The sequence below is a fragment of the Ambystoma mexicanum genome, chromosome 6p (assembly GCF_040938575.1).
Source record: "Ambystoma mexicanum isolate Mex_15411 chromosome 6p, UKY_AmexF1_1, whole genome shotgun sequence".
NCBI classification, from domain to species: domain Eukaryota; kingdom Metazoa; phylum Chordata; class Amphibia; order Caudata; family Ambystomatidae; genus Ambystoma; species Ambystoma mexicanum.
In genome coordinates, this window is record NC_090935.1 from 1,507,911,035 (window position 1) to 1,508,055,213 (window position 144,179).

General features: G+C 46.7%; 1 long non-coding RNA gene across 1 annotated transcript; it reads right to left on the minus strand.

Annotated features, from left to right (window-relative positions):
• Positions 1-4,255: 4,255 nt before the first annotated feature.
• Positions 4,256-93,892, minus strand: LOC138510586 (uncharacterized). The gene is made up of 4 exons (XR_011280417.1): positions 93,785-93,892; positions 66,168-66,222; positions 45,945-46,043; positions 4,256-4,408 (listed from the first exon to the last, which is right to left on the minus strand). It is a non-coding gene; the product is annotated as an uncharacterized lncRNA (long non-coding RNA).
• Between the last annotated feature and the right edge of the window lie 50,287 nt (positions 93,893-144,179).

The following is a 144,179-nucleotide window of genomic DNA, read 5'->3' on the forward strand; positions in this document are numbered from 1 at the left end:
GTACCGTCATTGTCATTTTCTTTAACAATTGTATGAGTGAGGCTGTTTGGGATTGGTCCTTTACATCTAACATTACATCTACACATGTGCGCTAGGCATAGACACTAACCTAGTTGTATAAGTAGGATCACAACAAATCAGCGTTCAGCTGCCTCTTTGTTCCTTCGCTGGATCTGCATGTAGAAGTTGGAAGATTCACACACACCTACCTTCACATTTAGTTAAACGCAACCGGAATTAGCACACCACGATATACACTGGAGAAGAGGCGCTCTACCGGTGAGCGATAGTACACCAGTTTTCCCTTTCGACACAACATAATGGCACTATGTACGAGAGATAGTTACAGATCCGTTTTGACTTCAGAAAAGTTGTAAAGGGAGCATGTGCATGTGTCTCTTGTGAACACAGCAAGTACTTTTACAAGCTGTGGAACGTTTCTGGCAAAAGTGCAATAAGGATGTTCGGAAAGAATTCTCTACCTACCCATCATGAACAAGGTGGCTAAAAACAGATAAGTGCTACTGAAACCGGTTGACTGACAAGTGCGGATGTGCCTAATACGATTAGCACCCCCTAACCTCAGAGGCTGAAGATCAGTTCACAAAACTATTTGTGTGGCAGCAGGACACTCATGCATGCAAGTGTCGGAAGTCCTTAACTTGAATCAGCAGTATCATTTTGTTGCTTACTGAACACGGTTTTTTATACAAGCGGGACAGACCGTAACAAATAAAATTGGATATACTAGTCCAGTCCTACAATAATTTCACTCTTACCTTTTTACTATGATGAAGTATTTTACATACATACAAGGTATTGACGAAGTATCTAGATAGGGTAAGACTTCTCCCTCTATACCTCACCTAGATAGGCAGCCAACCACCACTGGCTAGAGTGAGACACCCACATTAAGGACAGCTAGTCTTTTGTAGGGATAGGTACCTAAAAGACAGGTGACCTAATCGTACAATATCCTCCCCTTTTGTGTTTCACATATGTGTTTGGGTGTCAGAGGAAAATATATGGTTTGTCCAGTAGGCCTTAAGGCTTCTACGATTTCACCAGCTCCTTTAGCTAGTGCATGTCTGAGATGCAGACACACAAAAGCTATTCACAAAAATGTGCTCAAGGGCATTTCTGAGATTACTGCAGGAATATTTACATATGTTCCAGTTGTAGGGTTTGTGAATCAGGAATAAAGTAGCAGGAGAGAAAGAAAAGAAAAACCAAATCAGATTTTCCCATTCATCACCATATTTGCTCCGATAAAATAAATTCAATCAGGCCCTTTAGCAATGAAATTATCCACATCTACCGGTGTGATAAGACATGCTGGTTGCATCCACAGGTACAAAGGAGTGTTCGTTTCAGAAGTTAATGGAAAATTGGAAAGTAAAGGCTGCATAAAGCAATGCAGATTAGTGCAATACATCCTTATTATAGAGACATGTGTGTCTTGAAAAACAAACTACACACACTACGCAGGTCAAGCAGTTTCACCTGCATATTGTGTAAAGTTTGTTTTAATCTCGTAGTGCGCCATTTGCATTTCTGTTGTGTACATAGTCAGGAAATTGAAAATCAAAGAAAAAGTCCTGAACCATCTGGTCTGCACTTTGTACACGCTCTGTGTAACAGAGCATCTGCTTGATAATTTAATTTTGGAATCAATATTGCCTATTGTGTGACACATTTAAATCGTCCTCGCCACATCCTCACGGACCTCTCCACAAAATGTCATGCATTGAACCACACAGTGCTTTAGTGCAGAGAAAATGCTTTGCTTGAGGGCTCTCTATTAGAGCAGATTGCATGGTTCGGCACAGAACATAAGCGAAAGTGAACTCTGTTGCACCAAAGCGCACTCCATGGGATTCCTTGTATTCTATCTGCAGAAACAGTGCGTGTGACATTCATCACAAGTAACTCGCTCCGTGTTTTGGTTTCTCTCAGTGCATTAAAAGACGCGTCCCCACTGAAGTGGGACATTAAAATGCTGAGAGAAATCTGGACTCAAGTCAGTGACTTGCCCACTTGCCTTCACTGGTATGTAGACCCCGAATAAGATTCCTGATCCACACCTCGGAAACACACGCATCAACAAATCCAAGAGCATAATGGTTCCTCCCGATATTAGTGGCGTTGTAATACATGCCTTACTCTACATTTTGGGGAACCGCTTGTAAAACGTTTTTCCTGCGGATTCAGAGCGACCCGTGAATAACTGGCAGCTAGCAACAAAAGTAACGTTCCAATTCTTCTGTCAGTACCTAGAGAGGATATAGCACTTCACTGTCCAAATCTCTCTCGCCATGTCGCACCCACGCCCAAGATAAACAAGTGCCATGCCTGCAACTCTTTTTCCCCCAGCGTTGTGTTCAAAGAGGTTGCTTTTCCCATCCCTGTGCAACATGTGCATTTCCCAGATTGATCTAAAAAGGTGTCAATGTAATGTACAAGTGATGATTAAGAACACATTTTTGAACACAGGAAAAAAACTGCACCATTTCAACAAGGAGCGGTCAGGATGGAATGCACAAGCTTAAAAACAAATATGGAGGTGAAGCTGCTTGACCGGCATATTGTGCATACGTTTTTCAAGCCTCCACGCAAACGATTAACCAACCCTGAGCACAGCACTGGATTGAACAAGGACATTGGTGTCACCATCCTCACGGACCTAATCTTTTGAAATACTCGTGAGCGACTGTCCTTAAATCCTTATTTTTTTTTAATAAACGTGTTACTGCTACTGTCAAATCCGTGTACCATGATGTTGCTGTCGGAAGTGGATCATCTGCCTCTCTGCCCCAGCTGCCACCTACAGCTCGTGCTTGGCAGACAGCAGCGCTCAGTCGGCTCGGCTTTCTTTTCCTCACGAACAGCAGCATAGTTGCACCTCGTAGTTCACTTGGATCCGAGAGTCCCTCTGGAGTGTGCTCTAGATGGGGCCTCTTGCGCTCCATGTACTGCAGTAAACGTGGCGCCACTCTCTCTGGCTCCACCCCCTAATCATATCAAATATAATTGGCTAATAAGCAACTAATATATGTTGCTAGGACAAACTGCTTGGCCACCCCTCTGGGTATTATAGCATTTATATGCGGCATATTTGCATCAGGCATACAGCCTATGGTAGTACAGCTGACTGCACAGTGGTGAAATGCCACTTCATCAGCTCTACAGCACTCCTCAATTTACCCCCAAGGTGGAGCCTCTACACACGCATAGCTTTTGTAGGGGGTGGGGGGGCGGGGGAGGTTGTACAGCCTTCTTCCCTAATGAAATTGCCTGCATTCACCTTCTTACACAGTCTATTGTTTTCAATAGCTATGGACAGCTGGCTTGGCAGTCTCAGATTCTATACATGGGGTTTGCAGAAGGCACCCAAAATCCTGCCCGACAATTTTGGCCTGCGCACTTCAAATGGCTTCCCAAGAACACCTTGGGGTCTTTGCACAACCATACTTTCACTAATACTAGCTTCTTCCACAGTACAGTAAAACATCATTGGAAAATGCTCAATTTCAGGACCAACAATAAAGACATCTATTTATACAATCATACCTTATACCATAATCCCATTATATCTTCACAATTAATTAGGCCGTTGCTTCACAATCCTATTCGCGCTTCTCTCTACCTCTTTTCCTTTCTTCTTTAGCCTCCTATCTGGTTACCTAAGACAGGAGCATAATACACCATTTTCTTGGACAACATACGGGTGCTATAGTGGCGATTGGTGCAGCAACAAAGCTTCATGACATTTAAATACTTCTCCAAATGGACGTAGCATCTTCTAGTCGATTGTCCAAGTGTATCCTAAACAGCCTTTTTTCCTGGCATATTTTACTGCTAATTAAAGATAACAGTAGTTTATCTGTGAAATTCTGGAATCGTAGGTCACATTTCACACTGGCAGCTCTCAAATGATCATCCTAGACTCTGTAGTTAAAGATTCAAACACTGATGGGGCTCATACGACTGCCTGACTGCGGGTTTTGTCTTCGAGCTCAATGAACGCTGAACGCGTTACAGCATTTAAAGGTCAGACAGCCTAGCCATAGGAGGTGGCTATCCCAGCTGTGTTTGTTTTAATATTACACTATTGTTACTTACGAGTACATTCTGTCTCCACAAACCTTGTATACCACCATCTGAAAATGGTGGGGTCAATTCCACTTATTTTGATTTTAAAACAATATGCTGGCACAATCATCTCACAGTAAATTCATAATTTACAGAAACAATGTCCACTCACAAAATAAGATTTTATTGTTTCAGCTTTTAAACATTACTTGAAATTGTATTACACCATATCAAGGGTAACTGTTCAGGTTGCTAGACGATGCAAAGCACAACAATGAGAATGGAGCATTTCATTTCAGTATGGTGTCTTCACTGGCTGAAAAGGAAAAATAAGTAGATTAACATCAAGGGAATTGAGCACAAACAATATTTAGCACAGTGAAAGTCAATTTTGAAATGTAGAACAAGACAAAAGGCATAAATGTATACAGATGCAGGACCCAAAAAGTGTCAATTACTTACTGTAGTGATGATTGTACTCGTAGACCATAGGCCCCTTTCAACATAATTGAGGTTTTGTGCAAAGGAAGGGGACTGGACCCCATTATACTACACAGCAGCATCCACTTGCCAGGGTACATATGCAACCACACCTCCAGCATGGGACTTCAATCACTGACGCCTCCAGCTCCAACTGACAGTTCAGTGAACTGAATATCTGAATGGATTTTATTGATGGGGACTGTAAAAGTCATAGGGAGGAAATAAACTATGGATTTGGTACACAGTCACTACAGCGAGTAACTAGTATTTACTGGCATATCCAGTAAACTATCCTCCATGTGTACTGGATTTTAGAACACACTTAACCAAAACACAGAATTGCGGGAAACAGACCAAGTTGTTCACTCAATCATTGCAGAGTTGTTTGACTAAAACGTGCCTCCGTCCTGGAGCTGGTGTGCACAGAGTAACGTTTACAAATGGAGGATCTCTGCAAAACTGCAACATGGGCTAACAGCGAATGAACGTGTGCAATAGTTTTTAGGTCCCACTAACATTGCAGAAGTTCCTTTTATGAGAAATGCCTCTGGGTGTCGCACTCAAGGTGCAAGAGGTTGTAAGATTACCCAACACGCAGAACGTTTGGAGCAGGTTACAAGCAGGTGTTAGAAATATTCTCTATCAGCCAATTAGGTAAACCATCAAACCCTACTTTCAGTGAGAGCATAAGGATAATTCCAGCCTCTGAACCCAGGTTGTGGGAAAACAGTTAAGCTCCAAAAGCATAAAAGCAGATTCTGCGTAAACCCACTGCAAACATAACTGTTTGAAGGAATTTCATCCTTTTTTGGTAACCAACAGCAAAACCTGCTCCATTTCCCGGTATATTGATTGGTGGGTAGACCCTTTTCTTGCCATCCTCAATAAGTAGATCGTAAACCGCTAGTCAGTTGGCCACAACTTGATGGTTTCACCTTGCTTGGAACGAGAATCGATTCGCTCCTTTGATTGAGAAGCCTAGTTTCTAAAGCAGATCGATAGTCTGTTGCATGTTTTGTAGCCAATGTAAGGAAGGCATGGTATCAACAGTAGACAGATACATGTGACCACAGTTCAAGGGTGTTTATTGAACGTTTACAAGGGTGAGATAAATGCCTAACTTCAAATAGTAATAATAATGCAGTCCTAGTGGAGACTTGTCAAATTAAAAAAGGGCCTTTACTATATAAAAAAAAAAATAAAATAAAAAAAAAAGATTGCCAAACCTTACTACTAATGTACAAATAACGTGGGTGTGTTGGGGATGTTCATGAAAAAGAAAGTCATGTTCACAAAATGTTAAGTCGGGATGTTCGGGCCATTGGCCTCCCTTCCCCACGTTTTAAGCACGGGACAAGGCGGTTCACTCGAGCAAAGCATACACTCTGGCTTTTGGGGCAGTTCAAGACCTGTGTTCAAGTCTCTTTACTTCTTGCAACTCTTGACTCAGAGGGTCTAGTACACAAAAACAATGAAACTTTCTTTTCCAGTATTGAATTTGGGTGTTCACCCTGAATCCCCCTTCAGATCCCTTTCCAAAACAAGAGTTCAATGTTGGATCCCCTCAGTCAGGCTCAGAGCCCCCTCTTCACTCGATTCGTCTGCTCTGCCGGGCTCAGACCAATCATGATGTACTTTAAGACTTTCGAATGTGCACAGGGTTTACTTGACCCATTGCATGACCACTTCAATCTTAATATTCCCTTTCTGAGACTGCATCAGTTGGATAACTAAGACTTACGAATGAGCCCCCACGTGGCTTGGGACCACTCGGTGTATGGTATCTTTTCCTGCCCTTCAAAGTTCAATTATATTTTCACTCATATCCGCGTCGCTCTTTGCAAACACCTCACACACTGTTCTCTGTGTACAATGTTGCTGCTTGCAACCTTGGTTCAAAACACAAGCTGGTCTGGTATCAGTCTCTTTGACTCGTCGCTTTGTTGTAGGAGCCAAGGACAGTAACATGGCGGCAATCGCTTCCCTCCACCCCCGCCTTGGTTATCAACGCGGGAGAGCCCCGGGTACCTCCGCCACACTGTGCAAGATTGATCAGCCTCAATTCCTGGTCTTCGGTTTCTTACTTTCCAAGGCTCACAAAGTAACAGTCTTTAGAGGACATGGGTATTTCCCTCCTTGCGGCTCTCTGGTCTCGCCGTCCTCTCCCCCCCCCCCTCCATCCCCCTTGTAATAAACTGGCATCTTGGAGCGGTTTCCTCGTGCGGTTTTCCTCGCTCAGTGTGCTTTCGTGCTCTGCCTTCATCCGCGTGGGGATGTGTGATGGCAGTCAGGTGTGTGTAATCTGTAATTGCCCGATCTTGCCTGTCCATGGTGTTGGGACACGTCAGGTATACGGCTCTGGCGTTAGTCTGTTGTCGCTCACGGTGAACTGTCAGAAAGTTTGTGTCGGAAAGGGGCGGGGTGTTGAATTCCTAGGTATCCTACTTGGTAGAATGGGGAAAAGGTGTTACAGGGAAGGTGATACCGCGTCTCGCCCTCAGTGCCCCACTCCCTGAGGGGCCCCTCATCCAGGTGATCCTCCCCCATTGGTCCACCCCCAGGAACTGGATCCAAAAGGCGATGGCTGTGTCCTGGCCACCTGGATGACAGATCCCCGGCGGGTGAGTCACCTTCAGGTTTCTCACAATGACTTATGGCAGGTCTCCTGTTATCAGCAAGTCGAAGTAAAGTTACACTGAGGTGCAGGTGTGCTGCTACCACTGAAAAACACTTTGGGGAATAGCATTGGCACCGAGGCTATGCCGAATGGTAGCACCTTCAATTGGTAGTGTGTTCCTAATTTGAACCTCAGGTTTTTGTGCGATGGCAACACTGAAACGTGAACGTATGCATCTTTCATATCCAATGTTGCCACGTAATCCCCTGGTTTTAAAGGTGGGATTATTGCTGTAGACTAGTCATCCTGAATCTTTGTGGCTTGTCATACTTTAGCAGGACGCAGATCTAATACAGGGAGCATGGTTAAATCCTTTTTGGGTCCAAGGAAGTACTCTTAAGAGATAACCCTTGTTTATAAGTTCCTTAGAACCGTCTGTCCGAATGCAGTGTCTGATTTGGAGCCGGCGTCCAAACAGTAATGCTTCCAGAAAGCATAAGGGGTGGCCCAGGTAGCCGCCCTGCTTATGACCTGCAACCAGAAGACTATGGTCATGGCCTTGGCTCTGACCGCGAGATTGTGCATGTTGGTTGGCAGTGGCTTGCGCTGCCCCTCGTAGGCCTCTGATGGGTGCAACCATCCACCGTGCAATAGAGGCCTTGGATGCCTGATAAACGGGCCTGGAGCCCCCAAAGGTGACAAAGTGCATACGACTTGGGGAAGCCCTTGGTCCTGTCCAGATAGAATTTCAGAGCACGTCTGACATCCAGACAGTGCAAGACTGAGCCTCGACCTTGGGGTCAGTGAAGAACATCGGTAAGATCATTTAATCGTTTAGATGAAAGGCAGAGGGCACCTTCGGTAGGAATGCTGAGCGAGTCCGCAGGACCACCTTGTCCCTGTGGAAAGTGGTGTAGGATTTTGAGGCCACCAGAGCCTGGATCTCGCTGACTCTGTGAGCAGAGGCAAGTCCCACCAGCAAAGCAGTCTTAATGGTGACCAGCCTGATGTCCGCGGATGCCATTGGCTCAAATGGTTTGTGCGCCAAAGTGCCCAACACCACACTGAGGTCCCACACGGGGTGTGGCCTCTTGATGGGCAGGTAAAGCCTGGACAATCCTGCCATGTTTCTTGACAATCGGGTTGGAGGAGGGGTGGGAAGACCTCCTCCGAATTTCTGTAGGCCCCTATGGTAGCCACGTAAGTGCGACATGTGTCCACCTGAACGCCTGAGTGCTCAAAGTGTGCCGAGAAGGAGGGCACGTCGTCCAGCATGCACGTAAGGGGGGTTGATCTCCTTAAGTCTGCCCAGTGACAGAAACTGCGCCATTTGCTTTTATACTGGCACCTGGTAGCCTTGCTCCTGGCGCCCTGAATGATCTCCAGGTTGGCCTGCGAGAGGCTCAGGTGCTTGAGGGTGAAATGCTCAGGAACCATGCTGCGAGGGCTAACTTCTGAGGATCGGGGTGGAGGACCCTGCCCCCCAGCTGGGAAAGGAGCAGTGCCAGACCCAGCAGAAGATGAATGGGTGGTCTGTCCGTGAGGCTGAGCAGTTCGGAGAACCACTGTCTTGCTGGCCACCAAGGGGCTATAAAGAGGATGCTGAGGTGACAAGTTTCCTTCATCTTGCAGAGTACCCTGGGGATCAGGGGTGTGGGAGGAAAGGCATATGCGGGCATGCCTTCCCATTGAATATGCAATGCGTCTCCCAGGGAGCCGAGGCACAGCCCCTGCCAGGACACAAACTGGTGGCACTTCGCGTTCTTCCCGGAGGCAAATCTATCCACCTGAGGATTGCCCCGTGTGTTGAAGACCACCTGCAGCACATGGTCGTTCAATTGCAATTCGTAATTGTCTGCTCCCAGCCTGCTGAGCCTGTCAAGTAGGCCTACCTCGGGAGGTTGACAGCCGTGAGGTAGATTTTCTTTCCAGGGCCCATTCCCATATGCCGACCACTAGGCTGCACAGAGGAGGGGACCTGGTTACCCCCCCCCCCCTGCTTGTTGACATAGTACACGCTGGTGGAATTGTCGGTCTGGAACTTGCCCCCATTGAGCGGAAGGACGGCTCTGAGGGCTAGCCAAATGGCCCCGAGCTCCAGCCAGTTGATATGTGAATCCTGCTCCTGCTGGGTCCAGAGTGGCCCTCCAGCCCTCTAGGGAGAAGTCCATAGTGATGATTACATGCAGGGACAGCTGCAGGAAGGGCCTCCAGGCCCGCAGGTTGCAGTCCCTGGACCACCACGTGAGGTCCGAGTGGAGAGAAGGCGGTACGCAGACCAGCTCCTCTTGGGAGCCCTTCTCCTGATTCCATGAGGCTGCAAAGTGGAGCTGTAATCTCATCCGGAGCCTCGTGTGGCACGGCCAGGAGAACTGCCGCCAAGATACCCAGTAGGTGTTGGTACCACCAGGCAGAGGTCACTGCTCTGGTAAGGAAGTGCAAAGTGGCCCTCTTGAGGGCTGTAATCTTGTCCAAGGGAATTCCCTTCTCGGAGCTTGTATCCCAGATGAGGCCCAGGAAGGTGAGGCTCTGCGTGGGCTGCAGCTGAGACTTCTTGAGGTTGGTAGTGAACCCCCCAGATCGTGGAGTGTGTTCATAAGCGCGGAGGAAGTGTGGGTAACATCTCGCCCTGACAAACTAGTCATCCAGGTACGGGTAGACATGGTGGCCCTAGGCCCGGAGGAGGGCTGCCACTGCATTCATGAGTCTGGTAAATACCCTGGGGGCTGAGTTGAGGCCAAAGGGTAGCACCTTGTACTGGAAATAACAGCCCATGATCCTGAAGTGTAGGATAGCGATGAGACTGCCAAATTGGGACGTGTAGGTAGGCGTCTTTCAGATCCAGGGAGCACATCCAGTCTCCCTTGTGTAGGGTCTCCACAATGAGTGCTGGCGTAACCATCTTGAATTTCCCAATCTGTGGGAGGGGAGGAGTGAGATATCAGTAGGCGGTACCTCTTGGATACTACCGAGAGGAACCAAGGGTCCGCAAAGTTCTGGTGCCAGAATGCATGCAAGAGGCAAGCCTGCCACCCACTGGAGACACGTGGACCCGAAGGGACGCGTGACACCTTTTTACCATCTACGGCTGCTGCCAAGGAGGGGGACTGGAAGAAGCCCTTGCTCCCCTCCCCATTTTTGTTGCTTGCGCCGGTGATCAGCGAGCGGTCAGGTTGTCTTGACCTCCGTTCCTGGAATTCCCGGAACCCAAACGCCTGCCCCTTGTTGGAGCTTTGATGCGACTGGGTGTACGCCTTGGCCTTCGTCAGGATAGATAACAGCTCGCAGACTGCAAAGTCTTTATCTCATTCCTCGTTGGTGGTAGAGTGGAAGAGGTCACTACCCTCGAACGGAGGGTCCAATATGCGATCCTGGACATCAGGGTTAGTAGCTGGAAGCCAGGTTGTCCTTTTCATGTCCATGGCAGTGCAGATGGCCCGGCAAGAGGTATTGATGTGGGCCACTGTGGACTCCATGATGTCCTGCGCCACCAGCCTGGATTCTCCTAGACCCGCCTTGAAGCGTGCCTGGCTCTGCACCGGAAGTCTGCCATTTCCTGCCACAACCTCTGGTTAGCGGCTGCCAGCATGGCATCCGCGTTGGCCAGACACAGGTGCATGGAGGTGTTGAGTACAGCTCCTTCCCGTACGCCTTCAAGATCTTCTCTTCCTTGCCTAGCAGCGCCGAGGACGAGGTGGCCGAGGACGACAGTCTTAGAGTAGAGTGACGCTGCAGCGATCACTGAAGAATGCGGGTGCGTTGACAACAAGAGTGTATCCCCATCCATCTGTATATACTTGGCATTGACATGTTGGGCTGAGTGTGGCTTGAGCCACCTTTTCTTGCCAGAGCCACAACTTCCTTCTGCGTTGGGATACCAGCTTTGGTAGGGGAGGTGGTTTGGGCTGTATGGCTCTCACTGAATCCTGTTGGATGGCCCCAATCTGGGGTGTTCGCATCAGCGCCAGAAAACTCGAAGAACCTGTCTTCGGAGGCAGAAGCAGAGTCAGGAGATGTTGACAAGTGGCTGGGGCTGCTGGGGCCAGAGCGCACCGTCTAGGTAGCAGGGGAAACCTGTCCTGCGCTGCTGATGGATAAACTGTAGGCCACGTACCTGGTTGACACCAGTGCCACCTTGAAACTCGTTCACCCGCCCGCTCTGTTCCTATGAGTGGCATTGGACAAGCGGCCATGTTTTCTAGCGCGGCTGCCATTTTGTCAAGCTGCATGCCAAAGTCGTGGTGCATGGCACTCAGGCCCTGGCCTCCATAAGGACTCTTGGTTGTGTAGCATGAGGCCTACCCTGCAGCTCAGGTCTGGGCCTGGAAGGTGTGTTGCCCTCGGCATCGTCACTGGTAGTGCTGCGTGCAGGCGCCCCCTCGTACATTGAACCGGTACTAGGGAGTTGGTAAAAGAACCTTGCAGTCAATCAGCACTGATTACGGAAGGATCTGACGACCCCTCTGCCATGAGGCCGGTAGCTGGAATAGCCTTGGTGCGTGTGCTGGTAGTAGAACTCAAGAGGTTCCTCCTGCTTGGGTGTTTCCTCGGGAAGGAGTCGCCCTTACGGGGTGCGATAGAAAATAGTGGCCCACCTTTGGGCCTCCATCTCTGCTTGACAAAGTTTTCCAAGTCCTCTGGAGGCGATCTTTCGAAGAGCTCCCTCCACCTAGTCAGCCTGCTCTTTAGTGCATGTGGAGTCAGTGCATCGCGCACGGTACAACCTTGCCAGCCGTGGTCAGGGCCAAGGCAGCGAAGGCAAAGAGCGCGGGGGTCAGAACTAGGGAAGAGCCCCTCGCAGGCTGAACACCTGCTGAAGTGGACATGCGCCGGGGAGGAGTGCGACGCCAGAGGACCAAGTACCTGAATGACGAAGACAAAAATATAGAAGTCAGGGAAGAACGCCACATGGTATTACATGGCCAAAGCCAAACCCAGGAACCCTGGTGAAATCGGCACGTTCCTGTCGACGCAGAAAAAGGGACTGAGGAGTGGCGCCGGTGGACGGAGTCAGGGTAGCGCATGCTCCCAGGGCCGCATTCTATCCTGTGACTGAGCAATGGGCGAGTACGAGTGAGCCACTCTGCTGCCAGCCACCCTGACAGGGAAGGCCTATGGTAAGAGTGATGTCTACTGCAGGTGTGGTGAATGAATTTCCTTTCAAAAGGTTCTACCATGTCCAACACTGCAGGGACAGTGCAAGAAACTGCACGACAACCACTAGATCGTCCCACTGACCGCTTGCTTTAGACCAATGTCTTGTGAGCCACTCTTGCATCGGACACATGCGCAGACTGGCATGAGGCACTAGGAAGATGCAGGAATGGGTGATAAACTACCACATTTCACTTGTTCACAGTATTTCTGCTGCTCAGTGTAGAACATGCTTCTTTTATCTTTGTGGACTATGTGACAAATCTGGTAAATGTGCCCCTCCTCCCCAGAGGATAGCCACCCCCTGTGAGGCAAACCCACTCCACAAGGCCCTCCCTAGAGGTCTGGGTAAGTGGAACCTTACTGGTAGGGACTCCCCTTCAGGGACAACGGCACCATTTATGATAAGGACCTCCCAGACCAGAATACATGGTCTGCCTACATGGTGCTTGTAAAACCCAATTGTATTCCCATTTTGACTCTAGCAACCAATTACAACCCTTTCTTCTCGTTGGCTACAAGCAATGTTTGATTTCCGAGTGCCAAACACATGAAAGGACACCTTTGTTTGTGATGACCTACTTAAACAGAGGAGGAACTGTGAATGGATAGAAGGAAACTCCTATATAGGGGGTTATGCGATCCCTATGCAAAGGCAATACATCTGTAGAAGACATCCTGAAGGGACAGAGCCCGCTATAGCATGGAGAGCTAGCCCAACGCTAGCCGGATGGCTAAAGGCGGGCATTATTTAATTCTATGAAGTCCAGGTCGGGGAAGATGCAGAGACTGAGAAGCACCCGCCTCCTCGGTTGGCGTGACCACAGACCAGCAGTGGTGGTTTTCGGAGCCCAGTGACAGACGCAGAGACCAGATTGCTGTGGAGAACCCAGATTCCCCAAGCTCTAAGCCCTAAGGACATAAGCTGCCAAGACAACCAGCAACAGGGAGGCAAACGCTTCCACAGACAGACTACCACAGAGAAGTAAACATTTTTAAAGCAAGGCTGGGAGAGCAGACGAGATTACAGGAGCCTGAGAACCCGATCGGGCAAGCACCCCATGTGAATTAGAATGAGAAAAGTACCAACACTTCGAATTCAGGCTGGAAAAGTTGACAAGGTTACAGGAGCCTGAGAAATGGGCGAAGACCTATGTGAAATTAGATTATTACTTTGCATCCAGGCTGGGAAAGCCGCCCAGGTTGCAGGAACCTGAGAAATCCTGAGTGGACAAGCGCACAGAGTGAATTGTGAGGAAAAAATAAAGTCAGAAACGCTGTAGAACATTGGTGTTCCTAGAGCCATCAAGCAGTAAAGAGAACTGTGTTAAAAGGGAGCCTGGAGAGGTCTTGAGAAACTCTTGTACCCCTCACTCCACCGAGTAAGAGGGAACCTTAAGGACAAACTTATTTCAACCAGCTGTCTGCAAATAAGCTGAACTTTTTTATATTGAGGAACTTGAAACCATCGACAAGCTATCCACGTGATTAGGACAGGAAGAAGCCTAAGAAATAGGTAATTGCTCTGGCCTCTTTAGTTCAGCTTTCATAAGTGATAGGGCCAGATTTGTTGGAGTAAGATTGGACCTAAAACTGTTTTCTTTGACGAGCAGCATTAGTTTTAATTTCTAGGTAGGGGTCGTCCCTCAGAGATAGGGCAAGAAAGGCCTTTTCTTTCACTTTTAATAAACATCCTTAAGAACATGTCAGTCGTTAGTCCGAGTCCTTCTGGTTCACCACAGTTTATCCTGACCTTTTAGACCCAAAACTGTATTCTCTTAACACATTTAATTGTTTTAGGATTTGGTCTGCCTCACTTTTGTCTTACTTCTGTTGCAAACTGTAACGCATGTAGTATTTTACACTTACTGGCTTTTTGTTAGCACAGTTTTTCGGATCTCCAGCTAAGGCCTTAGTAAAACCATTCTACTGAGATAGTACAAGGCTCCACTCTTAGTATAAGGCTCCACCAACTGAGTTAATGGTTGCGTAGACGGAGTAGCCTGCCTTATCTTATGAGGGAGAGAGGGCTGTTGGAAAGCATAGAACCTGTACACCAAGGATTCAATAGAAACACTGACAACCAGAGTATTAAATAAAGCTTTATTATAAATACAAATAGGCCAAGTCAAGCCTTGGGGTAAGTACTGGTCATAGAATCATAAACACATTTATAAGCACACACCACAATGCTTGAAGGTACACAGACCAAAGCATAAGACCTTATTTAGGATACCTAACAGTAGTTCTTGGGAAATCAAACCAATAGTTATTTATTTTACTTTCAGTAATACAAAGGTAATCAGTTGTACTGTCACGCTTAACAAGCAATCACTTAGTAAACCAACTGGACAATATACTTTTCTGAATAGGGGAACAATTATTCCAGGAATAGTAAAAACCTATAACTTCGATTCAGGATAACAGTTATTCTAGGGGAGTTGGACTGTTGGGTGTAATATACAATTACTTTGCAACTCTGAACACAGTTCAAGATCAGTCAGAACTGTGTACACTAATTGAGGATTGCATCATGCATACCAAGGTCAGCTACACCTGAAGAACACTTCAATGGAACCCAGCTATTCTAGGCAGTTAAAACCGAATGTTGGAATATACTATTACAGGTTGCTTTTCAGATCAGTTCAACACAGATTAAAGTTAAGCAATAACGCTTTCACTTGTTTTAGGATGGCACATAGCCAACAAAGGGTAAGTAAACCCTATATACTTTTTAAAGGGGCTTTCAGCAACTTAGACGCACATATAACCTAAGGCAGACTTAGTCTGGACAGACTAACCGCAAGTCAGGAGAAGCAAGACCCAATTGGGGACACTCATACGTTTATATCCTAACAGGAATCGTACAGTGGTACCAACAACATTACTTTTAGGAAGAGAGGGACCCAATTCGCAGAGTGAGTAAATTAACCTACTATTTTCTTTTAGAATGGCGAGACAGTAAGACTGAGTACACTTATTCAGAATGGCACACAGCTATTCCAGGTAGGTAAAACCTATATATACACACACTTTTCACAATGGCAGAACATATCTAAGGTAATTAATAACTTTAAATATACTTGTACAAGTGGCAGAACGCTTTCAAGGTAAGTAAGAACTATCCACTCTCAGAGTTAGTTACCAACTAACTCTTTTACAAGCAAGTAAACTTTACAACACTAGTTATACCTTAAGGAATACACCTTAAAGTATCCAGTCCTTCCCAATTCCATCACACAAGTTCTCTCAGAGGCAGACGAGGGATCCTAGTGGTCTAGGAGCCAGCTGCAGGCAGGCAGAGATAGGGTTCAGTTGCAGTTAAGGTCACAGTTCCCGAGGAAGACTGTTCAAACAAGTATTCTACTTATAAAATGGGACTTCAGAGAATAAACCCTAGGAGGATTCCAGCAGGGGCCTGGGTGCACTGGACGAGAAGACTCTCAATCACAGGAAAACACCCCAAAGCTACACAGAACTCACAAGAGACTTAAGGTAAGTAAATACCCCAGCCAAAACAGTACCTCAGCACAGAACAGTTGTAGCAGGCAGACTTCAGGATCTGCAGCCAAATAACTAGGCGCATGAAGACGGAAGACAGGACCCCGGATGGGCTTTTTCAGCAATGATCGAAGCAGAAGTTTCCAGACAAGAATTTCTTCGCGGCTGGATGTGGCTGTGGTTTTGGCACCCTTTTCAGGAGCCAGAAGACGGCTGAATATCGCTGGTCGGATACTCATCGTTCTCAAGGCCCAGCACTCTGGTGAGGGGGACTTTTCGGACTCTATTCACATTTTTGGAGGTACAGCAGGATGCCCACAAAGTTTCAGTAAGATTCGGAATTCAGAAGACTGTGCACCACACAAAGGCACGAGGTCCCAGGGTATTGCAGCCCTGCAATGTCGCAGCATGACGTGAGATGGCTCAAAATGCAGGTCCTCGAATCTAGTGGGTCTCACCAGTTTCGGGGTCGGGGTCATTTTCTGAGTCCCCCAGGTTGATTGAAGGGTAACAGCAGGAACAGTTTACACAGCAGGCCCTCTGGTCGCTGGAAATCATCTCGGCTGTGTTTTCTTAATCATCCTCTTCTGTTTAGGTTCCAGTATTAGATTTCCTCTTCAGCTTCCAGGATCTGACTAATGCAGGAACCCAGCCAAACAGCCATGCAACATTCAAACTTGTTGGGGGTTGCAGTCCTGTTGGGACCGCCAGTCTCCCAGTTTGAACTGGAGTCTCGCAGTCAGAAAGACAAAAGGGGTACAAAGTTTTGGACTCCTGTCCCTGGCTTCACAGACACACTGGAGCCTGGGCAGGCTTGACAGAGGTCTACCGCTGAAGATATTTTCCCACCCTGGATGTCAGGGGAAGGAACAAGAAAGGACAAGGAACACTGAAATGGTGAAAATAGAAGACCGGGCCCATTTTGGTAAAATGAGCGTCCATGGGTGCCTTTACCGGGGCTCTCTGTGTGCAGTAAATGTGCACCGAATTCGTAAGAAGGTTCACTGCCACCAACCATTAAAGTTAAGTTTGTCCTTATAACAAATATTAGATTCAGAATGAGAACGGTGATGCCCAGTATCCTCCCAGCACTTCACATAGGGTGAGGATTGGTGCTGGGGGTGAGGATTGGTGCTGGTCTCACCTAATAAAATGTAAAAGTGATCCAATGATCCTTTCTACCCTTGGGAACTGTAGTTCTCACAAGGTTAGCCAGAGAAAGTAAAAAAAGGGGAGACCCAAGGGCAACCCAGCAACAATAGGCAGAATGTGCCAAAACTTGTCAGAGAATAAAATTAAAGACACTATGGAGAGTCTTAAAAATGACACCCATAAAAGGAGTAAACTATTCTGTGAGTGCGGAAAAAAGGTTCCAACTCACTGAGGTACAAGGAAAAAATAATCTACCAGTAAAGCGAAAAGTTCTGGAGTTCACAAATCTTACCCAACACTTTTCCACTAAGGTTCGGTTGAAGTTGGGATGGTTAACCCTGGTTCTGGCACTTGTGCCACAAAAGTGCCCAAACCATGGTTATAGTTTAGAGAGATAGGGAATGGGTACTCTGAACTGATAATATTTGGTTGGCATAGCAACCAGCAATGCCATGGAATGAAATGGCCAACTCACTAAAATCTCTTTTCCGAACTCCTCCGCTGTGCTACCCAATGAAAATTTCCCCAACAAGATCTTCCATCAGCAGCTTTCTAAAAAAGCAAATCAGCTGGGATTTTCACTTCCTAGCTGCCTAGTGATTTGACTTGATGGGCTATTTCAGACTACTTTTGGTGGTGGTAGCAGGTATATACCACTGATACTTGCTGTAGGTATCCAGTGATTCCCTGAAAACTTGAGGCATTTTTTACTGAAAAAAAAGTTTACCAAATAAAATACTGGTTCTTTTTTTTAAATAAAAAAAAAAAAATTGATTATATAGTGGGGGTAATAACAGATGGGGAGAGGGAGGGTGTTAAAAACCTGAGGAAACGGGGTGAACCCCACCCAAAAAAATTATTGTTTCGGTAAAAATGCCTCGAATAAAGTTTAGGGTAAAAAAAAAAAAAAAAAAAAAAAAAAAACACAACCTTGTTGTAATGGTACTTTAACTAAGATTCTAAATAAATACTAGCCTGAACAATGAATACAACTTGCAAAAAAAGAACTTTAGAAAAACGGTGAAGCAATGTATATTTTATAGGAAGACAGGTGACAATTCGCCCATTTTGGAATTTGTTATTTGCAGCCTGACCAAGCCGAACCAAAGAAAATAAAATTGCAGAAAATAATGCAGGCACTGTACAGCATTTTATCCAAAACCATAAAACAAGAAAGATCCTTCTTAATCCGACCTCACTGTATGCTGGTAGATGACAGCATGCATACATGCGAGTTATGATGGGTAACTTGAAGTGCCCCCCCCACCCCTCCCTTCATGGTTACCAGGGCCGGCGTGCCCACCTGGTGATTCACGAGTGATCGGATATAGAATGCCTGCAGGAACTGCATCCGCTGCGAGAATGTCACCTTGCCAGCAGCCAGCAGAGTGTGCCACCGACATCGCACATGCACGCTGGTGAAGCGATTGAGGGTCTAAGTAATGAGGTGCAGCAGATGTCTCTAGGTAAGACTGTTGCCGACATGATATATTGTATGGCATTTATAACACGCCTATGCACTGGTGTTGCAAGGAGCGACAAGGCAAGGGGGGGGGGGGCAGAGGAAAGATCTTACCAGGCCAGGTGACATTGAGATCACGGAAGTGCAGGGGAGGGGGGAAAAGTACAGGGGAAAAGGGGAGGGGGCAGTGCAGTACAGAGGATAAACAGTAAAATAAATAAAACCATTTTCTCTAAAGTGCAGCCAGCTGGTGGCAAGTGCAAACATCAGGTGTCAAGTGCTGGTAGGGGCTGTAGGGATACAGAAACAGCCCCGGGGTGCAAGGGTTTCCAGGAGGGCAGTGCAGGTGTGCAACTGGCAGGGAGGGGACCTGGGCCCGAAATCGGAGGATAGCCAGATAACCAGTGCAGTTTCAGCCAGGAGATCAGCAGGGGAGAGAAAGCAGAAGCAAAGAGGAAGGTCTTGAGGTGCTTCCGGAACCGGAGATGGTTCTCCTCAAGTTTCAGAGAGGCAGGGAGGCCCCAGCCGAAGAAAGAAATCTACCACCAACTCATTGCTTGGAGAAGCGAATGACTTGAGGGAGTTGGAGGCAGATGAGCAGGAGTTTGAGAAGGAAGATATTTAGGAGAGAGTTGAAGGTATTAAGGCCCCGTGCCCCAGAAAACCTTGTGGACAAAGCAGATGGTTTTGAACTTAATCCTTGCTGCCATTGGGAGCCAGTGCAGAGATTTCAGTCCTGGAGAGATACGATCCCTGGGCTCAAGTCTCGCAGTCCTGTTTTGGATGAGTTGCAGAGGGAGGAGAGTAGAGGCAGGCAGATTTAGAAAAACTCTTTAGCAGCAGTCCATGCACCCTTCAAGCTTCTCCCTTGTCCACTTAGAGGAACCAGAAGGGCCCAAAAGATGGAAAAACGTGGTCTTCCGCTCTTTAGCATCGAAATTGGTCTCCAAGGATGTTGGACAGAGGCTCCCGACTGTCCTCGTAGGTCGAGAGTATCGGGGCACCATGGCGTGGCTTTAGACTTGTCCGTGGCACGCTCCATGCATTTCGACTGCGTCTTAGGTACCAGCCCAACCACCAAAGTAATCCTTTGCGATACTTTCCTCAATCTCCGCCGAATCGGTGTGAGTTAACGGTTGAGAAGGCCCATCGGTAGATTTACCGCCTACCGCGACGTCAGAGCCTAGCAGTAGAATCTTCGCCTGGGGAAAAGCTAGGAGGCCTAGTAGTAGGTTTCGGGCCTACTGGGCCTTTAGGGGGCGCCGGAGCGGCGAATGACCGTGCTTCAGCGTGTAAACCCGATTTAGGAGGTAGCGCCCTTGTTTTTGGAGTGCCCAGTCACAAGACACTGCTGCGGATGCAGGGAAGGCTGCTGATCTACCCGATCAGAGGAATCCGCCAAAAATGTCAACGGCCCTGTTGGCGCTTCCACCTTTTTCGACGGAACCGTCGAAATCGGTGGTGGGGTTGTGTGCTTAGCGGTTTCTGTACACCCCCGTCGCCGGGTGTTGTCCCTGAAGCGAGACTTCCATCAGGCCTTGAGGGGTCAGGCGTGGCGGACCTAGACTTGTCCGCCTCAAGGTCTATGGTATCAGCCACAGATGTTTGGTCATCGTCAGTGCCCCCGTCACTTTCGGCAGGTGTGGTGGGTGTGGGTGTGGGTGTGGGTGTGGGGGGGGGGGGGGGGGGGGGGGGTTTGGGGCAGGGTTCAGCCCGCGTATGCAGCCCACCGATTTACACGGCGCTCCTTCAGTCTTAGTCCGAAGGATCTTTCAAGCCGCACACCGCTTCTCGTTGTGATCTAAGGGGAGACAAGAATTACACGTTCGGTGCTCATCATTCCACAGGTACATGACCCTACACTTAGGGCAGAACCTGAATGGTGTCCTTTCTATAGCGAAAGGTATAAACAAAGATGACCAGACAGAGGGCAAAGAGGGGGAAAGAGGAAAGACATAACGAAAGATCTGGCCACCCGACCCCACTCCCTACTGTGTAGGCCGGCCAGAGGGCCCAGCCACGTGGATGGTTCAGCCGCCGGATCTTAGGCGCTGAAATCCACTGCCATCAAAACTTCCCGTAGTCTCCGTCGAGGTTGCTTGAATCGCCGTCGAAGTGACTTAAGGGGAAATAACCAACAAAGTTGGAATAAAGGGACTAAACAATGTCTCTTATTAAGAGCTCCGCTATAGGGCGACCAGTATCTGAGCAGAAAAAAAACTATCTGACAGACCTCTGCGCATGAGGGATTTTGGGTATACTACATGTCACGATAGGGATAGTGTTACAGACACGCCTATGCCAACGCCCCCTTTCAGTCCCCGAAAGGCAAGATGCAATACTCTGCGGTTACCGCTGGATGTCGGATCATATGCACAGCATGTGATTCCAAGCAGATTAACAAGCAGAGTTTGGCTTTGCCATTGCTGAAAGTGGGTGATACACTTGCTAGAACTTGTCCTCTACCCCTTGGAACTCTTCATTCCCCAGAAGCCCTACATTATTTCCCCACCCGTCTCACTAAAACTGTGAGAAAAGTTGGTGAACCTTTGGGCACAAGGCACCAAACCATCTTGGGATGGATTTTTAAAGTTAGTGTGGTATCTCTGACCCTGTAGTGTTGCATACCAATACCTTTCTTTTCAGCGGTTTATGTATTTTGCCCTACTTGTTTGAACAATGACTACTAAGATGTAATTTTTATCATAGGGTTAGGTAGCCATAAATACTTTTTTATAACAGTGTCTAACTTTTTACTGCATGTACTCTGAGGGCACAATCTCTTGAGACTTGGGCTTGGACCACTTCCTTTCTACCTTGAACTGGTTTAGCAACAGCTCCCAGAATGGTCCCCCACTAATTAGGTTGGCCGTCTATACATTTGTCCACCAGGACCGAGTACAAGGACTATATGGCATAAATACTCCCTGCAATCATTTCAGATGCTTGCATCTGCTTAGATTGACATGTGCATAGGCCGACATCTAGTGCAAAGTCCGAAAAAGGACGTTGACTGGGCGTGTTTGAAATACTATCCATTGTGTGATGTGTACTTTACCCACAGCCCTTCACACATTGAGGTCCCTGAAATTATTTTCCGCCATCGCGGTTGGTCGCTTTTTGTGGAGTTCGGTGGCCAACACCATTACTTTATAAAGTTTAGTGTTCGCTCATCATCGTTTCGAAGACATCCTTCAGCGGCATTCAACAAACAACTCCAATTTTGAAGCTTCGATAACAGATCCTTGCTACTCAACAATCCGAGGGTTCAGTCTACACCAGGCCCGTTATAGTAGGGTGAGGGGGGTGGGGGGAACTTATCTCAAAGAATGTCTTCCCTTCTCCCCTTTACACTCATTCTGCTGCCTTTTGTAGATCACATACACTTTATTAGATCACATAATGGAGAATACCCACTTTAAATTTTGTCCGTTCTACAATTACAAATATACTTGGAAGGACATGCACCATTTCTACAATCATTGCCTCCCCAGAGACCATTCAGAAAACCACTTCTATCTTGCAAATTATTTAAACCCAAAATGTAAAAGACTGGCGTACAAAGTGTTGGGCAGCCCACACCATGCAGGCTGAGGCTTCTATTGACATCCCAACAAGCGCAGAGGAATCTGAAGAGGGACAAGGCAGCTAGGGCACATTTCTGAAGCTGGTATTGTCTTAGCAACACATGCAGGCGGGGGAAAATAAAAATAAAAATCTTGACGTCGACGCGTGAGAGATCATGGGTACTTGTACATCTTAAAACACTGCTTGCCAGTTGCTTTGGACCACTGTGTGGAAGCCAAGTAGAGGGGATGTTACAGTGATAGAGCAACAATGACAGTGAAAGCTGAGCCTGGAACATTATGGAAATGTAACCAGCCGGCCCTAGCAGATCGAGATAACGTATTACTTGTTGAGACACGATCAGTGGGATGCTGGGGATTGGGAGCGCTTGATGAGCCAAAGCATATCCAACAAATGATTGCACCATCACAAAGGGTCATCAGATGGGCCTGCATTGTGTCAGAAGCAGGGTAGGAGGCTAATTGAGGCTACAGAACAGGCCGGGTTCATAAAGACCTATAACGTAAAATCAGAAGCAATAATCAAGTCCTTCCACACCCACGCCACCTGTGACACAGGGTATGCAATGTGAATTGACCTAATCATGTGGCAACTGAGGAGAATCGGATGGCCCAAAGCGAGAGAAGCTTTGCAAGCCTACCACCGTAATCAGTAGTAAACACAGTTCATTGATTAACCTGCATTTACTGGGCCAGCCTGCCTCTGCAACACTACAATCTCTGAACCACTTGATGCCAAGGAACACTGGCTGGGAGCAGTAATTAGTTCAGCAACCACTGTAACCATTGAACCTACCCTTCTGCATCTTGGTAAGGTGTAATAGGGCTGTTAGCAGAGGCTTAAGCAATTGCATACTGGACAGATAAGTGGCATGAGTGCCCAATTTATGGGTTCCAACTAGCCATGTGGTGCATGCAAGGCTTTAAGTTTGCATCCACTGTTTGCGTTAGAAGTATTTATTAGTATTTGTTTTATTTGTATAGCGCAAACCAGGCCCGGAGGCTACCGGGCGCATATCTTAGCAACAGTGGTTACATAATATTACTACATTTCAGGTTACATTTAAATTGACATAGTAATCAAACACATTGGCAGTTTGTACAGAGATACATATGTAATCAAGTATTCAGAGTGCAGCTTGGTCATCAGATGCGACTAGCCAATGTTTGGCTGTGTGTTTGAACAGATTCAGAAAAGGAAGGTTTCTGATGGTAAGGGGGGGGGGTCAGAGTTCCACAATTTGGCTGCCAAAACTGGGAAGCTGGATCCACCGGCTGTTTGGAGCTTGTAGCTAGGGATCATTAGGCTCTGGTTGAGGGTAGATCTTAGAGATCGAGATGGGGTATACTGCGTGAACCGTGAGGAGAGGTAGATGGGGGCCAGGTTATTCATGCATTTGTAGGTCAGGGCAAGCGATTTTAGAGAGATCCTTTGGGTGACTGACAGCCAGTGATGGTTCTTCCTGGTTTCCGAGATGTGGGCTGATCTCGGGATATTGAGGGCTACTCTGATGGCGTTGTTTTGTATGACCTGGAGTTTGTCTAAGTTGCCTTGATTAGTGCCTTGGTACAGTGCATTACAGTAGTCCAGCTTGGACATGACCAAAGTCCTGGCAAGGATAGTACAGTTATGAGTGGAAAGAAAAGGGCGGCATGCTGTGACCAGCTTGTAGGTGTAAGCAGCGGCGGCAACTGCATTTGTCTGTCTGGAGGGAGAGAGTGGAATCGAGGTAGATTCCGAGCGTTTTGGCGTCAATGGAAACTTTTATGGAGTTTCCGTCGATGTTAAAGGAGTTGAACAATGGATTCAGCTTGTTAAGTCTTTGCTGTGTGCCTAGGATGAGGAGCTCGGTCTTGTCGTCATTGAGACAGAGCTCATGTTGAGCCATCCAGGTTTGGATGACGAAGTATATGTCATTTAAGGATTTTGAGTCTACCGTGTAATCGCCTGTGATGGGGATGAGGATCTGGGTGACGGGGTGGTGTGCAGCAAATGATTTCCACATGCTCATGTTTGCGGTCTGATGAGCAGTCATTCTTTTCCCACCCATTTACAGCTAGTAGTGGACAGTTGACAAATTGGTGGCATGTATGCTCAAATTTCCATTATTAAATCATTTGCGTCTGCTGTTAAGGAGGATTTCTAGACTATGGCGGGGTGGACAATTTAGAAGGCCACCCTAGTTATAGTGAACATGGGAACTCTTGAGCGGTTGGCCAAAACCCACTCAAGGTAGCAACAGAGAGCAGTCAAGGCTACTCAAAAGGTGAGTATGAGTGGGGTCAGTGGTCCATAATGAGTCCACACAGTGAAGCACACAAATCAATTTAGACGTCCAAGTAAAAAGCCCAAAGCCACAATTTCCCCCAGAAATTGTTTGATGCAGGTAAAAGTTCTTGTGTTGGTGAATGTTCCAGAGAAAATATGCAAAGCCACTGGTAGGTAGGTATAAATGTGACACTGGATGAGTCGACTGGAGGCGGGGTGGTGGAGGGGGGAGTCGCTGGAGTAAGGTTCTCACGCTGTTGGCTCTAGTTAGCGAGAGGTGCCCAGGAACTGCGGGTGCAAGGATTCTTCTGGTTGGGTCCAGGAGCTGAATGCAACCCCCCCACAATGGAGAAATGCAGGTAGCACCAATACAGACATCTCTAGGACACTTCACAAGACTGAGGAACGAGAGTTCCAGCGACAGCTGCAGTATACAGGCAAAAGCAGGCATCCTTCCAGTCACAACTGAAGACTACCTCCCAGAGCAGGATCCCTTGAAGCAGAGAGGCTGAAATTCAACAGGAAGGTGACTTGCACCACAAGCTGGTGAGGACTACCAAACAGTGACTGTTCTAGCGAGGTAGCCCACTGGAGAACTCGTCAGTCCACCTGGCTGTCCAGAGACACTTCCCAAGAGTCAGAACTGCTGGATCCTTAAACACCTCTAGCATGGTTGGTCCCACCAGTCCAGCACTGTACAGGGCCTTCGTAGATCGCGTAGTCCAACACGGCTCCACCGGGCCCAACACAGGAAGGGATGCTGGGCCTCTCCGGGTCTTCAGTCGGCTGTTCTGATACACAGGATACTTTGCTTCAATGCCGATCTGAAGGAATTGTTGCAAGTGTCTCCCTATACAAGATTCTATGGGTTTCACTTATGTCCCATCGCCAGACCTCCAGGCACCATGGACGTGGAGTTGGTCCAGACAGTCCCACCCTCAGACAGAGAGACAGACAGACAGAGAGACAGAGAGACAGAGAGACAGAGAGACAGAGAGACAGAGAGACAGAGAGACAGAGAGACAGAGAGACAGAGAGACAGAGAGACAGAGACCTTAGATGGGATTTACTGACCTGGGACGGCAGGAAGAAGGCCGAACAATGTGGCCAAAGAGCAAGCGAAAATCTCGTGACGTGGCCGTTTTAGGGTACGAGCCACACGCGGTAAACACGAATGTGCACATTAGAAGGAACACAAAAATGGTACAGATATAATTGCTGCTGCCAGCTGGTCTTTAAGCAACCAAAGATCTGTAAAAGATTAGGGCGATACAAAAGTTCCCATTGCACTGTGTTGTAAGATACAGTGTGCAATGTTAAGTTATCAAAAAGATCAAGACAAAAACAGTTTCCCAGTGCTGATAGTCTGACGGACTGATTTATTGTTCGCTTTTTAGGTGCTTAAACAATAAGAAAATACTGTTTCAAAGCACCCAGAGGGCAGGGAGGGAGCAGGCGAGGGAAATACATACATTACAACACAATATTTAAGAACAGGGGTGGGGTGGGGGGTGGCGGTGGACTAACCTACTATGCCTTGTGAGCATTCAGAACGTGCAAGTGCAGAAAGGATGAGGGAAGAGGTGGTAAGTGCTGGGGGTCCGAGCTTGAGGGATAGCCATAGACCAAGTGCTAATAATGTTGAGTGCTACACAGCCTGGGCCACAGGAGGTGTAAGTGAGCATCCAGAGCGGAGGGTGTGCAGATGCCAAGTGCTGTGGATAGACAGGAGCTGGGAAGAATTGGTGTGGGAGGACAAGGCCACGAGGATGCATAAGTGCCAAGTACACTGATGCAGCAACTGTGGTATTAGCAGAGCAGAGAAGGAGGGGAAATGGGTGGAAAAGAGGAGGGTCTTAAGGAGCTTCTGGAATTTGAGGAGATCCTGCTCATGGCGCAGGGGCAGGGTGAGGCTATTTTTTTTATTGATTTATTTAAACATTTAAAAAACATGTCATTACATAAAAGATAAGGGGGGGAAAGAAAAAAAAAAACTTTTGTCCAAACATTTCACCAAGTCTTCATTGTACTTTGTCGTGTGTGTGTATAGGACATCAGAATACACTAAGATGCTGAGAAGCCACCCCTCGGGTTGAATGTGTGGGGGTATAACAACGTCCTCCCAACCAGTCGGTTATTCAAGTCCTCTAGGTGCGTTGGACAGTTGCTCTTTCAAGTCCTCTAAAAAGACTAGGGCATAGGTTAGTTTTCTATTTTGTCCATAGAACATCTGCCACCAGTCCTCACTGCAAAGTGTTTGCTGACTTTCAATAAGTTTCGACAGACATTTTATTCTTACGGCTTGAATAGCATTACAAAACAGAACCAGATGTTTCAAGGTTTCTTTGTGTTGAGAACAGAATCTACAGCTTAGATCTTGATTGTAATTTTTGGTCCGGACGATTAGTCTTTCTTTGGTTTTAAATGAGTTTAGGCGAAAACACAAGAATGTTGATCTATGATAAGAGTTCGGAAAGTGTTCAACAAAGTTTTAACGTTCGTTGAACCTTCTGGCTTCGAGTGGAACATCTTTCATCAGCCTTTGATTCGATCGCTGTTCTTGTGTTATAATCCAGTCAAGCCTCCATAGTTTTGTTTTTACTAAATCAGGATTGCATTGTAGAGTTAGGAGGTCCGTGTCTAGATCATTCAGTATGCTGTCGCATCGTTTGGACCATTGAGATAAAAGATTGTGGGTTGCTGTTGAACTGGGAGGGGGAGGAGGGGGGTGTGTTAGGGGAAGAAGACCCGGCTCATATCGTATATATACTGTGGCCATCCCTTTTGTTTTTTTCAGAACTTTTGACCAAAATGTGTTTTCCAGGGTGGCCCCGATATCATACGAACATCCCAAGCCGCATTCGGCATCAAATGTGAATGCCGGAGTTGCTTTTTGGTTATAGAAATGTATCACTGGTTTTAGTGAGAATTTTCCATATTTGTTAATGATAATTGCTTGACATGCAAGCGGTTTACATTTTGTTTTTGCTTTCTCCACCCAGGGCCTATCATCAATATGGGCACTGATCTGCATCCCCAGGTATCTGGTGTGGTTACGATATTCAAGGCTTCCAGTCCTAAGCACCATTTAAATTTTCTCCCTTTCGTTTCCGTTCTCAGATTCTGCAAGACCAAAATCTCGCACTTGTTCTTATTGAAACAAAGGTTCTTGGCATATTTTTCTACAGCACCAAGTTTTCGTTGGAGGCCAATAGGAGTGGCGTCTAGAAGCAACAAGTCGTCGGCATATAACAGCCAGCTCACATGGCTGCCATGTATTTTAGGAGGAAATGAACACACGTCTTCGATGTAAGGCCAATGTCTGATATTAACATGTTAAAAATGATCGATGCCAACGGGCACCCTTGTTTGACGCCACAAAATGTGGTAATTGCCCTGGACAGTGTGCCAGATTGACCTGATCGAATCCTGACATTTGTTCCGGTGTGTAGGTCTTTGCAGGCCGCCAACAAGTCAGGTGGACAGTTTTCGTCCATAAGATTTCTCGGTCTATGCTGTCGAACGCATGAGAGAAGTCAATCAGTGCCACTTAGATTTTAGCTTTTGTTCTTACGGCCTCCATTTTCAGGAGGTTTAGGATTAGTAGGTTTAACCCGCATCCTACTCCCTTCACCAACCCAGTTTGTCTTAGGTCTATGTGTTTTGACTCAGATCCAGGTGAGTAGTTTTTTTTGTTGTCGCATAGTTGCGTATACCTTCCCTAAGACATCCAAGAGTGCTATTGGTCTAATCGTGAGGATTTGCCCCGCTTCCTTTTTTAAATGTGGGCACTATCACAGCACTTTTCCATGACGTCGGTGACTCACATTTAGAGTTGATCCTGCCAAATAAGATCGAACATATTTCGGCCCAGTCTTCAGGATTCTGTTTGAGGGTATTGCTTGTAAGTCCGTCGGGCCTTGGTGCCCGCGAGGAACTCATTTTTTAGGATGCCCATGTGTCTGTTTTTTTAAATTCAAGGTTCCAATGTGTGAAGGCGGGCAAGTCTGGTTCTACGAAAGCACCTTTTTTGCTATACAGCAAACTATAGTGTTTGACCCAGTCGGACTCGGGCTATATTGGCCTGTAGTGAGGCTTGTGTTCCACTTTCGTTGTTGATCTAGTTCCAAAAATCACAGGAGTTTTTATTCTTTAATTTTGCCATCATGAGTTCTGAGTCATTTTGCTGCATGATCTGACGATACGAGATTAACCAGTTTGTATACCTTTGTTTCACTAAGTTTTTAAATTTATTTTGAGTTCTGTTGGATCTTCTGTATAGAGCCTTCCTTAGGTCTTGACGCATCAATCTCTTGCGTTTACATATGTCGAGATTGAATACGTGTTTCAATGAGAATGTGAAGTTTCAAACCTTGCTTCTTCTCAATATATTGTGTTAGCAAAGGTCCGTATTCGATTTCGGTGTGTTGTACATGGAATTGTCTTACAATTGATTTTGTCTCAATGTCGGAAAGATGGAGTCTCACGCTGTTCGATTCGACATTGACATTCCAATGCCAGGATGATGTGCTTTGTTGTTCCAACCTGCATGGTCATTTTTAGCATCTTGTGATCACTCGGACTGTCATGCCGACAACTTGTCTGTGTATGTTATCCGACACATATGTAATCTAGAACTGAACGTCTATTTAGTCGGTTACAGGTGTGTTGAGCAGGCACGTCTCCTTTAGTGTTGTCATTTAGCATGTGGATATTTCTCGAGTCCACTTCGAGACACCAACTGTCTGCAAGTTTGTCATGATTTGTATTTTTTGAATTAAGGCAATTGGATGTTCAGGTCACCACAGACCTGAGTCCAGCATTGGATGATTCCTCATAAACTTTGTCGATCAGAGTGGTGACTTGGTGGATGAACGACGTTGATCCTGCGGCTATATGGTGCCAGTATAGATTGATGTAAATTGATCCCTGTGTTTGATGTAGAATCTCAGTCATTGAAGGTTAAATTTTGCAGTGGTGGTAGAAAAGCATTGGTTGAGTCAGAGTGCAGATTCTACCGTCTTCGGCTCCTTTATAGGCCTCCACTTGGTCTGTTAATAGTTTCGAAGTTACTAGATTGTCGATACCTCTACAGCAGTAGATGCTGTTTTTTTTTTTTAAAGGAAATGTCATAGTGCAGGAGTCCATGATGTTGGTCAAACCTGCTCCATCTTGCATTCAGAGTCATAGGACTTTGATTACTATTGGCTGCTATAGTTGGTGCATCAGGCGGTCGGATCATCGTGCAGGTTCTACCTGCGGGGGCAACTTCTGTTACGGGACTCTGCTTAGTTGTTACCATTTTTTCTATTAGTGTGTTATTTGTAGCTTCGAGCACACTTTGGAACCTTTGTTATTTGTTGATTCGTTTTGTTCGCCTCCGTGTTTGAAGGAGCATATATTTTGGTTATTGAATCAGCCTTTGTTGTAACAAATGACAGTATTTCCTGACTATCCAAATAGTTGTCATATATAGATATGTTCATCAAGTCATTTGTGGGGTCTTCACAATTGACAATTTCCTCGGATGGACCGTTGTCCAGTGTTTTTGCAACATCAGCTCTTTGTTTAACCTTATGTTTAGAATCCCCATTTGTGTTTACCGTTAGGTTGACTGTTTAAGTTGCGCAGAATTTTCCTTGAGGCGTTAGTTGCGACGATTTTTTGAACGTTGGTTCTTAGTTTTTCTTTGTTCAGACTTTGTCATGGCTTGCTTAGAGAGCGAGGCATTTTTGTTAAAGATGGATTAATTTTCTGGTATATTTTTGTCCTCGGAGATACACAAACCGTCGACTTCAAGGTTGGTTTTGTCTGGGCCCACTAAGTCTCCTGAAGTGTTTGAAGTTTGATGGTCGCGTAAAGCAGGATTCATGGCCTCATTGCAGCTTTGCATAGCACTGGCAAATGAAGATTTCATGGTTAAAGCTTCAGGGGCGACTGTTGCTGTAATTAAGTCGTCCAGTGGGTCAGAGGCTGGTTCCGTCTGGATTGAATCTCAGTCTCATCTGAGATGGTGACAGAACACCAACCTCATTAATTTTGTTTTTAATGGAATCTTTAACTTTGTTTTTCTTCAAAAGGTCATGATCTTCAATAAAGCCAGATACCGTCTCATTGGATGTTTGCATTGTCAGCGTCACAGGGCTACTTGTTGTCCGTGTGACCTGGGCTTCGTTGGTTAATGTTTGCAGTGCTGGGGTGTGTTCCTTTTCAATTGTTGTTGTCAGAACCTCTTGTGACGGTATTTCTTTATTTTTTGGCTGAGGTGATCTCTTTTGGTTTAACGGTTTGCTTTTGTTACCCACTGTGTGCTCTTTCATTCCAAGGAGTGTTAGGGCTTCTTTTGCCACTTCAGCAAACAATCTTTATTTCCACGTTGCAGTTTTTTTTCTGGTCCGTTAGACTGATCAGTGAATTTTCAATCCTGGCATTCATTTTGTTGTAGGAGCATTTGAATAGTGATATTTTCAAGATGTATCACTTTAGAGTTCATCAGTGCCACCAATGTTGACAGGTCTTTAATATTGTCGTTTATTTGTTCATACAGTTTAATAAATGGCGATATTGTTATTGCCATGGTGGACATCAGGATTGGTTGCACGTCATGTAAGATCTTTTTGTTATGTCATCTGTTTGTTCAGTCTGCCTTGTACAAGCCCAGTACATGGTCTTTCGTATCTCTCGATAATCGTGCTCCATGATTGATGAATCAGTAGATGTTGAACTAGGAGTTTTCGCTAAGCCTGGTTGGCTGGTCTTTTGTGGACACAGATCCTTTAGGATGTGTTGTTGATTTCCTTGAGCGTCTTTGTGAGCATATCAGATGGGGAGAAGAGCTTGTGTCGACTCTTCGTTTGTTTAGACCACTTTGTCCAACTTGTTTTGGGTGATTTTTCAGGACTAACATCCTTTTGAGTTTTTGGTCGATTTCCATTAGCTACTTTCATAGTATCTATCACAGCACTCATTCTTGCTTTTGTCTGTTTTGTTTGTTGTGTTTAAGTGCGAAAGGTCCTGTAGAATCTTATTCACTATATTAAGTGAGTTTCTTCTATCGCAATTAGATTCAAGACATGGGCTATTGTAGGGCTCAGGCAGACCCTCAGTGATCAGCACATTGTCGTCAAAGGGCATAACAGGACGGGTAAATAGGTCGTCACTTCGGCCTCTATGTCCCGTTGCACATGAGGAATATTGGCCGAAGTGCGCGTAGGTTCCTTTTCTATAGTTGTTGTGGAATTCCGAGCTGTGAAGGGCAATGAACCTTGGGGTCTGTATACAAGGGCATGGTAGGCAGTGTTCACAATTTTGTCATTAGATGTCCTTGTGACTGCAGAGCCTACACCAGTCAACAGTCCGCCAGCATGCCAAGCAAGGACACGCAACATGGGGACTCGGTGAGTACCTTTCATTGTGTTTGTACTTTCAAAAATGTGTCCACCATTGTGCTGGGTCATAGTTGTGTGTATCTGGGCGACTCGAGTCATCTACGTGTGCAATCTCATAATCCCCTATGCTTTCCACCAAGCCAGTGTGATATTGAGTGTCCATCGGGACGCATGCAGCATTAGGAGTGTCTATAATCACAGATGAGCAATCTGGCATAAGAGTGAGTAGAAATGTGGGAAGAAGACAGAGGGGCCACTTCATCCGCGGGATTAATTCCCGAGTTAGTAGTCTCGTTAGCTTTACCACAAGCTCTATCACAAGAAAACAAAGTAGCGGTGGTACATTTCAATGGCCTAGGTCAGCCGCAAGGAGGTGCACTCAGAGACCGAGATAAACTTACTTGAAAGGCCTGAGAAGGCGATGCCGATAGCATCAGACACTGCCGACACTGACAGGTTAGCTTGATCCATGGCGCTTGTAGAATACTCTTTGCCTTTTCCTCCATTAAAGTTTCGTTCGCGCTCGAACTTCGTATTTCTTCTCCCAATACGAGCGCTCTACACGCTTGGGCACGCATCTTTAGATGAGTAGCTATCAGTCCACTAAAGTTGTGTTGTGCCTTATGGTCGCTATCAGTCCACTACAGTTGTTATATGCCTTATGGTCGCTATCAGTCCACTACAATTGTGTCGTGCCTTATGGTCGCTATCAGACCACTACAATTGTGTTGTGCCTTATGGTCGCTATCAGTCCACTACAATTGTGTCGTGCCTTATGGTCGCTATCAGTCCACTACAATTGTGTTGTGCCTTATGGTCGCTATCAGACCGCTACAATTGTGTTGTGCCTTATGGTCGCTAACAGACCACCCCAATTTGTGTCGTGCCTTATGGTCGCTATCAGACCACTACGGTTGTGTTGTGCCTTATGGTCGCTATCAGACCACTACAATTGTGTTGTGCCTTATGGTCGCTATTAGATCACTACAAAGGTGTTGTGCCTCATGGTCACTAACAGACCACTTTAACCTGTATCCGGCTGCACTCACCCACTCGACCTAGCCAAACTATTGCCTAGAATTATTCATTGCATCTTTGGTCCTGCACCTTCCTAGTTAGCATAGCTGAACCTTTGTTGCTGAGACCTGTTTGCATTTGATTTTGTATTTACCTAGTCGGCCTAGCCTCTGAGTCATTGATTACACGTGCTCATGTACTTCTTAGCCAGCTTAGTTAAACCTCTGCCCCTGCGACTTTGTTTGCATTTGCTCTTGCACCTACCTAGCCGGTATAGCAGAATTATTGCTACTGAGTCATTGACTACATATATCATATTAGCACTTAGTATCTAGGTGGCTCTTATCACCAGATTGCTCCTATATGTTAATACCTCTAGCATATATTGTGCTTCATACCTGTTACCAACTGCTCCCACAAACTACTAATGTGGCATTTTAGATAGACCTCCTTATATAACTATGTATCTACCAGCCATTTACACAGTCCTACTGAGGACCATCCTACATCTATTCATTATGCTAGATGTTAGCCTACCTAACACGCTGCCTCCTCTGACATCGGTAATACATCAAACCTGTAACTCTGGCCAATACCTATATCCTAGCCTTGGATCCCTTGAGACACCCACCTCTGCATCACGTCCATGTGATACACTTAGTAGAAACCTTAGACTCTGCGCCAGGCTAACCAAACTGCATGAACCTCCCCGTAGGTCTCTTCCCCCTACCAACATCAAAACTAACTTCCAGCACATCTGCAATCCTCGCTATGTTAGACTACCGCCTCCACCCAACTCCAATACTTGCCCTACTCAGAACAATAAGCTCACTACAGCTAATACACCTACTATTCCATCCCCCCCAAGCAACAGATATCTCCAAAACCCCAACTATCGTTGGAGCACTCCTGAACGTGAGATCGCTTGTCGCCCATGCCCTAGACATTGCCGACCTAATCTCAGAAGGCAACTTTGACTTTCTCGCTATTACAGAGACTTGGCTACACAATGCAGCAGGACCTTCGCTCATGCTAGCCATCCCAGATGGCTACACAATAATCAGAAATGACCGAGAAGGTGCAAGAGGCGGCGGCATTGCCATAATCTCCAAAACAAGCCTCTCACTCAGACTAGTACCTACCCAATCGTTCCAATCCTGTGAGACTTTATCTGCTAAACTCCAGATAAATAATAATCAAACTCTCATCATCCACCTTTTATATAGACCACCAGGCTCCTTAGGCACCTTTGATGAGGATCTCCACAACCTGCTCACTTATAACCTCAAACCTTGTTCCCAAATAATCCTCCTTGGGGACGGTTTCCATGACACCACGGATACCAATGCTACAGTGGTAGCCAACACTATTCACGCACTAGGCCTATCCTAAAGAGTTGACAAGCCTACGCATCTGAAGGGAAGAACGCTAGATTGGATAGCCGACTGTAACTGCTCAGCCACTATCCTATCCATAAGACCCCTACCTTGGACAGACCATTCTTTAGTGTCCTTTAACCTAGCCACGTCTAGACCTAACCCCACAATCCTTCCAATAGCACCGCCTTGCTTAGCCAGAAATAAAAAATGCATCACGGTAGAGAAAGTGATCCCAGCTATACTACCAACCCTCAATGCATTATCAGCTAATCTAAGCCCCAGCACCCTAGTACAAGAATTCAATATCATGCTCGTCACCCTAGATAAACTGGCACCTCTCAAACTCAGACCAAGCAAACCAAAAGCCCACCTAAACAAATGGTTTACTCCACAATTGAGAGACTTGCGCATCTTGAAAAGAAAAAAAGTTAAACCACCTGGAGGCTCTGTCCTTCAGTCGACAACAAAGCCAAACTAACCTCTCTCTCCTCAGTTTACAAAAAAGAAGTTTGCCAGGCAAAACGTAACTCATATGATGACCGTATAGCCAACTCTAATTCCAGCATGAAAGAGCTCTTTTCTATTTTAAAGGAACTTGAGTCGCCGATCGCCACACCGGACGCCTGTACCAAGGACAAACCTTGGTGCACGGACATCCAGCAAGCCCGGTCACATAAAATGATTACTCTCCAAAATAAAATCCAGCAAAAAAAGAAGTACTTAAAATTCAGGATTCACCAAAAATGCCCAATATCAATAATCTACTGGCGCACAGTGACTCCTTCCACTTCTCTAAATTGACCACCTTGGAAGTAGAAAAAATGATCTTGTCGCTTAAACCATCTAACTGTAAAGGTGACCTCTGCCCAGCACAGTTAATAAAAGACGCTGCCAGAGAATTATCGCCCTTTATCACCAAACTGATTAACGCCTCCTTCGCCTCAGCCACCATCCCTGCCAACCTTAAACAGTCCTGGGTACTTCCCCTACTTAAAAAGCAGACATTAGACCCCCTCATCCCTACTAATTACCGCCCCATTACTACGGTACCGTTTCTTCTCAAGATTCTGGACAAAGCCGCTTATAACCAAATTCAAAAGCATCTGGAATTACACAACCTCCTAGGAGAGAGACAATCGGGCTTCCGTCCCTTACATGACCTGAAACCGCCCTTATTGACTTGAAATCCCAAATTGACGAGCTTCGAGACAAAGGGAGAACAGTACTTCTGCTACTCCTTGACCTCTCCGCCGCCTTTGATTTGGTGGATCACAAAGTCCTCTTTAGTCACCTGGATTCCGCTGCCCATTTCTCCCGGAAGCCATCAGATGGATTGAGTCATTTCTGAGTGAAAGAACGGAGAGTCTTCTCCCCCTCGGCAGCAGCAGATCCCACCCCTATTTTATGCGGTGTCCCTCAGGGCTCCTGCGTCTCCCCAACTCTATATAACATCTTCACCAAGCCCTTGTTTGATGATTTGGACCATCTCGGTATCACCTACACTAATTATGCAGATGATACACAGATCCTCCTCCCGCTTTCTGGGGACCATGCGAAAGACACGGAATTGGTGAACAAGGTATATCTTATCATCCAGGCCTGGATGGCCACTCATGGCCTCTGTCTGAACGATGATAAGAGAGTTGATTATCCTGGGCACTCAAACTAATATCAAAAAATTAGGTCAGGAATTCTCATTTAACATAGATGGGAATATCATCCAAGTGTCCAAGGACGTAAAAACCCTGGGATTCTATCTTGACTCCACCCTATCTCTTGACAAACAGCTAAAATCCCTTGCCTCCTCCACGGCTTACACGTGCAAATTGATAAGAGCTGGTAAACCGTTCCTATCCAACAAGAGCTGCTTAATCCTGGCTAGAGCCTTAATACTCTCTAGGATTGACTACTGCAATGCTCTCTACGCCGGAGCAAATAAAACTATAACGCAAAGACTACAAATATTACAAAATAATGCCCTGAGAGCAGCACTAGGCATAAACAAAAAATCCCACATCTCTGCCGCTAGACGCCATCACAACTGGCTGACCACTGAGTACAAAGTAACACTTGAGATGTTATCCCTGACCCATAAAGCCCTCAATAACTCTGCCCCCAAATACCTGATTGACAAATTCCATAGGAGAACATCCTCCAGACCGACTAGAGCTGTCAATTCCAACTGCCTGACAATACCGAACTTTAGACTTAAGACGATAGGTGGTAATAGCTTTCAGGTAAAGGCTGCAAAGATTTGGAACTCACTACCACAAGACTTGAGAGTGGACTCACCCTACCCTCGCTTTAGAAAAAATGTCATCCAACTCCTCACCTCGACTAACCTCAGCTGAACTCACTGGACCGTTGTCACCTTCAACCCGATTGCCCGCACTCGAACCTTGTATATTTTGTATTATCTGTGTCCCATTTATATTTTGTAAGTACCTGTGCCCTATGACCTCTCAGTTTTTTCTACTGTACAGTTGCCAGGATGTAACCTGTAACTGGATTGACCTTTCTCAAATTCGTGTACTTTGTAATCACTGTATTTTATATTGTACGTTATGCTCTGATGTAACCTGTAAGCTTTGCATTTTCTTGCCACTGCGCCCTGCTACCCCTGGGTCTGGCGCGCATAAAAAGTGAATAAAACAAACAAGTAGATGCGAGAGGAGTAGAAGCAGATGTCGGTTGAAGGAGGCTGTTTATTACGAACAAGGGGGGCGGCCATGTTGGGCACTGAAGTTCCGGGCTCCAGTCTCCGAGTCTCCAGAGACTCGGAAGACTCTGCGAGTCAGGTTTTAAGCAGAGCTCGCCCACTTCACTATGGATAGTGAAAAGTTACTGCTCCAGACACCAGTGACTCCAAAGACTCTGAAGTACAGGGTGAGGCTATTCTAGAGGAGGGAGCCCACAGAGGCAGGCGAGCGACCCCCTGCACTCCCGTTTAGCAAAATGCTTGACAAGAGTTGGTGCCAGAGGAACAAAGTGGTCTAGAGGGAGAGTATTTAGTGAGGTAAAGTTGAAGATCGTGTGGTCCCCTAGCCCAGACAGCCTTGTGAATGATGCAGAGGGATTTTAATTTAATCCGTGGAGCAACCAGGAGCCAGTGAAGATTTTTTTTTAGTGCAAGGGAGATGTGGTCCGTGGGCTTAAGGCCAAGGATAAGTCTTGCTGCCCTATTCTGGATAAGCTGGAGGGGTTGAAGAGGGGAAGGTTCAGGAGGAGGCTGTTACAGTAGTCAAGTGTCTAGAAGGAACCAGGGCTCAAGTAACATTACAAAAAGGTAAAATTCCTTTGAGAAGGAAGAGCCGATAGTTGGACTTCTTGGCAACATCAGAGTGTGAGGAAGGAGAGAGGGGAGTTGAAGATGACTCCAAGGTGTCTAGCTTCAGTTGAAGGTCGAAGCGGGAGAGCCCAAGGAGGAAGGCCAGAGTGAGGGGAAGGAGGAGGGAGCAGGGGTCCCAATGGGAAGGATCTCAGTTTTACAGGCGTTGAGGCAATCATTGGAGGAGCACCAGGACTGGATAGTAGCTAGGCAGTCAGGGATGGATGATGATGCAAGAGGGTCAGCAAGGAGTATGAAGAGTTGTGTGTCTGCGCAACACTGGAAGTTGGCAAAGGAGGAGAGGAGGCGTGCAAGGAGAGCAAGGTAGATGTTGAAGAGTCAGGTGGAGAGTATAGGGCCCTGGGGGACACCACAGGTGGAGATGGAAGTAGGAGAGAAGGGGCCAGGGATGATTTAGGAGGAGCAGTTAGTGAGGAAAGAGGATAGCCAATACAGTGCCCATTCCGCGATACCAAGTGTATCATGGAGCCTTTGTAGGAGGATGGAATGGTTTGCGTCAAATACAAAAGAGAGATCGAGAAGTCTGAGAACCGCCAGAGAGTGGAGTCCAGAGATGCAAGCAGTTCTTCCCAGGTGTTCAAAAGAGCAAGTTCCGTGCCTCTGGATGCTCTGAATCCAGATTGATGGTCGTGGAGGCCATGAACAAGTTCAGTGTGAGAGCGGAGTTGGGGTAAGGCCAGCTTCTCAAGCAGCTTCCCCAGGAAAGGGGCGATGGAGATCCGGCGATAGCTGGCAGGGAAGGTAGGATCAGAGGATGTTTTCCAGGTGTGGGCGCACAAGGGAGTGCTTGAGGGGAGGGGGAAGATCCAGTGACAAAAGAGTGATTTCAGAAATCGGCAAGAGAGCCAATGGTATTCATGATGGTCCTGTATGAACAAGGGGAGACCTGTTTAGAAGAGACCTTCATGGAGCAGACAGCTCTGGTAACTTTTTCAGGTGCAACACGAGAAGGGGGGCGAGGCGGGATTGGGGGTGTGGTGGTGGTGAGGGAGTGTAGAATGGGAGGTCAGAATGTCCTGAGTTTTTGTGGCAAAGTGTGAGGCCTATGTATTGCAGAGGGCCTGGGAAGGAGAAAGGGAGGAGACTGCGGAGGGGTTGGCCAGTTCCCTGCAGATTTTGAATGAAAAGTTCAGCTGAGTTATTGGATACGCCAGAGACCCGTGCCTGGTTGGGGGCTCTTTTCTTTGCACGGATGGAGAGTCTGTATTGCCTTTGGAGCAGGCAGCATGCTAGTTTGTCAGAGGATGCGCCTGAAGTAAGCCACTTTCGTTCTGCTGCCCTGAAATTATGTTTCAGGGCTGCAAGTTCGGTGTCGTACCAAGTGTTACGCTTTGAGGCAGGTTTCAGACGGATCCTCATGACTGGAGCAAGAATGTCAAGAGTGTTGGTGATGACAAAACAAGCAAACGGCCAGGAGTCAGGACAGGTTAAAAAACAGAAGCAGAAAGTTTGGGTTCCACAGAACTATGGATATAAAGTTTCTAAAGGATAAATCTTTCCTTACATGTGCCTAATTTGTACAGGGAAGATTTGGGTTTGGTACTTCACATATTTGGCTGAAATGAGACTTACTCATTACAGTGCCATAGTGAAAAAATTATATCAGCCGATACTTTGTCCATCTGCCATTTGAGTAATGGGCAACTGAGCAAGATCCATGCCAAATAATCCAGGATTTAAAAAATTGCTTAACTTCATTTCAAAAATTAATTTATTGTTCATTTTTAATTGAAATGCCATTACATTGGTCCAAATATCACTCAGTACAGTGATCCCTGAAAGCTCAATTTTAGAACCAATATTACTGGCCTAATGCGCTTAAAAAAACATTGGTAACGGGATGTTCCTCCTGCAAATTCCTCAGCTTTGATATTCGATATCTAGCTTCAGAACAAAATGTCAGCAGAGGGCACTTTAGCAATTGTGTCACCATTGGAATTTTTAAATATGAACATTCCTCTGCCAAGCGCTTAAATATGGACAGCGCCGCCATATAGCTATTAATATTACCAATATGGAGACCCAGATTAGCTAAAGATAGCAGAAAGGGTAAACCATCCGGTGTTTTACATAGAAAATGATTAACATTCTTTTCTCTTTATCAGTTGCAGAATGTATTCAACCGCCAACGGTACAAAGACTTTGCTGCAGGCCGAAAGCAAAATCTCAATTACATCATCTGGGAGGACCCAATCCTTGCATCTCAGCCTTTCAGAAACCAGGCGTGAAGGTTGAGTGTTTTGACCTCTGGGTGGAGAACCTGACCCTCCTCTCGCGAGAGACGGTCCTCTTTGTGGCAGACGTATTGGAGGGCAGATGGACATCTCCAGAAGGTTCGGTTACCACGTCCTCCTGGCCCAATCCGGAGCAATTAGGATCATGTGTTTCTGGAACTTTCTCAGCGTCCCAATCATGTGAGGAAGGACGGGGCTGGAGGAAACTCATACAGGAGTGGAAATTCCCAGTCCACCACGTGTCTCCTAGAGCTCCTCGAGGGAAATTCCCTGGAGCAATACAGTTTGCACGTCCAGTTGACACCTGTCGCGAACAGATCCACTTGCGGGGTTACCAAAAGGGTGAATATCTCTTGAAGAACTTCCTGAGCTAGTTCCCATTTGAGGGAGACTGCTCTGCCTGCTCAGAGAGTCTGCCGCTGTGTTCACCTTTCCGGCTAGGTGAACTGCGCATAGGGAGATTCCTACTTGAATTGCCCAGTACCTGAGCGGCACTGCCTCTCTGCCCAGTGGTAGTGACCCTATACCACCTCTCTTGTTGAGGTATTACATGGCCACTGTGTTGTCTGTCACCATCAGGACATTCTTTCCCCGTACAGAGGGCAGAAAGGCCTTCAGCGCTAGTCTGATTTCCCTCAGCTCCAAACGATTGATATGTAGTTTGGACTCTGGTGGAGACTAACGACCGCTGACTGTCAGATCATTGGTGTGGCTATTATCCTTCTGAGGCTCGATGGTGTGGGCTACCCACTCTGTGAGTGAGGCCGCCGTCACTACCGTTATCTCAGACAATGGTTGCCAAAGGTTCTCCCTTCAGAATGTTGTCCTCGCAAGCCCAAATCAAGATCCTGTGCGACCCCGGTTGCAACCTGAAGTAGGTACGAAATCTTTCATCAGGTGCCATGCGGTCGGAAGAACTGGGCATGGAATTTGGTGACCATCTGTAGAATGTCTTGAGCCCTCAGCTCGGAAGGCCAGCTCAATGAATTTGAGGTGTTGTCATATGGAACTTAATTGAGGGAGAAGCCCAGTCTGTTAAGCGAGTGGCAGGCGACGTCGAGATGATCCAGGACTGGTTCGAGAGAACGTGCCCTGATCAGCCAATCTTCCAGGTAGGGGTAGAAGTGAATCCCTTTCTCCTGAGACTCACTGCCACTCCGTTATATCATATCCTGCGTTATTTTGCAGAACTCTCATTTTTCCTCTTGAGGCACTGCAGGGACTACGGTCCTGCGGCCACCTGTCCAGAACCAGCTATAGCTGCCTTGACTTCATTCATCCTCCCAACACCCAGAATAAGTTAATCCTACTCTACCACCAAGGAAACACCTTCACACTAACAACCTCTCACTATGGCCAACAGCCCCAAAATTAGAGGCGGCAATTGGCGCACCAGAAAGGCACCCCTATTCACTGGTCAGACACCATCTTTGCAGGTTGCCTCACTCAGCCCTCCCAACCTACCACGCAAGAGAAGCAATACCCTACACCCACTTCCTGCCAGAGACCTCCCTCCCATCAGCACACCCTCAACCATCCACCCTCCCCCTCACATAGGTTGTCCTTCCACCAAGCCTACCAGACTTTGGACGTCTCCACCTCCACTAGTACCACTTGCCCTCGACAGACCCATTCAGATCCCTGCTTTGCATCTCCAGAACCTTGCGTGCAAATCCTTGCATCCAGCCCTGCTAGACCAACCCTCGACCCTTACCCCACTACCCCCCCAGCTCCCTCGAAATACAAAAATAAAAAAGGACAACGCCTCCTGCGATATTCGTACCAGGCAAAACTCCCCTCCCTACTGCCCAGACATATAAATTAGTAATTGAGTTCCCTAAACGGGGAACTCCCGTCCCACTATCTTAGCATAATCGGCAAAAGGTTAACATTGCTCTTCAAAGGAAAATTCAAGGATTTTAGATAGATATGGTAAACCATTTTTGGAAATCATTTTCAAAGAAGAAAATTATTTCCAAAAATAGTTTACCATATTTATCTAAAATCCTTGAATTTTCATTTGAAGTGGAATGTTAAAACCTTTTGGCGATTAGCCTAAGATAGTGTGCAGGGGACGGGAGTTCCCCGTTTAGGGAATTCACTGGATTACAAATATACCTACTGCCCATGTGTCGGGGCAATTTATTCTCTCCTGCACCTTGATCCTTTTACAAAATAGCCTAAAATCTGAAGGATCACTACTAAGTTACTGTACATTTATTTATGCTAGTGTGTGCTGTGCTAGATATTGAGCAGAGACAAATTGCTCACCCCCTACAAACTTAACCCAGTGAAAAAAAATGAAAAAAAAATAAAAACCACTTGTTTGCCTGTTAAACAGTCCCCAAAAGTCCACACACCAAGCACCCCTCCCCATGCACATGAAGAAAACGGTCACAGGACGGCCCCCCTTGCGACAGAAATCAACCTACATTTCAGAGACCTTCCGTTTCCCCACTCCAACACTACAGAATCCAACTTTAACTACTGAACAGTCATCTGAACTGCACTTGCATCAGTGCCAGTTCCAGCGCTAGCACCAAAAAATAGGCACAAAACTAATCTCATCAGAATGCCCGACATAATCTACACAACCGAAACCTAGTTCTCTCAAGACTTCCGGTCGACTGCACATGAAGCCTTCCCACCAGGCTACAATCTTATTGTACAAAACAGGGCCAGCAGGGCAGGTGGCATTGCCATCATTCACAAAGCCTCACAACCCACCTCAGACACGGACGAACATGACCGCAACACAGACTGCAAATCCCTTCTGTTAAAATGTGCGCTTTCACCCGCAGCATCTTGCTCATCTATGGCCTGCCAGGATACAACAGAAGCTCTGCGGAATCCCTAAGCGACTCCACAGCAGTCATCATGGCCCCACTTCACAGTATTAGGGTACTTGAACATCTTGTTCACCATGGCACAAAATCCCATGACCCGGCTACTACTGGACAACCTGGAAACATTGCATCCAACAGCTGGTCTCAGGACCAACCCACTTGGCTGGTCACAATTTTCAGTTCACCAGACATGCTCACCACTCTATTCCCACTTCTCTGACCACACTTCACCCTCTCCTCAGTGGATCCAATCGCCTCTCCGGCAGCCCAGTGGCACCAGCCCAATCCCACCTCTGAACCAAAGTGACTCAACCTGGCAGAGACCCTGCTCTCCGGTTCTACCTTCGATCACTGTTTGTTGGAAGCATCTGCGCGCCCAATCCCCCCCCCCCCCTCACCCCTCATCAGATCTTTCTCACAGACAAGGCCACTCTCCCAGATGGTTCACCTCAGCCCATAAAAAATGAAAACCTTGAACCATATCCTGGAACGTAAATGGCGTGCAGACCGGTCATCCAGCAGAATGGCCTACGCCTCCCAGCTTAAGGTTTACCGTACAAAAATACACAAAGTCCAAAAATCCTACTATTGGAACATAATCTTCAAAGACCTGCATCAATAGAGGGAACTCTTCAAAATCATCTCTGAATTCAACGTTCTGGGCTGGACCACTAACATACGCAGCCACACCCAATCCCCTCTGTAGTTCCCTCTCAGACCACCTCTACAAAAAGCAGCCAAAAGGGGAATTCCATTCTCATGAAAATCTTACTTTCCACGGTTCGAGCAGCTACAAATAGACAACACCAAAATAGTCTTCAAAATCCAAAACAGCCCTGCGTCTACCTCCCCACAATCCTGCAGCTTGCCTCAGAGATCCAACACTGAATGGCGGCCAACCAGCTGCTACTCAACCCAGGCAAAGTTGAAATCTACCTTTGTGGGAAGACCACACTCTTCCCTCAACCCACCCCCTGGCCGCTTACCCTAGATTGGACGGCAATCCTCCTTCAAGGGGATGTGCATCAAGCATTACACAACAAAGGACCGGAATACCTGCAGCATAAATTCACACGCTACAGGACTAACAAACCTTTAATCAGTCCAGGGTGGTGGAGTGGGGGTTCCACCTGCTCAATCTGAGTACCTACCATTTGAAATGTCCTTACATTAATCAAAGAGGACCACCTTGCCTTTAGAAAGGCATTCAAAGCCTGGCTCTCAACATTCCCGCACAAGTACTCCTGTCTCCCGCCCAAATCCTGCGCTACCCTCCATCACAGAATTTCAAGCACACAAAAGAAGTCAATTAGGGGGACCAAAGCACTTGTGTACACGGTTCACAATGCATGACAAATTATTATGCTTCAGTCACACCTTTTGAGTTGAGTTATGCACCATTTATCGATGCCTTGCCCTAAACATACATCACCCTGAACCACTCGGCACTACGACCCGTAGAATACATCAAGAGTCCCATGCAAAATCCAGTCCAGCTATTTGCATAACTGGACTGACGATTGAAAAAGCACCCAGTCCCCACTACTTTGTAACACGGGCTGCTGCTAGAGACATAGCCACTTTCTTCCTACCATCTGGCCGTTTCACCACTCATTACTTTCAACACAGAGTACGGTCTCCCGACAGGAGTTCAACCTCACAGAGCTTAGAGGCTATACCAATGGCAGCAGGCACTATACAAATAACACCCAACATAACCATGGTCTAGAAAAACGATCCACCTAACAATGGTGGTTAGTTATGGGGTTTCCCTCTCCTCTCTTCCTATAGTTAACACTGTGCTTCCTCACTCGACTGTCCAGCTGCATTGGTGTGGAAATTAGTCATCAGTTTTTGCAAGGTCCATCGCTACAGCAAATTCCAGTGTTGAAGAAGCAGATCCATGGTGGCCATTCCACTCCGCTCGAATTATTAATTGACGGCTGAAAAAAAAGTAGTGTGCTGGTGTGAGGAGGGCAGGGGATTAAGGGTACCTGAACACATAATTTAAGGATTGTGGGACAGGAATGCCTTTTTCGATTTAGAAAAACAGTGCAATAATCCAAACCAACCACTAGATGGTGGCCTGAGCAAAGGGTGTGAATCTGGACTGAATACTAGCGCATTCCCTCCAAAGAGGGAAGCCAGACTGTTCCGCATACTACCAACATGCTCAATACCGGAGACCAGTCTCTTAAGCACGGACCGGGATTCCAATTTATGTTACTGTGCGTTGTCTTGCCCGAGACCCATCCTCCCAGCGCAAGAGCAGGTACTTGCGGGTTCGTCCTAATGCGATTTAGCAGTCTCTCTCCATAGAAAGTGCTTTCTCTATTGAAAGTGTTTTGGGCAAGCATGTTGGATACCCAATACACTACAGGTTTGGTCTTCAGAACCCCCTCACCAGAGGATACCCGGTAATCCTCTGTAATCATAGGAAGGGACTATGCTTCCAGTGAGAGAGGGCAAACAGATCTCAGTGCTCTGACATAATCACATACAGGTTGCTGTGCATTACTTCATGGCAAAAGGTCTGCTCTTACACCCAACTTTAGAGTAATTATCAAATTGCTTCACTGACAGTACTACTTAGATGGAGTTTCAGCTACTGATGTTGCGAAAACTCAAAACTGAAATTATTATACTTTATGAGTTATGTCAGTCATTCTACCATTTAATTCCATACTAAAACCTGCTTCTTTGGTCCGCAGATGGAACCCTTGATTTCCACTTTGATGGTGGAAATACTCCCCGCCGCCCTGAAGGCTTATTCCACTCTGCAAAAAAACATACCACTTCAATAGCCTCCATAATGGGTCTTACAGCATCATACATCTGGAAAAGTTTCTCAACTTAGACAACGTAAAACTATTTAAACTTCGCATAGATCCTCTATTAGCTTCTGCTTCAGTCATCATGCAGATTGGCTCAAATCGGACCTTAAAAGCACAAGACTCCTGCTTAATGGTCCCCTAAACATATATATAGCAGTAGAATATCTTTAGAAATGTGTTTAGTCTCCAATAACCAAGTTAATTGATTTTTTGTGGAATCCCTTTTTTCCATTAGCTCAGATTATGTGGCTTTTATTTCGAACTGTTCATCAACTACACTCTGATCTCTTCATTGCTGGAGTTGTAACAACATATATAGATCTTAAGCAGGACAATCAATTCGACAACTTTCCTAAAAACAGGAAAAGAAATCGCAACTAATAGATGTCCAACTTAAATTGGGACACAGGTTTGCACAGGTTTGCAAGGTATTCTATACATATTCTATACATAAATGTTTAGAATATACAACATGCTCACAATTTCAAAGGTTAATCATCAGACTTGGAAAAAAATAAAAATCTTTTTAAAACCACCATTTTGGAATTTAAAATTAAAAAGAAACTGCTTTGGACATTACCAGCTGCTATTTCTTTTGCAATTCGCTCAGCTTCCTCACGCTTTGCTTTTTCTTCTGCTTCTATTCTTTTCTCCTCTGCAGCGATGGGCTGGAGATAATCTGACAAATAAAACAAATGATATTTCAAAAATAGAACACTGAGCCGACTTGCAAATGATATCTCCAAGTCAAAAAATGATTGGGGTCAACTGTAACAGAACTGCAAAACAAAACGGGAACATCGACCCTACAGTCCAAGGTGTGCATCATATTTTTTTTGCAGTTCTGGAGTAGTGGTGTCAAAAAAATAACAGTTACCTCATGTGTAGGTACCCTGATCCAAGGCATAAGGCCCTAAATGATAACGTCTCCTACAAATAAGCCTTTGAGATCTGGCTAACGCCAGCATTAGCATTCCACAATAACTCTTGCAGCACCATATAGAGGTGTCATTCAGCTGTTCATGATGCAGAAAGGTTACATTGTAGTGAAAGCACTGTTATAGCACCAAACAACTTGGAACTAGAGCAACTCTTCTTGTTGTGGAGAGTATTGTTTTAAGGAGCTGCCGGGTATTTCTGCATTATTTGGTACATTGTTGCAAGACAAGAGGCTGCTGCTGTATGACCCATTTATTTATTCATTTAGCCATTTGTATAGCGCGCCAAGCCCAAAAGGCATCTGGACGCTGCTCTTGACAGAAAACGAGAGTAGAAAGTTGCAAAGATACAGGATTACTGAAGTGTTCTTGCCACAAATAGATACACTAGTTCTTGACAGCGACATATCATGGGTTTCATGGTTACAAGGTAACTGAGGTGATCAAAACAGCAAATACAATAGTTGCGTTGTTACACATATGCATCAGAGGGTGCCCTGATAACTAAATTTAGACTGCTGTATACATTTATATGTTGACTGGTGAGGAAGGTTGCAGGGGGGTTATTTTAGTTGTTCCTGTGTGGAGCCACGTTTTGAGGTGTTTTCGGAAGGTCCAGAAGGAAGTTTGACCTTTGTGCTGATAGTAGGTTGTTGCATTGTTTAGCCGCTACCACCGGGAAGTCGCTGCCTCTGGCATTCTGAAACTTGAATTGTGGGGTGGAGAGAAGATGCGCGTATGGGGAGCGTGTGGGCCCGATAGAGTGATGAAAGTGAATTGCTCTGTGAGGTATTTAGGTGCTAGCTTGTGTAGACATTTAAGGATCAAGGAGAGCGTTTTGAAAATGATTTGCTCCTGGATGGGTAGACTGAGTGTTCCGTTAGATCGAAATGTGGGTCTTTTTGGAATGTTTAGAGCTTAAGGCGTTGTTTTGGATCACAAGCAGTTTTTTGATATTATGGATCTTGGTACCCGCATGAAGGGCATTACAATAATCAAGTCTGAAAAGGATGAGGGCTCCAGCTAGGGTAGTGCAGTTGTCGGGTGAGAGGAAGGGCCTGCAGGCATTAATGAGCTTAGATGCGTAGGCTGTGGCCAAAGCTGTGGCGTTAATTGGAGTAGAGTCCAAATAAAAACCTAAGGTTTTTACCTCCTTCAAAACCTTGGCGTTACCGTCTTATAGTGAATGAAGGAGTTCAAACGTTTGAGACAGTATTGAGATCCAATGAGCAGAAGTTATGTTTTTTTCATCATTAAGGCACAACCCATGTTGGGCCATCCAGGCCTGGATGGTTCGATGTTGAGTGATTCGGAGTCAGTGTCTTAAGAGCCGGAGATAGGTATGAGGATTTGAGGGTCATCTGCATAATTATTGTAGGCGACACCCAGATCGAGTCAGTCAAACAGAGGCTTCGTAAATATATGTTGTAGCATATAGGTGAGATGCATGTGACCGGGGCTGGTGCAGCCGCAGAGAGGCAAGAAAACTAGCTGGCTTCTGTATGGCAGATCCGGTTGTTCGTGGGCCTCATCGTGGGGACAAGAGGGAGGGTGCCTGGGGACTCCTGCACTACGATTCGGAGGCCAGCGACAGGAATGGGCAAAGTTCAGATCAACAGCACTTCTCGGTTTCAGCTTATCGCAAAAAGCACCAAAGCGGTTCTTGGACATCTTGTGGACTTTCCTTGCTTCTGGGGTCCAGCACTCGGTTGAGGTGGCTCAGGCTTGGTCAGCCATGCTTCGAGAGAAATTGGAGGATCTTTCTGGAGCTCGGGACTGGCTTAAAAACAATGCACTCATTCTGGTGTTTCTCTCCCTGGCACTCGGTTCCTGCCGCAGCAATGGAAGTACAGCCAGCACAGAGGATTTCCAGATGAGTTAGTCTTGGGGTCGATTGGTCCCACCAACCAAAGTGGAGGAGTCATCCTTTGCAGGGCTCCTCTAGTCAAAGCGAATTCAGAGCTTCAGCCCTGCAGCAGGGCTTCACCGGGCAAACCAATGGTCCAGGAGTTGCAGAAATCATCTCTTCCAAGTTCTTCTTTGGACGCCTTCATCCAGTGGTCGACTCTGCCTTCCTTGCAAAAGACCTTGCCTTTTATGCAAGTCTCTCCCATTCATTCACAGCCTAGCTGTCACTCACAGCAGGGTGGACAGCCAGCCGGCCAATCGCCTTTGGGTGCATTCCTGTAACCGAGGAGACTAAGCAAAGCGTTTTGGGCACCTCCCTCAATTTCCGCCCTGCCAGAAACACCAGAGCCAGTGGCAGGTTTCAGCAGTGAACCCCGCCAACAACAAAACAAGCAATGGGACCAAACCTGGTTTGGCGCGCAGAGTAAATCTCAAGAAGGACCTTTCCAACAAGAAATGGTGAAAAAAAGAAGACCGGGACATTTTGACAAAATGGGCACCCATGGGGTGCTATATACTGCAGCTGAGAACGCAGCCCGCAGTAAAAACATACAATGGCAGGAAAGAAGCGCTGCCATCAGTCATTAATTGTAGAAAGGGCAACATAAAAATGTTACCTGAGAAAGTAGACAAAAGGGATACTACGTAACCCCTGCAGCACTCTATGGAAGTTAGTGTGTGCTGAGTCTACAAAGTTACACAAGGTAAGTAAATTCAATTTCACTTTACTGCTCTTGGAAACAGTAGTTTAACCAAGAGAAGGTATTTAAACCTTTGGGAATTCTGGAAGACTGCCCTGTACTACTGCACTGAAGGTGCTATGTGTCACAATAAAAAGATGATGCCTATGGAGTTTGTCAGACTCAAGACCAAAAGAAAGTGTTCAAACCAAAGAAAAATACGAGTGTGGGAAAAGGGTCTCACTCTCTCAAGGATAAAAATTCAAAGTCCTAACGTCCAGCAAAAGAGCTGGGGGTCTCCAAGGTAGAAGGGAATTGGCACATTAATGAGAATTCTCCCCAACAGCTCCCTACATGTGTTCCAGCAGTAGGCCTGGGCAAATGGTATGGGCAAACTCCCAACCACACAAATCACCCCCTCGGCCGCACAGGATTCACACAAGACTAAAGGCGAGTATTACCTAAGCCAGAGCAGTACTATAGGAGAAAAGGGCAGCTTCGGAGTGGAGGCCTTCAAGATGCAGCAGCACAGGACCCTGTCCCTGGATTCTTGGTCTAGAGACGAAAGAACTGGACACTGGACGGGAGCTTGCAGAAGCAGTCAGGTGGATTCCAGCAAAGGACTCTCTCATGGCTCTGTGGATTTGGCGCCTTTATACAGCAGCCAGACAACGAATATCGCTGGTCCGATTCTCTTCACTATCGGTCCTGCATTCTGGTGAGGGGACTTTAGGGATTTGTATCCTGTCTCTGGAGATCCAACAGGAATTCACCAGTTTCAGCGAGGTTTGGACTTCAGAAGACCATGAACTGCACTCAGGCTCGAGGTCCCAGGGTATTGGCGGTTTACAGTCCAGCAAGGTCAAAGCCAGTCATGGGATGGCTCAAAATGCAGGTCTTCTTGAGACTAGTGGATCTCACCAGCCCCTGGGAAGGAGTCGTCGCATTTGGTACCCCCCCAGGTCAATTAGAAGGAATGGTTGTCACACAGCAGGCTCTCCAATCGCTGGAAATCTCTACAGAGGTATTTTCTTTTGTTAGGGAGATCGGTTTTATGCTTAATCCCCTCTCATAGTTAGAACCCCCAGCCCTTTTCGCTGAACTTCTGGACCTTTTTCCTTCTATCCTGAATGAGAGGAGCCTTTCTCCCCCCCCCCTCATTTACACAGGGGGTCTCTTATTTTGGTATTACCTTATTCTAGGAGTCTGCTTTCCTCTGTACCTCTTAAAAGGCATCTGTGTTACACATTTGCAGCACACAGCACCCTCTGTGCAGTGTTGCTGGTGAGCCTTTGAGTGGTCCTGAACATATTCGTTAATTTTCCCGAAGAATTACTGTCCTTAAGCAAAGGGGGATACCTTGCATCCTTCCTGAAACTTTTACTTATGATAAATTAGAACACACCAACTTAAAGGGAGTGCCAAGTGGATACCTAGTATCCTCTCTGCTCCTGTGACATCCTAGTCACAGTGACAATTCCAAAGTTCTGGCTGGTGGCAGTGTACATGTAACTTTAGCGCTATTTTTTACCCAAGACTGTATTCACAGACTCCATTATGCACAGCAGGGTCACCTAGGTCCCAAAATGGTGGCTCACTTTTTTTGCCATGTCTTGCGTGGTTGTCCTTCGTTAGCCCTTCTACCATTCTGAAAGGGAAGATCTGAATGTGCGTTTTGCCTTTGGCTGGAACCCTTAGTGTCTCCGTCTATGCTCCAGTCTGTCTGAAGGAAGTGGGAGGAGGAGTTTCACACTCCCATCATTTGTCTGCCAGAGTTGCCTGAATGGAACCAGTTCCCACTGAGGGGCTGGCTGTCCTGATTGGACAGCCACCAGCACCTTTCTGTAAACTGCTGGGGAGTTTGCAGAGGCGTGAATGGGGAAATCGGAATTAAAAGGTGACGTTCAAGGCATGTAGGAAGTGGTGCGAATTTCAACCATTGTAAAAGTTTTATTGTGACCCCATAGAAAGTGTGCCAGTATACAAATTATGCTAGTGCACAGAATATGTATGTACATTAGCACTTAAGGGTGACTTGGGGTTTCGCATTTCAGTGTAGCGTAGCATAGGGACTAACAAACATAACACTAGTAATTCCCTAACATACCAATAACTAATGCCTAATAATTTGTGATCAGAATGGGGTTAGTTTAGGCCATAGCAAACTATTTGAGCAAACTGGGGATACAGCCTGCAGGCCCTTTACTGGTGATGGTTTGGAAAATAAAATGCACACATTAAAACTGTTTTACAATGAGGACGTTTGGCTCTGGGTGTGATGAGACTGCAGTATGCAATTTGGGCAAAGGCCCATTGTTAGACAAGCAGGATACAGAGAGGCAGCTGCTTGGAGAATACAATGTAAAATGTTACATGCTGGTTCCGGGGCCATTGAGCTCAACTCTGTACAAGGGTGACCGTGAACAAATGGAGAGCCTTCTGGAAATTTACAGGGATGTGACAAGGCAAGGGGGAGGGGGAAGGGTTTGATGGATGGATGACATCACGGCCAGGGATGGAAAATTATATGCTTTCCTTAGGGAGCTATAAGAAAAGTGGGAAGGCAGAAGGAGTGAAAAGGAGGGGGCCTTCTGCAGGGAGACAGAGGAAGAGATTTGAAGGAGAAGGAAAATTGGGGAGTTTTGCTGTTTGCTGGGAGGCGATCTGAGATTGAGCCAGGCCGCAGGCGGAGTCTCTGCAGGTGAGGAAAGAGTGTGTCCTTCACTGATCCGACTGCTGTAGCTAACAGGGCCAGAGACGAGGCGGTCTGCTTTGGAGAAGAGATACAAGAAATGTCTGCAAAGAGAGAGCACTTCTAAAAAAAAAAAGCATAAGAGTGACAAAATTATTCTTTTCATGCAGCAACAGTGGTTTGTTCTCTGTGTGCTATCAGTCATTTGCAGGATTGTATAATCGCCCAGAGGTTTGGGGTTTAAAGAAATTAAGGGGGAGTGGGAGGGGTTGCTGTTGAGCAGCCTTGAAAATGGCTGCCTACCTCCACCAACTAAATATTGGCAAAGGTGGCAGTTTTACTCATCCTCTGCTCCCACAGAGAAGACCACTCGACAGCAGGGGTTGTGAGAACCCCTGGCCCGAATTATGGGGGATTGATCGCTCCTGTGCGGAGAACGGAGCCCCTGCACCTGGTGTTGCTGCGGCTGCCTGCGAGGGTGTCCTCCCGCTCGGGCCTGGTGCCTGCGCCCGAATACCTGAACTAGCTGGTGCTGCATTGCTGTTGTGGGGATGCCCGCAGCCGCTGTCCCTACTGGAGAGCCAGGACCGAGGTCAGCCCTCATCAAGGATTCGTCAAGAAGGGCTGCCGTGTGGCCGGTTACCGCGCCCGCCCCCTGCTTCATCTACGCACCCTTGGGCCGCGGTCCTCGCCATGTCCGTGGCAGCAGGCAGGCACTGCTGAACTTTATACTGGGGGAGGGGGGCTGCCACCGTCCGTGCTTGCCGCCGATGGGTGCCGGCGCTGATCCCAGTGTCCCTCACCCTGCTTGCGGGGGCCGGCAGGTACTCCGGCGGTGGCTGGGTGGAGCGCGGAAGACCAGTAAGGGGGGGGAATGGAGGGGTGGAGACCACAGTGGCCCAGCACCTTCCACTGCAGGCGCCCCCTACTGGCCTGAAACAGCAAACTGAAATGAGCCATAGCTGTGCCGGCCCCTCCGATACCCGCTTGCTGCCCTGGTCACCTTAGCTGGTCCATCTGCTGGCAAACACTGGAGGCGGGGGTCCAGGCCACTAGTTTACGCCAAGCCTCTCATAGCCTACTGTTTTCCCCAGACCCAGGGACTAAACACTATTGCCCTCAGGCTGCTACCTGCTGCCTGGCCTCCGGGTCCGCCCCATTCTGCACCTGCTCTGCTGACTCCTGGGGAGGGGGTGGGGGGCACACCACTGGCTGAGAGGAACCTGGTAATCGCTGGGGGTGGCCTGTGACAAGGCTTCACGCCGGATCCACCCCTGGGACTTTACTCCTCCCTGGAGTCTTCAGCTGCATCGCTCGTTGTGGGACAGCCGACACTGGGCACCACTGCGACTTCGACCTACTTCTTGGCGCAGAATTCCACAGGCTGCCGCACTGAGGGCACCTCATGCGCATGCCCGAGCGCTGGCTCCATCTCCTACTGGGCCCTCCAAAGACCTGATCCAAATCTGCTGGGCCTAGAGGCCAACCTCCAGATCAAAGAATGCCCGATGTGACCTGTGTCCCAGTAAAAACCATTAATGTCCAACAGGGAGGTGCACGTTACCTAGAGCTCCCTGCTGGAAAGTGCTGCTGCCTGACCCACTAGTCACTTGTACGTCCTCGCAATTACTGAGCTCATGAGCCAGGATGAGGGTGGCAAGTTGATGCTACGTGGCTAGCGCCTGGCCTAATTCCGCTCACCTAGCTCTGTGCTCCCGACTACTCATCAGACCTGCTTTCACCCCAAACTAACACCTAGTGCGGGCCCTATGCGGTACCCCTGAGCTTGGCCACACCGAAGGGCCCTGGAGCCCCCAGGGTGTGCGGGAGACCCCTGAACTGCGCCGAAGTGCCCCACTCTTGCTGACACACCCTGCGCTTCACTTTGCCTGTAACAGTGTCAACCCACCATAGCCACGGGACGCAAACTTGTCGGATACTACACAAACCTTGTACTAACGCCTGCCCACCTAGACAATGTCAAATAGATCCCGGGGCGCTAACAAGGTCGGCACCATTGACAAGTTTACCAAAGCGGCACCCAGGCCTGATCAGGGGCAATCCTCGACTAGTCAAGAGGACGTGTCAACGCCTGCAGACATACCCACACCAGACCTAACCGCTATGATGGAGTCTTATGGCTAAAAACTTTGCATCTTTCCACGAAAAACTGGATGACACCAATGCAATTCTAGCGTCACTCAAATCGCAATTAAGACCACACAGGCACCAGAATCACGGAAGCAGAGACCAGAATTAGTGCAAATGAAGATGGAATACATACGCTTAAGGGCACTGTGGCATCCCTCACCAGGGACATGAAATTTGTTAAGGCAAAATGTGATGATTTGGAATCTAGGTCGTGTAGAAACATTTGAATAATTGGTGTGCCTGAGAACGCCCTTAAAGAAAGAATGGAGCTGGCAACTGAAAACCTGCTTAAGGAGCTGCTGGACATTCCTGAATTGTCTTTCTTCACTGTTGTGCGTGCTCACTGTGCTCTGGCTCAGCACCCTAAACCTGGAGGTTTCCCCAAGACCCACAGGGATCAAGTGCTCCACCTTGCGAGAGAAAGGGGAACTTCGGTTGGGCTCACAAACCATTAGAATCTTCCCCGATTTCTCTGTGGGGGTGCAACAGGAGGGACGCCAATTTACTGGAGTAAAAATGCTCAGGGAACGGAACATCCCCCATGCAATGCTATTTCCAGCACGCCTTAAGTTCACTTTTAGGTTTCAGTAATAAGCTCTACTTCTTCACGGTTCCGGGTGAAGCAGTGAAATCCATCGAGGCGCATGTCCCACTGAACAACCCTGCTGGCGACTTGGACAATGACTGATGGAAACAGCGCTCTCTCCGATGGGCCCCATTATCGTGCCCTTATATCCTGCGGCTCAAGTGCAGATAGCGGCATAAGTACTCACCCATCTACCGCATAGCGCATCGAATGACTGGGCGAAGGTCAATGCCCACACTATGTTTTGTTAAAGGTTCCTAATGTCCTTTTGGCCACGGGATGTTGGTGGCCCACGTTGTCATTCTTCGCCCATCACATATCGCTATGTTTGTAACGACTGAAAAGGGAGCGTGTTCTGCTTAAGGGCTACACCTCTGAGTTCTACTATCCTCCTCCTCATGAGTTAATAGAGTAATCTGAAATGTAATCGTCCAATGTATGCAACAATGTGTGGTGTTTCACCACGGATCCTATAGAGTTGGTCGCAGAGCAGCAGTGTGCCCCACTGCGGCTGCAATGGTTGCACTGGAGGATCCGTCACACTTAAGCCCCTGTTGGGGCCGTGACATAGGTGGGCCAAGTTGGGGGCAGCCCACAAGTATCTTGTCTAAGGGGGAGGGAAGTTACACTGCTCGTTGGGCGAGGGATGGGGTGGACGTGTTGGGGCATGTTATATAAAAACACGCAGATGTGACATGGCATTGCACATATCAGGTGAGCAACATGATGGCATTGTAGGCACAGAGCTAAATGCAGAGAGGCACGATTGTTGGGATGTCCCCTGAAGAGATGATATGGCTATATGACTAATGTCGTGGAATGTCTGGGGGATAGGCAATTTCACGAAGGCCCGTAAAATTACTGCATACGCCCAGAGACATGGGGTAAAGACACTTATGTTGCAGGAGACCCACACCCATGGTCACCTTGCATCGGGCCTAGCACCATTCTGGGGATCGAACAGATTTTATGCGACCTATTGCACACAGGCTAGGGGAGTCTTGACATTAAGATACAAGACAGTCAATTTCATGTTGAAAAAGAGTTATATAGACCCTGAGGGCAGGTATGTTATCCTACACTGAACAGAAGCAAACAGAATACCTGGTTGTGAACACGTATGGGCCCAATGTGGACACTCATGGGATATGTTGGAGAACAGATCAACTAGGAGGGGAGGGGGGGGACACATGAATTTTATACTAGAGACTGGCCTAGATAGAACAGCAGCTGCATCTAGGACCCTGTCACGCGCAGCCCAGAGGCAACACAAACACATGGCATCATTTGGCATACGGGACACCTGGAGGGCCCTTAACCCCCAAAGGCGAGAATACACGTATTACCCATTGGTACACGATAGCTACTCCAGAATCAACCTATTCTTAACATCGGGAGAGCCAATAGCCAAATTGAGGACGCTAAGATACTCACTTGCACATTGTCAGATCATGCCCCAGTCACATTTTCAGTAGTGTTGGGATCATCTCCACCTCCCCGCACTGCCTGGCGCTTAAAGGCGGGAGCCTTGCTGGATATAGTGTTCAGAGCCGAGATGCTCTCAGATATAGAGACCTTCTTTGAACACAACACGACACGACAGTGGTAGTGTGCTGGGAAGCATTTAAGGTGTACATAAGGGGCATGTCCGTCTCTAGGGAGGCGGGAATACTAAAAACTTTAAGGAATGACCTGCACCGCTCTGAGACCAAACTTAAAGATCTGGAACGGGAATGTGCAACGGCAGCTACCCCTGTCAAACTAGCGCAGATAAGGGAGGAATTGGAGGTTTTTGAATCACGCGCCTTGTGAGAAATACGCTAATTCACTCACCCTCAGGCAGCTGGGAAATATGGGGAAGGCGAAAGGCCGGGGAGGACATTGGCTAGATTGGTCCGGGCAGAGGGGGGGCCAGTCCCATAAAGTATCAAGGATGCACAGGGCATCCGACAATGGTCGGACCAGCAAATATGGAAGTCTTCACACAGTTCTATATTGACCTGTACACACCACACCTAACATACAAGACATAGGTGAGTTTATAGACCAGGTCCCTATGACGTGCATCTCCCAATCAACCAGAGATCAGCTCGATACCCAGATTACACTGGACGAAATCGTCAAGGCCATTACTGATCTGCCAAAGGGTAGGGCCCCCGGGCCGGACAGACTTGCCTTGAAATTTTACCAGGAATATATAGCACTGCTTGCGCTTAAACTACTAGAGGTCTGGTCCGAATCACTTCAGAAATCACTCCTCCCCCCCCTCCCTTTCATTACGGGAAGCGATTATAACTACACTCTGAAGCCAGGCAAGCCTAGTGACGAATGCAGAGCCTACAGGCCCCCGTCGCTCATGAATATAGACACCAAGATATTCGCCAAGACAATAGCAAACAGATTCCTGCCGATCATGCCATACCTGGTGCACGAAGACCAGGGCGGCTTCGTTCCTGGGCGATCAACAGCTCTTAATATCAGACAGCTCTTAAAATGTGATGTCTAGGATTGACGACAATGTAGAGGCTGTGGCGGTCACGCTAGATGCCCAGAAGGCCTTTGACATGGTCTCATGGCGGTATACGTGGGAAGTCCTGGAAAGAATGGGGGTGGGCCCAAATATGATTATGTACATCAAATTATTGTACACATGCCCCACAGCTGGGGTCCTGGTCAACTCCCTAACATCTACATACTTTGCACTACTCAGGGGCACCCGACAGGGCTGTCCGTTTTTCCACCGATTCTCTTCGCGCTGGTTATTGAACCAATGGCGGATTATATTAGGGCGCGACATGCCCGTAAGGGAATACGCCTGAAAGATACCCCCGAGATAACTTCATTATATGCAGATGATGTATTGCTATAGGTTGTGACCCGCTACTCATCTGGACCCCATTTTACGTGAATAGGAACCTTCTCCGGCTTCACGATTAACTACTCCAAATCTGATATATTCCGGTTTATGAACATAACCCAGCAGCCCACATGCGAGTATCCTCTCCGCTGGTCCCCGGGAGGGATCGGGTGCTTAGGAGTCTAGGTGTCCTTATCCAAATCCACCTTGCTGACTGATAATTACACTGCTGCTGAACAATATACTGAATCCAGAATAATGAAATGGCGTTCCCTCCCGCTTTCACTTGCGGGGAAACTCATTGATTACGAAGATCCTGGTTCCTAAACTGCTCTATATCTTTGCGAATGTTCCGGTTTGGCCAGGGAAACAATACTTCGCCAGGCTACACAAATTGTGCGCACAATGACAGTCACACCGGCGTGGTCCGTAAAAGGTGTATACACATGACCTTACCATATGAGTGAGGGGGCTTCTCTGCCCCCAATCTGATGCTATACTGCGCAAGCCCAATATGCCACATACTGGTACCCGAGGCTAACTGCTCCACCTCATGTTAAACTAGATAGGCTAGCAGCGGCCGAAGTAAACACTAAGTCACTAATTCTCCATCGTACCTACGAGGTAGTCTCTCCTTCTGACCCCATTGCAACCATACCACTGGAATGGAATTGGCTGTTGCGCCCAGTGTCTGACCTGCGCCCCTACTACAAATGGCTTCCCATCTGGGGATTCCCCGTTCTAGAACACACACACGACAAACTCCTATCTCAGCACTGGCTAACACTGGGATATCAAGCATATTCCCGAAGGGAAGTTCATTACTCCACAAACATGGCGACCTGGTCACTCTGGATCGGCACTCGAGATGCTGCAATACTACAGACTTCGATACATGGACGAGCCCCCCCCCCACGCTTCCCCCCCTGACACACCCAAAATATGCTATAAAGCCAATTCAAGCAGTGCCCATGGGGTGGTCTCCTCTGTGTACAAAACACTGGTTTGATTGGTCTGGGGACTTCACTAGCAAAGCACGTAATTAATGGGCTGAATAACTCAACATCGAGATATCAGATGACGCGTGGAAGAAACTGTGCTCCCATACACGTAGAGTTTCCCTCAACTTTAGGTTTCGCTGCATCCAATATAAGCTACTGAACAGATCATATACCCCACATAAAATTACTAAATTCAACTGAAACCGGGTATATACCTGCGCAAGATGTCACACTGAAGGTGCTGACCACAAACACATGTTCTGGACACGTAGCGAACGGATTCTGGGATGAGGTGATGCAGGCTCTTTCTGACTTGGAAGGCGATACAATGAACCCAGACCCGGTTGGTGTGTTTGGCGTGTGGAGCAGTCACAGTGCCAAAAAAAGTCTAAGTTTCTGAACGTAAGCTATATGGTGGCCAAGAAATGTGTGCTACAGTGTTGGAAACTCTCCTCCTCCCACCTTTAGAATGTGGCTGAACGCACTTACCTGGACTCAGACCGGCGAGAAGGAGTACATCAACTCCCTCCCTACTCATTCTCGCCACAAAAACATATGTACTGCATTCTGTAGCTACCTTATCAGGCAGTCTGAACGGGACTCAAGACCACCCTCACTGGGGGCCCCAGAGGGATAACCGGAAATGTTGGGGTATCATGTAACTCTGTGCTATGTACAATGTATTAAAAACATTTTTTTAAAGTACTTACGAGTATCATCTACCGCTGTGTTATGAGAACTGTGTCTATGTAACTGGATGATAAAGTTTCACTGACTAACGCTCGTCTATAAAAGTTTAAAAAAAGAACATTTTAAAAAAAAAAAATCAAGTGCAGACTGTTCACATTTGCTGAGCTGCCTAGAAATGCATAAATGTGAAATGTCGGTTCCAATTGGGTTGTGATAAGCCGCATTTGGATTCCATCCTATATTTTGACAAATTCAGATAAAAAGCCAATGAGAACTATTGTGAAAGAAAAACATGTGCCCTGTCCTTCTGTGCTCCATTTATTTTTGGTGATTCATAGATTGTAAAGCTTGGGCGTTTGATACCATCAGTGGCAAAATAAGTGTGCCCAGCCCTGTGCCAAGTCTTGTAAATGTAGACAAAGAGGACCCGACTAAAAGGAGTATTTCAGCAAGCAAATTTGTTTTAGATGCATGCTTAAGCAAACAAAGGATAGGCACATTGCAAGTGGTGAAGGTAACCAGAGACAGAAATTCCTACAGCAGAAGACAAGGTCGAGCACTGGAACAGAAGATCTGAAGCTGGAGACGGCCAGAGACTGACCAGTAACCATGAAGCAACCAATACTATCCTGACGCAGTTTTCTTATCGACAGGCTTTCCAAAGAGGACTCCTTCCCTTTGGCTGGTGGGACCAACCAGCACGGAGACAAACTGCAGATTGAGCCAATCACCAAGGTTTTGAGACCTTCCAGAGCAGCAAACCGTGAATACCAGGGGACCTCTGACAAATTTGCAGTGCAATGTCAAGGCCGAATCCATCCATAACTTGTGAGCTCCAGTTGGACAATCAGAGGCACAATCCCACTCATCCAAGTCCTGTCACCAGAGTGCAGGGCTGAAGAACTGCGCCTCCTCGCACATACGGGGCATTTCAGCACCCACGCGCAGGGTGGGGTGCATGTCTGTGTGCGCTGTGGTCCGTTGAGATTTTGGCGAGTGGGGGCGTAGGGAGAGGAGGGTTGTACAACAAATGCATTGTTGTTCAATCCCCCTGCTAAATTGCTGTGCTCAGTCGCTATGGCATTTTTCTGGGAAATATTTATGACCCCCCGCACCTCCACTTAATTCAGCATCTCCCACTGGCCCTCGGATTGTGTTGGGAACAGAATGATGGGAGCCCAGGGACTGGTGGGAGCAGGATGAGTGGGAGCCCAGGGTTTGTGATGGAGTGGGGCAAGCCTAGGGACTGGGTAGGAGTGGGATGAGGGAGCCCAGCGACTGATGGGAGCAGGTGAGGGGAGACCGGGTCTATACTGGGACTAGGGTGCTGTGACGGCACGCAATAGTTCATAGCCATTTTTACATACTGTCCATTTGGCCTTTTGGGGGGGGGGGTAGGCTTGCACACCTTTTGCACAGGGGGGAACTAAGCCCAAAAAAGTTTGAAGCCCACTGTATTGGGAGGTCCTTGCAGGGTCCCTAGACCAGCTTACTAAATTCGTTTATTTATACTAGTGACTGAAGTATCCAGGCTACTTAAGACTTTTGTTCCACTCTTACACTGACTTTTGGATAGTTAGGGATTGGACTTCCAAAGCATTAGAAGCCTTCGAAGGTGTTGCTACGAAGTAATTACTGCTAAAGTGTTAATACACCTTGTCCTTCCTACAGACTGTGTGTGATGTGACATTACTAACAAACCTATAATTTGTCTGTAACAAACGCGACCACATGGCACTACAAGTAATACGGTTGAACTGTCTTGTAACAATTGTAAGCATGAGCAACTCTTATTGAAGCAGTCACCATTGAAAAGTATTGTTGATATTTCCTATGTGTTTTGGTTATCTTCAAGCATTTTCTTACCATGTGTATCTAAACTAAATATATTTTATTATAACTTTCGGTGTATAAGAGTTTCTACTATTGGATTTACTGGGTTCAGTGTACTTACCCACAGCTCACATTCTCCTCCAAAGATAGGTCTGGCTGCTCTGCCTTCCCACCAGATCCTTTGGCTAGTACAGATTTTACTAAGGATGGAGGACCTGTACACCGAGGGATAGTGTTAGTAAGTCTTACTTCCACAAAATCCACCGCCCCACCCCCCCCTACCCCACCCAACTTCTTCCTCTTCTGATTCTGCTCCAGTGGTCTACTTGGCAGCAGCTCCCAGGTTCGGAGTATTTGTCAGGAACTACAGCACAACTCCTTGACTCTCCCTGCATTTTACCGAAAGGTGTGCTGTGGCTGTCCAATCAGGACAGCCTGCCCCCCACTGGGACTCAAGGTGTAAGACAAAGGGCGGCAGAGTTTTGGACTCCACCCTCGATTTCCATCTTCTCAGACACTCTGGAGCCTTGGCAGGGAATACAAAGGATTCCCGCCGAAGACAACTTCAACTGAGGTCGTTCCCACCTTGAGTGGTAGGGGGAAGACCTCAGAAACAAGCAAATGTGAAATGGTGAAAAAAGAAGGAGTCCACCATACTAGCAGAATGGTGGCCCTTCTGCGCATTGCAGAGGCAGATTGCCTGCAAGTTAAAGTCCCAAAGGTAAAACCACTGCCACCAACAATTCAAGTAAACTTGCAATTTTAACAACAAGCACTGGCAACGCAAACTGTTTGGGCTGGGAAAGGGTACTTGCCAGGCACAGACATCGTGATATTAACTGGCCATTGATGGGAGCAGGTCAGCACCTGGGCATCCAATAGCATTGCCTGGCAAATGCCTATTACTCATACAGAAGCCAAAACTGTTGGCTTTGCTGTTTTTAACAGGTCTTCAGCGAGTACACGCAGAGTATTAAGTGTCTGAAGGTAAACCTGGTAAGACATTTTTATTACACCAGTATTGGGTTTACAACTCCAATTAAGTTAGCAACTCTCAGACGACTGCTTTGAAAAAACACTTGAAGGCACATCCAGTGCAATCTTTGACGGTAAGGCTAGAATAAAGCGAGATCAAAGAGTTCCCATGAGGTGGTGTTTAGCAGCCAATGGGTGGAGAAACAACTAAAACCTACAGGCTGCGAGTCTCATCATGCCATTCCTCCCCATCTGTACTCTAATGCAATAGTTTTGCTTTATAGGTGACGCACGCGGCACCCAATAGCCTAAACTAAAAAGACACTCATTTAATCCATTTAATGATAGATCTTTGTAACAGACCCTCATTTAAAGCCCAGATTTGAAGCTATTATTGAAAAGCTATTATTTTTATGACAATAGAGGCGTGAAGGTAGTGCTTTCAGCCCCACCAAACAGACCAAACTAAAAACAGTCTTAAGTGCGAACTGGAAAACAGATGGCATGGGACATTTCCTCGGGGCAGTGTTTTAGATTAATATGTGACTAAAAAGCACACCATGAGGATGTACATGTTGAGACTACATGCAAAGTCATTGCACAAATGCAGCCCCTGGCTGTAGTAGATCCGCAGGATCTGGGCACTCCATTCAACTTGATGTCCCGAAGCAATGAGGACCAGTATTCAAGTGGCAAACACCAGGCACTTTCCAGGTCCTCCACTCCCGGGTACGATGGCCCTCCCAATATTGCAATTTTTGCAATGGGGTAGCCCAGCAGTGGGAGTAAGTGCGCGCAGTATCCCGTATGAAAGAAACCCGGAAGTGCAGAAAGCAAACCATTCCTGAAGAGAGCGTTCAACAGCACGAGAACCCAGACGAGTTGCGTTTCAAGCCTCAGTGCGATTGGAATTACAGAATTTGTCCTTTTGAGAATTACTAATAAAACATAAATCGCACATTTTTTTTTTTTTATTATGTGTCTCCAGTAGCTCCCCTGGAAGCCTCTTTCAGTCATAACATGCACACATCGCATTTCACAGTAGTGATGTACTCGTGTGTCGGAGAGCATCACCTTAATCATCCGATTTACCCCAAGCGCCTTTCTTTCATGCTTATTGAACTAAGAAATGCAGGATACCAAAACAACGACTATGGCTCTGCAATGAAAGATGTGAACAAGAAAACACATGCTTCTAGCTCTCATTTCATTGCAAATCAAAACAAGCTCCCAAAATGCAAATTACTTTAGCTATTTTTTATTTGGAAGATGCATGCTATCTTTCCGATTCAAAGATGGCCGCTAGTTTTGGCTCGTTTCCAAAGAGCTTCCTTAGAGACAGTCATCCAAGATGGCTGCCTCGAAGTGCTCAAAGAGTTCTGAGATGGGCAGGAAGGGGTGGAATTAGCCATAGGGATTAGCATGGCTAGGGGCAGGGAATGGAGGGTTTTAATAACCAAACTACTGTGTATGCCTCCGTTAGGCAGAAACCTGTGCAGTTCCCTCTGAGACCACTGCAAAAGATTTAAGACTACAGGTGTTTGGCAGTAAACCCACTTGGTAGCAGTCTGTACCACACAGATTCACTTGGTAGCTAAATATATCAAATATCAAAAATCAAATAGCTGTGGCTGAGCAGTCAGACTTCCCTCAAGAAGAGTTAGGCCGTATACAGGGTATTCACAATAGGTCAAGAGAACACAATAGAACAAGTAAACGCTGACCAGGGCTTGGTGTAAAAGATAATTATTTAAAACCACATCTAGAAAAACACACAGGAACTAATAGTAAGCAATTCAAAAACACGGTCACTAAAAGATATACACCCCCTTAAAAGAATTAGACAAGTCTTAAGTAAAGCCCCACTTATTTGCAGACAGCAGTGAGCGCTTAACGTAGATAGCACTCTAATAGTTTGTTTTAAAAAGGGAGAGAAAAGCAGAATAAATTGAAACAGATCCCAACACTTTTTCACGAACACAACAAGCGAGGAAGGCAAAGTAACACCGTGAATTCAGAGTTAGTAGGCCGGATCCGCTTTAAGAGGATCAAAACGAAATGTGTCCAAGGTCACACGGTTGCAGTGCACAAAAGTCTTGTAACGGTTCAAAAAGGAGTTGGACCAAAGAAAGGGACCAGTTAGAGGGTTAAGGCGGCCAGCCCAGTCCAGAAGGTTAAGGGGTTATTACCTTGTAGCAATCTTTAGAAAGGGAGGCCTGGCGGACACGGTACCTTAAAGTGGTGAGAAGACTCCAGCGGGGGCAGTTGTTCCTGGCAGCGGATGCAAGTCGGTGCTTCATCCGGGGGAAGAGAGGATCTCGTCGGGGAGGAAGACAGGAGTCCGTTGCACTGCCAGGGAAGAAACCAGCCGCTGAGTTTCTCAGGTACAAGGAGCGGTCCGTTGATTCGCGGTCCAGTGGTAAGTGGCTATCCGGCTGCCGGGGTGCTTGGCACGGGCAGTCCGACCACAAACCAGTCTGGGGTGCATAGAGAAGAAGGTAAACTGGTTGTGCCCACCAGTCAGGGGAAGAAGCCTCTCCAGCCGGGAGATCTTCTCTACCGTCGGGAAGTGGTGAGTCAGTTCCGCAGGGCTCCACCGGTGGTGTCGTCGTGGTAGGTCGGCTCAGCTTCTCCCTCGTCGGATTCTCAGGTCCTGTGGCGACTTCTGAAGTTAGTCCCCAAAGCCCTGCTTTTATGCAGCATACCCCCATTCACTCAGCCTAGCTGTCAAACATGCACTTGGGCCAATCACACAAGAGTGCGACTTGAGTTACCAAGGTAACTCAGTCCAGGGTGCCTAAACCCCCTCCCATACCCCCTGCGGTACCCAAACAGAGTGGCACCACTTTTGGAGGCTTCTGTGGAGAAGCCCACCAAAAAGTGGAACAAAGGGCTCGACTTGGGTTGGAGTCACAGAAGAGAACACAAACGCCATTTTAGAATCGAGTCCTGGCAAAAAATACCAACCGGCGAATTAATATTAAATAAAGCAGCAGTATGTTCGAGGCTATGAGAATTAAATAATTAAAGTTGGTAGCCTCGAACAATGGGAAAATCCCATAGGGAAATATTCGCGGTCGAATATAAAAAGTAGTATCCACTGCCACCAGCCAAAACCTGATCAGGGGGGACGGAGACGTGCCCCCTTGACTAACAGACCCCGGGGCAATCGAATTGCCCCGACCAGTACATCCACAATATGATGGTTTGCACTGGTTTCTGTTAATAATTTGGGACTAGTAAAGCCAATGGTGACTTTACATGCCCTGGGAGACAGTAGTCAGTCCCAGGGTATGGAGTCTATGGTGGGGTGTCACTATGGCACCCCTGTGTTACTGCACGGAGAGTGCTGTGTAACACATAGTAAAAACACATGAGACCCTATGGAGTAAAGGACCCCATAGCCCATAAAACACATTAACAGTCAAAGGAACACCATAAATCATGTCCAAGAGTGGGAGAAAAAGAGTCTCACTCTTGGCAGGAGAAAAAAAAACAAACTCCAGAAATCCAGCAAAGCTGCTGGGGGACTCACTAGGTTAGGAAATTCAGCCTAAAGAGAGAATTCTCCCCAACAGCCTCCTCAAATGGCATCTCCATTGGAATGGCATTCAAGCCCATCATTCAAAGCCCATAGTTGAAGTTCTTATGTTAAAGCCCTTATTTTAATGACAATTGTTTCGGCTTCAGCGGCACCTAACAGCCCAAACAAAAGAAGTGTACCAGGCAAGTAAGAAAGGGTATGCATTCTATGTCCCCAGCACTCCACATAAGGTGGTGTGTGTGTTGGCTTACTAAAGTAAGTGCAAAGGGAATGGGAATCTCACTTTACTTCTTGGGAACAGTAGTTCACCCAAGAAATAAGATAATTAAAAAGGAAGCCATTGCATTTAAAATGCAGTGTGCTGCCATAGTAAATTACAGTCAGTCCGAAGTTATAGGAAACTCCAATCAGTCACTATAAAGACATACAAATGTCACCCATAAAAAGCGAAAAAGACTAGGTGGACAGTGGAAAAATATTCCCACTCACCTATGAACAAGGTAAAATAATTACCAAGTCCTACCAAAATGTTCTGGTATTGACATAGTTCAAGAAGATTCATCGTAATTAGGAAAATCTTACCTAACAGGGGGTTCCCAATTTTGGGTCATGTTTGGAAACGGCCAGTGCATGCCATTTGAGTGATTTGAGGCAGACTCACAAATGCAACCTTTGTTTTTCGATTGTGTGGATGCACTTTTCTAATGGAGGTGTGTTTGCACGGCACACAAGTCAGACAGACATCTCACTATGGTCCCCTGCTTACCCACAAAAATAAAAAATGAAAGACTTGCTCTGCTGTTCCTCATTTCATTAGTTTCTGTGTAACACAAGGGCACAGTGAACTCCTGCACCCCCATGTTAATTAGTCACTTAATTTGTAACAGTTTGCATAAAAAGATATGGACTATAAAGCACTGCAGTTGCATAACAGGTGTATAATCTTACCATATCGTTTCTTTCCATAGACCACCCCAACCAACAACGCAGAGTATCTGGCAAACTGAACAAAAGAAGAAAAAAACGATTTAATACAGTAAAGAAAGAACTGCACAGGGATCTACAGTTGGCTGGACAAATGCCTTAGTGTACTGTAAAGATGAATATTTGGATATGTATTAAGCTAGTGGTATCCATTTCCAAGAAACATACGTAACTCATTAAGGAATGCAAGATGTAGTATTAACTTCTGATAAAAAATTGTCACGTTTATTCACATGTAAATGCCAATTTCTGTTTAAAGTGCTGATCATTTTGGTTTAGTGAGAAAGTCAGACCAGTTCTGTAAAAAAACTTCACTTACGTCTATTAGCATGCAGATCAACAATGTTGATCCCTTACCTTAATTGATTACCAGGTATGAGAGACCTCAAGCATTACCTTGCTTGCTTTCCTCAAAGTGGAGGCTAGATTCAGGTTATAACCCCATGTACTGCCTACTCTGCATCCCATTTGGATTTCATGTTAAATCAAGGTTATATTGTGCTTGAGATAATCATCAAATCAGTGATGTAATAAATTGTTCCAAGATCAAATTATGGTTTAACCTCCACAGCTTGTATCCTTCATATTCCTGCCAAATCCTTCCCCCAGCCCCCGCAACCGCAAATTATAACGTTCACTGGAGCATGCTCTGAAGGAATTGCACTTCAAATTTCACTAAAGCGTAGCTTGTACTAAATGTCATACTTGCAGTCCCACCCTGGAGTGGTATGTGTAGAAGAAAAGAGTGATCAGCCGCATGAGGGCAACAGTGTCTCCTTCGGTCGGGTGAGAAAAATGTATGACAAAGCAAGGCCATTAGTCGTCACTTGTTTCCTTGAGAGAGCACTGAAAACATGAGAAACTGAGCTGCTTTTTTTAAATGTGGTGCAACAATTAAATTGTATTTTTAAAAAATGCCAGAAAAGGAGACCTGGAGATTGAGATTTTCACACACTCACAGGAAAATGTCTGCAACTAAGCCCAAAACAAATTAGTTTGTAGTCGATTAAGAAAGTTCCTTTGCATCTAAATAGACCATGGACTTACTTACAACTTGGCCAAGCAAGGAAATGGATGGCCTGTGTTGCAGAACTATTAATATCGGACTATACGCAAAGGAATGAGTAAGATTCTATCCGAAGAAAATTACCAAGGTGCACAGTTCTGACAAGTGGAATAAAAGTGCCAATGCATTCACTGTTTCAAAGACACACATGCAAAATCGTGTATTCAAATACTATCTGATCATTGTATAAAGCCATAACACATTGAATTGATTCAAACAAATATTACATAATACACACTGTTTGAAAAGCCACCGTGTGTCAATTGAAACATTGGGGATAGCTCTTACACCCGCCCCCCAATGGTGCTAATTTGAGTTTATCAGGGTTCCATCTCAGTGTAGCCCCAACCTTTGGACAACTTCTTGGATAAGGGAGTGGAACAATAAAAGCATTCGAAAAGGTTTAAAACTATAGAATAGAGGTCTTCTTGGAGAGTCTTATCTGGTAGCTTAAACCAGAGCCATTTATTTGTGAGCTTCATAGACATCTTTGCTCATTAAAAGTGATCTTGTGAAACTTGCAGCGCCCAATAAACGTTGCCATATGTCCAACTAATGCAGAGAGCAAGTGGACCAGTCACATCAATCTTCCACTAAAGCCTCCATAAAGGTTCGTTCATCAGAGCCACGGGTCTGCAGCACAAGAACAAGACAGATCTTGACTTGTAGAAACCATTCATATGCCTTCTATAACTGAACTGGAGAACTGGTACTCTTGTGGGGAAAAAAAGTGAATAATTTCTCTTTCGTCAAGTCGTTCTAGCAGTCCAATTAATTTTACATTTAACTCCATGATCAGAATAGGCAGACGTGGGTGACAAAGTATTTCAAAGATTAAAGACTCCTCTTTGTTGTGACACCAAATTCAACCCGTATACAATTTATTAATAAAATCAATTTACATAATTATGAAAGAATGGGATAGGAACGATTTCTCTTTACAGAACCTTTCCCTACATTTTAAAAAGGACTCAAAATGTTTTGCTTTCATTTTTTAACCCGACTTGCTCGTATTACAGTGCAGTGAAGCCTTCAGCTACATGGGGAAACTGACATGTCCTTCAAATTGTCAGAACTGGGATTTGTAACTATCATTGTACAATGATTTACAATGGAGTACACATTTGTTTTGCCCTAGGCTAACACTCATTTGGTTACTCTGTGTGCTTAAGGGACGAGCTGGTGGCAGCAGTTTATTTTTGCTATTTATTTGGTGCATTTTACTTTAGTCTTACCGCTTTTGGCTAGTGTCCAAACAGCCATGTGACAAGGTTTTTCGCTTGTGCTTTGGCAATCTAATGACTTGTGGACAGGAAAAAATACAGAATTTCTAGTGCCCAGGAAAGCGCAGGCTTTTTGCAGGCTACTGCAGGGCCATGTGTGTTTGCTGCCAGGAAGTGGGCTGGGACTGTCTAGGCCCAATCCACAAACTGGTTTCAGTTTGTCTGAAAGTTATGCATGAGCTGTGTGTGCCATATCTGGTTCCATGTAATAATGTCCCCACAAAAATATCGCCAAAAAAATGGCTGTTTTTTGTGGGGACATTATTGCATGGAACATTTATTTATATAGCGCGCAAGCAGCCCAGGGGCATTGAGGCGATGTTACTTGCAATAACTTAGTTACATGGTACAGGCATGATAGCGATTGTTGACACATTATGAATACTACAAGACATCATACTGTTACAGATATTGCATTTGGTCATATATTACAACAAATATAAGTATTCGTGCAGATGTGTCGGGCCTTATGTGAAGAGGGTAGTTTTCAGAGTTTTGCGGAAGGTGGCGAGGGAGGCCTCACCACGGATAATGGGAGGTAGGGCATTCCAGTGAGTGGGCGCGAGATGGGGGAAGCTGGATCTGCCCGCTTTTACTCTTTACTAGTGGCACAGAGAGCATGTTGGTGTACGGTGATCTGGTTGGCCTGGTAGTAGAGACGGGGTGGATCCTTTGAGAGAGGTATGCTGGAGCAGTGAAGTGAATGCACTTGTGGGTCAGTGTTAGGGCTTTGAATACCATCCTTTCCTTTATAGGGAGCCAGTGGGCTAGTTTTCTGGCTTCAGAGAGGTGTTCTCTTTTAGCAATGCCTTGGGCTGCCCGGAGAGCATTGTTCTGTATTACTTGTAGTCGTTGCAGTAGTCTAGCCTAGAGCCAGTGATGGCACTGGCTATGTTGGTGCAGTTCTCTTTGGAGAGAAAGGGTCTGACTGCGTTGATAAGTTTGGCATGATATGCAGCTGCGGATGCTATTGCGTTGACTCGTCTATCCATGGATAGGCTGGAATCCAGGTAGACTCCCAGAGCTTTGACAGAATCGGAGACTGGAATTTTAATGGAGTCAATGGTGAAGTGGCTGAATTGGGCATCTAGATTTTTTAGCGTGTCGGGGGAACCTACCAGGAGGAGTTGTCTTGTCAGAGTTGAGGCATAGTCCATTGTCTGCCATCCAGGCTTGGATGGTGTTGTAGAGGTTGTCGAGGGTCAGGGAGTCAGTGTCATAGTTACCTGTGAGAGTGAGGAGGATCTGAGTGTCGTCGGCGCAGTTGGTGTATGAGATGTCCATAGCGTCGAGGATGAGGAAGAGGGGGTCGTGTGAAGATGGTGTGTAGAGTGGGGCAGAGACAGGAGCCTTGGGGTACACCACAAAGTATAATGGGTGGTGAAGCGGCAGCTAGGTCAGAGAATACTTGCATGGTTCTGTCTTGTAAGAAGGAGGTGATCCAGGCTGTGGCCTCTGGGGAGAATTTGGCAGTGGAGGAAAGGTGGTGGCAAAGGGCACCATGATCCACGAGGTCGAAGGCCGCGGATAGGTCAAGGAGTAGGAGAAGTGCTGGTTTACCCATGTCTCTAGCATCGTCCATCTGGTTTTTCAGGTCAAGTAGGGCGGTTTCGGTCCCGTGTCTGGGGCGGAAGCCAGATTGGCGGAGTCCAAGGAGTTTGTTCTCTTCAATGGAGTGCTGGACCTGCAGGTAGGCTGCTTTGTCCAATATTTTGAGGAGGAATGGGACAGTGGTGATGGGTCTGTAGTTGTTGGGGGAGGTGGGATCGAGAGTTGGCTTTTTCAAATGAGGGCGGACCCAAGCTTCCTTGAGGGAGGCAGGGACTTTCCCTGTGGTAAAGGAGGCATTCACAAAGGCTGTTAGGAAGGGAGCTAGCGCTTCCGTGCAGTCTTTGATAATGGAGGCTGGGCATACATCACCTTTCAGTTAGAGGGTTTGATGTTCCTCATAATGTTGATGTCTTTTTCTTGAATGGGTTTGAAGGAGAATGGTAGGGGGGGATCCGGGGCAGGTGGTGGGATAGGGATATGCATATTGGGTAGGGCTTGTTTAGTGGCTAGTATTTTGCTTTTGAGGCTTAATTTGGTTTGCATGGCCGTTTGTATTTCGTCACACCAGTCTTTGGTGAAATTCTGGGGGGCGGGAGTGGGTGTCTCGAGCTCTCTGAAAATGGCGAAGATTTCTTTTGTGCTAGATTGGGCTTCCGAGATTCTGGATTCAAAGGATTTGGCCTTTGCTTGGGCGATTGCCTTTTGTATTTGATAGGGCTTTAAAGATCATCTTGTCTTTTTCAGAGTGGGACGTTTGCCACTGTGTAAGTGCGGCTTTTTTCTTGTTGCAGAGTGTGAGGGGGTCAGGGGTGAACCTAGAGTTGGAATGGGTAGTGGGTTTGGATTTGCGAGGTTTGAGAGGGGCAATGGAGTCGATAGCTGCTTTGATGGCAATATCATAGGTTGTTCCGAGTGTTTCTGGGTCTGATGAAAAAGGTGGTCTGAAGGCTGGGCCTTGGAGGAAGGCGACACCCCCGCAACGCCCAAACCCTTTTTTTTGGCTTGCCTTTCCCCATATATATGGTCACCCATATAATATCGCCACAACCTTTTCCCGGCGATATTATGTATGGCGACCATATATATGGGGATAATATTACCCGATACCCCATATCTTCAATTGGTTAGTGGGAGTTTTGACTCTTACCTGGATTTTCTTCAGAGGTACTGGCAGAAACCTGAAGGAGCCAAGTATCCTGTCCAGCTGCAAGACGTGTAAGGGGACCGTGGACCTGTTGGAAGAAGGCCTGGCAACCAACCTCTGCTACTGTCCTGGAAGAGAACTGCCTTGTAGGAGATTTTCAGCAGTCCTGCGAAGGACCAGCAACCCTTGGAGTGGAGGGAAAAATCCATTCTCAACGTCAGCCTGGAGTCCTGCAAATAAGAGCCCTCGAAATGCTGCTGGATCATCCAGTGACTGACCAGCTGTTAGGTAAGAATTGGTGCAGACAAACTATGAGAGACTATCTGCTCAGTATTAGGTAACCCACCTTGTCTGTGCTACACAAGTTGGTAGTGTGACTGAGCAGCCAGGCATATCTCAGGAGGGCCAAATGTGAGCTGTAGAGATGAAATCAGTCAATAAAAGTAACCAAGTAACACTCACTCAAGGCTTCAGTTATACGTCAGTTTTAGTAAAGTGTTGAACAGTCAAGCAAACTTTGGAATCCCTTCTCAACAGTCAATAAAGTTGGTGAATACTCTTTGGATATGAGAATACGATTCTCCTACACCCTGAAGTGACGACTTCAATAACAAGGATAGTATTCCATTTATAGACACAATATACTTTTTTAGACTCTTGGTTTCAGGAAGGAAGGGTAAGGAAATAGAAAGCAACTAAGAATTTTGAATCCTCTAATGAAATCTAGGTAAGCCTTTACCAGCAGCAAAAGTGTTCAGCAAATTACAACCTATGAAGAGACATGGCATTCTAGGGAGCCAGGACAGCCAAAGTCAACTGGACAAAGTCTATAGTTCTGATGCACTTCTTGGATAAAGTCTTTCACAAAGTCAGATAGTTCAAGATATTCACTGAAGGAACACAAGCAGTGCAAGGGGAGTTGAGATCAACTCAAAGGTAAACCAATACAATTCTCAAGTGAGAAAGCACAATTTAGGGCCAAGTACCCCAAACCCCAAAAAAGTACATCTGGTTTGAAGAAAAGCGGTCCAGCTGGATTCAGTCTTGTTCCAGTCAAGCAGACCCTTGTTCCTGCGCACCAGTCATGGGGGAGGTCTGAAGGGCTCCTGCGCCAGTGCTCAGGCAAGGACTTAAGGCAGCTATGGGATCTCTTTGATTCAGCTGTCCTTCGCGGTTTGAGCAGCTTGCAAACAGCACTTATGCAGAACTAATATCCCTGGTTGGACTTTCCTTGCTCCCTCGGTCCTGGACTCTGGATCGGGATTTCCTGCTTCTGGAGGGTGCTTAGGGGGCTCCTGAAGCTTTTGTCTGGATTCATTCCATCGAAGATATTGCACTCGGTTATGGAACCTAGACCCCTGGCATTGGGCTTCTGCAAGACTGGAGAGGCACAGCAAGTCGGGGATTGCACCAAAGTGAAGTTAGTCAAGGGGCTAGTTGGTCCCACCGCCCAAGGGGAAACGTCGTTCCGTCCGGAGCTTCTCCGTCAATGTGAAAAAGGAGTCAGGACAGCAGCAGGGCTTCACCGGCAATTCAAGGTCCAGGAGGTTGCAGTCGCCTTCTCTTCACGATTTCTTCTGATGTTTCTTCCAGTGGTCGACTGCCTGTAGTCCCAAGAACCTCGCTTTTTAAAAAAAACGTTTTTATTGAATTTCACAAGATAACAAATAGAACATTCCCTCCATCCCGGCTCCCTCCCCTCTTCCCCCCTCTCCACCGGCAAAGAGCATAAACCTTTTAACCGTCTTACTCGCAGGCTGAAACTCCACAGTTACTGCAAACCCAACAGTCTCAATCGCTGTGGGCACCACATCACCTTAAAGTCATCTTTAAGAACATTCAATCGTTCCCCACAGTCCGCCGCAAAACGCTGTACCTTATTGTCCATGGCATAGGACGCCCATTCCAAGGCCACAATTTTCCACATCTTCCGGAGCCAGTCTTGCATCATAGGGACCTCTGGGCCCTTCCAGCTCTGTGCTATTAACAGCATAGCCGCAAGAGTCATCACCTTGGCTTTCTCCCTTCCTCTAGGTTCTCCTGCCCCTGGGTCATCCCCAATGCCTTGCTCCTGTGCCTTCCCCATTTCTCCCCAGAACGGTTCTATTTTTGGGCATTTTCACCAGATGTGCTCCGCTGAGCCCACCATGTCACAGCCTCTCCAGCATTAACGCCCCACCCACCCCCCCCGATACTGTTGGGTAGATCCTATGAAGCCGTGCAGGAGTATAATGCCACCAAAATAAAGTTTTATACCATGCCTCCTGTAGGTGGGGTGCCTTGACCAATTTGGGAATTCTCCTCCACAACCTTTCCCAATCCGCCCCGTTGAGCTCCCGTCCTAGAACTCGCTCCCATTCACGCATGTAAGCCCATTGGACCCCAGCCATAGAGCTATACAGAATCTTGTAAAAGTTAGAGATGAGGCCCTTTGAAAAATTTCTACTCGCTAATGACGTTGCAAAGGGCGTCAGCTCCCTTGTGGCCGCCGTCTTAACCCCTGGATGCAGTACCCAATGGCGTATCTGCGCGTACCTCTGCCTCTCCCCTTCCTGTACTGCGAAGTACCTCACAGTCATTGAATGATAATTCCCCCCGCAGAACATATCGCATAATTTCCTACATACACCCTATCGCCATCTCGTGAAAGCGCCTTTCTCCAGACCTGTGGAGAAGTCCCCATTGCCAAAGATAGGGGTGAAGGGGGACGGAAATGTAGTAATCCCCTTGGAGCCCGCCAGCCTATCCCAGGTATCTGCCATGAGTTTGGTAATGGAACGCTCGTAAAGATGTTTAGGTCTATGGGATTTCGGGAGCCACAACACTTCCGCTAGGTCTCGGTGCGCTACCGCCCTAGCCATCCGCACCCAAAGCTTGTCCCGTGTTCCTTCCCCCCCCTTTAACCATTCCCTGATAATGCGGAGTTGAGTTGCTTAGTAGTATTGCCTAAAATTAGGCAATGCAAGACCTCCCTCGTTCTTCGCTGCCATCAGAAGTCGGGCTCCCACCCTAGGCCTCTTTCCTTCCCAAATAAATCCCTTGGTCAGTGTTCCAAGCTCCCTTAAGAAACTCACCGGGACTGGCTGCGGGACAGCTTGAAATAAATACAGCAGCCGCGGGAGCGCAACCATTTTAACCGCGACTATCCGCCCCACCCATGACACCCTTAGATCTTTCCACCTTTGATAGTCCTTCTTGACTGCCTTGAGAAACGGGGGAAAATGTGCCGTGTACCATCCTGCCAACGTTGCCGTAATTCTCACCCCCAAATAATGGATCCCTCCCGGACTCCACAGAAAACCAGTGTTAGGCCCTCAGGCTGTCCCTTTCTGCTATCCCAAGTGTTAAATCAGAACCTCTTACTTATTGGCATTGATTTTTAGACCTGATGCTTCCCCAGAAGTTTCCAGGATAGTCACACTAGCCTGTAAAGATTCCTGCGGTGCCGTGAGCATGAGCAGCATATCGCCAGCAAAGGCTGCTACTTTATGTTGCTCTCCGCCGAAGGGGATGCCCTGAATTTCTGTAGCCTCCCAAAGGGCCTGTAGTAGCGGTTCCAGATATAACGCATAAAGTATTGGGGAGAGCGGGCAGCCCTGCTTTGTCCCTCTCTGTAGGGGTATCCTTCTTGAGGCGATCCCATTCACCATCACTGATAGAGGGCGCTTGATAATTGGCTCTTACCATGGCCATAAATTCCCCCCCAAAACCCATCTTTTCCATTACCCGGAATAGGAACGACCACTCCACATGGTCAAAAGCCTTCTCCGCGTCTAAGGCTACCAAGACCGCAGGAGTGTTGTGTTTTCTGCACTTTTTCAATTATATGGGCCACTCGTCTATTATCTGCGGTTTGTCTGCCCCTAATAAACCCGGCCTGATCGGGGTGCATCAATTGCGGGAGGATGATGTCGAGTATTTGCCAGGATCTTAGTATAAATCTTGGCGTCAAGATTGATTAGAGCTATGGGGTGGTAAGAGGCTCTCTCCTCGGCATTTTTATTCGGTTTAAGGATGAGAGTAACCTTGGCCTCTTCCATGGAGGGCGCTATTCTACCCGAGAGACGAAAAGGAGTTAAACAATGATGTTAGATGCGGGACTAATTGCGAGGTGAACAACTTGTAAAAGGCAGCAGCGTAGCCGTCTGGCCCAGGGGCTTTACCTGTTGGGAGAACCCTCATCACCCCGCGCACCTCCTCTTCCGATATTTCACGATTTAAGATTTCCCTCAGGTGTACGTTTTGCAGGAAGTCCTCCTGTCTGTCACTTCGAGGGTGTTGCGAGGCATAGAGGGACTCGTAATATCCTGCCAGGGCCTCCTGTACCCCCCTCCTGGTCCGTGACCTGTTCCCCTGTGTCCAACCTCAACGCAGTTATCGCATTTTTCGCCTTTTTACCTCTTAGCAACCTCGCCAGTAGCCAGCCAGTTCTATTAGCCTTTGCATAATATTGCTGCAGCACCAATAATTAGGCTCCCTCTGCTCTCTTGGTTCGCAAGAGTTCCAACTGCCCCACCGCCTTCCTATATTCCCGCATTGCCCTCCGGGAGATGGTGCCTCCCGCCGCCTGCCCAGCTGCCTCCACTTCTGCTTCCAATTGGGATTCCAGTGCTTGCAGTTGCTTTACTCGATAGGCAGAGATCGCCATTAGCTCCCCCCTAAGAGTGGCCTCAAATGCATCCCACCTAGTGCCCTCGTCAGTGTCATCCTTCCTGTTGGTATTGAAAAAGAGCTTAATCTTCTCTTCAATGTTTCCCCCGCCCAATTACTGGGTCCCTTAACATGGCCCCTGGGAGTTTCCAACCCCAAATCCCCCTTCTCCTCTGGCCTATATCCATCTCCAGGGAAACTATTTTGTGGTCTGCAATCCCTATCGGCCCTGTACATACTTCCCGAATGCATCCCACCAGACCTACCGAGACCCATATATAATCGATTCTGGATTGAGAACCGTGGACACCCGACAAGAAGGTATGGCCCTCCTCATCCCCCTTAAGAACTCTCCAGACATCTCGTAGCCCCAATGTGCTAATCCTTTCCTTCAGCTCCGCGGACATCACAGCTCCTCCCCCTCCTGCCCTCCCCCAGTTCTATCCCTCTCCTTGTTCCATGCTATGTTAAGGTCCCCTAAAAGAACAATTTGCCCCCAGGAGCGTTCTTCTAATAGTTTCAAAACCTGTAGCAGAAAAAGCTCCCGACCAGTATTAGGAGCGTACAGCACAGCTATTATCAATGGGGCCCCTTGGCATTTCCCTCTGGCCACAATGTACCTCCCTTCCTTATCTCTAATCACCTCACAGGGCCTGAAGTCTACCGTATTCTTAATAGCTAGGGCAACCCCCTTGCTTTACAGTGTCCTGAGGCATGCAAGATCAGATCAAAACCGCGCAATTTCAACCTGCCCTGGTCCCCAAGACTCAAATGTGTTTCCTGGAGCCCCATAATATCAGGCTTCTCTTTTTGCGTAAACTGCTCCAGCTTTTTCCTTTTGAGAGGGGTATTCAACCCCCTTACATTATGTGCTAGCCACTTGAGAGAATACCCAGCAGAAAGTAGTCGCCACAATGTGGAAGTAACTTTTCCTGCAGCCCTCCCCCCTCTGCTCGTCGCCAACCCCCCTCCTGACTCCCCCGTCGCCAACCCCCCTCCCACCCACCCCTGAAGGCTAATACCTTCCCGCCCACTTATCCCACCAAACTCGGGCATCTGCGCCGTTTCCAACATGGCTGCATCCCCTGCGACCCATATGCTTCTATGCACCTTATAGAGGCCCACCACCCCTTCCTGCACCGTGCCAGGTCAAGGCTGCACCGGAGATCGCTTCTTGCTTCACTGGATTGACCATCGCTGCGCTGAGCGGCTCTTCTGGGTCCCCTCTTCCTTTGCTCTCGAACCGTTGTCCACTCCCAGGGTCTTGATCTGGGTCGGCTACCCGGACCCGAAAGACCCACGCCCGAGGAGGTTCCCTCTATGTCAATGCAAAGAAGATCGGCCCCCTCCTGAAGTGAGGTAATTTGCCTCTGGGATCCCTCCCAATCGAAGAGCAAATCAAACGGGAAAGTCCATTTATATCGGATCGCTCGCTCATTAAGGGCCTTTATCACTGGGCCCATTTGTCTCCTCTTCAGAAGCGTATCGCTCGCCATGTCTTGGAACAGAGCAATCTGCCGGCCCTCGTACAGAATAGGTTTGCGTGGTCTTGCTGCTTTGAGTACCGCTTCTTTCTGGGCATATCTAGCGAATGCTGCTAGAACATCTCTCGGCCTCACTGACTGGTCTTTAGTCAGTCGTTCGGTTCTGTGCACTCGATCTAACTCCACCGCCTCTGGGTTGCCCTCCTCCAAGATGTCCGCAAAGATGCCCTGGAGTACTGCATTGAGATTCTCATCGGGCACGGATTCAGGAAGCATTTTTACCCGTATGTTGATCCTGCGGAACCTGTTCTCCAAATCCTCCACTTGGAGTTCTAGAATTCTAGTGGCTACGTCCAGCCGCTCTATAGCTTCACTATTTGCTGCGTTGTCTTTATCTACTTCTTGGAGGCCTTTCTCCAGGAGGTCGGTCCTCTCCCCCAATTGCTGCATCTCTTGTTTCAGTTCTCCTATAGCATCATTCAGATCAGTGCGCATCAACTGAAACTGTTCCTGAAAAGTCTTTGCCAGGTTCGCCTGCAAAGCATGGAGCTCACCAATAAATTCCTGTCTGGGCATCTTTGTCAAGTCTTTGGCTCCTCTTTGTGCGGAGTCCTCTCTTGGAGTACCTCCGGAAGCCTCGGGCCCCTCCTTCGAGTTCAGCGTCGACCACATTGCCTGGAGGGTGCCCAGATTGTCGCCAGAGGCCTGGGGGTGCGGGGGGAGTTCCCCCCCTTTCCTCTTGGATTTCGTAGCCATGCCGTTCAGTTCCTCCCAGGATGCCCGCCCCGGGCTAATCACACCACCTTCTGGGACCGTAATTATGGACAAAATTTAGGTTTCCTTAGGCCTAATGGTTGGGAGGATCTGCCTCCTGCTTCCTAGGTGAACTGAAAGGCAGCCCCGAAGAGACAGCCCTTTTGAGCTCCCACGTGCATCGCCTGTGGCAGGAGCGGTGCCTTTGTCGTGCTTGTAATGTTCAAAGAGTTTCCATTGACCCCCTCAAGCCTCCTCAGCTGTATCCGCTCTGGTGCCCCCCGCCCCTCAGGAATCCTGGCGCTCTCCAGGACCCTCTCTGCTCCACCGAGGGGGAGAGAGGAGCGGTTCCCGAGCCCCCACCAGCGCGGAGCGAGGCCGTTTCCTGGCTGCCCCTCCTGGGACAGCGGGACGCTCCACCTCCCGCCGTGTCTGCGTGTCCGTGGATCTCCATTCCCCGAGTTGCCGCAAGTGATACAGGAGCCCCCTTCCAGCTCCGAATTGGGCCACAGACCCTCCACCGCCAGGCCCACCACAAGCCCCGGTACCTCACGACCGCCACTGATCCCTACGGGGGGGGGGGGCGCACCAGGTCTCCAAGCCTTCCAGACTCGCAGGGGATCACGGGGCGTTCCCCGCGATGTCGGGCCGGCTGCGTTTCATCCTGAACGGCTCCCCACATCTCGGCTCACCTCCAGGCTGTCCACCAGCGGCTCCCTCCGGGACTGTGGACCGCTCGGTTTCTTCGGAGCACGCTCTTCCCTTCGCACCGGCCGCAAGCGGGCCCGCAGCAGTAGGCATCGCGGCTCCTCCTCACTTCGCCAGTCCCGGCGCTTCGCTCGCGTCTCCGCTCTTTCGTGTCAGGGCAGTCCGCAGCCCTCTCCCTCTCCTGCAGTCACGGGGGCTCGTCAGAAGCTTATCCGGATCCGCTACTTGGGTGGTGGGCACCGTGAGGACAGACGGGTCCGGGGAGCGCCGTCGGCACGTCTACTCAGTGCCGGCGACCATCTTGGAATCCAGAACCTCGCCTTTTAAGCTCCTTCTCATTCATGCACAGCCAGGATGGATGTCCTTCCCGGACAGCCAGCAGCCAGTCAGGACTGGTTTCTTTCAGGCACACCTAGAGACAAAGGACAGGGGAGTTTCAGGACACTCCCTCACTTCCTGTCCTTCCAGACACACTGGAGCCAGGGGCGGGCCTCAGGGCTGAAGCCCACCAAAGGCAAAACAATGGGCTCAAACCAGTCACGCACAGAGTAAAAGCCAAGAAAGACCTCACAAACAGGAAATGGTGAAAAAAGAAGACAGGGCCATTTTGACAAAATGGTCACGGTGCTGTACTGCAGCTGAGGGTTCAGTCGGCGGCCACAGCCCATCACTCCACATCGGATGGTGTGAGCTGGACCTACAAAGCAAAAAAGATAGGAAAGATCAATTTCACCTTACTAGTATTGGGAACAGTAGTTCACCGAAAAAAAGGTATTTAAAGCAGAAATCCAAGGGACTTCATTGACACTGCACTGACGGTGCTGTGTGTTACTATACAAAAGGCAGATGCCTATGGAGTTTGTCAGACTCAAAAACAGTGAAAACAAAATCCTAGTGAAGGAAAAACACAGTGAAGAAAAAGGTCCCACTCACTCAGGAGTTCAAATTAAAAAGTCCTAAGTCCAGCAAAAGAGCTGGGGGTCTCTAAGGTGGGAGGAAATGAGCACAGAAATGATAATTCTCCTGAACAGCAGCTTATTCGCGCTACTGTGCTGCAGACATCGCCGTTACATGTGGTGGACCGGAACTTTTGGGATCGCGCTACTGGACTCCTTCCTGCCAAAAAGTTGTGGTTCCAGCAGCAAAGGAACCAGAGATAGGAGGCGGATGGCCAAGTGTGTCTACCTGCGTCGCCGTGCATCAGTGGCCATCATCCAAAACAGCTTTCCTGCATCGAGTCCTGAGAGAGGACCTGCATAGAGTGGTCTGCATTCTCCAACTTGAAGGCCTTACAGCAGCATTGATTGCCAACCGGAAATGTGCTTGAAACCTGCAACCACTGGGCATCAAGGACTGTAGCCGAGGGAGGGAAAAGCGACCCGGCGTCCTCATCAGAAGTCATGCCAAATTCTAAGTAGAATCGTAGTACAGGGAGTGAGTTGTAAACAGTACTTACCTGAAACCCTAACTGCCGCTGGTAAACTTAAAGAAAGTTTTGTAAAAGGTTGGCTTTGCCATTGCTTGCGCAAGCATTCCGAAAGTGGGGCAACACTTATTAGTTAAAATAAGTTCTCCTCTACCCCTTGGAACTCTTCATTGGACCCCAGAATTCCTACACTCGTGCCCCCTCCACTCCGACCCAGTCTCACTAAACTGTTTACACATTTTTGGGCCAAGGCCCCATACATTTTAGGGATGAACTTGTGTTGTATCTCTGTGGACATGTAGTGCTGCATACTAATATTTACCTTCCATGGCAGGGGTTGATTATGTATTTTGCCCTACTCCAGCAATTGTGTACATTTGTCTTTCAGGGTTTGAAATTGAGGGGAGCTAGGAGCTACTTATCTTATGCTTGTAGCCTAGAAGAGCGTTATTAGCTTGCCACCAGCAGCTACCGGGAGCTTCTTTTGGCTCCCCAAGCCAACTGATGCTGAACAAAACACACCTATGTGAAAGTAACTGTTTGGGACAATCTATGAACAAACATTAGGACACATCTTTACAACCTCTAAAACACAAAGGAGCGACAAATAATTGACAAAACGATCCATCTTATGTGGAAGATACAGTTGCGGAACACCATGTACTAGCTCCTGATCACTGGTTAATGCTGGATATCCAGGAGCTGCTTTTAGCTCCTGCTTATCCAACCATAATTTCGAATTTTTCATTGGTATATGGCTATGACATATTTTTATAACTGATATTCTAAGTGTGTTCCTAGACTTTTCACTGTGTGTACTCTGAGGACCCCTTACAGGCTCACCGCCTCCCAGAGTTATCCCCATCACTAAACTAGGTTGGCCTGCTTTACATCGGTCCACTAGGCCACAGTATAGCAAATCAGTCCTAACAATTGTGACAAAGTTGTGCAGCACGCCCCTGCATATGTCTCAGGACATAGACAGTGATCTTGGTTTCATTGATTTGGCATGTAGCAGTCAGAAGAAAGCAAACATGAAATGAATGTCAAAGGTATTTGGAGTAATATTACCCCTCCCTTCTGCACTTGTTAAAAACAGTTCTGCACTTGTTAAAAACATAGAAATTGTGATAATCAATGGGAAGATGGGTGCATTCTGGAGAGATGTCGGATTACAAAATGAGTCAATTAAGTAGCATCATAATGCCCAGGAGTGGGGCTACAGGGCTTGGTTATTTGGATTAGAAAATAGGCTGCAGCCAAGGATGATATTATGGGTGGATCGATGAGACAAACTGGAGAGCCAGGATTCCATAGAGGCTGTAGAAAGTAGGATTCCTAATCTAATCAGATGAGACCATATGGAAACCTGTGCGTATCAGATTGAGGGCATAGCCGATGAGGATCCAGGCTGATTTCCTAAATTGGAAGCATCTTTTAAGAGAGCACATGAATCCCCAATATAAATCCAAATTGCCCTTTAGTTTGTTCCACGCTAATTCTCTGGAGTAGGTGGTCTAGGAGACAAAGGGGACAATAGTTTCAAATGGAAAGCAGGAGCATTGTGATGTGAATTGCAAGTTTGCCTCTTGCTATAGAAGTGCTAATTTTCTTTTTATTTATTATTTTTTTGCAACACTGACTGCACTGATCGTGTGCAGCATCTGTAATCAAGTCTTATTAACATTTCACCCAATTTGTTTTTGCAGGTCTAGTTGACAACTCAGAATCAATCAGGAAGCTTTATGGCCTTACAAACTTTGACCCAAGGAAACCATTGATACATTAATAAGCTAATATGGGGATCAGTGTGTCACTTCCCAGTATATAGAACATTTTGCCAATGTGAATCCCATACATTTGTGAAATGAAAGTGGAGGAGTATTCATCCTGGTTTAATCAAATTCCACAATCCATTCTTCTGTGTGATCTATATTCGGTACCCTCTATTTATAGTGCCTTTGTTAATTTTCTATACGCTGGCCTGGTGAACAGATGTATAGAATGCCAAACTAGTTTAGTGACAGGGTTAACTCAGAGCTGTAGCCAAACTAGTTCAAGGTTGGGGGGCGAGTGGTCGATTTCTTTTTTTTTAGCATTTAAAAAGTGTGCTAAACACAGACACATCAGGGTGCGGTTACCCGAGTTACACATTAAATAAACATGAGACAGGTAAGTTAAGTCACAGGTGGCCAGTTCAGTAAGGATACAGCTCTTGGGAGAACAACTGTTTTTTAGATGTTTTCGGAAAGCCCAGTAGGATTGCTCCGATCTTAGTGCAGAGGAAGGGCATTCCAGTTTTTAGTGACGATCACTGGTAAACTGAGGCCACCTGATCTTTGGAGTCAATTTGGAGATGGTGAGGCAGTGCATATGGGACGCTCGTGTAGATCTGGTAGACTGACCTTTCTTAAACTTTGACAGATATCTAGGAGCATTGTTTGAAAGGCACCAATTGTAACCGCCAGTGTTTTTAACAATGCGCTCGAGGATTGGCAGCCAATGTGCATTTCTTCCAGCTGTGGAAATATGGTCAGTTTTTGGGATGCTGAGGGTGTCCTCAGTGCACTGTTCTGTATACCCTGCAACTTGTTGAGGTTTGTGCAGTTTTACAAGCAAATGGGGCATTGCAGTAATCAAGCCACTATCCAATGAGCGCTCTAGCAATGGAGAGGTAGCCGTCAGCGAAAAGACCAGCCTGCCCGCATTAATGAGCTTCGTAGTGTAGGCTGCCGAAAGAAGCAATCGCATTTACTGGTCCGGTTAGAGAGTGTGGAATACAGATAAACCCCCAGGGTTTTAACCTCTCTGGGGACTATGATGGCAATGACTTCTATACTGAAGGATTTGTAGGCTCCGTCAAGTTAGTTTAGAGGGTTGAATTCCAACCAGAAGCAGTTCGGTCTTGTAATTATGAAGGCATAGCACGTGTGAATCCATCCACGTCTGGATGGTTTGGGAGATTGAGGTCAATGTGTTGAGTCAGTAAGGCCCTCTGATAGGTAGAAGTAGCTGGGTATTGCCTGCGTAGTTTGTGCAAGAGATCCCCTGGTGTCAAGCAAGTCCAAAAGGTTTAGCGAACATATTGTACAGAGTTGGCAAAATGCAGAGCCTTGAGGGGCACTGCAGGTGACAAGAGCTTGAGGAGCCAAGGCTGTGGGGGAGAACAGCCTCATCGTTCCGTTAGATAAAAAGGAGGCGATCCATGCAATTGCATCGGTGGAGAAGTGGGCAGCTGAGGAGAGGTGTTGACAGATAACTTGGTGATCAACTAGATCAAAGCTGGCAGATAAGTCATGTAGAATGAGGAAGGCAAGCTTGCCAGAGGTCTTTAGTCTTGTCAAGTTGTTTTTTTAGGTCAACTAGAGCAGATTATGTGCCGTGGCCGGGCACCTGACTGACGCAGGCCAAGAAGAATGTATTTTTATATTGTTCTTTAATAAAGCACTTAATGCCAGCAAGTGGTTTCTAAGCGCAGAATAGGGAATCAGACCGGTCTTGCACTGCAGTGTCTTGCTTCGAAGACAAAACGCGTTGCCCCCTGAACTATCAGTCTTCAAAATGCGTCTGAATTTGTAAGTCGACTGCTCTGTCCAGTATCTTGAGGAATGGGACTGTAGGGAGATAGTGTGGGGATGTCCGGGTCAAGTGAAGTTTTTATTAGTAGGGGTAGCAACCAGGCATCTTTGAGATTAACTGGTAGTGTGCAAGAGGGGGAACGAGGAGTTGATAAACCTGGATATTGATATTTTATTTCTATCGCGCTCGTACACAAGTGTTTCAGAGTGCAACAAGGCAGGGGAGGGGAACAGGGGAGAACAAAACAGCGATCTTACTAGGCCCAGTGACATTGAGAACGCGCAAGTGCATGGAAGGGGGGAGAAGTGGAAAATGCGAAGCAGAGGAGAAAGATAAATAACAATAAATAAAGGCAACAAACAGTGGCAGTGCAGCAAGCAATTTGCAAGTGCTAGGTTTAAGGCAGCAGACAGGGTAGGTCTGATAAGTGCAGGAAGAAAAGGGGGGGGCTGTATGGGTACAGATACAGACCCCAGTGCAAGGGGTGGCCCGGTGGCAGTGCAGGACGGTGGCGGGGTGAGCAGGTACCTGGGCCCGGAGGACAGAGGGTGGCCAGGTGCACAGTGCCAAGAGAGAACAGATCAGCAGGGGAGAGGGGGAGCAAAGGCAGAAGAAAAGAGGAAGGTCTTGAGGTGTTTCCGGAACCAGAGATGGTTCTCCTCAAGATTTAGAATGGCAGGGAGGCTGTTCCAGAAGCCAGAGATCTACCCCCAGCTTGTTTCTTTGAAAAACGACTGACCCTGAGGGAGTTAGAGGAGCGTAGAGCTCGAGAGGGGAGGTATTTGCAGAGGGATAGCTGAAGGTATTTTGGACCCAGGTCCCAGAAAGCCTTGTGGACGATGCAGAGGGTTTAGAATGTAATCCTTGCATCCACTGGGAGCCAATGGAGAGATTTCAGAGCTGGAGAGATACGATCCCAGGGCTTGAGGCCAAGGACAAGTCTCGCAGTCCTGTTCTGGATTAGTGGCAGAGGGTAGAGGAAGGTATGAATGGAGCAAGTGCTTCCGCACAATGCAAGATGTCTCCATGGCATCTGGAAGGCTTACGCCCTTTAATGATTTTGATTCCATCTTGATCAGACACAGGTTTCAAGTCAAATAGATGGACCTCAGGCTGCGAGGCTATAGGGTTTAGGATTGGTTGGGTATCAAGGGTTATTAGCTTGCTTTTCTTCAGCAGAATCTTTTTTGTAGCAATGAGATTTTGTCTAAAATTGTTTATGTACCATGTGGTGCCTTTGGAGCAGCTAGTGGAGATTCCAATTCCAGCAGTATGGCAAAGATCTTGCAATTTGGGCATTGTATGTGGTGCTTTTGGCTTCAAGTATAGCTTGTTTGTAAGCCTTGATAAATCAGTGAACTGGGTTTTGTTTCATGAAAACTGGTCATTCTCTAGGTGGTTTATGCTGTAAGTTTGGAAGAACAGAGTATTTTTTAGGTCAGGGTATCCCAGGTGTTGAGGTGAACAGTGTCTGGGTTTGCGAGAGGCCAAAAGGGGCTATTGTGTCTATGGGAAGTGTCAGGGCTTGATTGCATGCGTTAACCATTGTATAGTGGGTCGCCAAGAGTATTGATTACCTTTAACAAGGGCAGAATGCAGGATGGGGTAAAATTCAGCACATTTCTTGTTAGAGTGGCTGCTAGCAGCACGGGCAAGGCAGGTGGCGGGTAAGAGGATACGTTTAAGGGGAATATGTTATGGGTGCAAGGCCCATTAGATCCGATTGAGATGTTGCAGTTGATGTCGGCCAGCCAGTCTAGGCTAAGTCTCAAAAGGTGGTGAGCTTGTAATGAGCACACAGTGAAACATTTATAAATACTTCTTTACGTATGACCACTTAACAGTGCACAAGATGGACAAATGACCATACTATAACACAAAACGAATAGAAACATCTACACAATCCGCGGATTAGGGCAAAATACAGATCAACCCCCTGAAAAGGAAGGTACAGATTAGTATAAGCACTACAGGGCCACAAAGTTTTAATCTAGCTTCAGAAATCCAACCCCAAGACGTATGGGGCTGTGTGCCTAAAAGTTGCATACAGTTTTGTGAAGCTGAAAAAAAATGAAGGTAGGGTTTCTGGGGTCCAATGAACAGTTTGTGTTATTCTAACTAACAAACGTAACCCCAACTTTTGGAGTGTGTGAACAAGCAAGGGCAAAGGCAAACTCTTTCAAAAGTTTATCAAAAAGTTACCAAGACTATGAAAGGGGGGTAGGGTTTCAGGTATCGCTATAACTCAACCCCTGCACTCCGATTCTTTGTAGGACTTGGCAGGTCTGAGGTCGCTTTTCCCACAGTTGGCCTCAGCCACTGATCCCCAAGGGCTGCAGGTTTGAGCACTCCTTGCACCAGCATTAGTCGCCGCCGGAGGTCTTGCAGTTCAGAAATGCAAAATAACTATGCAAAGCACCCGTCGGGAGGGAGACCCAAGCTACCACATCCTGACGGTGTTTAAGAATACTTTCTTGAAAACCAACCCACACACTTTTTATATTAGTTGTAAGGTTTGGCAATAGGTTTGTTAGTATAGGCCCATAGGCCCTTTTTCACAACGCCACTAGGAATGCCTTATTTTTATTTGATGGCCGACGCTTGCTCCCATATTAAGAGTTAGGTTTAGATTAGGTGCTTTTTCAAACCTGCATACAGTTTAATAAACATCCTTGAACTGTGATCACTTGTGGTTTTACTGTTGGCACCACGAGTTCCTTAGAACATAGCTAAAAGTGCATTAAGTTTTGTCCACTGAATAGAAATGACCATTTGAGATAGTTTTAGGTTGGTCTCTCGACAGTTAACAAAGGATTACCACTGTCCTGTGTTGCAGAGAAATGGGCCTGATCACAACCAATCACACACAAACATTAAAAGGGACACTATGGTGGAAGTACAAACTTCAGAAATTTGCCAGGTAGGATCCTTGGGCAATCAAATCGCTGTATCACTTCAAGCTGTGGCCATGAAAAATAGTTCAAAGGGAAATTATCTGTATGGTCCATTTATTTTGGGTTGGGCCTCAAATTAAAAAGGAGATCAACAAGTATGTGGTGTATGCTTTTGTTCCTTCACCTTGTACATTTAGGTCACTGGTTAGGGGGGAGCCACCACAAGCCCTATTGATTCAGTCAGCCAGACACAGCTTAGCCCGTGGACCAAACAAAGCTGCAGGAATGGCTCTTGGGCCACAGACTGCAATACAAAACAGTGCTTAAATGTGACTGCCCATATCATTACCAGTGAAGGATGAAAGATGCAGCGCTCACATACAGATTGTTACTGTGGCTGCGCAGGCTGCCGAAAGTGACAAAGGTGTGTCTTCATCGAACAGAGACCGTTATTTAAAGAGTACGGGATATGACAGGGTGTGCGCTTCTCATTTGCTCATGAAGCAAGGTGACTAGTAGAATTGAGTTGGAGCCCTTCTAGGCTCATAATCAAAGTAGAACCATGGCATAGGTTTTGTTGCTCGTTTCTCAAAGGAGAAAGGAGGATTGCCTTGTTCACCCAGCCTAGTATCCAGTGCTCCTTCTGTGACCCAAGCATACAACATGGTCACAAGGGAGTGATGCAGCTCTGTACAATCTACCAAGTAAATTATTAAAGCTGTATAGTGGGACAGGAGCCAAGCTATGCAGACAGGAGGCTCTGGGGCCAACCGGCACAAATACTGTAAATACCCTGTTTTAATGCTGGATAATTTCAGAGACTGTGGGAGCAACTCCTCACAGTAACCAAGAGCCGGAAAATATCAGACAGGGCAAATTGAAAGAGCGTGCGCTGCGATAAAAAGCAGCAGTGGCAGTCTTGGTGAAAAGGTAGGCGGACAGCTTGAGCAGGAGCCATTGTTGCACCGCACGACTCGTGATGCAATCCACCAAGGGGGTAATCCTCTGTTGATCCAGCAGCGTCTCCTGCCTGCAAGGTCTTCAAGGAGAGCAGGATGGGGCTTACTCACTGGCAAGGAAGACTAGGTGGTGTGGAGATGCTGGGACAATGCAGAGCACAGTTCCCAGTTGGACATCAGACGGGAGGAGCGGACCCGAGACGGCCATGCCGGACCTAGACCCAGAAGGTAGAGAGAACTGTCCAAGCAGCAGTTGCCGCAAGCCGGGCTTGGGTCTGCAACAATATTTTAGGAACAGTTGAGTCAGTCACCATTGAGAGAGCGGAGCAGGACCCAGAAGCCACAGGGATGCGGCAGAGGCCTCTTCTGATGTAAAAGGAGCCTCTGGGCAAAGCAAGTAAGACTCAATTTTGATGACGCGACGCCCTGTTACTTCCTGAAATTATCAAATCAAAGAAAGTTCAGGGGCAGCAGGGCGCGGGCATTACTACCCCAGGAGCATGTTGCTCACCATTTGCAATGAGGTGCTAGAAAAACAGCAGAGAGGAGTTAAATCAGACTCCAGGATTGGCTCACTCCCAGGTTGAACCAGGGGCGAGCACCCTCGGAAAGAAGTCAGAGGGGGCCGTGGGAGGTTAACAGAGAGGAGTCGCAGTAGTGGATCCGAGAACGGAGTGGTAGCGGTCGACGAAGCAGGGAATAGGGAGTTGCAGGTCATGAGAGTCCCAGCTTAGAAGGGACCCGTAGTACAACCCTGAATCGCTGCTGCTACGGATCCGGCGAGTAGACTGTTGGGCCAGACCGCAGGAAGAAGCCGGCGATTGGGATAGAGGCCAGAATAGGAGATCTATGAGCCCCAGGGAGGTACAGCAATAGTGACTGCTAGGAAAGATTTACATTTATGTGTAATTTTGCCTCCAGTTGTGAACCCCAACCCCTCAAACCAGCCACCCCCAGCACCAAAATTGTTGCTGTTGTCTGCCCATCCTAGCCTGAGGTTTGCCAGTGGAGCCCAGCCTTATGCTGTACTCCGCTGGGCATGAGCTCACTTTCTTATGGGGAAACTGACATGCACTTAAAGACAGTCACTACTGGGAGACTGTTTCCCTTAGTCTTTCACTTTGTTGCTAGTTCTTAGCAACATTTTATCAGTGCACAAAGTACCTTACAGTACAGTGCACTTCATTTTACAAATGTACAGAGCTGGTGGCAGCTGTTAATTTTCATATATTTTAACACTTTCCTATGGTCCATACCACATTTGGCCCAGGACAGTGGCCACTATGTAAAATGGCCGTGCCACGAGGTCCTTTGTTCTGTCCTTTGGCCATCTTGTCCCTTTGCGTTCCCCAGGTTGAGCAGACATGGGAAATTCCTATTTGGTCATGCAGACTCCCGCGCAAACGGAGGCTTTCACAGGCATCTGCATGCCTTGTGTGCGCCTCCAGGATGTGGGCTGGACTCTAGTTCCAATACACATCCTGGGCGCCAGGATGTCTGGTGTCCTGGGAATGACGGGACTACTGTGGTCTGTGATTGCGGCCCAATCTCTCATTGGGTCCGCTTTGTTTTGGCGTGAAGGAGATTATGGATAAGAGAAGGCATTTTACACCCATTCCAGGCTGATCTCTTGAGTTCACACCAAACTTAGAACAGGAGCTAAGCATCCTGAAAACAAGAAAGAAGAGCAGAGGAACCGCTGGAAGGTTTGGTACCCTGAGCCCACTGTCGTCCCGTTGGACCCCATTTCTGATCGAACTTAAAAGGCGCTTCGACCCATTGGAATAGTGGGACTATTCTCTGCACCTCCAATTTAAACTGCAAGCGAACCTTCTCAGAAGTGTTCCCGGACCGGCCAGTGAACTGACCAGCTTGCACAGGACCTTTGCCCTGGAACCGCCACTGTCTCGAGTTGACACTCGAGCATTTTGAGACTAAGCTGTGGGTATAAAACACTTTCCCGCTGAGTTTCGTACACCTAGCATTCCTAGGTCTGGAATTAGGAGAGTACACCTGAACCAGAGCATATGCGGTCACTGTGTCGCCCAACTGTGGCGATGAACTTTGTGGGTGCCTTGCTGCTGTGCCCCCCCCCCTCCCCCGTGCCCTCGGACTTGCTGCAGTGGAACTGGCCTGATCCCTTCATCAGGAGCAGAGAAATGGCCACTGTCCCGCCACAGAATGATCCCTGGAACGCAGCCAATTAAAGCCCAGAGCTGTGCAATTGGACTCGAATGCCGAAATTTGGTCCGGAGTGCTCCGAGGGTCGGTGAGTACTTGCAACCCTTACTAGTGGCCCCTGGCACATCCACCCATTTTTACGTACAAGTGTCCCCTGAGGGCCACACTTCTTTATCGAAGTAGCCTGTGCTACCGAGCTATTTCCAACTCTTGGATCCTGTTCTGCCCTCTTGGGGAGACCCTCCTCGAATAGTGGGAACTTGTTCTTCACTGCCTCACCCACCTTCCTGAGTCGCTACAGCCCCTACAAGAGACCCCGTTTCGGCCCGACCGCACAATCGCATGTACCAGCACTGAAAGTACTTTTGAGCACAAGGCTCCAATCATCTTAGGGATTGGACTGCGTTGCAGGGTTGGAAAAGTGAAGGACTGCCTAAACATTTGCACTATATGCTCCCTTTCTTTACAAGTTGTGGACCTTACTGTGCACCATCCCTTTAAGCCATTGGTAACTGTACATAAGTTTAAGGGTAGCGTTGGTCTAGTTATTACTGCTACTTGCTTTGCGTTTGATTTAAAAGGCCTTTAATAAATGTTTATGTATTTTTTATATATACACACACCTGACAAGAGTAATTTGTGACCTATTCTTGACCACCACCAATGCTACGTTGATTGGTCTGGCTTGTCCAGAAGGTTACCCTGTTCCCTCTGAACCTCTGCCCACCAGGTCAGAGTTCAAAAATCCATCTTAAAAGAGACGAACACAGTGAAGGGCCAACAAAGAGAGCATGTTTCCTTACTGTGGCATGACATTTTATGTACTGGTGTTAAGGTCAAAGACAAGAGCTGTACTGTGACACTGACTTTGATGCTTTAAAACAAATTATCCTGGGGCTGTCAGATGGGACCTGAAATTTTCACTAGCGCTCATAGAAGATCTGATAAAACGTACGAGTGGTTCGAGAGCGGGAGGCCCTGACGGCTTGAGTAATTTTATGTTTAAGACTCATTTGACACACTGGGCAAGAATCTTCGATATCATCTTTCAAGACATGGTCTCAAATCTCACTATACCAGATTCTTGGCGAAAATCTATAGTGGTACCGATTTTCAAAAAAGGCAACAGGTCGGAACCCAGCAATTATAGACCAATTGCATTATTAGATGCACTGGGCAAGATTTTCGCGCGGATAGTACAGAAAGAGTTTACTATCTGGACGGAAGCATTTCAAAAACGTGATCCTAACCAAACTGGATGTGTGCCCAGCATGGGCACCACGATTAATTTACTGAGTTTAAGTGCAATCAAGAATCGGGCACGCATTAGTAAACATTTGATTTACTTAGCGTTTGTCGACTTTAATTCGGCATTTGACTCAGTCTCGTGCACACCTTTAATGACCAAGTTATCAACGGAAGAATGTCCGGAGACGTTGCAAGACATCAATTTTGCTTTACACTCAACACCTCTGTACAAATCGGATTGCTATCTCCCATTATTAAAAGGGCAAGGGGGGCTTAAATAGGTGCATTTTGGCGTCTGCTCCGTTTAGCTTTTTTAACCATGACATCAAAGAGGTTTTCAAGATCTTGTTAACAGATGCGCCCAAATTGAATGGTAGGCCCAAAGCAACATTATTGTATGCCGGCGACCTAGTTCTCATTTCGAAAAGTCCAATGGGTCTTCAATCTGCTTTGTCTCAGTATATAAACAATCAACTGAGAATACATTTAGGGAAATGATTCTTGTGTATGCTCCAAATAAAATGACCCGTAATAAGATGAGCTGGAATGTAAAGAATGTAAGGATTGATGTAAGCCAGTACACCTATTTGGGCATGATTATTGACATGGAACCACGTAATAAGTCTCACATGCAATGGCTAGAACAAAAAGTGCAAACAGCAATATCTCGAACCAAAATTATAATGAGGAAATATGGCAGGTTTTCGATAATGCCAGCATGGACCCACTATACTCAAAAATGCACCCCTGTACCTTTATATGGTATGGAAGCAATGGAATGGGTTGCAGATTAGTCTTAGAAGCAAAATATTGGAAACAAGTCTTACATCTCCCTCAATGTGTGCCAATTACATGGCTTCGATATGAATTGGGATTGATCTCGTTGTCTGCTCAGTATCATTGGCGCTTATGTGCCTTATTTAGAAAGTGTCTTATGGCGAATAACTCTGCAACTCTCTTAAAAACATTGTTTACATATTGGTTTTCAACTAGTCATGTGTTTGTTAGAAATTGGATCAGAAGTATTTGTAACATATTAGCAACTGCAAATGTCACAATTTATCTTCTTGTAAATAATCATGTGAAGGTAATCGATTGGACTCACACGAGAGCTCTCTATCTGAAATACAAACACTTTGATGGTAACTGTAGGATTGACAAAAGGTTTAGAACAACGACATCCTACTTAATAGTCACATCTCTGATAATTCACTCATCAATAATGCGTTTGAGATTCAATTTATGGCCCACAAAAGAGGTCTTAGCAGACAGACGAATGATCAAACCGCATGAGAATGTTTGTCGCTTTTGCCAAATTGAAGATGTAAAGGAGACTTGCAACATTTAATTATGGAATGTTCGATCTTGGTGTCTTTGAGAAGAACTCACTTTGCTAAACACTTTCAATTTGTATCTGATGTAAATCCAGTATTGCAGTGGAGAATAATTATAGCTGCACAATCGATAGAAATAATAATAGCTACTGTCAATTATTTAAACGCATTAACTTGTGGAGTAAACATGAATCCCCGTGAGAAAGGAAGAGCTATAAAAAGGTGATAAGGAAAAACGTATAACAAGGTAATTTAGTTAGGATCGACAAGTTTATGTCATTTTATTCGGTTGTCTTGAGAAACTGGATGTTAAATTGACTATTTCATATGATGTGATACTTGCGGCAAGTGAATTTTTATTTTGTTAAAATGTGTATATTTGTATTAAGATATGTATTTGAAAATGTTTTTTCCTTTAGTAATTAATAATATTGTAGAAGTTGAATAATTCAGCTAAAACAATAAAAAAAAACATAACTGCCTTACATAGGGGTGGGGCATGACATTTTTACTGTCTTTGGGGGTAAATACAACATGAGTTCTTATACGGGGGGAATTTGTATAATGAAATATTTATAGCACTTTTACGCTCAAGCTGAGCTATTTCACCAGCTAACCAGCAAAAACATGTTTTCTTACTGTGGGATGGAGATTTTTTTTACTGGCATTAAGGCAAAGCCACTGGCATATATAGGTGGACCAGAAAGGACATGTGTGGGCATAATTAATATGAAAATCTTTTTTTACCATCAGTACAGTACTGTCGTAGGCATTGTAAAAATGCTCCTGTGCATTTTTCGTGACTTTACATCTAATGGACTTATGTCTTACCCTACAAAACCGATTGAAAACCTTGTGGGTTGTTACCCAATTTTTCACGGACAGTGCAATGTAAAAATGCACCATTTTAACCCATTATTTATAAAATATTCTCAGGGGGAGAACCACCCAGCCCCCCCAAAATGTGTAGGCTGGCTCCGCCCGACAACGCGTCACTACAATGGCATAGTTAATCAAGGGTGAGTCGCATGTTATTAGCCACCATCTAGGCGCAAGCAGAGGTCAACCGAACACGCAGACCCCGCCGATTAGAGAGTTTATAAATTTTAACGCCTCTTGCTACCGTTACATATATTCAGTATTGCACCAAGCCATGCGACCTTGCCATGGGTGAAACAGTTCACCTGCTTGCACCAGCGATGAAAGTAAAACCGCCGATTTTGCGGAGAGAGCTGGGCGTTGTGCGTGCCTTCTGCTCGCTTCACACTCAGAAGTGTTCCCACTATCAAAGTACAATATGGCTAAATGACACACGTCTCACCTTGATAAGAGGGGACACTTGCATCGGTGGAACCATCTTGTCAGAGACTGACTGAAAGTCAAAAGAGTGGAAACTATGCGTGACGTTGGTGCGTCAAAATGATGCGTGACGTTAGTGCGTCAATCTGCACTAAGTGCTCCTCCCATATTAGCACTGACGTCGGATTTTCATTTTAGGCGGCGGCCATCTTAGAGTAACAATGTCGGTATTTCAAAATGCAGTGACTGGTCCCTCTGTTTTGGCATCTGTCAAACGCCTCTCCTTTTCTGAGTATGATTTTCTGCAAAAATGGCAAAAAGTGGATTTTCTTCAATAATGAAATGTGGCACATTTTGCGGCACGTTTTCCCTCCTTTCGCCTTGAGAAATCTAAGCGTTTAAAATGCAACATATCTTTGCCCTATAGTGCGTATTATTCCTCGTTCCAATTACCTCATCCCATTCTACATACTTGCCAACCCTACAGATTTAGGCAGTAGGCTACAGCTTTTTAAGCAGTCCTACTGCCTACAGATTTCAGTGACAAATCCTACTGCTTTTTACAGTGGCAAGTAGTGTATGTGACTCTAAGGCAGGCTGCAGGACAAAGCATGAAACACATTAATCAGTCTGTCTATGCAGTGGACTTTTAGGTGATTACTTTGATTGGGCTCAGACCAATCCACTGACCTGACAGCTACATGACTCTGCCCTGCACTCTCACCGGTAAAACCCTTAGGTGAACCAGTGAAGGCAAGTGCATAGCTCTCAACTCACACGCTTTTGGCGGGTGTCACCCGCCTTGTAAAGGGCTGACTCACCCGCCAAGCCTCCTGCATGCCCATTCATTCCAATGGGCGTCTCACCCGCCAAAAACAAAATCGGGTGATTTCACCCGCCTGTGCAACAGAAATGGTTGAGAGCTATGCGCAGAGTGTAACACCATCACACAGCATCTGCCTATCAGACCGAGGGAGGTATCAGTCGCCATGTGGTGTTCTGTTAGGGAGAATTCTCATTCTATGGCTAATTTCCCTTACCTAGTGAGTCCCTCAGCAGCTTTGCTGGATTTCTGGGGTTTATGTTTTCCACTTGGTAAGAGTGTGAACCTTTTTCACACTCTTACACTGTAATTTTTGTGTGTTGTCCTTTTTGTGCTCATGGGCTATGGAGTCTCACCAACTCCCTAGGCATCATCTTTTTATGTGTGTGTTACACAGCACCTTCAGTGCAGTGAAACAGGGTTGTCTTTTAGACTTCCCCATGACTCAATTTTTTCTGGGGCTGACTACTGTCCCCAGAAACATGTAAAGTTGCCATTAACTTTATATAGTCACATTTTCCACAGATCCAGTACACCCCATCTTACATGGAGTATTGGAAAGGGTTAACTACTATCCTTTTTTATCTGTACCTCTTGGAGCATTGTTTTGCTCCCTTAACATTAAGACTTGGCTGGTGGCAGTGGTATCTACCCTAACTTTTCTACCGCAGTTATATTACATAACATTGTAATTTTTTAGGCTAATATAGTATCCTCAAACATGAAACCCCCTTGACCATATTGGTTTTAATTTGGCTCCGGTTGAGTTTCGTCACCATTTCTTCTTGTTAAAATCTTTCTTGTGATTTACTTTGCGTGGCAAACCAGGTTTGCCTCCTTTGTTCACCGTGGTTTGGCGGGCTTCCCTAGAGAAGCCCCCCTTTTGGCGCCTGGGTGTCTAGGTGGGCTGAATGTGAGGGAGAGGTGTAGTCACCCCCTGTACAGGGTGTCCTTGGAGACCCAATTCGCACTTTGTATTGATTGGCTGAGGTGGTTGTCCAGGCTGGACAATCCCCCTGTTGAGTGATTGACAGCCAGGCTGTGTGAATGGGGGATTTTGGCATAAAAAGCAGGACTCTTGGGCAGGAAGTCAGAGTCGCCACTGGAACTACAAAGAAACGAAGAGAAGCGGAGAAGAAGACAGCTGCTGCAATCCCGAATCCCGGTGAAGCCCTGCTGCAGTCCTGAGCTATCTACCCTTCAACGCCAAGAGAAGATCCAGTTCAGAGTCTTCTTCCCTTGAGCGTGGTGGGATCAACCAGCTCACCTTTCTTCAGCCAGAGAATTCTCTCCTGGGTCAAAATCACTGCACAGTGCTATAGTGGTCCGGATAGCCATCCTGATTTAAAGGAGCACACATTTTATTCATCATTGCTTTTGCTGCTGCTGGCCTCATCCCTGAGTAGTGCAGATCGCTCCAGACGTCCTCCTTCTTGTCCCCACGACTGAAGCTTCAGGAACCGTGAGACTGCAGGAACTACCAGGAACAACTGCCGCGGCACCAGCTGTCTTCAGCGGAATAAGGTACTGTGCACAGTTGTTCTCTTCGTCCGACCTTACGGAATCGGGGTGAACACTTTTCCTCCACGAAGGCTTGTCCTTTCTTCCTTCCCTCTTATAACTTTTGCCTCCTATTGACAGTATGTAAGTACTCCTGGCATCCTGAATCTCAAACTGTTCTTACCGTGTGATCCTCGACAACAGAGCATCTGCTCCCGTGACACTGGCGCAGGCCTATTGACTTTATCCGCATCCTCTGATTCTATTGCCTTGACAAAAGTATTGGCTATGATTTTTCCTAGCTATTCCCTTGTTTTAATTCTTTGTGCTAAGTGTGTTTGACTTCGGTGGCATTTGTTTCCACGGGTACGCGTTTCTTTAGTAAGACCGAACTGTCATTACTGTCAAAAAGTGATCGCGTATGTACCGTCGGTAACGTCTTTGTTTCACAACACCGGTCAGTCAAATCCTAATGTACTTACCTTGAATTTGCCTGAACAAGAGGAATTGGTTGTGTGTGGTATATTTACAGTGTGATTTGATTTAAATGAAGTGAAGTGTTTTATGAACAGAGGGTTTGAAAATAAATGTACTTATATTTTTCTACCTGAAACCTTGAGTCAGTGTTTGCTTGAGTCACAGTAATTGTAGTCCTTTGTGTAATCTCTACTACTGCTCATTTGCTCTTGAGACAAGTCTGGCTGCTCAGCCATCCCTACCACTCTGTGTAGTACAGGCTTGTACCAAAGGGGAAATTGTACTACCACCTGTAGTCTTAATCTTGTGTAGTGGTCCCTAAGGGTACTGCACAGGATTCTGCCTAACATGTTCAACTTGCAATAAATATGTACTGCTGCTACAGAGCAGTGGCAAACGTTGCCTACCAGCTCTGTGTGATTTCCTTCTGTGAAGTTAGGTAATTGAATTTGGTGTAAAGTTACCATTCAGAATTATACATTTTTAACAACACCTTTCCATGTTGTGCTGTTTGATGGGTTGTGTATTTTAGAATGTTTGAATGGTGCCAACAATGTATGTTTTGTATTTTCCTGTGATGTCATCGTTATGGGAAATATTATTTTTGAAACTTGAAAAATCCTACATCTTTTTGGTTACAGAATGTTGGAAAGTATGATTCTATATCGCACGAGGACACTGAAAGGAGGAAACATATGAATTCCGAATGATGAAGTTTGATTACAGAAACTAATTGTGGCATTACTTATTTAATTTACGTGCATTTCGGTTTAAAACAAACCTTTTACACCACCATCTAAAAGTATACAATCATATACACATTTCTATTAATTCATTTTGTTATAATGTTCTACCAATAAACAACGGTTCGCAGACTAAGGTTTCATATGTTTAACTTTTATTTCAGTTTACTCAATTGTGTATCAGCACATCTATTTACATGTTTATTGCAGTCGATATTGTGAAAGAGCATAGCTCTCCTTCTTCTTCTTAATTACTGAATGCGTGGGCGGACCCACACAGGCGCTTCCCCATCCAATAGGATGATGTGCACCAAGCATAGCTCTCCCAGTAGCGTAGTGTCTAGTTCCCATCTGAGAAAGGGACCATAGCAACGCCCCGCCTACTCTCCTTCACGTGACTTTGGGTACGTTCCCTACATTTCACTTAGCGTCTGACGTCATCACTGTGATTTTCTTGAGCCATTTTCGTGAGTGGGAAGTCTTCGGCTGCCAGGCAGTTGAACCGCCGTCAGTTATTGAACGAGCAGTGGAGAGAAGGACGTCATCATCATGCGAACAGAGTCAGGCTGCAGATGAGAACAGTGGGCGGACTCAGGCAGGGCGGAGCGGTGACTGGGTGGAGGGTGTTGGGCTCGAGGAGGTGGAGTGGTCTCTCACGGCTGGAGCTGGGGGTGAATGAGCTCTAAGGAGGAGGTAAGGATGGGTAAGGAGAAAGGAAAGAAAAAGGATTGGAGGAGGGGGTGAAGAGGGGGAGGACGATGACTATAAAATCTACATCTGTGGAAGGAAGGAGGAGAGTGGGGGACAGGATCGCAGCAGATCCACGAGGGATGATGAAGGGGGGCTGGCCCGGAACAACACTGGGTCGGTAATCCAGGAAAAGCGTGTTTTGAAAGGGCTGGAAGCCTCAGAGAGCGGTGGGTCTGGGGAGGAAAAGATGCAGGGTGACAGTGTGTGGAAGGTGGTGTTGAAGCCTGAGAGTCGAGAGAAGACGTTTCTGGGGGTGAATCCGTTGGAAATTGCTAGATGGGTGGAGGCGGCTGTGGGGATGTTACTCGGGTGTTAGTGGTGGCTGGGGGCCGGTTGTTGGTGGAGGGGACGGATGCTGGTAGCAAGGCTAAGATTCTGGAGGTGCGTTGTCTGGGTAGGCATGCGGTGCAAGTGATTGATCAAAGTGGTGTGTCGTGTAAGGGGGTGCTGTATGGAGTGCCAGTGTCTGTGAATATGTCTGAGGTGGAAAAGGAATTGGCAGATGTGGGGGTGGTGGAAGCATGGAGGTTGGGGAGGAGAGATGCACATGGGGATGTGGTGTCTACGACTGTGGCAGTGAGGTTTGCGAGGACGCAGTGTCCAGAAGTGGTGGAGTTGGGATATCAGAGGTTCCGTGTGAAAGTGTATGTAGCGTTGCCCTTGAGATGCTATAAATGTCAACAGTTTGGACATGTGGCGAGAGTATGCAGGAATGAGAGACAGAATGAGGTGTGGTGGAGATCATGATATTAAGGAATGCAAGGTGGAGACCCCGGACAAGTGTGTGAATTGTGGCGGGGGCATTCTACCATGTATAGGGGGTGTGAGAGTCACAGGGTGGCGAGAGAGGTAGTGCAGGTGAGGGCGGCGGAAGGTTTGTCTTATGCGGAGGCAGTGGCAAGGGTGAAACCGGTACGAGTAGTGAACGAGGTGTGTGGGAGAGAGTCGGTGGTGGATGAGGCTGCTGGAAGGAAGAGAGTGGTGGGAGAGGTGAAAGGCGTAGAAATGATGGTTGTCCCGAAAATTGAGTTTATGTGCTTTATAGTGAGTGTGCTGGAGCTGGTCCAGGGGAATGTGTCTATCAGTGTGTCGGATCTTACGAAAGGAGTGGTGGAAGTGGGGAGGAGGTTTTTGAGTGTTGTGGATGTGGCGGTACAGGATGTGTTTAGGATGGTTGCTAAAGTGCGGAAGCAGAGTGGGGTGCCGGCATGAGGATTTTGCAGTGGAACGCGAGTAGTTTGTTGAGGAATGGTCTGGAGTTGAAAGCGGTGTTGTGTGGGGAATTGAATGTTGAAGTGGTTTGTATTCAGGAGACGTGGTTAAGGGGTGATCTGAGGTTTGTGATTCCGGGTTTTGAGTTGTTTCGTAAAGATAGGATGGAGGGGAGAGGAGGGGGTGTGGCTCTAGCAGTTCGAAAGGGGTTGATTGCAAGGGAGATTGTGGTGAATGGAGCAGGAGAGGCGATTGGGGCGGGGATTCGGGTAGGAGGATCGGAAGTATTGGTGCTGAATTATTATAATCCGTGTGAGGTGGTGGAAGTGGGTGTGCTGTCTGGAGTGATAAGGGGACATGTGGGACCTTGTGTTTTGTGTGGCGATTTTAACAGTGCCAACACGTTGTGGGGTAGTGATCGGACAGATACGAATGGGGAACTGTTGGAGGACATTGCGGATGAATTGAGTCTGGTATTGCTGAATGATGGTTCGGGTACGCGGTAGGATGTGAGGACTGGGAAGTTGTCGTGCTTGGATTTGACCTGGGTGACTGCTGCAATTGCGGGTGAATGTGATTGGGAGGTGCGTGAGGATGGGGACATGGGGAGCGATCATTCTGCTATTTTGGTGACTATGAGGGGTGAGGTAGGGATCAGGCCACGTATGTCTGGGAGTCGGTTGAATTTTAGGAAGGCTGATTGGGAGGTCTATAAGGGAGTGTGTCAGGATTTGATTGTTCCATGGGGAAGGGATGGGGGGGTGGATGAATGGAATGAGCATCTGGTGCAGGGAATGAGAGCAGCGTCTGTGGCAGCAATTCCGGAGATTGAGAAGGGGAAGGGTGGAAAGATCGAGGTTCCTTGGTGGTCGGTGGAATGTTCAAGAGCAGTGGCGGCACGGAAGAAGGCTAGGGCGAGGGCGGTGAGAACGGGAATGTTGGTGGATCTGGTGGCATATAAGAAGGCTAAGGCCTTCAGAGGGTGATTAGGGAAAGAAAGCAAGGACATTGGAGGGGCTATTGTGGGTCCCTGGGGAGTGATTCTGGTGTGGGTGAGGTTTGGAAACAGTTCAAGCGGATGTCCGGATTGATGAGGCCGCAGGGTGGTATGTCTGTGTTGTTGAAAGGGGAAGAGGTGGTCAGTGAGGAAGGGGAGAAGGCGAATTTGTAAGGGGAGAAGGCAAATTTGTTGGGGGAGTATTTTGCGGAGGTGCACAGTTCAGGGAATTTTCCAGAAGCGGTGAGGCTAGGTATGGGTGTGGTTGAGGAGGAGATGCGGGAGTTGTTGGCGGATGTTGGGCCTTGGGAGGAACAGTACGAGGTTCCGTTTTCTATGGTGGAGTTGGATGGGGCGATTCGGAAGGGGAAGTGGTCTACCCCAGGGGTGGATGGGGTCATGTATGTATTTTTGGAAAAGTTGCCAGTGGAATGTAAGTTGGAGGTATTGGCGCTGTTCAATGAGATCTGGAAGAGTGGAGTTTTGCCGAAGTTGTGGAAGAGAGCGATTGTGGTGGCAATTTTGAAGGGTGGCAAGGTTCCGACGGAATGTAAGTCGTATAGGCCGATTGCGCTGACTGTTGTGATGTGTAAGGTTATGGAACGGATGGTGGTTGAGCGATTGGGGTTTTATTTGGAGTCGAATGGGCGATTGAGTGATTTCCAGAGTGGGTTTAGAAGGAATCGGTCGGTGGTTGATCCGTTAGTAAGGTTGGTGACTGGTTTGGAGGAGGCGTTGTGTGATGGGGAGTTGGTGGGGGCGTTCTTTTTGGATTTGGAGAAAGCGTATGATATGTTATGGAAGAGCTGGTTGTTGATAAGACTGTTGGAGATGGGTGTGAAAGGGAGGATGTTTGGGTGGATTAGGGCGTTTTTGGCTGATAGGACCTTTCAGGTGAGAGTGAGGGGGGTGATGTCTGAGGTTTGGAAGATGGAGAATGGGACGCCGCAGGGGAGTGTGATTAGTGCAATGCTGTTTGTGATGGTGGATGGGTTGATTCGGGCTTTGGCGGGAATCGGATGTCGGGTGGATTTCTTTGCAGATGATGGTGTGGTATGGGTAAGAGGGCAGAGTTTGCTGTTGGTGCAGAGTCGGCTGCAAGCTGCGATATTGCGCATGGAGGAGTGGTGTGAGAAATGGGGCTTTTTGGTGTCTGTGGATAAAAGTGTAAGTATGGTTTTCTCGAGGAAAAGGGTGCAGCAGGAGTTAGAATTGGTTTTGAAAGGTGTGAGGGTGAACAGCGTAGAAGAGTTTCGGTACTTGGGGGTGATTCTGGATAGGAAGTTGAACTGGAATTTGCAGGTGGATGGTGTGGTGGATAAGTGTAAATGTAGGTTGAATTTGTTGCGGGCAGTGTCTGGGAAAGAGTGGAGTGCGCAGCAGAAGTGTTTACGAATGTTGTATAAGGGGATGATTTTGAGTGTGATGGATTTTGGATGTCAGGTGGCAGTGGGTTTCACAGCGAGTCAGAAGTTGCGGTTGGATAGGGTGCAGGCGAGGGCATTGAGGGTGTGTTCGGGTGTGATGAGGTCCTCACCAGTGAATGCGGTGCAGGTGCTTGTGGGGGAGATGCCGTTGGGGTTGAGGAGGGATGCGTTGAATATGAGGTGGTGGGTGAAGTGCAGTGCGAACAGTGTGGCTCATCCGGTGCGTGAATGTTTGACCGGTGGAGGAGGAAGGGGGGCACTTTGGGATTTCATATGTGGGAGAAAGGGGTGAAGTGGGGTGTAGGCGAGTTGTTGGCTGTGACGGGTATGGATTTGGTGAGATGGCCGATGTGGATGATGGGGTCTCCAAAGGTGTGTTTAGAGTTGGTTGAGTGTGGTGTCGAAGAAGCAAGGTTTGCGGGGTGAGATCAAGGCTTTGTTTAGGCGTATGTGGCAGGGAAGGAGGGATGCAAGGTGTTCACGGACAGTTCGAAAGATCCTGTGTCTGGGAGAGTGGGTATGGCGTATTATTTGGAAAACACTGGGGAGTATAAAGTGGGGCGACTGACGAATGATGTGTCTATTTGTACGGCTGAGTTGGTGGCGATTGCATTGGCGATTGATAGGGTGTGCGAGTTGGGGTATGAGAAGGTGGTGGTGTTGTCGGATTCATTGAGTGGGTTGCAGGCGATTGTGGCAGGGGATGGTGATAGGAAGGATGTGATTTTGGATATCAGGAAGAAGATTGATCAGTGTGTGCGTGGGGGAATGGATTTGGAGTTGGCGTGGGTCCCCAGTCACAGTGGCATTTTGGGTAATGAGTTGGTGGATCTGGCGGCGGGTGAGGGTATGAGGAGAGGAGCGGTTGATGTGAGGTTGCCTTTGAGTGTGGATGAGGTGAAGGCTGTGATGGTGAGACGGTCATGGATGAGTGGCAGGAGAGGTGGGTGAGTGGGGTGAAGGGCAGGTGGATGTTTGGTGTTCGTGGAAAAGTGTCGGTGAAGGTGGATGCGGGGAGTCTGGGATGGAGGAGGGGGGAGGAGGTGATGCTGAATCGGTTAAGGATAGGGCATGTGGGGCTGAATGACTGTCTGTTTCGAGTGGGGAAGCGTGAGTCGAGGGACTGTGCGGTGTGTGGGGTGCCTGAGACTATGGGACATTTTTTGCTTAGGTGTGAGAGACATGTTGAAGAGAGAGAATTGATGAGGGTTCGGTTGACTGCGCTAGGTGTGGCTGAGCTGAGTGGGAGGACTTTGCTGGGAGGTGACGGGGTGAGAGGCAGGAGGAGGAGTAGTGTGATGTTGGATTTTGTGAGGCAGAAGGGGCGGTGGGAGGAGTTGTGAGTTTATGTAAGCTAAGTATTGATTGGTGGGTCTGGTGCACATCATCCTTTAGGATGGGGAAGCGCCTGCTTGGGTCCGCCCACGCCTCCGATAATAGAAAGAAAGAAAGAAAGAAAGAAAGAAAGAAAGAAAGAAAGAAAGAAAGAAAGAAAGAAAGAAAGAAAGAAAGAAAGAAAGAAAGAAAGAAAGAAAGACAGTTGAACCGGAATCTGTGTGCTCTTGCTGGCTGAGATTTAAAGTTGCCATTTTCTTCGGCATACTGGGAAAGTTCCTGCAAGACACCAGATGAAGAAGTGGATGGAAAGCAACCGGAATCTGAGTGCCTTTGGCTGACTGGGGTCCAATTGGGTATTTTCTTCGAGATACCGGGAAACATTTCTGGAAGTCTCTCATCGTGATTTTTGTGCGCGGGAAGGCTCAGGCTGCAAGAGCAGCAGGAATCTGTGTGCTCTTGGTTGGCTGAGATTACAATTGTCATTTTCTTCGGGATAGCGTGAACGTTACTGCAAGACACCATATGGCGACGGGGGAGCGGAAAAGTACATTTACTTTAAAAATCATGTGAATCTATTCAACGTGAAAGGTATGGAGGGCTAAGAAAAGGAACAGTGTAGGGACATGGGGTGGTGGTGTTTAACTGATCAAAGGGGGCTGATATGGGAATCTAATGAGTGTTAGGGATGGGTGGTTTTAGAGGTGTTTGGCTGGGGCTATCTGCGTGTGGTTTGGGAGTCTTGCTATGTGTAGGGAGGATGGGGCATTATAGTTTTGATCTAGTGGAAGGGACAGGGCATCTTGATGTGGTCTGAATAGTTTGATAGGGACATGCTGTTGTGGGTCTGGAGGCAGGGCCGGCCTTAAGGGCAGCAGCGCCCTGGGCGAAATGGCGCCCACTGCACGCCCCTGGTTAACAAAGGGGCGGGGCAAGGATGGGCAACTTTTTTTTTAATTCTTAATGGCCGTGTTAGCACCCCATTGGCACTGAATGAGCCTGCAGTTTCTCGTACTTCCCACGTGGGCTCTGCTGTAGGCTAGTTCTAATGGTCAGGGTGTTGTTCTTGGATTGCATTATCCACCCACTACAGGTCACGCTACCACTACACTGACTTTGGACTTCGGAGTTGCTGGCACTCCCTTGCGTCCCTTCGTTCAACTCCAGCACTTCAGACATCGGTCTCGCTACAGCCTCAGAAATTGGGCTTTTTGGCAGCATCCTTGCTTGTCGGACTCTCCTCCTGGAGGTAGCTCTCTTCCTAGTCCTTCTTTACTGTTTGACTTAAGTAGCTGGGACTGCCTGCCCTAGCGTACCGTCAGTCCGATTAAGAGCAGCTGGTTTAATACTTCATGCTTGATTGTAGCATTCTTGGTTTCTTTTTCGTCCTGTCCTTATCACAGGGAGACTGTATGACATATTACAGTAATACATTGTCTCCGATTTTATCATGTGGAAGGAAGAGTTGGGTGTTATTATCCCGTGTGAGTACAGTTAAAAGTGCCGTATCCCAAACTCTCATCCTTCTCCCCAGACAGGGAGTTCCTCCCTATGAGGTCCTCCCTCGTGTTACCACCCCTAGGGGGACTATTGGTTAGTGACCTCACCTCCCTAAACTCCCAGAGAGTCTCCCCCGTCAAGAAGTGATGCCATCTGGCTGATTGTTACAGGACCTAGGTTAGTCACCTGGAACCCTCTCAAAATAACATGGGAAGCATTAGGGTCACTAGGAAGGATTCCACCAGGTCACAGTACGCAATTAAATGGAGGTGTTTTTCCACTGTTGTTGAGGAAGTGACAACCCACTGCAGGCAAGCCTGGATGATCTCTCCTTCATCACACAATTAGTTGAAAGTGGTGTGTCTGTGGTCTCGTGTATATAATCTATTTGGCAGCAATAGGGGCACATTAGAACAGCTAACTGTGGATGCTGTCATTAGCAAATCAAATAATTTGGAGACATGTTAAGTCTAGATAGATTGCCAGCCAAGTGGAATACTGCACAACCAGTGGGACCTCAATGTGGTTTAGTCGGTCTCATCTGACTGTTTCAACTGCCAATTGTTGAGGGTTGTCGTTAAAAGTGGTCTTTTTGGTTGCTGTCACCCAGGTCTGTCGGATAAGTGAGCTTCAAGCGCTCTGTGCAGAACAACCTTCTATTATCATCTACAGGGAAAAGGTGGTTCTCAGAACACCCCCCAATTTATGACAAAAGGCGGTTTCTTCCTTCCACATCAAAGAAGAAATGGCACACTGAGATTTCTGCAAAATCTGTGTCTGCTGCGTAGCAACAAAGCTCAATACACAAAACTGTGTTGGTATAGTCTCACTAATTGACTAAACATTACTATCTTTATTGAAATCCGCAATAAATGTTGCAAAACAATAAATTGATATACTTTAAAAGTCATTTTCATCAATACTTCTGACAGTGTGGATCGCAAATAAGTGAATTGTTTGAACAAAAATAAAAGCATAATGCATATAATACATGTAATGGCAGCAAAATATATGCAGTTGCAAGGTACTGTAGAAACACGTACCGCTCATTTTTCCCTCCTCACAATGACTTATTCCAAAACACTAACCACATACCTAACACAAGTAGCTCATCACAAGAATACATATCAAAACACATAAATGCATGTTAAATGTTATGTTATGTTACTTGGCATTTATATTGCGCTCTATGTATCATTAGTATGACCTCAAAGCGCTGGTAGCTTGAACGCCCTCAGGAACCGTAGTTCTGGTCAGTAGAGAGGGATAGTGTCGTAGGGTGCGTGGGTGCACCAGATATGTGTGCAGCTGATGTAATTGCCGGATGGTAGCTGCATCCTCGCGTTGGGTGTGGTGATGAGTATATCAGATATATGTGTGCAGTCTGGTGAGCGGACACCCAGACTGGGCTTTGGCTGCGTTAGGCCCGAAGGGTGCATAGGTGAGCAATTAGCCGGAATGTGCTCAGCTAGCTGCGTTTTATAGGTTGATGAGGTGATCATGGGGTTGAGTTTGTATGTGGACAGCTAGGCCGACTTAGTCGGGTGTATAACTGTGTTCTAGTTGAATGATGGTGTATAGTAGAGAGTAAGCGTGGTGATGTGATGGTTCTATTTAAGGTTCCCGAGACAGGCACGTGAGCAGGAAGGCAGGGTGCAGAGCGACATATGGACACATAGAAACCGGGGGCTGGGTTTATAGCGACAGGAGGAGGATACAAATATAAAGCAAAAGGAAGGGAACTGGGAAGCAGGTTAACATTTACATTTGAGTTCCGTCCACTCTGTCCATTCCATCGACTCTGTCCATTCCAGCTACTCTTATTCATTCAATCTATTCTCTCTGTTCCCTCCACTTTGTACATTCAGTCCTCTCCAACCAATCCATCCACTCAATCCATTCTGTCCACTTTTATTTATTCCATGCATTTCATCCACTCTATACATTCTATCCATTTCATTTACTCTATAAACTCTATCCACTCTTATTTATTCCATCCGTTCCATCCACTCTAACAATTCTGTCCACTCTTTCCATTCCGTCCAACTCTTTCTATTTGACCATTTCATCCATTTCATCTGTTCTATCGATTTCATGTATTCTATCCGTTTCGTCCATTTCCTTCATTCCATCTGCGCTATCCATTTCATCATGCCGTCCGCAGCTGAATGGTACATAGTGATGAACGTGTGGGGCATGTTAATATTTACATTCGCATTTCTGTCTAGATGTGGTTCATGCTAGTGTTCACAGCTGCACCCAAGTGAGGGACATACCGACATTTGCATTTCTATCCAGAAGCGACTCAGGCCAACGTTCACAGTCCTGTCAGGTCTGGTGCAGGCTAATGTTCAGAATTCTGAGTACGGCATTGCCAATATTTACAATCATGTCCGGGTCTGGCGTAGGCTAGTGTTCACAACTCTAACTAAGTGGGGCAGGTTACTGTGTAGAAATCTAGCTAAGTGTGGCATTGCTAACGTTCACAATCCTATACAGATGCAGTGCAGGCCAATATCTACAAATCTAGCTATGTGTGGCATTGGTAACATTCACAGTCCTATCAATAAGTGACGCAGGCTAATGTTGACAATTCTAATAAAGTGCGAAATTGCTAAAATTCACAATCCTATTTAGAAGTAGATGCGACGCTGGCTACTGTTACGAATCTAGCTAAGTGTGGCATTGTTAACATTCAGTCTCATCAATAAGTGACGCATTTCAATGTTCATATCTCTAAACCGGGGCGGCATTGGTAAACATTCAAACATGCTGACAATTCCATTCTATCTAGATGCGACTTAGGCTAATGTTCATAATTTCATCTCGACGTGTGGTAGATGCTAACATCCACAAGCCTAACCAGATGCGACGCAGGCCGAAGTTACCATTCACGTCCAGGTGAGGCATGTGCTCATGTTCACAGTTCTAACTAAGAGCGGAGGTGTGGCATAGCTTACATTCACAATCCTGTCCGGTTCTGGCGTAGGCTAATGTTCACAACTCTCAGTGCGGCAGGCTACTGTATAGAAATCTAGCTAAGTATGGCATCGCTAACATTCATAATCCTATCCAGATGCAGCGCATGCCAATGTCTACAAATTTAGATAAGTGTGGGATTGCTAACATTCACAGTCCTATCAACATGTGACAGAGGCTAATGTTCACGATTCTAAGTAAGTGCGGCATTGCTGACAATCACACACCTATCTAGATGCGACGCAGGCTAGTTTTCCCAATTCTAAGTGATTCTAACGTTCACTATTCTATCCAAGAGAGGCACCTGCTACTGTCCATGGTTTCATCTAGGTGTGGCACATGCTGTCATTACAATTCCGTCTAATATGTGTGCACTGTCTGGATGCGTCACAGTAAAGCATTACTCCTTGGAGTTTGCAGGGATCTTTGGGCTATCTAGATGTGACCGTAGTGATCATTGACAAATCTGTCTGGGTCTTGCGCAGCCAAATTTCACAATTCTATCCAAATGTGCCTTAGATGTAGACTAATGTCAATGACTACCTCCAGGTGTGATGAAAGCTAACATTTAAAGTCAGTCTAATTGTTGCACATGCAAGCATTTACAGTTAAAATGATAATGTAGAGTGGTGGGGCTTTCTGGAGTCAAGTAATTGCTCTACTCCCCACCCTGAGAAACTGCCTTGTACATACAAATACATTACACCTCCAAAGTGCTGAGTGCAAAATGCGTCATAAAAAGTCAACGCAGAACCATATTACTTCACCAAGGTAAATCGCAAATATTACAAATGCCTGACTAAAGTTCAGCGTATAACAGTTTAAAAAAAAAAGTGCCAGGTGCCACATGTTTGAAAAGGTGCCAAGTTCCATTAAAAAAAGTGAGTGCCAACTAGCTAAAACCATATTAAATCTTATAGCGGTCACTCAGACTACATTCCCTTTCTATTCATCATACAGAAAAGGGACTGGCTAGGTTTGGTGAAGAGCAGAGCCCCGTCTTCGTCAGGGCAGAACATCCGATCTAAAAGATTGGTTTTGGGAAAATATTAGCTTATTGCCAACTATGCTCTCTATTAAGTGGTGTATGAGGCTGAATAACATGGCAACATGCACAATCCCATTGCGTGGAACAGCCCATGATTATGGAGGAGCGGGTTTTTGGATTAAGAGTAAAGGTGTTGCTACAGTGAAAAACGTTATGCTTCACCATTCACTATGCTGGTTAGGTGTGATGGGAGTTGTAGTCCTAAACATCTGAAGTGGTCAAAGAGTAAGGTTTTGTTTCTGAGTTCCTTGCACTCTAATCAGATTTTTAATTTTAGCCATTCTGAGTTGCTTTTCATGTTATTTTAACTCGGTCATATAAATCCATATTTCGAATGACATTCTTAATTTTCTGAGATCTTTAGTGGTCTATAGTTTACCTGTACTTGTTCACACTACAGCACCATTATTCAAAGCAAATCATTTACAGATTGATAATCGAATCACACATTTCAGGGCCGGTCAATCAGCGTACCCCTGCGGAAGGTGTTGTGATATCTGTTGACCCCTTAAAGGAAATTTTGTGACCAAAAGATTGTGAACATTTCCAATAATAGTTAACTTTTTACGTTATCAAATTCTTGCAGCTTTTCATGTGCGGTTGTGAGAACTGTTTTTCGGTAAATGTTTCACTTTTAGGCTTTTTTTTTGTCTTCCAATGCCCCCCAGGTAAAGCAGGTGCACTCTATATGGCTCCACCAATCCGATCTTTGGTTTTAAAAATGGCAATTGCCAAACGTGCTGTGTAATGTATAGTATATGTATCCAGTATACACATGTATATGTACTATTTTTTGCTTTACAGTGTAAGCACTTGTTATAATAAAATCGCTTCCAATACCCAATTGTCTATTTCTTTAAGTTACTGTTTTTAAAGTTGTGTAGATTTCCATTAAGAATATTAGTGAACATAACATCAATATTATGGGTTTATGTATTTCGGTCGCCCCCCAACTGGTTGAAATTCCTCCTAACACCCCTTCAAGGGGTGGGGAGGAGGTAGAGTGGCAGAGGGGTGACCAACTCCACATTCTGATATTAAAATAAATTGGGTACAAAATATTTGGGGGAAAATTCAACTAGTTCAGGTTCAATTAGAACACATAGATCCATAATTATGCCAACAGATAAGATATCTTACACTTTGGTCCAAATAAATGGTTATAAATATTGAATATGATAACTATGTAAAAGCCATAAACTGATAATGTGAGTAATGTAATAAATTAAAATAAGTTCTACTTTAACAATATAAATACTTTCATGAAATATAAATGACTGAAAATATGAAACTGTCAATGAAAAAAGAATTACATATTGAGTACAACAATGAACCGAGTGAAAACATAAAAAAAAAAGCGGAGGACTGTGACATTGTTTCTAGGTAGACACGTGGGAATGAAGCTACGAGACACTGGGTGGGCCCTGTACCTTCAGAAAGCTAATAGCCAGTATATAAAGTATTTCCAAGGTGTCTACCCTATCCACTTTCTCCCTTTGCCAGTACCAGTCTGTAATTCAAGACCTGGTAGAGTTTTGAAGAATTAAAAAATCTGCATTAGATGGCCAAAAGGTCTCCGTGTATCGTCTTTGATCCAATTAAAAGTACATTTGACTACACAGTCTGCTGGATGGACTGTGAAACAGATATACCTGAAGGTATGCAATGAATATGGCAGATAAGGGGGTTCAAGTTTGGCAGAGTTATTGTGCAGCTGCCTGCAGGTGGCACCATGGTGGGGTCATACTGCTACCATGACAACGCTGCTTGACTTCATGTTGGCAGCTGACAATTTATAACTGATATAACCCACTAGATCTGAAGGTGATGAGTTACTCTGAACAGCCAATCACTTTGTCTCGTCCACACAAGGACATGGGTACGTTAATTAATAGCCCTTTTCAGTTTCAAAAGGAGAAGGACTATAAAGGGAGGCTTGAGTCGAAGGCCTAGTATGGGAGATTGGAAACGAGCGTTGCAGTAAAGAGTGAAGTAAAAGATGAAGAACGAAGGTGAAGGGATTGGAAGGAGAGTAAGACCAAAAGAGAGGTGGATGGTAGAAAGGTAATGGGAGAAGAAGGGAAAGGGGGAGAGCAGCGTGCAGAGGGGAAAAACTAGCAGGCGGGAAAAGGAGACAAGGGAAGGTGGGACACAAGAGAAAGGAGGAAATTAATTGGAGAACAGTTTGAAAGGTACAGACAAAATCAGTGTAGGAAGGAGGGCCACCAATGCTGGAACATTTGGGAGAAGTACTGAGGAAGAAAAGGAATGTGGAGGAAGGAAGAAGGTGGACCCTCAAAATAAGGTAAATACTCTGGAAGAAGGCTTGTGTCTGTTCAGTACACTAGCTGGCACCTGGTTGTACATCTTAACCAGAACAAATTGTGAGGGTCAACCATTATAACCGGAAGACATAACAAATGCACACTTTTGTGCTGAATTACAACAGCCAAACCGTATCAATAAACTTATACAGAAGTATATTTTTATAAAAAACACAATAATATGTGTATATTTATTTTTTCATGATAAAGGTTTTATACAATCGTTTTCTATTCATTCACTTAACCTTCAATTCAACTTAAGCATTCTGTATATATAACCTTATATTGTCATATACATGATTCTTCGTGATAACACATTCAACATAATTTTCAGCATAATTTTTTTTCAACAACAAAACTTCACTTAAATTGTCATGATGCCTACTCCCGGGAAGCCAGTTCAGGACCAGCGTCCCCGAAAGCAGACATCATGTCCCCAGGGAGGGACCCAGCAACCCCTTATAGGGGCTCTTTGGACATTGTCCTGGCGCCTTTGGTGCCAGGCTCAAAGAAGGCATCAGTCCTGGCACCATAGGCGCCAGGCTCATTATGGGAGTGCTTGGATGGACTTACCTGATGCAGACCATGCTGCCGGATCCAGACCTCCTTGAGGTATGAAAGGGACTATTTTACCTATGGGACTATTTTACCACTCGGGCGTGGCTGAGGAAGAATACTTACCTGGAACTACTTTGGGGGCTATTTAAACCACGCCCAGACAGCAGCTCACGCTTCCCGTTGTTCTGCATCTAGCAGCTGGACGGTCACCGTGTCTGATCCTGCATCCTGGCTCCAGCCACGCCGCCTGCAACCTGGAACACCTGAAAAGGAAGGAAAGGAGAGAAAGGTGAATAATTGAACTGTACCTACCTCCATCTGGAGTCCGGAACCATCACTCCGACGATCCTGAGAAAAGACATTATTTTTAGAAGCGCATCGCATCGCTCGCTGCAGCGCCTCGTTCCACTAACCTTCACGAGGCGCCCTCGGGCTATTCAGCGACCATTGGCATCATCCGTCGCCTTTCAGCGCCTAAGGAGAAAAAGAGACAATACAAAGGTGAGCGAAGGAACAGATTGAGGAAGGCCTGATTCTTTCACCTTAAGACTTACCTGATTATTGTTGGGACAATCTTTCCTCACCTCGGGTCGGCGCCGCTTCTTTGGCACTTCCGTACCCCGGCCCCTAAGGGGAAAAAGACACACGCATTAGTGGGTGAAAGCAAGATCACTAAGGGAACCATCCATCAAAAAGACTCACCAGAGTTTACCTTCGGCGAATCCATTCCTCAACGCGGATTCTTCATCCTGCATCTGAAATAGAGAAAAGGACAACGGACAATTAAGGCTTGAACTTTTGCAACTGAATACTTACGGCCTCATATCGGAAAAGTCAAGCGGAGTGGACTACTCACCAAACCCGAGATCCAGTGAAGTAACTGGAAATCAACGCGCCCCTGCATCGGAAGCAGGATGGAGAGCCCGTCCATTTAGACTCTAAGGTGAGACTCTACGGGGAATCGCAGAGGGGGTTCGAGGAGTGTGAGAGGGGAAAGGGGGGGAATCCGACACATTATCCAGCAGACAGTTAATCCCCTTTTCCATCTACAGAAGGATTCTTCTACGGGCCAGACAGGCGAGGTTTGGGGGTCCGGTCCAGTCCGTCTTCCGAGTCCTGCACATCACTTTAGAAGAGGTCATAGCAGTCAAGAACAGGTCGGCGCCTCCGTGGGAATCAGGTGAGCGTTACAGAACGCGAAGCCTTCCTACAATTTCCCACCCGGGCGCTATGGAGACTTCCGAGACAGACCAGCTGGCCCAGCTATTGGGGGAATTACGGGCTGAAGTTCATTCCGCTCGCCAGGAGACGAATGCCCTCAGGAGAGAGTTAATTGTATCCAAAGAACGAACTGATGATCTTGCCAGACAGCTATTACAAGGTCAGGCTGGTCAAACTCCTTTACCAGGTTCTGGGGGTAATTCCGCCCCAGTGGTTTCAAATAACCCCGTGCAAATTAATCTACCTGGAAATATGCCACTGGCCCCACCGGAACGTTTTGCCGGGGACCCCAAAAGGTTCGCCGTATTCATGAATCAATGCCGATTGCACTTTATCTGCAGACCTGGGGCCTTCCCTAATGACCAAACCAAGGTCACTTTTGTACTATCATATCTCAGTGGCAGTGCTGCGGATTGGTCAGTTCCACTGGTTACTCAAGATGACCCAATTCTTCGGAACTTTCAAGCCTTACAGACAAGCATGGAAAGACTTTTTGCGCTGCATTCTCAGGGACAGGCCCTGGACAACGAGCTTCTATCCCTACGACAGGGTAACCTGGACCTCTTAGCCTATATCGCGACCTTCAATAGGTTAATTGTGGAGACTGGATGGCCGGAGGATAAAAGAATTACTTTATTCCATCGAGGTCTACGTGGAGAACTTAAGGATGTCCTGGCCCAGGTCGTAAATCCACCCCAAGACTGCTCTGAATATATAGACTTGGTGGTCCAATTAGATCACAGACTTCAAAACAGAAAGGCAGATTGGTCCAAGTTTGAGACCGGGTTTTGGTCAAAACCCATGTTAACCCCAAGGGTGCCAATGTTACTGAACCTATGCAAATTGGAGGGGTTAAAGGACCTTTAACTCAAAAAGAGCGTGAACGACGACGGCAAATGCAATTATGCCTTTATTGTGGGTTTTCTATACACTTTTTACGAGATTGCCCTATAAAACCATCTAAGAAGGCGGTAGGAGCCGCTGATAAGAACCTGATGGAATCTGAGTCGGGAAACGACCACGCCCGACAAGCGTAGGGGTCCGCTTGCCGAACTTAAAAACTAACTCTCTGACCTCGCATTTCATCATGCCAATGGTCCTCGTAAATCCGAAGCAGCCTGGGCGGTTACATGCCATTAAGGCATATATCGATAGTGGGGCTATAGAAAACTATGTGGATCGTGAATTGGCTTCCAGGATCAACCTCCCTCTTTGCCCTAAAACCAGTAAGGATGTCATCACCACAGTGGATGGAACCGAAATCGCCTCTGGGCCGGTAACACACTCCACTACTGAAGTGACATTGTTGGGTCAAGACGGACATCGGGAGGCAATTGTGTTTGATGTAATCAAGGCTCCGCAATTTCCAGTAATTCTAGGAATCCCTTGGTTGCAAACACATAATCCTCGAATTGACTGGCGAGCAAAGAGGATAACCTTTCCAGATTGTGCACAAACCTGTTATCCAAGAAATCCAAATATTGGCCTAGCTACAGTAACCCCTGTCATTTTGCAAATACTGCCAGAATACCAAGAATTTCAAGACGTCTTCCAAAAGGAACAGGCCAACACTGTACCGCCTCACAGGTCGTACGATTGCCAGATCGATCTATTGCCCGGTGCACAACCTCCTTGCAGCAGGATCTATGCCCTTACCGAACCCGAGAATCTTCATTTACGACAATATCTAGATCAGTACCTAGCCAATGGTTTTATTCGCCCGTCTAAGTCTCCTGCATCCTCGGCTTTGTTCTTCGTGCCTAAAAAGGAAGGCGACCTCAGAACTTGTATTGACTACCGCGCATTAAACCAGATAACTGTTAAAAACCGATACCCTTTGCCTCTGATCCCAGAACTCCTTGACCAGGTGAAGGATGCCTGCATATACACCAAGTTAGATCTCCGGGGGGCCTACCATCTGGTGCGAATAAGGGAAGGCGATGAATGGAAAACTGCCTTCCGCACCAAATATGGGCTATTCGAGTACCAGGTGATGCCTTTCGGATTGTGCAATGCACCGGCTGCCTTCCAATACTTCATGAACGATGTCTTTCGGGAACTCATCGACGTTTGTGTTGTCGTATATATTGATGACATTCTTGTGTACTCCTCTTCGGAATCTGATCATAGAAAACATGTCAGGGCAGTTCTCGAGAAATTGCGCCAACACAAACTATTTGCTAAACTTGAAAAATGTGTTTTCCATGCCACAGAAGTCGAGTTTCTTGGTTTCATCCTGACACTTAAAGGAGTCCGCATGGACTCACGAAAAGTGGATGCTATCCTCAAATGGCCATCACATAGCTCCGTGAAAGGTGTTCAAAGCATGCTTGGCTTTGCCAATTTTTATCGCAGGTTTATCCCGGAATTTTCTCGTGTGGTTCAACCCATCACTGCGCTCTTAAGGAAAAATAAACGTTTCGAATGGTCTGAAGAAGCCGAGCAGGCCTTTCAGGAACTAAAAGCTAAATTTACCTCCGCACCTGTATTGAAGCACCCGCGCCCAGATCTCCCTTATGTCGTCGAAACTGACGCATCCAGCCTAGCCATGGGAGCTGTCCTGTCTCAAAGAGATCCCGAAACTAACCAACTGCATCCCGTTGCATTTTGGTCCAGAAAATTTTCGGCACCCGAGGTTAACTACGCAATCACTGACAAAGAACTGTTAGCCATTAAATCCGCCTTTAAAGCCTGGCGGCATTATCTACTTGGCGCTAGACATATTATCACGGTGATCACCGACCACCGGAACTTGCAGTATTTAAAGACCGCCAAGGCTCAGTCATCTCGACAGCTCCGTTGGGCTTTGTTTTTTGCGGAATTCGATTTTGTAATCACCTACCGTCCTGGCTGTAAGAATGGCAAAGCAGACGCTCTATCCCGGATAGGAATGGGAGAAACTGATACTAACTCAGAACCTGTACCGATAATTCCCGAACAGAGAATTTTGGGCATGACTTCTTTACAAACGCTTGAAGACATTCAAGCTAGAGTTAAACAACTCCTGGACCCTACAGACTTACAGGATTGGGTACAAAAGGGATCTGACTTTACTATAAATAATGATTTACCTTATTTCCAAGGGCGCTTATTTCTGCCACACAAGGAATTACAAGAGCTTGTTATTTATCGTTATCATGATAGACTAATAGAGGGGCACCCCGGTATTGCCAAGACGGAAGAAAAGGTGAAACGACAATTCTGGTGGCCTTCTTGGCGAAAAGATGTTAAATCATTTGTGATGTCCTGTGGTGTTTGCGCCCAAAATAAAGGCCAAAAGAAAAGACCAGCCAGTCTCCTTCAACCTTTAGACATTCCGCCAGCACCTTGGCACACCCTGTCTTTGGATTTTATTACGGATTTACCTCCTTGTTCAGGATATAACACTATTCTTGTTATTGTGGATTTATTTTCCAAAATGGCCCACTTCATTCCATTGAAAGGTTTACCTTCAGCTTCAGTTCTAGCCAAAGAGTTCCTTGAAAATATTGTTTGTTTACATGGATTCCCGTCTGTACTAATCTCAGACCGGGGAAGCCAATTAATTTCCCACTTTTGGCGTAGATGTTGTCAATTGGCACAAATCGATGTAAGATTATCGACTAGTCACCACCCTCAGACCGATGGTCAAACAGAGAGGACGAATCAGACCCTTGAGCAATATTTACGGTGTATGTTGCAGCAATCTGAAAGTAACTGGAAAGACATTCTTTGGATAGCCGAATATGCATATAATAATTCGGTACACTCTGGAACTGGGCAAAGTCCTTTTTATACTTTATATGGGCATCACCCTCGAACCTCAGACCTCGACTCGCCTCAAGGCCTCGGAATGCCCGCAGTGGACCATCTGCATTCTACAATTACCCAAGCCTTCAAAGAAGCAACTACACATTTACAACAAGCCAAGAGAAAACACAAGAAGAATGCTGACCTGCATCGGAGTGAAGCACCTCAGTACCAGATTGGGGACCAAGTATGGCTGGGTACCAGGCACTTATCGCTCAAGGGACCTCGAACTTTTAATCCAAAATATCTGGGGCCTTACTCCATTACGGCCATAATCAATCCAGCGGTCGTTAAACTTGATTTACCAGCTAACATGCGAATTCACCCTGTTTTTCATGTGTCACTTTTGAAACCAGTGCAACCTGGAACCAGACTAATCAAGCCTCCAGAACCCATTCAAATAGATGGAGAACCTGAATTCGAGGTGAAGAACATTTTAGATTCAAAGATGGTAAGGTCAAAACTTTTCTATCTAATCGATTGGAAGGGATACGGGCCTCAGGAGAGGTTGTGGGAACCCAGTGACCATGTACATGCACCTCAATTAATTAAGAAATTCCACCGGATCTTCCCAAACAAACCAAAACCCCCGGAAGGAACAATCTTGGGAGGGGCCTTGGGGGAGAGTGCTGTCATGATGCCTACTCCCGGGAAGCCAGTTCAGGACCAGCGTCCCCGAAAGCAGACATCATGTCCCCAGGGAGGGACCCAGCAACCCCTTATAGGGGCTCTTTGGACATTGTCCTGGCGCCTTTGGCGCCAGGCTCATAGAAGGCATCAGTCCTGGCACCACAGGCGCCAGGCTCATTATGGGAGTGCTTGGATGGACTTACCTGATGCAGACCATGCTGCCGGATCCAGACCTCCTTGAGGTCTGAAAGGGACTATTTTACCTATGGGACTATTTTACCACTCGGGCGTGGCTGAGGAAGAATACTTACCTGGAACTACTTTGGGGGCTATTTAAACCACACCCAGACAGCAGCTCACGCTTCGCGTTGTTCTGCATCTAGCAGCTGGACGCTCACCGTGTCTGCTCCTGCATCCTGGCTCCAGCCACGCCCGCCTGCAACCTGGAACACCTGAAAAGGAAGGAAAGGAGAGAAAGGTGAATAATTGAACTGTACCTACCTCCATCCGGAGTCCGGAACCATCACTCCGACGATCCTGAGAAAAGACATTATTTTTAGAAGCGCATTACATCGCTCGCTGCAGCGCCTCGTTCCACTCACCTTCACGAGGCGCCCTCGGGCTCTTCAGCAACCATTGGCACTATCCGTCACCTTTCAGCGCCTAAGGAGAAAAAGAGACAATACAAAGGTGAGCGAAGGAACAGATTGAGGAAGGCCTGATTCTTCCACCTTAAGACTTACCTGATTATTGTTGGGACAATCTTTCCTCACCTCGGGTCGGCGCCGCTTCTTTGGCACTTCCGTACCCCGGCCCCTAAGGGGAAAAAGACACACGCATTAGTGGGTGAAAGCAAGATCACTAAGGGAACCATCCATCAAAAAGACTCACCAGAGTTTACCTTCGGCGAATCCATTCCTCAACGCGGATTCTTCATCCTGCATCTGAAATAGAGAAAAGGTCAACGGACAATTAAGGCTTGAACTTTTGCAACTGAATACTTACGGCCTCATATCGGAAAAGTCAAGCGGAGTTGAATACTCACCAAACCCGAGATCCAGTGAAGTAACTGGAAATCAACGCGCCCCTGCATCGGAAGCAGGATGGAGAGCTCGTCCATTCAGACTCTAAGGTGAGACTCTACGGGGAATCGCGGAGGGGGTTCGAGGAGTGTGAGAGGGGAAAGGGGGGGAATCAGACACATTATCCAGCAGACAGTTAATCCCCTTTTCCATCTACAGAAGGATTCTTCTACGGGCCAGACAGGCGAGGTTTGGGTGTCCGGTCCAGTCCGTCTTCCGAGTCCTGCGCATCACCTTAGAAGAGGTCATAGCAGTCCAGAACAGGTCAGCGCCTCTGTGAGAATCAGGTGAGCGTTACATAAATACAATCAAATATTCCAAAATATCCGGATATCCTTTGTCTGTTGTTCAAATTCGAAAAGCCCAATTTCTGGCTTCTAGGGTTTTAACCTAGGACTTCCACTATGCGTTTCGGGCGATCTGTTCGCCCTTCTTCAGGTGGGGATATCAGTGTTTTCCTGTCTTTATTCTACAAAATCAATATGTGAAAGTAACTCCATTAGTTTCTCTTTCTATCTTGAATCATTTTGCACATTATTAAGACTCTATGAACTTTACTAACCTTGGTCCAGGTAAACCAATGAGCGGCAACACTTTGCACGCTTATATAAGATGGCAGTGTATCTCTTCATATGTCTTTTTATACTCTTTCAGGAGTTCAAAACTGTAAGAGATAAAATGAGTAAAATGAGAAGCCCTGATTCAATCATATGTTCTAAAAGTACAAGCACTCACACTACTTGTTTTTGATTTTTAAATGTGGTCAGATCACGAGTGGGACCAGTCGCTAAAATCAGCGCTGGCACCCACTCTGTGATCAATAATTGAGAAAAGTAAGACTTCACTTCTATTGTAACACTCACCCATCGGTCAGGGCACGATCAACTCTGGACCGGCCGTTTGATGCTGTGTCAAATATCCACTGGTTGTGCACTTTCATCTGTGTAGTTAAATCCCAAAGGATTCTGCCTTCTGTGCTTGTTGAGTTTGGGGCTGGAAACCGCCTGTTGCTCGAAAAGGACGCACTGCGTCCTTCTGCGGATGTACGTTAAGGACAGAGACTCCCTCGCGGTACAACGTCTCTACAAGATTTCAATCGCGTTGCCGTTTCTAAAAGGTGTACCCGTGTTGCTTAAATTACACTAAACGCTCATGGTTCTAGTCACAAACTCGTTCATAACTTTAGCCGCTATCCGATTCCTTAACACCGTTCCCGATCGTGACCGCACTTCCGTGTGCTTGGTCCTACATCACAGGGTTGCTAAGCAACCATTCTACACTAGTCTGTCTCCTATATTGCCTGTTCACATTCAAGGCACGTCTATGTGATCGCCTTGTTGGATGAGTATGTTAACTGAAAATTAACAATGTAGTCAGTCATATTCATATTCTCTTCTACAATCAATTGATACTTATTACAGGCTAAACACAAAAACATTCATTGCGATAATTTTAGAATCGGGAACAGTGTTAAGGAATCGGATAGCGGCTAAAGTTATGAACGAGTACAAATGAGTTTGTGACTAGAACCATGAGCGTTTAGTGTAATTTAAGCAACACGCGTACACCTTTTAGAAACGGCAACGCGATTGAAATCTTGTAGAGACGTTGTACCGAGAGGGAGTCTCTGTCCTTAACGTACATCCGCAGCAGGACGCGGTGCGTCCTTTTCGAGCAACAGGCGGTTTCCATCCCCGAACTCAACAAGCACAGAAGGCAGAATCCTTTGGGATTTAACTACACAGATGAACGTGCACAACCAGTGGATATTTGACACAGCATCAAACGGCCGGTCCAGAGTTGACCGTGCCCTGACCGATGGGTGAGTGTTACAATAGAAGTGAAGTCTTACTTTTCTCAATTATTGATCACAGAGTGGGGCCCAGCGCTGATTTTAGCGACTGGTCCCACTCGTGATCTGACCACATTTAAAAATCAAAAACAAGTAGTGTGAGTGCTAGTACATTTAGAACATATGATTGAATCAGGGCTTCTCATTTTATCTCTTACAGTTTTGAACTCCTGAAAGAGTATAAAAAGATATATGAAGAGATACACTGCCATCTTATATAAGCGTGCAAAGTGTTGCCGCTCATTGGTTTACCTGGACCAAGGTTAGTAAAGTGCATAGAGTCTTAATAATGTGCAAAATGATTCAAGATAGAAAGAGAAACTAATGGAGTTACTTTCACATATTGATTTTGTAGAATAAAGACAGGAAAACACTGATATCCCCACCTGAAGAAGGGCGAACAGATCGGCCGAAACGCATAGTGGAAGTCCTAGGTTAAAACCCTAGAAGCCAGAAATTGGGCTTTTCGAATTTGAACAACAGACAAAGGATATCAGGATATTTTGGAATATTTGATTGTATTTAAGTGAAGTTTTGTTGTTGAAAAAAAAATGATGCTGAAAAAATTATGTTGAAAATTATGTTGAATGTGTTATCACGAAGAATCATGTATATGACAATATATGGTTATATATACAGAATGCTTAAGTTGAATTGAAGGTTAAGTGAGGGAATAGAAAACGATTGTATAAAACCTTTTTCATGAAAAAATAAATATACACATATTATTGTGTTTTTTATAAAAATATACTTCTGTACACGTTAAGTTTATTGATACGGTTTGGCTGTTGTAATTCAGCACAAAAGTGTGCATTTGTTATGTCTTCCTGTTATAACGGTTGACCCTCACAATTTGTTCAGTTTTTCAGTCTGGTAGCACAGACTTAACAGATTGCACCTAAGACTCTAAAGCAACATTGAAAAATATTTGGATTCATTCAAGGAAAATACTAGCAGAGAGTGCACCTCCTCAACCAAATCCTCTCGATAATGTACATCTTAACCAGCCCATAGGAGAACTCAAAAGGAGAGTGAGGTGGTGGAAAGGTGAGGAGTGCAGTACCCTGGGTAAAACAACTTGACTGTGATTTGTCTCAACATCAAGGTGAGTGGTGCCTCTCTTCGGTTGCTGGCCCTGACAATGCATCGCATCATCAGTTTCTGGCCCCTGAAAGTGCCTATCTTTGTCTTCAAGCCCAGGACGAATAGTCTTTCTGTCCAGGAGAGCAAACAGATCTTCATGCATAGTAGGGCCAGTGTGTCAATCCTATGCGGGCCAACCCGTGCTTATATAGAATAGTGCCAAGAGGAGCCCAAAAAAGTGTGTCCTGGAGCATTAGAGGGGAGGCTAACTGAACCATTCACACTGGGCAATACAGTCCGAGTTGAGTATTAATAGAATACATAAACTGGACACAGGAAGAAAGGGGGCCGCCTCATGAGTGTTAGGAATATCAGCAGAGGGAATGTTATGGGTGTGGAATGAGAAAAGAAGAATGCAAGGCAAGTAGTACAGTGGTTGATGCGAGGGTGAGGACTGGGAGTCGTTGCTGCATAAAGATGAACTAAAAGGAAATAGTCGCACATACTGGCTGTGTCATAGTTCACTTCCTTAAGAACTGGTGATGAATTGCGGCAAAGAGCCGGCACTTGCCATGGATTGTGGCCACCCATGGAGGAGACGTTGCCCTTGCTGAGCAGGTAAAGGGTTAGTTGCAGAGTCGAATGGTGGTTCATTGGGACTCTCCAGGCCTGTATTGGAGGGTATCCGGGCTGTGCGTGACCCTATGAGGACACAGGAAGCCCCCCTAGCAGCATAGCCATGCATGCATGCGACAGAATGCGTGATCCAAGGAGGCATCATCCTGTGTTGCTAGTTGTTACCTGGTTATTTGAGACCTGGTAAGGAGTTGATGTCTGTTGCTTAGCTATGTCCCACCTTCACTGCACTTAAAATAACCCTAGAGAATGGCTCTCTCTGCACTTACTCCAGTCTCCACCGACTGGGTGCACTTGGACCCAACCCCCCCCATGACTCCCTATGCACTTGCAAGAACCAAATTCAATGTGTCCGATGATCATCTATCTGTTCTCCCTTGTCTTCCCCCTTAATTGCGCTTGTAAAACTGCAGAATCGCTGTTAGGCCTATTTGAGGTGTCTCAGTTTATTGTATTTAAGCACTTACCTTGCCTGTACAGACTTATCTCAGAATTTCAAGGGCTCTGAGCGACTGTTTCCCCCCTGTTCCCACCCTCCTTGATCGCTTTGAAACACTCATGTGTATGGGTGCTATACACATGAGTGCGAAGTGGCCTGTTATGCCTGGGGGACTCTAGGAGCTTGTTCGTGGTCTTCGTTGTATGTGCCTTTAAACGCCTCCAGAACTGTAAGAACATGTGGCTTAATGGACAATCAAGCACTTAAGATATACTGAGACTTTTCAATCCACTAATACGCTATTATTTACTATTTTTCTTAGTGGCCACACCCCCTGCTAGCATTCCTTTTGAAAAAGGGAAGCACGCGTGCCCATGTGAAGTGGCCTGTTAGGCTGGGGGCTGGTATTGGTGCATGGTGGCGGTGACATTTAAATTCAGTTCTTAATACATGTGTTGTGAGTGTTGTCAGCCTGAACCTATGCTCACGTTATTGTGAATGGATTGTGAGAGTTATGAAGGAGACCTACACATTGCTAAGAAAGATTGTGTTTCCCGTGATGAAACGGAGGATTCTGCGGTCAAGTATACTAAGGAAAGGCACGTTTGCACTGCCTTCAGGGGTCAAAACAAGGCGAATGTGCATTGCTGAAGCTGCAGACTTGCCGCTGCAAGCTGCTACAGATACGGATGTTGAATTGGTAGAATGTGCTCAATACTGTTTGTTGCAAAACATTGATCAAGATAGTTGTGGTGCTGGTTGCAATGGGGATACTGTTCTGGAGTCTTCGCAATCCCTATTCGTAGAGGATGGCTTAATCGAAATGTCGACTAAAGTTATAGTAAGTGAGTCGATCAGTGATCTGGATAGAGCAAGTGAAATGTAGCAATCTTTCATGAATACGCCACCGATATTTGCCACGGGTGAGACTTCTTTTGTTGTGTTTATTCCAGCATTTGGAGCAAAGTGAGGCTAACTCTGATATAGGGAAATTGAGACCGATTCAGGAGCAATCTTGTGAATTGGGCTGCGAAAAAATTGCCATTAATGGGATGATGGACGAATTGCGTAGACACTTAAGGCTATTGAATGAGATCGTTTTGATTCTGACTGGGATGCCCGAAATATGCTGTGAAACATGGTTACGAATGCTTGATGGTAAGGTACAAGCGTATGGTATTCTAGGCAACCAAGCAAATATAACCCCTCATAATCATGTGAAATTGATTAATAATGAAGAGAGAAAAGAAGCTGCTGATGCAATAGTGGTGCAAGATGAAGATGTGGGGATGCCAAATAGGAGTAAGAGTCCACCGATTGATGACGGAAAGGTACCTAGTGAAGAGAAAAGTGTAGATCCCCCACCCCAGAAATTCACAATAAAAGTGTAAAAGAAAAAAGACTAGGCAAAGAAATGCTCTGGCACAAAAAGCCTTCAGTACTTCCTCTCGGAAATTTCTAAGGGACCCCAATTTAAAGGAGGGGGGAAAGCTATCACAGTCAAATGATGAGGTTATATTTGTGAAAGAGACAGCATGTAAGAATAAGGAGAGTACTGTGGAAGACCAGATTATTAATAAGTCCACGCAATGTGGTTATGTGGATGGTGCAAACACACACTCCGAAGTTGCTGAAAAATAAAGAAATGTCTGGGAGAATAGATACAAATTTGAAATCTATTGAATTAGGAATGAAAGACATCTTTGATATATTTAAAAATCCAAATGCCCCAATGAACGCAAATAGTCATGTATCAGAGATACATGCAAAAGTCGCCAATGTGCCAAGCTGGAGTGCCACTACTCAAGCTGTCCATAAGAGATATAATGACATCAATATTGAAACACCAATGGTGAGATGTAAGAGGGATGTGGGTGGTCTGAGTGGTGAAAGTGATAGAAACACGAACATAAGTGACCCTAAAGAATGTCCAGAGGTGAATAGAATGGCTCAAAGAAAGGAGGCAGGTTATCACAGTTTAGGCAGTACTAAGAGGGGTGGTGATAATGAGACAATGGTTAATGTAGCCTCAAAGGTGTTAACGGAATTGGACCCTGAGGCTGGGAAGCAAGAAAAAATGTGTAGAGGGATAGAAGAAAGTAAAGATGGGAGCGTTCAGGATCTAATGTAAGAGTTAGATATAAGAAAGATTGTACAGGAGATGCCAAGTAAGAAAAAGCATTCTTCTGGGCAAAAGTCTGTCAAAGAGAGTAGTGGTAAGGATGATAGTGGATTGAGAGGAAGGGGAATTCCAGTAATAGAATCTACTTAGGAAGAGAGAAGACACAGTACTACGAATATGGAGAATAGGAGTGGGGAAGTACATGGAAGAGAGGCATGTGATGGAAAGATAAAGGAAAATTGTAGATTTGAGGAAACTCGGACATACTTAAAGGCTGTGTTTCCACAAGACCATAGAACATAGCCTAATTTTGTGTAATATATTTGAAGAGGATAGATATCAACCGTTAAATAGACCATTTATTTTAAACACATTTGCTGAAATTCCTGAATTTAATTTCATTTCATCGGCTGACATAATGTATATAGATTTGACTATGTACGGCTGGTGATCACTTCACCTCTGGTACGGGCCTTGTTACAGAAAAAAGCAGGTACATTGCAGAAAAAAGGTTTTGACATCTATGAGTATCAGCAGAAAACTGAGAAAGAAGGTTTGGGCATTCACACAAATGGTAATGGGAAGGTGCAACCTCAGATGAGTTCTGATGTACGGGAAAACAAAGTAGCAGATGCTGGTCTGATAAAGGAAATGTATGAATGGCGAGAGCTAGCAATGTCGCTTAAAGAATCGATATCCCAATTAAAGACAATGGGACAGCCCCTTTAGTACAAGGGGGGGCTATGGTTTCGCAACATGGAATACAAGGGGTTGGTCTCATCTGGTATCCAACAAAAAACGATGTGAGTCTATGAAAAACTATGACTTCATATTATTGCAGGAAACATGGGTTATAGTGGAGTCTAGTCAAATAGAAATGGGCCTATACTAAGAGAAACCTATCGCCATTGCTTATCTCTAAATACAAAATAGTGTGGGATAATGTTCACAAAGAAAGAAGTGTTCTCAAAAGGATAAGTCAGGATGTTATAGCCTTGGTCTCCCTTCCCCACGTTGGAAGCTGTCAGGGATGGCACTCTATTAAGAGTAGCACAGGACACCCAGAATGGGTTTGGGTGGTTGTGCCAAATAAAGTGGACAGATAAGAACACACACAGCGGAAAGGAAAGAGAACGAAGAGTAGGCAAGAGTAGCAAGGGAAAAGATACAGAATGAATACCCTCTTGGGGTGTATGCAGATATAGGAAAAGAGTATTCCACGAACCTTGGAAATACTCTAGCCTTCTGCACAGTTTGCTATAACAGAGGCCCACGCTGTTTGCTCATGACTTGGAACAGCAGCTATGGGTGTCTGTAATGTAGAAACGAGACAAGGGAAGGGGCAGAGGTTGACTGATGGAAACCAACAGACAAGCTCTGTACAAAAGGGTCTACAAACAGTACAAGAGAAGATACTACAGACAAATCCAGGAAAGGAGGTGATAGCAAACTAGCAGAAGGAAATGAAGGGAAAGTCGTGTAACAGGATAGGATAGCAGAGGACAGTAAGGAACAAGGTTGAGAGCTCAGAGGAGCAGGAAAGCAATGAGTAAGCCCACAGGAGTAGGACTGTAAGGTAGAAAGCCCAGAGGAAAAGGGCTTAGGGCAGCAGAGTAAAGCAGACTGCACGGCAAGGATCCCATAAGGGCCGGGCAGTAAGGAGTGAACCCTGAGGGACAGGGCCGCTGAACGTAGAAGGTAGCAGAGGACTGTAGAGGGCTGCTAGGCCGAGAACCCAGCGGAAAAGGTAGGTAGTAGGCAGCGGAGCGTGATAAGCTGCAAAGTAGGAAGGCCCAGAGGACAAGGGCTGTAGGTAGCCAGAGTGAGGTAGGCTGCAGAGCAGGGAGCCCAGAGGACAAGGGCTAAGGCAGCCGGAGTGAGGCAGGCTGCAGAGCAGGGAGCCCAGAAGACAAGGGCTGAAGGCAGCCGGAGTGAGGCAGGCTGCAGAGCAGGGAGCCCAGAGGACAAGGGCTGAGGCTGGAAAGCAGCAGAGCGTGATCAGCTGCAATGTATAGAGCCCGCAGGGCAAGGGCGGAGGCTGGAAGGCAGCAGAGCGTGATCGGCTGCAATGTGGAGAGCCCGGCAGGGCAAGGGCGGAGGCTGGAAGGCAGCAGAGCGTGATCGGCTGCAATGTGGAGACCCCGGCAGGGCAAGGGCGGAGGCTGGAAGGCAGCAGAGCGTGATCGGCTGCAATGTGGAGAGCCCGGCAGGGCAAGGGCGGAGGCTGGAAGGCAGCAGAGCGTGATCGGCTGCAATGTGGAGAGCCCGGCAGGGCAAGGGCGGAGGCTGGAAGGCAGCAGAGCGTGATCGGCTGCAATGTGGAGAGCCCGGCAGGGCAAGGGCGGAGGCTGGAAGGCAGCAGAGCGTGATCGGCTGCAATGTGGAGAGCCCGGCAGGGCAAGGGCGGAGGCTGGAAGGCAGCAGAGCGTGATCGGCTGCAATGTGGAGAGCCCGGCAGGGCAAGGGCGGAGGCTGGAAGGCAGCAGAGCGTGATCAGCTGCAGTGTGGAGAGCCCAGAAGAGCAGGGCTGTGAGGCAGGGAGCCTGGAAGGCTATGGCTGGAGGCAGCAGGGTGGAGCAAGCAACAAGGCAGGGTCCAAGCAGGAGTGAAGGTAAACAGCATACAAGATCCGTAGGAAGACGCGAAAGGTGGAGGAAGGACTCTCAGATGCAAGAGGCTGAGCCACTGCAGGCAGCAGCCTTTATACTGCCTAGCCCAGCACAGAGACAAGCTAATTGGTTGCACCTGGCTAAGCACATCTGCAGGCAATGGGCCACCTCCCTTTCTGTTCCTGGGCTGGTGGAAGCAGGGCAAGTCCCTAGGGCTTCTGGGGGGTGTAGTTCCTTTGATGACCAATAGGAACATCCAGGCATCGATGCTTGTAGCCAAGTGCATTATGGTATGCGTAGTTTGTTGGAAAAAATAATAAAGCACCAAAGTCTCGCAAATGGGAAATAAAGTTCCCAAAGTAAATATAGATGGATCCAAGAGTCTGTTGTAAATAAATGATAAACAAATAGTCCATATTGAGCGTAAATGGATGCGCCCATGGCGCAGGCATGACAGAAGCATAGGACAAGGCGGGACTCTCAAGCACAGCACAGTTCTGGGCCTTCTCCGGCCTGAGTTTACAGTCCCTATTCCAATATCAAGACCTTTTGGGCCCAAGTCTCTTTATGCAAAGTCTCTTGCTTTAGAGGGTCTGGTGTATTACAAACAACAAACAAACCGTTCCTTCTATAGACCTTCAGGTCGGGCGACTCTTCTTCACCTGTTAGTATCCCACTTCCATTCCCCAAGGACCCCCCATCCAGGTGATCCTCAAGCACTGGTCCACCCCCTGGAATTGTATCCAATAGTGTTGAGCTTGTCCTGGCTACCTGGAAGACAGATCCCTGGGGACTATTAAGTGAGATGCCTTCAGGTTTCTCACAGTACCCAGTCAGTTTATGGAAAACATTACAGAGTGGTACATAACAGAGTGCACTATAACACTGAAAAACACAGAAAACATTAAATATGTATGGGTAGTGGGGTAAGGGGATAAAATGGGTCGTGATGGGTTTGGGGTGGTGTTATAAGGGTGGAAAATCGGGACTGTGTCGGGGGGGACCCGCTAAAATAAAATAAATAATACATTCTGTGTTTTAACCGTGATGAGATGTACCACTCTGTAATGCACGTTGGTAAAATCACATATAACCTTCTCCAAGCTGCCAGCCTTCGCCTGGATGGGCTGGGATTTCTTTCCCTTGTCTAGGTGCAGTTACCGGGCTGCACTGCCCACCCGTTGCAGGTAACGCAACCAGTGGTGTTTGCCCTATGTTCAGCCACCTCAGCAATACTTTCAGCCTCACAAACTCACATTAACACGAACAATGGAAGGCTATTTGTTGTTTAGTAACTTTTTGGCTTTTCTGTTCCTCTAATATTCTTCCTTGGCTTTCTATAAAAGCCTTCACTCTGCTGGTTTAATGTACGAAATTAAAGGAGTTCCTTTGGCATTTTTCTCCCACTTCGCCAGCTCCCCTCAGCTGCGCGTTTACTCTGCTAACGTTCCGTTTCCCCGCAACATTGTTTCTTTCATTATAGTAACGTTCAGAACTTCAAGCCTTTTCAATTGAGTTCAATCGTAGGCTTTCGACAACGTGCCAGTTGCATGCGACCACTCTGATACAATGTACTGGAGATCAGGGTCTTATTGCCTGCCCCTCAAACACCCCTGGTGTCATGAACCACTGTATGCGTCCCTTCTGGACTTCGTGATCCCTGACCCATAGGGGACTGCACTCAGCAGTACTCCCAACATGGCAGCTGAATGCGGAACGCTGTTTGCCAGTCTCTGCTTTGTACGCTCTACGTTCTACAAAGCAGACACGCCCCCGTGGCCCTGCGCGTCTCAGCGGAGGAGGGCCCTGTGTACTGTTGACTTCTGCTGCAACACATGCTGGCTATTCACAGTCTTACGATTCCTTCCGTAGAGGTTTCACGGGCCTGGCTCGAAAAGGGCAAGGTTGCTTCTCTCCTTGCCACCCTCTCGATTTCGTGCCGTCTTTCTCCTCCTCTTGAACTGTCGTGCTGCGTGAGCTATCTCATTGTGTGGTCTGCCTTGTTCGTATTCTGCTCCACCTTTTATCCCTGTGGGAAAGGGCCGTCAGGTGTGTGCGATTCTGGTCAATTGCCCGACCCTTGTGGTGGGACAAGTCATGTTAACAGCTCTGGTGTTTGTCTTCTTTCGTGGTGTGCGAAAGTGTTCGTGTCAGAAAATGGGAAGGACGGGGTAGAGAGTCTGAATATCCTATGGGGTAGGATGGGAGAAAAAGTGTAATGAAAAGGGGGATACTTCGGCTCACCGGCCAGCATCCCACTTCCACTCCCCAAGGACCCCCCATCTAGGTGATCCTCTCGTACTGGTCCACCCCCAAGAACTGAAGCCAATAGCGATGATTGCGTACTGGCCAACTGGATGACAGATCCCCCAGGATTAGTAAGTGAAACACCTTCCGGTTTCTCACAGTATGGAACAAATTCCAGACATAGTCAGCCAGCTCCTGATCTGGAATATGTCACGACATCCCACAAAGCCGGATGTTATTCCTGCGTGATCAACTTTCTAGGTCCTCTCGCTTGGCTCAGACTAGTTCCAGCTGTTCTTCAATGCCCACCACTCTATTTGCCAGTTCTGCATGGTCGTGGGCTTGGTCGCATACTTCAGCTTCAATGTCGATAACAGGAGAGTCCAATCCAGAAAAGTGGGAGTTGATATTAGCAATCGACTTTTTCACTGCTTCCTTGGTGGATTATATTTTAGACAAGATGTCTTGCTTTAAGGTGGACAGCATATCCATGAGGTCCTGTTTTGTGAAGTAGGGATCCACTGAAGTTATTGTAGGAGGAGGAGAGTGAACCTCTGCCGTCCTGCATGGTCAGGAGAGTTTTAATGTCCCCCGCCTTGGCTCTCGCTCCAGCCTTGGATGTCTCAGGTAAGGTCAACCTCCAGCAGACCCCACACTGTGGTCAGGTCCTACAGCGGGGAGGGAAGCTGGTTCTCAAATAGCCAGTGACCTGGTCCGCCGCGCAGCCACCACCAGCCCCCCAAACTGCAAACTGCGACTTCACTTCTGCTGCAGCAGCGAATCCAGAGAGCCCCAGCGTAGCCCCCAGTCTCTCGCCTTCCCCCTTACAAGCTGGAATACAAAAGGTGGGTATTTGGATGGCCTCTTGTTTCAGAAGGTGCTTAACATGTCACAGGGGTCTCAGGCAAGGTTAGCAGATTGGGCCAGGGAGGTGGCGGGGAAAGGGGCCCACGTGTCATTCCATAGGCTCAGCAGAATGCACAGGGGCCCCAGAGCTTCAGGAGTTGCTTAATGTCTATTTCAGGGGCCAGTTCCTTAAGTATGCAAGGGCTGCACACACTAAGCAGAACTTTGCAGACTGTCAGCAAGCACCTGGGTTACCTTGAGTGCTACCGGCTCATTGCAGGCAAGGTTAGTGGAGTGGACAGGGAGCTCCCCCACACGTTTCTCTCCCAGCCCCCAATCCGTGCAGCGGGCGCACACACTCACCAGTCACCACAAGTAAATATGTTCGCACACAGGGCTTAAGCTCCACGCCTGGCTACATCCACTGCTGGTCGCTCCAGTACTCAGTCAGCAGTCTCCCAAGTTAAGGCAGGGCACCCAGTGGGCACCCGTTCTTCCACACAAAGAGTGGGAGGCTGCTGGGCTGTCCCTGGTCTACACCCGGAACACCGCAGCAAAGAGGTGGTCAAAACCGCAGCTCGGGGTGCCAGTCAGGGGGTGCTGAATGTGGGGCGAGGCGGAAGGGCCCACCAGTTGCTCCTCCACCTGACCTCCAGAAAAGCCAGCAAGGGGCTCCCCCGGCCGCAATCCGCTTTTCTGTCAGCCACAGACAGGCTGAAATTCCACGGCAGCCACACTTCATCAGTGGCCCGGCCTACCCCGAGTCACCATCAGCTTCACTCCTCAGCCAGAACCAGTTCTTGGATGGGCAGGCACTTCCTCTGTTCCCACCGGGGAGGCTAAACAGGCTATTTCCATCCCACCTGGGCCCCCTACAAGCCTAAAGTTAAGCTAAGGAGGGCGGACGCCGCCATCTTGATAGGTGAAGAGGCGGCTGCCATGCAGGGCAGCTGAGCCACAATGAGCCTGAGGTCCTCAAGGCTGCAAAAAAAGAGCAGGGTGGGCTTCAGTTGTTAACCCGCAGTCTGGAGGGGTAGGTTATTTTAAAATTCTTCAAAAGCAAACAACATTAGGGGATATCTGGGTGCCTCAAGACGGAGAGTCATCAGGCACGTCTTCATCCGTTGCCACCTGGCCATGCCCCCACATAGGGACTTTTAATAGGGTGTGCACCCCAAATGGTACTGACCTTACAACTGCTTAGTGAACTGAATTACTGTTATTATACCAAAGCGGTGCCTGCTCACTCTTTTGCCTTTTTAAATCCATTTTTCCGCACATTAGTCTTGAGTGGTGGGACGCAGAACGTGCCGTTGAGGATATAGAGCATTTAACCGACAAGAGAGCAATCACACTAGGCTTGTCAGCTGACGAGGCTAATATCATTTTAGGTTTAATTAAAGAAACAGGGCAATCCACTAAGAATAGTGATCCCCAACAGAAAATAAAACAGCTAGAGTATGTCATCAGGAAAGAAAGAGGAAATCGTTGAGGAATGCAAACCCGGTTCCAAACTCGACGAACCTAGTTAATTTATGGGACACAAACTTCAGACACTGCAGAAAGGACTTAAATGTGTTCCCACAAACAGCACCAACCTATTCAATATTATGGTTGACTTGTTTAAATGCACACGCAAATTGAAATAAAACATTTCTTTGCCAAGTTACCACCTAGAGAGGACACATTAGACATGGATGATGGCCAGTCAGAAGAAGCGTACACTGAATTCAAACCTAAAAGCACATTTGTACCCCCCCAATAACGGTGCCTTTGATTGAGATTTTTCAGAGCATGGTATTGGCTGACCTTAAGAGGTTGAGATTTGGCAAACCCAAATACGGCAATTTGAACAGAGGCAAACTGTCGTTAATTAAATCTTTGTACACCGACCCCAACTTTACGATTCGACCAGCCGACAAGGGAAGGGCATTAGTCATACTTAAACCTATAGACAATGACAAAGAATGTATGAGACAGTTACAAGAGGCTAGCATGTATTTACCAGTGGACTCGCACTAAACATCAGTAGAGGTCTAGAGGACATTTTGCAGAGAGAAGTTGAGATGGAATGGATCTCTAATAGAACCAAATCATTCTTGACTACACCTTATCTAGGAGTCCCAATATTTTACTTGCTTCCTGAGATCCACAAGAGCCCCACCAACCCTCCAAAGAGACCTATTGTAGCCACCATGTGTGGGTTTCTACAACCATTGGGTACCTGTATAGATTATTTTCTGCAGCCACTGATACAAAGTACCCCAACAAATGTAAAGGACACCACACATTTCCTACAAATATTAGAAATAGTGAACTTGACAGAAGATGACCTACTATTCACGGTTGATTGAAGATAAGGGCACCTTGCAGAGCCCTGAAAAACCCAGGTGGGTATACTTAAATTAGCAGAAACTTCAGGGTGAGAGGTCACAGAGTTCCAACATTATAGCAAAGATGACAGTCACTTCTTACTGCATCATTTTTCACAAAATGTATTTAATGACATCTGGATAAAGTTGGTGGGGATAGAGCACCCAGAGATGTTTAGAAAAAACAATACATATAGGTATGATCCAGTAAAACAGGCTGGATCCCAATGCAATAACAACAACAGATAACTGCCACTATTGGTTGATCATTTCAATTGTGCAATCACAAGAACAAGCATAAACCCACATCAATGGACATATATACAAAAAAGCACATTAACAATGCTTTAGATGTGCACTGTTCAAATGGTGATATCGGCGACACAATGGTGTTTCAGCCTCGAGGAGCTGTGTGATGCTAAAGCATTGTTAATGTGCTTTTTTGTATATATGTCCATTGATGTAGGTTTATGTTTATTCTTGTGACTGCACAAACGAAATGATCAACCAATAGTGGCAGTTATCTGTTGAAAAATGATGCAGTAAGAAGTGACTGTCATATTTGCTATAATGTTGGAACTCTGTGACCTCTCACCCTGAAGTTTCTGTTAATTTTACTATTCACGGTTGACATTAGTAGCCTGTTGGGAAGAATCTGGTATGGGACCCTCCTCATGTGGCCAGGGAAAGGCAGGAGCTTTCTGATCCCGACCCTGTGGGTGGTCTACTGCAGGAAGACCAGATGGGGACAGGGGGGAATCAGACGAGGAAGATTGGCAGGAACCCTTTTTAACTTTCCATGTAATCTCTCCCTGTTGATCGCTTTTTGCCAAATTAAAGAGGTGGAAAAACCGGACTTAAAAAAGTCAACTACATGTCCCTGAATCCCATAGGGACTGAGATGAAAACGAGGGCTGAAGAAGCATGTAAATGTAGAGGACAGGCAATTAGTCCTAACAGCTTTGCAAAGGTCAACTAATTGACAGTAATGGCTTGCACCTGAAACTAATTGACCCACCTAAGAGGCACAAAAGGCTGCAGGAGGAAAGGGAAGAAGGAAGGAGCAGGAGCTGGAAGGCTGGCAGTAGTAGCAGAAACAGAAAAACACGAGGCTGGCAGTTCATGAGGAAGTGTGATCACTTAAAGGACCCCGGGACGTGGAGACAGGAGATGTCACCTGCAAGTTCTGAGAGGGTCCTGTGTTCACAAACCCTGTCTTGCCCTGGCTGCACTGAGAGAGAAATGCTGAGAGTGAAGGACTACACAGGTGCACCTAGTGGCTGTAATTGCAGAGCCATGACATGCTGAAGCCAGAGGCCCGTAGCAAGAAACAAGCCAAGGGACAGAGGGGTGAAGGAGACTTCCAGTTGGCATGACCAGACAGGAATCACCCATGCTGTAGAGTGCTATTGGTCACATGTGTCTAAAGCCGTAATAGAAGGGAAAGAAGCAGCCCGCATCTGCAGTGTTCCTGGAGCCAGTGAGTGAAGCTCCACGTTCAGGTTCACTCTGAAATCCTTGCTGGTAACTGTTACCAGCTCTAAAGTAGCTTGCATAAGAGTAGAAGCAAGTATAAACTGTTAGTCATTGTGAAGAATCTTCCTTACAATGCAAATGTATCGCACGCTCTTCTAGTAAAAGTCGGAGTGCTTAGGTAAGAAGGAAGGCATTTCATTTACCAATGATGTTGCCTGAGTGGTCGTGTGTCACCAAAGGGAGGGAACGCTTTCCAAATCAATCTGAATCTCTAATGTTGACTTTCACAATTGTTGCAAAAACTTGCAGGTTCAAAGGAAGGTCGCGTGTGGCCAATTGTAATTCCTTACAGGAGTTAGAAAGCATCTCTGTGTGAATACATGGGAATACAATCAGGTACAGTTATTTAATGTTAAAGGTCTACCTTAAAGACTGGTCACGTGTACCTAAATCTGATTCTCCTTTGAAGACTGAACCTTGTAACATTAAGAACAAATAGTCTTTAAACCTAGAAGTTGTTGTACTAACAAGAAGAACAATCATTACCCAAGCCAAGAGTTGAACCCTTTCTATAGTGAAGCAAGCCATGTTTAAATCTATCCACCTGATTTCTGAAGTTGTAAAGTTGTTAAAGATCCAGTGTCCTCTGATACAAGTGTGACATTGTTACATAAAGTTGGAAGTGTTGCAATACAACTTCAGGGTAGCTACTGGAACCAAGAAGGTGTGAATGAAGCTGGGAAAGGGAACTGGGTACTTGCAAGAAGAGTGAAATAATATGTAATGCTGAGACTGTTGAAGCTGAGGGAAAGTCTGGAAGCAAAGGCAGGTTAAACTTGTGGCAGTAAGACAGACAGAAGAGGCAAAGAGGCTGCCCTTTTCTTGAAGCATAAGAATGAATAGTGCTTTGCCCACCTGTACAGTTCAAAGAGTCTGGGCTTTAAAATGCCTTACAATCCTGAAGTGCAAAGTTGAAGCAGAAATACCAGAACTGCGGCTGTGTTTAATACTGTCAGTGGATGTTACATTGAAGCTGGCTGAAGTAGTAGCATACTGTTGAACAAAGGAGTCTGTTGCCACAGTAATAGTAGCAGAAGGTTGGTTGTCAAGAGGAAAGCAACAACCCAAGAAGAAGCATCCTGACAATTATGCCAAATAAATTGAAGAGGTCATAAACACTTGGAAATTTGTAGAAGTAGATGTTGTTAATCGATTCTTTGAACTGTGGTAAAACAATCTTAGAAAGAGGATATCCAGGATTACCATTGGTGCTATTTTCTTGGCTGGAATTGGAAGGGGATCTTCTCAATTGAAAGCTGAAGAACTGTTACCAGTGAATTTTTGTTTGAAGAACTTTAGCTTTATTTGGAATTTACAAGAACTGGTTAAAGACTTACATTTTCCTTTTGATCTTTTGAGGAAATTGACTTTGGATAATCCTGGGGATTTAGCCACGACAGGTGAAGGTGATCCAAATTACTGGTTATTTGTTGTTTACTCTTTTATGTTGTTTAGGATTTACCTTGAATGTTTTTTTGTTTAGTGCAAGGGACAGTTTGTTTCTGTTAGGAGTAATTCCCCTAGACTTTAGAGTAGGTAGGGAATTCCCTGATAGAGTAGGATTAGCAAGGATTTATTTGAAACCTTTTTCTTTAATAACATATTTAATTCTGAGAACAACACAAGCAGTTGTCCTTCTCGCATTACTGACCCCTCGCGTATGGTGTCAGAGTCGGATCGGATTCAATTGATACAAATTGGGGAACCCTTAAAGTTCAAAAGCTTAGTAAGAGAGCCAACAATAGCTACTGAACATTCTATTACATTTGAGATTTGCAGTAGTAGAGGAGAATTAATACAACCAGGGGAAAGAGCCTTGATCCCCACTAATGTAATCATTACACCCCCCTCGCCCCAGGGTCTGATATGGCATTTGTAACGCACCTATACACAAGTATTTCAAGGCGCGATGACGCAAGGAAGGGGGAACAGAGGGAGGACAGAGACAAAGTTCTTACTAGGCCAAGTGACATTGAGATTGCACAAGTTCAGGGGAGGGGGCAGGGGAAAAGTGCCAGGGGAAAGGGGAGTGGGCAGTGCTGTACATGGGATAAAAACAATAATAAGAAGTGCAGCCATAAGGTGGTAGGTTCAAGGGTAAGTGCAGACAGCATGTGTCCAAAGTGCAGGTAGGGGGGCTGTAGGGTTACAGATACAGACCCAAGTGCTAGGGTTGCCGGGAGGCAATGCGGGTGTGCAACTAGGCGGGTAGGGACGTAGGCCCGAAATCAGAGGGTAGCCAGGTGACAAGTGTAGTAGCAGACAGGGATCAGCAGGGGAGAGGAAGAGAGAAGGCAGAAGCAAAGAGGAAGGTCTTGAGGTGCTTCAGGAACCGGATATGGTCCTCCTCGAGTTTCAGAGAGGCCGGGAGGCTGTTCCAGAGGGAGGCCCCAGCTGAAGAAAGAGATCTACCACCAACTCGTTGCTTGGAGAAGCGACTGGCTCTGAGAAGTTGGAGGTGGAGGAGCCAAGAGCTTGAGTAGGAAGGTATTACGAAGAGAGAGTTGGAGGTATTGAGGCCCAAGAAGGCCTTGTGGACAATGCAGAGGGTCTTGAACTTAATCCCTGCTACCACTGGGAGCCAATCCAGAGATTTCAGTGTTGGAGAAATACGATCCCTGGGTTTGAGGCCAAGGACAAGTCTCGCAGTCCTGTTCTGGGTGAGCTGCAGAGGGCGGAGAGTAGTAGCAGGCAGATTTAGAAAGAGGCTGTTTGTTACGCTCACCTGGTCTCTGTGGAGGCATTGGGGCACGGTTGCGGCCCTCCCGGGGTTGAGGTCTCTCGGGTCCGACTTTGCCCTCTGCGCTTTTGTAGTGACTGGTGGTAATAGGTGATGCTGCTCAGGACTGCTCCTGCGTGGAGAATAGGGGGTGTGAGTATGTCAGCGTGTGCGCCTGATACCCTTCCAGACCCCTTCTCCCAAACCATGGTACCCGTGGGATGCGCTGTCCCTGGAAGGCTCACCTGTTGATTAGTTTTGGCGAGCACTCCGTCCTGCTGCTTCTGGCAGGGGCGCTTTTATGCTCTGCACCGAGTTCCTTCACTGGTCCCTTGCATGTGGTAGTCCAGTCCTGCTGCGACTAAGCCACTGTACTTCAGGTAAGTGTTCCTGTTTGCCTTTGTCTTTCCTCGTCTGTTTTTGTTGTATTGTAAAGTTCGTTGTCTTGTATTGCTGTCCGTTCCACTTTTGATGTTTGCTCTTTTGCTTTCTTCCTTTGCAGGTGATGTTGCCGGCCCAGCAGAAGCTGCAGAGCTCGAAGCGACAGCTGGAGGGAATGAGGAACAAAGCTTCTCTTTCTTCTTCTTCACAGGGTCCGAGTTCGTGGATGCGGAGTGCGGTGCGGTGGAGTCGGGATCAAGATCACTGGATGTCAGGAGATGAGTGCAGATGAAGTGAAGAAGCACTGGTTTCCTGGAGGTGAGTATGCAGGAGAACGCCTGGTTTCAAAGGTAAGTAAACTGGTCCAAGTTGAAAGGGACCCCTAGGAGTCCCTTACGTCTATGGAAACAAGGCGAGTCACCACACACGATAGATACGCCAGACACAAGGTTGTATTCCCAAAGCTAGGGTTTATTGCAAAGCAAAAGTCTCAGTTGGCCAACTCGGTCTCACGCCCCGCGACGTGTATCTCTAGACCTCGAGGGACGCAAGAGAGTGAATTACGTACATCAGTTACATATTTACAAAATGCTTATCAAACAATCAGCTATGACATATTTAACACCCCCTTTATTGGGTTTCTTTGAACTTGGTGTGTTGATGGACATTTTCGACAACTATGACACCTTCAAACATCTATTCTAGTAACAATTTGCAATTTGTGAGTGCGGAGGCATCTTTCAGTTGTTGAACAGAACACAGCGCTTCTGTTCTTGGAAGCTAGCTACATACGGGGGGGAGAGTTGCATTCCAGACCTTGCTATCTATGAGGTGCTATTCGTGTCCTGGGAGCCGACACGCTCTAACGGGGCTCAGCAAAGGGGGCCGTAAGAAGAGCATAATTCAAGCCTTTAGCTGCTTTATTCTAACATATTCTACCATATAACGAGACTGGCTGGCAGCTGCGAAATGATTAAATGCCCTGCAGCTCTGCTTCAAGGCTACATTCGGGAGGGAGCCGGGCATTCTTCCTGGCGCTGCCTACGTTGTGTTTCAACGAACTCTTGTTATCCTCGCGGCCCTGCGGCCTTGTCCTTTTACGTGCAGACAACAATGTTTTACAGTCAAGCAGTGTAAGCGGAAAATGTACTGCGGTAAACTGTAACGCGAAGCACCAGCCTTAAGGATGGATCAGCTTACATAGCTGAGCTTCTGAAGTCACACCCACCAGGTCCAGCATGCCTGCCACACCCAATTAGTCAGCACATGAAGACCAGGCCTAGGGAGCCACACCTGATGAGTCAGCACATGAGGATGTTCTCTAGAATAAAGGCTTTCAGCTCCTGGAAAGTTCTTGTAAAATAAATGCACTCCTGCACTGAAATAAAGTAACAGCACTCCTGCACTGAAATAAAGTGTTCCTGCTCACATCTCTATATGAGCTTGGTGCCAAAGGTACCAGGGCTGAGTCCAACCAGGGCCTCTGTGTTTGTAGGTCCCAAAGGGATATAAGTCAGGGCAAACACCAGCATCTCAGGGCTTCAAAACTGCATTGAGTGTATGAGAGACAATATGCACTCAGACAACCATATCGAATGTAGGCACAAAGTGAAAAGGTAGTGGGAGATTTGCAGGAACCACTAAGCTTTGACGCTGTGAAGGAAAGACACGAGGCTGCACTGAAACGGTATACAAATACTTAACGAATGAAGATGTAACTCTGACAGTTCATCACCTTCTCTGTAGTGCCCAGGTCTCCGACCGTCTGCATTATTCTGCGTTTCGGAGCAAATCCATCTCCAAGATGGCATCGATTGCTTCTGGTAGCAGTCTAGCTGTGCAACCACTGACTACTCAGCAGACCACGCCCCCTGCTTCGGAGAGAGCATTTCCGGCATTGGATCCATCACAGCTTTGCGTTGCTACTCTTCGAGATACTCCACGTTTCGTAAGTGTTCGTAAAGCCTTTTTCTCTACTAAGAGTTTCTACGTCCCTTGTACGTCTACTATCTATTTCTTTTGTTCCTATTCTAATCCTTCCCATCCACACCTCTTTCAGTCATTCTGTGCAACCCAAACTGATCTTGCCTTCACCCAGACCCTTCCGTATTCAGTCCGCTCATATCCAGCGGGTAGGTCTGGGGTATCTACATAATTACATAAGGGAAAGGGTGGCCAAATTCCTTAGTATAGATCTTTGTTTTTTTGCCTCGGTCCACACAGATCAAACCCCTGCCTCGAAACTACACTTCCCAGGGAGCAACGGCAGGGTTCTGCATCCCTGCTCTGTATAGTCTATGTTCTGCTGAATCGGTACGTAAACAGACACTACTAGGAGCTGTAGGGAAGATTGTAATCCACCAACATTCATACATTCTCTGTGCATCTTTCATTTATGACTTGTTTCTTTCTTGTATCACGTTTAAGGGATCTGCTTGCACGAACTGTATTTACCAAAGCAGGTTTCATTGCACGTATTCCTGTAAAGTCCTCACGAGCTCTGCTACCGGGTAAGGCTCTCTTCGGTTATCTTCCTTGATAGTATATTAGGGTACAACTCACTTACAGCTCTGTGTTACCTTGCAGCTGGTAAGCAGCTCGATTGAGACCCATCCATTACTGCTTGAAGACATCACTATCCGCCTGCTACAGAGTTCCGGATCCATCATTCTCTAGCAGCACATCGAAGAGTTTTCTTCCCCACAAGGGTTTTCCTGGGGGCCTCTCTAAAAGACATGTTGGTATAACAGATATCAACGCCTAAAGGTTTACACGGCAATTGGGTACTGCTGATAGTGACTAAAATGGACCCAACAGGTGCAACAGCTATTTGCAGCAGTACAGTCTCTCACCGAAGAGGCACAACACCTCAAACAAGAGAATGCTGCACTAAAACAGCAAGGAGCGCGTTCCCCTCATTGTTCAGAAGTTCCTCCAGGGCCATTGCGGGGGGTCGTTTTGACGGGAATCCTCACAAAGTCAAGGAATTCATAGACTTCTGCACGGTTCAGTTCTCCTTTAAGGGGGCATATTATCATTCCGATAGGGATCGTGTAGGGTATATGATCTCCCAGATGGCGGGACCAGCCCTTGCATGGGCTACGCCTCTAGTCACATCAAATAACGCCATTCTTGATTCACACCAAGCCTTCTGTAACAGTATACGAACAATGTTCGGAAGGCAGGAACTTATGGTAGCCACCCAAGAACACCTGTTAGACCTGAAGCAAGGAAACCAAGACATCCTTACTTATAAAACACGGTGTAAGCAGATGGCCAGCGAAACAGCCTGGCCAGACAACGCTTTAATGACAATCTTTAGGAGAGGTCTTTCTGAGGACTTAAAAGACGAGGTACCTCGCCCTGCTAATCTAGCAGAGTTTATTGCTCTTGTGATGCAATTGGACTAACAAATGCTGGAAAGACATGTGGAAAAGCAGAGAGGAAGGACATCTAGACCTCTCCCCGAATCTACGTTCCACGCAGGTCGGGCGACAACTACGGACAAGCCCATGCAGCTAAGGTCAGCCCGTGGGCCATTATCCACAGAAGAACATAGCAGAAGGAGAACTTCAGGGCTCTGTATGTACTGCGGCGCAAACGCACACACACAGTAAAAGAATGCCCCATTGCCCCTCCACGTAGGTCAGGAAACACCAGTACCCGACCGTAAGGGGAACCACGGTTCAGGAACCCCAAGTTAAAGTTTCCTCAACTATTCAGCAATTCTCTCCAGACACTAAACCTTCTGACAACACCATGTTGGTACTTTTAGTTTCATTTACCATTGGACAAACACACATACACAACAACCCAGCACTGGTAGTTAGCCTGGGCAGCAGGAATCTTTGTATGTGACCAATGGGCCAGTTACATGGAATCCCTCGGTATACTAAACCTATCACACTACCTGTCAAAAGTATTGATGGCAGTCCCCTGGTGTCCAGCCCTATACCAGACCAGACTGGTCCATTAGAAATGAAGATCGGCTCACATCACGAGACTCTGATACTTGACATAATTAAAACAGCACACTAACCCATGATCCTGGGATTACCCTGGTTGAGGGTACATAACCCTTTTATTAACTGGTCCGCAGGATCATTCTTCTTAGGCTCCGAACACTGTTTAAAGAATTGCATAAGAGCTGCCAACAGCGAACAAGCAACCCCAAGCAAAGACTCTAGCTCCAAAGTGATGACCACACTGAACACTGTTACCGAACTACCCACGCCCTACAAACAATATCAAGAAGTATACTCCAATGCAGAATACATGGAGTTACCACCACATAGGCGGGACGACTGTGGAACCGATCTCGTCCCAGACCAGCCACTGCCATTTGGACGAATGTATATTTTATCAGCCAAGGAGAAGGTGGTTCTTAAGGACTACCTACAAACCAATCTCAAAAATGGCCTGATCTCTAAATCAACGTCCCCAGCAGCAGCTTCACTTTTCTTTGTCCCTAAGAGGAACACCTCAGAGCTCCGTCCATGCATCGATTTTCGCGGGTTGAACAAAATCTCTGTCCCCGACCGGTACCCTACGCCTCTCATACAAGACATCTTAGAGGCAGTTAAAGGCACTAGGGGTTACACTAAGCTACATCTTCGTGGGGCCTACCATTTAATCAGAATAAGACAAGGCGACAAATGGAAGACTGCTTTCCACACCCCTTTTGGACACTATCAATATTGAGTCATACCGTTTGGTTTATCAAACGCCCCTGCTGTTTTTCAGCGTTTTATGGACCATCTCTTTGCCGATATCCTGCTACACTACGTCATAGTTTACCTTGACGATATACTGATTTACTCATCTTCATCTCAAGAAAATGTACGCCATGTTAGTGAGGTTCTTCCCCGGTTACAGCAAACCCACTTATTTAGCAAGTTGGAGAAATGCATTTTTGAAAAACCAAGAGTAGTCCATTTGGGATATGTGTTATCAACAGACGGCATAGCCATGGACCCAGAAAAGATTACAGTTGTCCTGGATTCGTCAACTTCATCTTCGGTGAAAGATATTCAACGATTTATAGGATTTGCCAATTTCTATCGTCATTTCATCCCACATTTTTCTACCCCAACCAAACCCATGATGGTCTTACGCTAAAAAGGGGTTACTTTTCATTGGTCACCGGATACCCAACAAACATTTGAGAAACTTAAGAGGATATTTACTAGCTCCGGTTCTTGTCACTCCCGATCAGAATCGCAAGTTCATCAAAGAGCGGCAGGGGACCACTCCGGTGGTGATAGTGCGTGGTACAAATATCCTTTAACATTAACATTGAATCAGATGCCTCACAACATGCTCTGGGAGCGGTTCTACTACAATCTGATGCCCAAGACCAGAAACGCCCGATTGCATATCTCTCCAAGACGCTCTCTCCAGCGGAATTAAATTACACCGTCCTGGAAAAGGAACTATTAGCCATCAAAAGGGCCTTTGAGGAGTGGTGTCATCTGCTGCTGAGAGCTAAGTTCCCAATCGAAGTCATAACCGATCATCATAACCTTCGTGCTCTGGAATATGCCCAGACACGCAATAGTCAGCAGGCTTGCTGGGCCCATTTCTTCTCCCCTTACAGTATTTCTTTCTCATTTATCCCAGGATGAACCAATTTGCGGGCAGATGCATTATCAAGGAAGAACCAGGCACCTTACAACCAGTTTCGGTCAGAGCCCATATTTCCAAAAATCATAGTTGTCCAGGTGGTCTCTGATCTTGTGTTCCGGATCAGGAAACACTCTGTCCAAGTGGATACTCAGCAAACCTCTCTTCTCAAACATCATCAGCTGACTAAAGAAGGTGGATGTTTTTTCCAGGGAAAGCGAGTGTGCATTCCTACTAGGACTTAACAGAAGGAAGTACTTCATTTATGCCATGACTCCCATACCACAGGTCACAGAGGCCTTGCTAACAAATGGGAGCTGGTGCACAGACATTTCTGGTGGCCTTCCATGGACAAAGATATCCAGGACTACATCGCCTCATGTGCAGTTTGTCTTCAGTCCAAGACTCCACGTCTATCTCCAATCGGCAAGATGGCCAAGATGCCGATTCCCACTAAACTATGGCAAATAATCTCTACCGATTTCATCATTGACCTACCACCCTCAGGGGGTTCATCCACCATTATGGTTACCATCGGCTCATTCACTAAACTGTCATACTACATTTCACTACCGAAAAGTTTCCTACAGCTGCACACATGGCTCGTATCTTTATAGAACGGATCTTCTCCCTCATCATTTCGGACCGTGAATCACATTACACCTCCCGCTATTGGAAACAAATATGCTCTCATCCTGGTATCACTCGGGCCCTCAGCTCTGGGTATCACCCACAAACTAATGGCCAGACTGAGTGCTTTAACCAAACGCTGGAAGGATACCTCTGCTGTTATATATCGGCAGCTCAGGATAACTGGAAGAATCTTTTGCCTATTGCAGAGTATGCATGTAATAATTCCTATCATTCTTCCATCAAGTCCAGTCCGTTTTTCTGCACATATGGTTACCATCCATCATCTTATCCCACCATGGTTCCTCCGGCAACCCTGATATTGACACGCTAATAGATGACATTCAGCAAGGCCACAAGTCAGCTTGCATCACCCTGCACCAGGCACAGGAAAGTCATAAACAATTTGCTGATCGACACCAAACACCTGCCCCACAAATCAAGGTAGGAGATCATGAGTGGTTGGCCTCTCGTTCTTAGCATGTCACTTGGTTCCATCCAAGTTATCACCCAAGTACTTCGGCCCTTTCCGGGTCCTACGCCAGAAAGGCTCTTCGGCATTCCGACTCTGTCTCCCGGATTCTTGGTCCCACATGCATCCAGTGTTCCATGTCTCCCAACTGAAACAGATGTGCGTAACCGATTCCATCCCAGGGTTACCACCCAACCACCTCCGGTTCTCACATCTTCAGGACCTGAGTATGAGGTAAAAGGAATATGTGATTCACCCTACCGCAGAGGGTTACTTCAATATCTGATTGACTGGAAGAGCTATTCACCTGCAGAATGCACTTGGGAGTCCGCTGTGGCTTTTCACGCGCCATGTCTGATACGTGCCTTCCACTGGCGTCCTCCGGGCAAACCAGGGGTGTGCCGCCCTAGGAGGGGGCATACTGTGATGGTTCATCACCTTCTCTGTAGTGCCCAG